Raw genomic sequence first — 125,001 nt, forward strand, 5'->3', positions numbered from 1 at the left:
AGACGCAAGGACGCATGTACGCTGGAACAAGATATCAAGATGTTCAAATGTACATGACTGTTATATGATTTTCACTGTCTCAGTCCGCAAATCCGGACTGCCCATATATGGTTATGAGCCCATCACCCCCTAGTGGTGAGAGGGCAGAGGGTATAAGATCTCATGTAATCTGTAATAAAGTGCGCAGTTTTTTCTCCCGTGTGAGGAGCTAGACCAGACTCCTGTGTGTGGTGTCTCTTCTTACGGCCGGCAACGGGGCAAGTGGGGTGGGCCCGATTGGTGTTGCACTTAGAATTTTAACCCTCATACTGTCACATTCCCACAGCCAGGTACTGTCACACACAATACAGTACTGTCACTAACACCAGTGATATCATCCCCCAGAGCCCAATCTTAATCTTGTTCACAGGTCTTCTCAGGCCAGGGACGTCACATTCTTCGGTCACACGGCCTGAGGGCAGCGTATTTGCACATGAACAATGTTTGAAGAGCCAGGTAATCAGGCGTTTGCGCATTTGTCACCACTTATTGTACTTTTTGCGCACAGGAACAGTTCACACACGCACGAGTGATACTCCTTTTCTGTGGAATGGATTAAAGCTTAATGAGGTCCAACTGACTTCTTTTCCTGCATTCTGCACAGCTGCACACCCTTCCTCTTGCATAATTTCACCCCAGCCATAGACTTCTATGGCAGTCTTGCCGTGCGCAAAACGCAGGCAATAGAGCAAATCCTATTTTTTCTTTGCATCTAAAATGTGCATCTGCAAAACACTCTTATGTGAACAAACCCATTGAAATGAATAGGTTCTATTTTCTGAGTTTTGTGCACATGAATTTTGCGTTCACAAAAATGGGCACAAACACGTCCGTTTGAAGGACTCCTGAGCTGTAATACCAAGCACAGCTGCTATACTGTATGACCTTTTATGGGCTGAAATGACAGTGGTGCATCCCTTTAACCAGCTGATCAGTGGGGATCCCAAATGCGGCAGGCCCCAGTAATGGGATTAATTTGCGTTTTCTTGTCCATTCACACAGGCATATCGCATGAAAAATATGTTGCAGCATGGAATTCCATTGGGCAGCAGAAATCCTCAGAATGACTTTACCCTTTGCATTCCAATTTTGTTTTTTGGGTTTCCTAGGGGGCTTTCTCTTTCTGCCTAACACCTCCTTCTTTCACTTTCACACGTTCTACCGCCGTCTCTCTCCCGCCGCCGTCTCTCTCACGCCGCCTTCTCCCGCCGCCGTCTCTCTCACGCCACCTTCTCCCGCCGCCCTCTCTCTCACGCCGCCTTCTCCCGCCGCCCTCTCTCTCCCGCCGGCCGGCTCACGCCACCCTCTCTCTCCCGCCAGCCGGCCGACGCCGCCTTCTCCGGCCGGCCGACGCCGCCCGACGCCGCCTTCTCCGGCCGGCCGACGCCGCCCGACGCCGCCTTCTCCAGCCGGCCGCCCGACGCCGCCTTCTCCGGCCGGCCGCCCGACACCGCCTTCTCCGGCCGGCCGGCTCGCGCCGCCTTCTACCGCCGGCCGGCTCGCGCCACCTTCTACCGCCGGCTGGCTGGCTCGCGCCGCCTTCCACTCACGCTGGTAGAAGGTGGGAGAGTGAAAGAAGGAGGTTTGAGAGAGACATTGATAGAAGGTGTGGTGGAGAATGGTAGAATGTGTGAGAGGGGTAGAAGATGTGGGAGAGACAGTGGTAGAAGGTGTGAATAGTGAGTAGTAGGTTTGAGAGAGACAGTGGTAGAAGGCGTGAGAGTGACAGTGGTAGAAGGTGTAGCAGAAAAGGTGGCAGCATATAGTGATGCACAAAAAAACTCCTTGTCTAAAGGAACATGCTTTATTGTTTCATAGTTAAAAAATTAGGCGACGTTTCGACCTGTAGAGGTCTTTTTCAAGCCTATAAAGACAATAACAAGTGTATAAACACTAAACAAATATCTCAACGTACATACATATCATAAAATATTTACATAGATAAAAACCAAAGAGAACATACTAAAAAACAAGATGATACGCACCAAAAAACAGATGAAACAAGGTATGGAGTCCATGTTCCGCATGTCCACAGGGTGCAGCAGCAAGCTCTTAACCCCTTAATGACACGGCCTATTTTGGCGTTGAGGATCAAGCGATTTTTTTGGTATTTTTCCATCTCCATTTTTCAAAAGCCATAACTTTTTTATTTTTCCGTGGACGCGGCCGTATAAGGGCTTGTTTTTTGCGTGGCGATCTGTAGTTTTTATCGGTGCCACTTTTGGGTATATAGACAATATCGTAAAATGTATTTATTTTTTCTTTTAATGATAACAGGGAGAGAAAACGCATCAATTCTGCCATAGATTTTTTTTTTTTTTTTTACAGCGTTAATCATGCAGCATAAATGACACACTAAATTTTTTCTGCGGGTCGGTACGGTTACAACGATACCAAAATTGTTATATTTTTTTTAGGTTTTTACACTTTTTTGCAATAAAACCCCCTTTTTTTTGGAAATCTTTTTTTTTTTCTCTATAGCTGCATTCAAAGTCATGTAACTTTTTTATTTTTCTATTGTGAGGGTTATGAACATATTAATTTATATATGTATGTATCTTTGATACACGTTTCCGGAGGCTTTAGGCCTAAATTGTACACTCTATTCTGTGTCCTATGAAAAGCTCTGATAAATGCTTGTACATTTAGGTTAGTACTTAATTACATTAAGTAGAGGTGTAATCTTAAATGTCCATCATGTCTCCAAGATCTTGTTAATCTCGTTACAATGATCAAAGGATAATGGAATGCTTCGATCATTAACTCCTGTCTAGGGCATTGTGATTAAAATGTAGATTGTGATAAAGAATCAAGGTACTAGACAGTCAGTCTACATTCCAACAAAAGAAGCCATGTTTATTGAGAAAACGCAATTATTCACCACCTTAGTACTTTGACCTCAGTATAACAGATTGAACTTTGTAACACTAGCCTTTGCACTGATACGCCTACTGATACTCCTTCTATTTTTTGTATAAGAAATGACAATGTACAGAATAAACGCAGATTGCTTCTAGACACAGGCCTGATCTCTGTGTTTCATTGCTTTCTCACGGCGGCCGCCATAACCACCTCTGATTTGGAGCCTCACAGCATATTGACGGAACATTGAATTCCACAACAGTAATTGGTGCCCAGAACGTGGGGCTTGAAGGAACAAGAGGACCACCTGCACCTCAAACCCCCCCGGACCCAGATGGGATAAGGAGCCACTCGGAACCATGGATTTACAAAAACTGCGCAGTAAGGTAAGGCTTTATCTTGCCACAATCTATCCGTGCTTCTTGGCTGCTCCTTTCCTGTCCGAGGGGTAAGAAGTGCATGCCTCTTATAAATCTTCAAGCTTTTTTTTTTTAAGAATTCATATGGTGGGCTGAATATGCTGTGCAGGTGTTCTTTAACTGTTATTGTCTTTATTTGTTACTTTGCATGGTCAGTGTACAGAATATGAAACCCTCTTGCCGATCTCTGGAAGGCATGGTATAAATTGTACCAGGGAAGCCTAAAATTTTCAGGGGATAAAATCCCTGATGGGAGCCTCTTATAGGTATAAGAGAAGTAGTTGAGACGGGGGAAAAATAAGCAGGGTTGGGAGGTACCGACACTTACAGACAAGTGAGGAAGTACTGACACTTAAAAAAAGTAGTAACTGACATTCAAATGTTTTTGTCTTTATGTGTGCCTGTTTATGCACGAGTGAGTGATTGATGAGTTGACCTGACCGACGGAACCTGACCTCCGGGGTACAAATATAAATCTCTGTGTCCCGTGTTAACAGGAACCTGATCAGTGACGCTGAAAGGAGTCCCTAACAAGGCCACGATTCTGGACAGGGCCCCCTGCAGTTCCGTTTGTATATTTCAACGGTCAGGGGATTGTTTTATGTGTGTGAAAGGATAAAATAATAAGCCTCTTGGTGTACATAAACCGCCAGCAATGGGCAATACTGCTGGTAAAGAGGATAAGGTATGGAAGACAGCTAAAGAAATTGTACAAGAAAGAGAAGGCAGAGCTGCAGTTGGTAGAGGATGTGATAAATTGTTTAAGCACATAGGATATAAAGGGACAGGAGTATTAGATCTCCAGCAGTGGGAAAGGTTTTCAGACAGTCATGCTGGGTGGGCAAAAGATAATGGATTACAGGAAATGTTGAATAGTTGGAAAAAGGCAAGTAGAGATATAGAAGATGCAGGATATCAGAGAAAAGAATTCAAAGGACAGATATATTATGCTCCCCCATTGCCAGGTCAGTTCCCTCTTCCACCTCCACTCCCTCCTTCATCTCATTTCCAACAGTCTCCCCCACCCTATGCCAAGCCATCCACTCCAAGGTCAAACACTGGACAGGAGGGATGGACCTGCTGGCATTGTGGACAACAAAACCCGGATTGGAGAGAGAGCTGCCCTGCTTGCGGAGCTCCTCGGCACAAACCGGTTATGCCTATGCTCACTAGATCCAAGGCTAGTGAGTGGAAGCATGGAGAAGAGGACAAGGAGGAGATGCAGGGAGCGGAGAGTGGTATAGGAGCTGATGTAACACAGGGGGAAGGCAGAAGGAGCCAATATGATATGACCTCACAAAAAGTTAAATATAGATCATGGACACCTCAAGAGCATATGTCACTTATACAGCAATTACCAGACCCCATGACCAGACCTATGCCTTTCTTTAGACAGATAGCACAAATACAAGACACATACTCTGCAACATCAGCTGATCTGGGTCCTTTGATTATGTTAAAAACAGGGGAGGCAGTGGGAACTATAATTTTAAATTATGTGAAAGACTATTGTGGCACAGATTGGGATAAAATTAAACATAGAGAATTAAAAAGTGGTAAGATATTTTTAATTGGTCTAGAACGTTGGGCAAAAGAAAAATTAAAAGAATCCTCCCTGTCTCTTTCTAATGTCACACAAGAGAAGGATGAAAGTGTAGAGCAATTTTATGCCCGCCTTCAACAACGTTGGTCAGATCTGGGGTATAGGGGCATACAAGAATTGGGTGACTATGTACTTAGCATGGCCTTTGTAGAGGGGTTGCGAGAACCCTTGAGGTCTAAACTCATGGATAACAAGCCTGAGTGGAGACAATATGAAGCAGCAGGCCTGGTGCAAGCAGCCAAGGGCATTGAACTAAATTTAAAAATCAAAAAAGGACATAGCTCTGTTATGATAGCACAATACAGCACAGGAGAGAACAAAATAAAACGGGGCACCCATCCCAAACATAACCTTAAGTGCCATTTCTGTGGTAAGCCTGGGCACTTTAAACGGGAGTGTAGAAAATTCCTCCAGCAGAGGGGTAGTGAACAACCCACAAAAGCAAGAGTCGCCAAGGGAGAAATAGAAAACCAAGATTGAATAGTTGGCGACCCTCTGCCCTTCTTCCCCATGAGCAATGTAAAAGAGGGTGTGGCCATTTTTCTTAAAGGGGAAGTACTCAATAAGGAAATTCCTTTCCTTGTTGATACAGGGGCAGCAACCTCAGTCATCCAAAGCCACCTAATTCCTCCAGCATACCGGCAAAATACAGCTCAAACTGTTGTAGGTCTTGAAGGAGTTCCTAAGAAACTTCAGGAAACAGACCCTCTCCCCATAAAATTCAGAGACCAGACAGTGTTAACAAAACTATTGGTGAGTGATGATATTCCACTGTCAGTTATGGGCACAGACATACTCTCTGCCCTGTCAGCTTCCATTCAGTTTACTGAAGAAGGAACAGTGCAGATTGATTTTGCAAAAACAAACGCAGAACAATTTTGCCAGATGGTGGCTTCTCTAGATGATCCACAGCCAATTTTCCTCTTAACTACAGAAGAGGAAATAATATTACAGGAAGTTCCACAGGAACTCTGGGCCAAGTCCAAAACAGATATTGGTCATATGAATGTGACACCCATGGTAGTCACACTAAAACCAGGATGCGTAGCCCCCCAAGTAAAACAATATCCATTGGGTAGGACCCAAGAGGATTCTATAGGCCCACAAATTACAGACTTAATTCAAATGGGGGCACTACGGGAAATAACATCACCAGCCAATACTCCCCTCTTCCCAGTTAAAAAGAAAACACAAAAGGGACAACCAGATGTTTATCGCATGGTACATGATCTTCGGGAAATTAATAAAGTAACTGTACTCGACACCCCAGTAGTGCCAAATCCACATACGCTTTTAGCACAAGTCCCGCCCACTGCGACATTTTTTACAGTGATAGATCTTGCAAATGCGTTTTTCAGTGTACCGATCCATCCGGATTGCCAGTACCTTTTTGCTTTTACCTTCAAGGGTAAACAATACGCTTGGACCGTTCTGCCACAAGGTGCGCAGAATTCTCCAAACATGTACACCCAGGCACTCCAGTCTGTTTTGCAGGCCTGGACTCCGCCTGATGGAACTGTGCTGTTGCAATATGTTGATGACCTTCTGCTTTGTGCTGAGGATCTGAAAACATGTCAATCTGCATCCATTTCTCTTCTAAAATTTTTAGCAGAAAATGGCTGCAAGGCTTCAAAGGAAAAATTACAGCTTTGTAAACAAAAGGTTGTGTTTCTAGGCCATTGCCTAGCTCAAGGAACCAAACATCTCACAGAAGAACGAAAAGCTGCAGTTCAAGCCATTTCTGTACCTTCTTCTGCTGCCAAACTCCGCACCTTTTTGGGGCTTGTCTCATACTGCCGTCCTTGGATCCGTTCTGCCTCATCCCTGATGCAACCACTCTATGATTGTCTTCCAAGTGTTCCTTTTTCTCTCACTCCTGAAGCAACTGACAATTTCCATACACTAAAACTCTCTATTCTCAGTTCTCCAGCACTGGGAATTCCTAATTACACTCTACCTTTCACTCTCTTCTGCACTGAACTTTCTGGTCATGCGACGGCAGTGTTGACACAAAAACATGGAGGACGTCCACGGCCACTTGGGTATTACTCCATGAGATTGGATCCGGTGGCCCGAGGAGCCCCCTCCTGTGTCCGTGCGGTAGCTGCAGTACAAGCAATGGTTGACAAATCTTCTGAGTTGGTCCTGGACTACCCCCTAGTGGTTCTCACCCCCCATGACATCCAGAGTATACTCACTCAAGTACAACCTAAACACCTGTCTCTAGCTCGTCAAATAAGGTTACAATGTGCCTTGCTCATGCCTCCTAACATCTCCTTCCAACGGTGCACTACCTTGAACCCGGCTACTCTTCTTCCAATCGAGTATCCCGATTCAAATGGGGGGGTGGGGGATTTGGGTACTGCAGATCAGTTATTTTTAAATTCTGTACAGCATGATTCTGATTTATTTGATTCAAAACACCAGCATGATTGTCTAGAATTGATGCAGCAAGAAACTGCAGGTTTTGAATCAGTTACTGAAACGCCTATTGACAATGCACATTTTGAGCTTTTTGTAGATGGTTCACGGTACCAAGGTGAGGATGGCCGATTCCATACTGGGTATGCAGTAGTCACACAACATGATGTCCTAAAAGCAGAAGCTCTGCCTCCGCATGTCTCAGCACAAGAAGCGGAATTGAAGGCCCTCACTGAGGCGTGTAGAGTGGCAGAAGGTAAAACAGCAAACGTTTACACTGATTCCAGGTATGCATTTGGCATAGCTCATGATTACGGCCCAATATGGAAGGCCAGACAATTTTTAACTTCTGTAGGACAACCCATTAAGAATGGTGCAGCAGTACAGAACCTTATGAAAGCCCTACTCCTACCGGATAAAGTAGCAATCCTAAAGGTGAAAGCTCATACTAAAGCCGACACTGCAGAAGCAAAAGGCAATGCCCTCGCAGACTTCACAGCAAAGGCAGCGGCCCTCAAACCATGGAAGAAAGAAGAAAAGAAGATACTGACTGCACAAGTCAGAGACTATGATTTGGACTTTGATAAAAATATGGACATTGATGTACTAAAGACATTACAGTCACAAGCCAGCAAAGAAGAAAAAGATAAATGGACTAATATGGGAGCAGTAGAACAGGGTGGCGTATGGCAAACAGTCAGTAGAACTTGCCTACCACGATCCCTGTACCCCATGATGGCTCAGCTGATCCATGGAAAGACTCACCTATCGAAGGCAGCTATGCTACTGACGCTTGAGAGAGAATGGGTGGCCCCTGGGTTCTCTGTAACTGCTGCATCATTTGTCCAATCTTGTATGATCTGTGCCGTGAGCAACCCAGGACAGAAAGTAAAGGTCCCGCAAAAACACTTGCCTAGGCCACTCTACCCATTTCAGAGATTGCAAATTGACTATATTCAGCTCCCACGTGTGGGGAAATATGAATATGTGCTTGTTGTTGTTGATATCTTCTCAGGTTGGGTTGAGGCCTACACCATCACCAAGGCAACTGCTCAGGCAACAGCAAAGAAGCTCATGAATGAGGTAGTCTGCAGGTATGGGGTACCAGAGGTAATCGAGTCAGACAGGGGTACACATTTCACAGGTGAAATAATGCAACACATCATGTCTGCCCTGGGTATTTCCCAAGCATTTCACACCCCTTATCATCCACAAAGTAGTGGGAAGGTAGAAAGGATGAATGGTACCCTAAAACTAAAAATACAGAAAGCAATGAAAGAAACAGGCAAACCATGGACTGAGTGCCTCCCATTGGCCCTTTTCTCAGTCAGATATGTGCCTAACAGAAAAACAGGATTATCACCATATGAAATCTTGTTTGGGTGCACACCCAGGTTGGGTCTGTACTTTCCACAGTGTTTTCTTCAATTCCAGATCCAAATTCTCTTGAAGGAACGCATGATCTGCAGCCCGGAGATTGGGTAGTGACAAAGAGACACGTGAGGAGGACATTGGAACCAAGGTTTGACGGCCCGTATCAAGTGCTGCTCACAACCAGTACTGCCGTCAAACTAGAGGGTAAAACCAATTGGGTACATGCCTCACATTGCAAAAAGGTTAAGAAACCACAATATGAGAGAAATGAGACTATTCCTGGTGCTTGGAATTCTCCTGCTTATCGCCAGGGCCTGGACCCTGACGCCAGCGGGAAAGTTGAAATTGGCACAAACTAAGGAAGGAGGTGTTAGAAGCTACTGGGGTTGGGCAAATAAAACTAAAGCCAGACAGCAAGACGAGTTCATATGTGAAGGCAATCATAGGTGCATAATAGCCAATTTTACACTAGGAGAGACCAGTGACTTATATGTCCCCTCCAATAAATTTAAAGGTCGTTCATATGTCATACAGGAAGGAGAGCATCCTTGGATAAACATTATCAGTAGAGTAAATATCTCATGCTATAAACTAACCCAAGGATGTGTGGCTCATATAGATAAGCAGTTCACATATGAGCATCTTTCAAAAACGTTAATGTGTAAGGGTGACCAAGTTGGAAGAGGAGGCACAAACCAGACAATATCTTTAAAAGATACATATACTCTCCTGTGCATTAATGGTACTCCTATAGCCAACTCTCTAATGTGGTTAAACCTTTTGACCGTCCTGGAAACAACCCCTGTGGTACACACTGACAATTTAGTTAGGCTCCCCCATACATGTAAAAATGTCTCAACCAAACAACAGAGGACCGTAGTGCAGTTTAATATATCTTTCCCTGTAATGAAATCATGCTGTAGAATGAAGAGAGAATGGTACGATACTCTTCTTGGAGGAATAGGAGCAGGCACAGGGGTTTTAAATTCAATAGATTTAGAAGTAATGAAAAATAAGATGGCAGGGGAAGGAAGAGATGTGTCTAATCTGGTCAATATTCAGGCACAATGGATGCCCTCCACATTCCTCCCCCAACATCTTGCATTAGGATATAATAAGGATGTATTAACGCTTTTTAATCTGAGTTTTGGGGTTCAAAATGATTTGTTTGTAAATATGAGTAAATTCATAAACTATACACAATGTAGCCTGCAATATGTATATATGATTCACGAGAAGGATAAAGCACAGTCAGATTTGATGACAAAGAATGAAAAATTGTGGAGAAATATTTTCAAGAATGTAATTCCAGTAGCATCCTGGATACGGCCCCGGACTGATAGTGTAGAATGCTCTGATGAATATTGCACTGGAGAAATGACTTTTTATGATGTAAAAGACACAAGCCTGATGTGTACGTTTGTAGTACTACCTGTGGTGTTCGGACCGCCTCTATATGCTTTCCAATATTGGTTGCCCAAGTTCACAGGTACTATGATTGATAGTGAAAATAAAACCCATGGCATAGAGAACTGTGAAGAAACACTGAATGGCCTAGTATGCGGACGGAGTACAGCCGCATATGAGCCATGTTTTCTGCAGCCTTCAGTCAGCATATGTGATTGGACGGTGCTACCTGCGTCTTTCCATATGCTGATAGAAGTTGGCCCCCAATATATATGCTTTGTTACCAACCAAACTAAAACCACCAGTATGTATAATCTCACCACTCCATTTTCTGGATGTTTACAGAACATATCGGTGATACATTGGTTTACAGAAACTTACACCTTTTTGCCAGATGCTGAAGCTGCAATAAAGTATTACTGGCACCCAGATGCTATCCCTATGTCAAATCTGACTATATCCTTGGGTAGAATTGTAAGACTAATGAAAGACACTGAACACCTTCAAAAGCATTTGGATGTTACTAACCTCTCCCTTATGGAATTAGAAAAACAAACTATATGGGTAGGAGATAAGTTGGTCAGCATAGGTAATAAAATCCAGATAGACACCGAATATAACTGGTATGATATTTTTACTGGATGGTCACCTACAGCAGGAAAGATGATGGATTTTATGTTTCACCCATTACTAATACTGTTTCTTTTGTTCATTCTTTTGAGTGTTTGCAACTTATGGACATTCTGTGGGATACGGAGACAAGCAAATTATCTGGAATCGCTCCCTCTACGATATAGTTAAAACAGTCAAAAGAGTAAAAGAGCACCAACAGTGGGGATCCGGCGAAGAGGATAGAAAGACCGGCAGGGGTGGCTTAGCACCCTTGATAGTACCACAACAAAGGCTCTTTTCAAGATGGACTGTTTCAAATGGGTGATTGTGAGGGTTATGAACATATTAATTTATATATGTATGTATCTTTGATACACGTTTCCGGAGGCTTTAGGCCTAAATTGTACACTCTATTCTGTGTCCTATGAAAAGCTCTGATAAATGCTTGTACATTTAGGTTAGTACTTAATTACATTAAGTAGAGGTGTAATCTTAAATGTCCATCATGTCTCCAAGATCTTGTTAATCTCGTTACAATGATCAAAGGATAATGGAATGCTTCGATCATTAACTGCTGTCTAGGGCATTGTGATTAAAATGTAGATTGTGATAAAGAATCAAGGTACTAGACAGTCAGTCTACATTCCAACAAAAGAAGCCATGTTTATTGAGAAAACGCAATTATTCACCACCTTAGTACTTTGACCTCAGTATAACAGATTGAACTTTGTAACACTAGCCTTTGCACTGATACGCCTACTGATACTCCTTCTATTTTTTGTATAAGAAATGACAATGTACAGAATAAACGCAGATTGCTTCTAGACACAGGCCTGATCTCTGTGTTTCATTGCTTTCTCACGGCGGCCGCCATAACCACCTCTGATTTGGAGCCTCACAGCATATTGACGGAACATTGAATTCCACAACACTATGTACGGAGCTCTTTAAGGGCTTATTTTTTGCAAGATGAGCTGTAGTTTTTATTGGTACTAGAGATGAGCGAACGTGTTCTTAACGAACACTTACGCACCCGGACACCGGCTTTTCCGAGGACTTCCGTGTTCGCGCGTAAGTATTCGGGGGGCGCCGGGGGGCGGGGAGAGGCGCGGCGGCGCGGGCGACAGCAGCGGGGAACAGGGGGGAGCCCTCTCTCTCTCCCTCTCCCCCCCACTCCCCGCCGCAACCCCCCGCGCTGCCACGGCGACCCCTGAACTTTTTTCGCCCGAACACGGAATTCCTCGCGAAGTTCGGTGTCCGGGCGAAAAGGGGCGGAGCCGAACACGTTCGCTCATCTCTAATTGGTACCATTTTGGGAAATGTACGGCTTTTTTGATCACTTTTATTGCATTTTTTGTGAGGCAAAATGCTAAAAATTAGCATTTTGCCTCTGTTTTTTTAGCGTTTTTTTTACGCTTTTTGTCGTACAAAATAAAAAGCGTGTTCAACTTTTTGTACACGTCTTACGGACGCGTCAATATCCAATATGTGGGGTTTTAGTTTTTTTTCCCTTTTTTTATGCTAATATTAGAAAAAGCATAAAAAAGGGGTTTTTTTACATTTTTTTTTTACATTTTTCTTTTTTTTTACACTTTTCTTTTCTTTTTTTATACTATTTGAGTCCCTCTGAGGGACTTACATCACTGTGCCTATGATCGCTTGTACAGCGATTATAGGCACAGGCAATACAGGACGCCAGTGTCTGGCGTCCTCTTGCCATGGTGACAGGCCGGGCTCTCGCGATGACATCGCGAGAGCCGGCCGGAGGCACACAGGGATCGCGATCCCTCTGTGAACTCTTTCCCTGCCGCGATCTACTTAGATCGCGGCAGGGAAGGGGTTAACAGCGGCGGGCGCATCTCCGATGTCCCCCCGCTGTTGAAGCGGGACGCCGGCTGTGACTGACAGCCGGCTCCCGCTGCGGGATAGCGCGGGATCTTATGTGATCCCGTGCTATCTCCAGGACGTACCGGTACGTCCTTTTGCGGGAAGTACCAGGCTCCCGGGACGTAACGGTACGTCCTGGAGCGGGAAGGGGTTAAATAGCATAGTGATAAGGAAGTAGTGAACAGAGCTCCACCCTTGTGATGTCACATCCAGCTTGCAGTAAATAGGGAGTTGCCTAGTAACCAATCAACCAAGAAAAAAAACCTATCCCTAGTGCAGTCAGTGTGTATATAGAGACATGTCCTAATGATGCAGTATTGCATAATAAAGTGACCGCAAATGATTATATGGTGCCATATATAAATATATATACACATATATAAGAAGCTACTGGGTAAGATGAAGTGTCACATGTATATATCATCACGTACCAGCCGGGATAAACGGCGCACAATAGCATAGATATGTATATGGAAGCCTCATGGTGACGTATATGGGGGCGATAACGCATAGGAGGTAACCCTGGTACGGGATGCCGCATGGGGGCGTGTCAACCAGTGACAGCTCATAGTAAATGCGGTCAGCGTGACAGCGGACATCAGAAAAATGACGTCACCGCGTATGCCGCATGGGGGCGTGCCACCACATGACAGCCGACGTAGGTGCGTTCCACAAGACAGCGAGCGTCAGGAAATGACATCACCGCGTCCGGCGCAAGGTCCATGTAGACACAACATAAGAGGCTGTTCCGTTTAACAGTGGCCGTACCATACTATGCATAGCAAAAGGACTTCAATAGTAACATGTCACAATAGTGAGGCGCTGCATATAGCAAATGCCAAACTGCAGAAGGGCAATTAGGTACTCAGAGTTTCAATACACAACACACCATGTTAAAGGTAAAGTCAAGGAAATGTGAATAACAATTAAAGTTTATTGTATGGTCATAGTACAATAGAAAAAAAAAATTTTTAAAATAAAAATTTTTTTTGACAGTGCTAGGTGGTAAAAAAGAAGGTCCTAGGTGCTGTGTGACGGGTGTATGGGTGGGCATAACCGGAACATGGAAGGTGCGCATCATCTAAAAAAACAAGTTAGTTGACTTGAAGAGAAACAAATGCTTGTATATTGTCAATATCACCTTCAACACATCAGATGAGCAGGAGAGAGGATATTAAATAAATGGCATAAAATGGTAATCCGCATTGAGGCCTTTGGGGGTCAGTGTGTCGAGGTCATGGATCCATTTCAATTCCCTTTTTTTTAATAATAATTGACGATCACCTCCTCTTACCAGAGGTGGGATATGGTCAATAACCTGAAAACGCAATTGGCTCACGCTATGTTTTTTATCAACGAAGTGTTTAGAGACTGGTAGATCCATATACTTATTGCGAATAGTACTTTTGTGGCTAATGATTCTACTTCTCACTTCTTGTATCGTCTCGCCAACATAACCCAAGCCGCATGGGCAGGTTATAAGATAGACGGCATAGCGGGTGGTGCACGTGAAGCGTTGTTGGATTCTAAACTTCTGTCCTGTGTAAGGGTGACGGAAGCTTGAGCCCTTAACCAAATTGCCGCAGCAAGAGCAGTTAAGACAAGGGAAATTGCCATTTTTTAGGGGTGCGAGTAGTGTTTGTGATGTCAACGGAGTTGGTTTAAATAGGGGTTTCACCAATTTGTCCCTAATGTTAGGGGGGCGTCTGTACACCATAAGTGGACGTTCCTTGAATTCCACCACTTTCTCACAGCCATTCAAAAGTAAAGGCCAATGTTTGTTGATGATTCCAGACAGTTTTCTACTAGTGACCCCATACGTAGACACAAAGGGAATTCTATTCATGTTCTTTTTGGTTTTAGAAGTCAGTAGGCTACTACGCTCGACCTCCTGTACTTTGCGTTTGGTTTTGTCAATTAATGAGGGGGGGTAACCTCTTGTGATGAATTTGCGGCACATCTCACTAAGTCTCAAGTCAAAATGGGAGTCATCAGTAACACGGCGTACCTGTAGCATCTGGCTAAATGGTAGCGACTCGATCATCCGTGTAGGATGAAAGCTGTCAAAATGTAGTACACTGTTTCTGTCAGTTTTTTCCGTAAACAAATCAGTGGATAGTCGCGACGAGTCTTTGTACACTAATACATCCAAAAATTGTATTTTTTCATTTGACAGCACAACAGTAAACTGGAGCTTTGGGTAGATTGAATTTAGGAAGCTCTGAAATTCCAAAAGCCGTGAGATACTGTCATCCCAAACCAGAAAAATATCGTCTATATACCTTAGCCATTTCCGCACGAGGCCAGAAATGGGAGGTATAGACGTATGACTCTTCGAACCGCCGCATATATATGTTGGCATAAGACGGGGCTACATTAGAGCCCATGGCGGTGCCCTGCCGCTGCCCATAGCACACACCCGCGAAGAAGAAATAATTCTTCGCGAGTATGAACTCGAGCAGCGACAGGGCAAAGCCAACACAGCCACTAGATAAATTCGAATTCCTAATATAGAATTCAACTGATGCAAGGCCCAAGTGGTGTTCGATAGAAGTATAAAGAGAAGCTACGTCAAATGACGCTAGAACCGTATCAGAACCCACCTCAATGTCCTGAATCATTGATAGAAAATGACTAGTGTCACGAACGAAAGAAGCAGCTTCGCATGCAAATCGTCGTAGAATCTTGTCCAGGAAAATGGCCGCATTGCTAAAGATAGAATCACAACCCGAAACTATTGGCCTCCCTGGTGGATTAACGAGATCTTTATGTATCTTAGGCAGAATATACAGGGTTGGAATTTTTGGGTGTAAAACATCGATAAAGCGTAATAAATCGGAATCAATGATTCCGTCCATAACTGCATCATTCAAAATAATCCTAAGTTGGACTTGCAGTCTCGAGGTAGGATCATATTTTAAAACCTCGTATACTTCCCTATCATTTAACTGCCTCATGATTTCATTTTGATACTGAATGGCATCCATGACAACAACAGCCCCACCCTTGTCTGCTGGTTTTATAATGATGGTTTGGTCTTTTGCAAGAGAGTTCAAAGCTTTAAACTCCAGTTTATTCATATTAGGGCTACCAAGTTTTTTACCACCATCTTGACGCCTCAATTTAGCCACATCCTTCTGAACTAGAGAAATGTATGCCTCAAGGCATGGATCAGAACACGGAGGCTGATAGTGGCTCTTGTTGCGCAGTCCAACGCCCACCAACGAAAAAGCGTTACGGGCGTTGGACTGCGCAACAGCACCACCTAATCTACCCGAAAAAGAATTTTTGAGCTGTAGATTGCGAAAGAATCGCTTTAGATCTAGATCAAGTTGAAACCAATCTGTATGTCCTGTTTTGGGGAAAAAGGATAGGCCCTTAGCCAGTACCTTTGTTTCGATTTCAGAAAGCGGCCTAGATGATATGTTAACGACTAAATTCAATTCATTGTTGTCCGTCCCATCGGTGGTTTCAGTAGTATGGGTCTTGTCGCAATCAGCGAGTTTGCCCTTCTGAGACCTCTTGTGCTTGACGCCTCCTCTTCGCTTCCTGTGTCGAAATCGTCTTTCTTCTTGCGTTTGTTTGATGTACTGCGTCCTAAAAAAGACGGATTAGCGGGCGTATTGCCCCGGATTGAATCGTCTGTTGAATAGGAAAGATTAGGTGAGTGATTGAATTTTCTTTGGTTCCTCCGTCGTCTTGATCTTGGTCTTCCACGACTTGTATTGGCCGCCCGTTCCTGGCCAATATGGGTCTTACGTGACTGCCAACTAAACACAGTCCCTTCCTCGTAATCCTGCTGGTCACGAAACCACTTAGATCTCTTTGTATCCTCCAAATTCTCTTTAAACTTCCTAAAAAAGACATCTGATTCAGTCCGACGGGCTTCCCAGTCTTGCTGTGTAATTTTAGACGTGATCTCAAGTTCCAGTATGGGGAGTTGTTCTTGACACATTTTGACTTCTTGCTGTAAGTATTCAATATTTAATAGAATAATGTCAAAAGAAAACCTGTTCACAATATTTTCAAATTTCTTACAAAAATGTGCATTATTCCCCATGAGTGTGGGTTGCGTATGTGGTCTCAGTCCCCTCGGGATCCTCTTCACTCTATAGTATTGTTTTAGTGTCACCATATGAAGGTTTAGTGTAATGATCCTTCTATTCATGTGTTCCCATTTACTAATCAACATCTCTGTAGTAGGCAGATCCAATGCAAAATCTTCATCAGGTGTACCAGCCAGTATTCTCTCAATTTCATCCTCAGTGTAAGAAGTAAAACTAGAAACAACCCCCAGTGCATCAACAGCTGGGGTATTAATTCGCAAAGCGCCTCCTGGTGGTGCACGTTGGACGTCCATCATAGTTCACAGTAGTAAGAAAAAGACCACGGCACTCACTCTACCCCACCAGAGTAAAATACTAGGGGGCAGGCAATTTAGAGAAAAATAGTATTTATAAGTAGAGGAGAATCTTCGTTCTCTGTAGCTAAAAATTTTTTTTTTAGATAGATGCAGAGCCACCAAGAGGGCTTATGTCCATAGCCCTGTTGGTGGCTCTGCATCTATCTAAAAAAAAATGTTTTCGCTACAGAGAACTAAGATTCTCCTCTACTTATAAATACTATTTTTCTCTAAATTGCCTCCCCCCTAGTATTTTACTCTGGTGGGGTAGAGTCAGTGCCGTGGTCTATTTCTTACTAGTGGTAGAAGGTGTGAGAGAGTTATAGAAGGAGTGAGAAAAAGTAGTAGAAGGCGCGAGAGAGACAGCGGAGGAAGGCGCGAGAGAGACAGCGGAGGAAGGCGCGAGAGAGACAGCGGAGGAAGGCGCGAGAGAGACAGCGGAGGAAGGCGCGAGAGAGACAGCGGAGGAAGGCGCGAGAGAGACAGCGGAGGAAGGCGCGAGAGAGACAGCGGAGGAAGGCGCGAGAGAGACAGCGGAGGAAGGCGCGAGAGAGACAGCGGAGGAAGGCGCGAGAGAGACAGCGGAGGAAGGCGCGAGAGAGACAGCGGAGGAAGGCGCGAGAGAGACAGCGGAGGAAGGCGCGAGAGAGACAGCGGAGGAAGGCGCGAGAGAGACAGCGGAGGAAGGCGCGAGAGAGACAGCGGAGGAAGGCGCGAGAGAGACAGCGGAGGAAGGCGCGAGAGAGACAGCGGAGGAAGGCGCGAGAGAGACAGCGGAGGAAGGCGCGAGAGAGACAGCGGAGGAAGGCGCGAGAGAGACAGCGGAGGAAGGCGCGAGAGAGACAGCGGTGGAAGGCGCGAGAGAGACAGCGGTGGAAGGCGCGAGAGAGACAGCGGTGGAAGGCGCGAGAGAGACAGCGGTGGAAGGCGCGAGAGAGACAGCGGTGGAAGGCGCGAGAGAGACAGCGGTGGAAGGCGCGAGAGAGACAGCGGTGGAAGGCGCGAGAGAGACAGCGGTGGAAGGCGCGAGAGAGACAGCGGTGGAAGGCGCGAGAGAGACAGCGGTGGAAGGCGCGAGAGAGACAGCGGTGGAAGGCGCGAGAGAGACAGCGGTGGAAGGCGCGAGAGAGACAGCGGTGGAAGGCGCGAGAGAGACAGCGGTGGAAGGCGCGAGAGAGACAGCGGTGGAAGGCGCGAGAGAGACAGCGGTGGAAGGCGCGAGAGAGACAGCGGTGGAAGGCGCGAGAGTGACAGCGGTGGAAGGCGCGAGAGTGACAGCGGTGGAAGGCGCGAGAGTGACAGCGGTGGAAGGCGCGAGAGAGACAGCGGTGGAAGGCGCGAGAGAGACAGCGGTGGAAGGCGCGAGAGAGACAGCGGTGGAAGGCGCGAGAGAGACAGCGGTGGAAGGCGCGAGAGAGACAGCGGTGGAAGGCGCGAGAGAGACAGCGGTGGAAGGCGCGAGAGAGACAGCGGTGGAAGGCGCGAGAGAGACAGCGGTGGAAGGCGCGAGAGAGACAGCGGTGGAAGGCGCGAGAGAGACAGCGGTGGAAGGCGCGAGAGAGACAGCGGTGGAAGGCGCGAGAGAGACAGCGGTGGAAGGCGCGAGAGAGACAGCGGTGGAAGGCGCGAGAGAGACAGCGGTGGAAGGCGCGAGAGAGACAGCGGTGGAAGGCGCGAGAGAGACAGCGGTGGAAGGCGCGAGAGAGACAGCGGTGGAAGGCGCGAGAGAGACAGCGGTGGAAGGCGCGAGAGAGACAGCGGTGGAAGGCGCGAGAGTGACAGCGGTGGAAGGCGCGAGAGAGACAGCGGTGGAAGGCGCGAGAGAGACAGCGGTGGAAGGCGCGAGAGTGACAGCGGTGGAAGGCGCGAGAGTGACAGCGGTGGAAGGCGCGAGAGTGACAGCGGTGGAAGGCGCGAGAGTGACAGCGGTAGAAGGCGCGAGAGTGACAGCGGTAGAAGGCGCGAGAGTGACAGCGGTAGAAGGCGCGAGAGTGACAGTTGTAGAAGGCGTGAAAGTGAAAGAAGGAGGTGTGAGAGAGACATTGATAGAAGGTGTGGTGGAGAATGGTAGAATGTGTGAGAGGAGTATAAGATGTGAATAGTGAGTAGTAGGTGTGAGAGAGACAGTGGTAGAAGGTGTGAGAGAGACAGTGGTAGAAGGTGGGAGAGAGACAGTGGTAGAAGGTGGGAGAGAGACAGTGGTAGAAGGTGGGAGAGAGACAGTGGTAGAAGGTGGGAGAGAGACAGTGGTAGAAGGTGGGAGAGAGACAGTGGTTGAAGGTGGGAGAGAGACAGTGGTAGAAGGTGGGAGAGAGACAGTGGTAGAAGGTGGGAGAGAGACAGTGGTAGAAGGTGGGAGGGAGACAGTGGTAGAAGGTGGGAGGGAGACAGTGGTAGAAGGTGGGAGGGAGACAGTGGTAGAAGGTGGGAGGGAGACAGTGGTAGAAGGTGGGAGGGAGACAGTGGTAGAAGGTGGGAGGGAGACAGTGGTAGAAGGTGTGAGGGAGACAGTGGTAGAAGGTGTGAGGGAGACAGTGGTAGAAGGTGTGAGGGAGACAGTGGTAGAAGGTGGGAGAGAGACAGTGGTAGAAGGTGGGAGAGAGACAGTGGTAGAAGGTGGGAGAGAGACAGTGGTAGAAGGTGGGAGAGAGACAGTGGTAGAAGGTGGGAGAGAGACAGTGGTAGAAGGTGGGAGAGAGACAGTGGTAGAAGGTGGGAGAGAGACAGTGGTAGAAGCTGGGAGAGAGACAGTGGTAGAAGGTGGGAGAGAGACAGTGGTAGAAGGTGGGAGAGAGACAGTGGTAGAAGGTGGGAGAGAGACAGTGGTAGAAGGTGGGAGAGAGACAGTGGTAGAAGGTGGGAGAGAGACAGTGGTAGAAGGTGGGAGAGAGACAGTGGTAGAAGGTGGGAGAGTGACAGTGGTAGAAGGTGGGAGAGTGACAGTGGTAGAAGGTGGGAGAGTGACAGTGGTAGAAGGTGGGAGAGTGACAGTGGTAGAAGGTGGGAGAGTGACAGTGGTAGAAGGTGGGAGAGTGACAGTGGTAGAAGGTGGGAGAGTGACAGTGGTAGAAGGTGGGAGAGTGACAGTGGTAGAAGGTGGAAGAGTGACAGTGGTAGAAGGTGGGAGAGTGAAAGAAGGAGGTTTGAGAGAGACATTGATAGGTGTGGTGGAGAATGGTAGAATGTGTGAGAGGGGTAGAAGATGTGGGAGAGACAGTGGTAGAAGGTTTGAATAGTGATTAGTAGGTTTGAGAGAGACAGTGGTAGAAGGCGTAAAAGTGAGTGGTAGAAGGGGTGGGAGGGGCAGTGGTAGAAGGGGTGGGAGGGGCAGTGGTAGAAGGGGTGGGAGGGGCAGTGGTAGAAGGGGTGGGAGGGGCAGTGGTAGAAGGGGTGGGAGGGGCAGTGGTAGAAGGGGTGGGAGGGGCAGTGGTAGAAGGCGTGGGAGGGGCAGTGGTAGAAGGCGTGGGAGGGGCAGTGGTAGAAGGCGTGGGAGGGGCAGTGGTAGACGGCGTGGGAGGGGCAGTGGTAGACGGCGTGAGCGACAGCGGTAAAAGGTGCGCGAGAGCGACAGTGGTAAAAGGTGCGCGAGAGACTTATAGAAGGAGTGAAAAAGAGTAGTAGAAGGTGTAACAGAAAGTGGTAGAATGTGTGAGAAAAAGTAGCAGAAGGTGTGAAAGTGGTAAAAGGAGGTGTGGGGGAGACAGTGGTAAAAGGAGGTGTGGGAGAGACAGTGGTAAAAGGAGGTGGGGGAGAGACAGTGGTAAAAGGAGGTGGGGGAGAGACAGTGGTAAAAGGAGGTGGGGGAGAGACAGTGGTAAAAGGAGGTGGGGGAGAGACAGTGGTAAAAGGAGGTGGGGGAGAGACAGTGGTAAAAGGAGGTGGGGGAGAGACAGTGGTAAAAGGAGGTGGGGGAGAGACAGTGGTAAAAGGAGGTGGGGGAGAGACAGTGGTAAAAGGAGGTGGGGGAGAGACAGTGGTAAAAGGAGGGAGAGAGACAGTGGTAAAAGGAGGGAGAGAGACAGTGGTAAAAGGTGGGAGAGAGACAGTGGTAAAAGGTGGGAGAGAGACAGTGGTAAAAGGTGGGAGAGAGACAGTGGTAAAAGGTGGGAGAGAGACAGTGGTAAAAGGTGGGAGAGAGACAGTGGTAAAAGGTGGGAGAGAGACAGTGGTAAAAGGTGGGAGAGAGACAGTGGTAAAAGGTGGGAGAGAGACAGTGGTAAAAGGTGGGAGAGAGACAGTGGTAAAAGGTGGGAGAGAGACAGTGGTAGAAGGTGGGAGAGAGACAGTGGTAGTGAGAAGGTACAGGTCCATAAAATGGAAGAATCTGTCTCAAAATGGCCGCTAGATACAAAATGGAGCATTATAAGATGTAAATAAGCTTGTGTGTAGTGAAACAATAATTAAATCAGAGATAACTTGCAGAGCATTGCTTTCGGTGCAATGTCTAAATGATTTGTTTTTTTCTATTCATCCGAGAACATTTGCCTGGTACAGTCGCTATCAAAAGAGACTCCCCCACTCCTGAGCTATGGGAAAAGAGCAAATCGTGCTGATAACACGCTGCGATCATCCAAGCACCACAAGGGAGGATGGGATAACGTTCGGGAGGAATCATTTGAAGGACATTTCACATATTTATTCTCACTGCGCTGATTGTTGAAAAAAGCACAATTCTTGATGTTTTTTCTAACCCCATGACTAATGATGACGTATTGCTTTCCTGTATTTAGAACGATACTCAGTCAATAAACGCTCAGAGTACGTACGCCTTAAGCAGAGCGAGCTATATACTTGCCGTGGCTCTCTCTCCGTATCTGAGGAGAACTAGAAACCGACTCTTGTGTGGTTCTTGGCCTCCGTGCTGCAGCGGATACGAATTGATTTGGAACCCAAGACTTGAAAGGTTAATGTGACCGGTCATGTGTAACGGTCCTTAACAGCAGGGGGTGTGAAAATGGTAGAAGGAGATGTGACAGAGTGGTAAAGGCGAGAAAGAATAGTACAAGGTGTGAGAGAAAGCCATAGAAAGTGTAAAAGTGGTCGAAAGAGGTTTGTGAGAGACAGTGCTAGAATGTGTGAAGGACACAGTGGTGGAATGTGTCAAAGAGACATTGGTAGGAGCTATGTGTGAGAGAGACAGTGGTAGAAGGTGTGAGAGAGACAGTGGTAGTATGAGGGTTAAAATTCTAAGTGCAACACCAATCGGCCCACCCCACTTTCCCCGTTGCCGGCCGTAAGAAGAGACACCACACACAGGAGTCTGGTCTAGCTCCTCACACGGGAGAAAAAACTGCGCACTTTATTACAGATTACATGAGATCTTATACCCTCTGCCCTCTCACCACTAAGGGGTGATGGGCTTATAACCATATATGGGCAGTCCGGATTTGCGGACTGAGACAGTGAAAATCATATAACAGTAATGTACATTTGAACATCTTGATATCTTGTTCCAGCGCTTCTGGGAAATTGGCCAAGTACATGCGGCCTTGTGTCTGGTTACGTATCTTCTCTGAATTTCTTAGAACATCTCTCTCAGCCTTGGCATATCTGATGTAAGGCGACATTTAAGTTTTTTCTCATTTGGAATTGAATAAAACTTGCATATAGGTATAAAAGCATAAAAAACATATGGCAATATATATATATACCCTCACAAACCCCCCTAAAAAACTTAATATGGAGATCAAGCATCAGACCTTGCACTTTTCCTCGGTCGTCTCTCCCTTGCGTCAGGGTTTCTCCACTGCCCGTAAGTCCCTACTCCTAAAAGGGAGGGATCCCTACCTCACCTCAGAAGGAGGCCATGGATTCCCTGGGCTTATTTCCGGGCCTCCATACCCTCTATCTGTACAAGTTAACACCCCACAGGGTGTGCCCTCGCCGGAACCTAAGGTCTTCTGCACTTTCCCTAGGCAAATGGGAAGTCACTGACAGTCCATCTTATGAGACTGAGGCAGACACAGTACTAGTCCATCTCTCCATTCTTCTGGTAACATACGTGGTTGCCATTATCGGAACTGGCTCTTCATCTTTTTCAAACAAGGGAAATTTTGGTCACCATTAAAGGGATAATACACAAACAGGAAGTTACATACCCCACCTCTTTCTGCTAAAATCATATCCACGGCCACTCTATTTTGGAACGCCATGGATGCAGTAGGCCCTAACTGGTCAGCTACCCCATGCGAAGCATCTCTGGTGCAGTTTACAAACCTCTGCTGATTGTAATAGATATAATTCATCCAATCTACATTATTATTAACAGTGACAATAACAAATAAGGACTCAAAACCTGCTTAGACATGATCTCTAGAATTAAATTAATCTGGCACCCCCCTTGGCACTCCTATTACATCTATGTGTACATGTGGATCAAAGTTACCACCTGGAGTGTCAATGTCTCTCTTAGCACGATGCGGTGTTGGATTCTCACCCTCAGTGTAGTCTTCATATTGCACATTTAATTGTATTAATTTGTTCTGAAACAGGGGGCTAGTGTACAGTAGTCAAAGGTGTGTGTTAGAGGAATTGTACCACATTATAGCATGTAAAGGATATGCAGGATCATTAGTTTTTTCAGTGCGAAGTGTGGATCCAAGTGGGCTTTCCTTCGAGCTTGACTGCAGTTGGGTGGTGAACAACATCTGGTAAGGACCTTTAAACAGGGTTTGTCTCTCAAACTTTTCCACATAGACCCTGTCACCTGGTTTAAGATTGTGACACTCATCTGTAGGACCTGGGATAAAAGCAGAGACTACAGAATACATTATTGACAATTCCTTGGAGAGACCTATGACAAAATTAACAAGAAAATCATTCCCCAAACTCTGCTACTGTTACATGTATCCTCCTAAGGAAAAAAAAACTAATGGAAAACACTCAATTCAAAATTTTACCATTTTCTTCATTGCCTTTTGTATCTACTTTCCCACTACTCCGTGGACGGTAGGGTGTGTGAAAAGCCTGGAATATACCCAAAACAGACATGATGTGTTGCATTATTATACCTGTGAAGTGTGTACCTTTGTTTGACTCAATCACTTCCAGTACCCCATATCTGCGGATTACCTCATTCATGAGCTTCTGTGCGGTTACCTGCTTATTTACTTTGGTAACAGAGTAGGTCTCCAACCTGAAAAGAAATCAACAACAAGCACATATTCATGCTTCCCAACAAGTGGTAGCTGAGTGTAGCCAATTTGCAATCCCTGAAATGGGTAGAGTGGCCTAGGCAAGTGTGGTGTGGCAAATTTACTTCTGCCCTGTTGCTTTATGGCAAAGATCATGCAAAATTGGACAAATGATGCAGCAGCTACAGAAAACCAAGGAGCCACCCGTCCTTGTTCAAGCGTTGACATCATTGTTGCTTTGAGAGGTGCGTCTTTTCGTGCGTCAGCTGGGCCATCATTGGGCACAGGGACTATGGTAAGCAAGTTCTGTTGACTGTTCACCATACGCCGTCCCTTTTTAGTCCATTTGTAGTTTTAGTCAAAGTTCAAAGCTATAATCAAAGTCCAAGTTCATATCAAAGTCCATGATTTTTATCAAAGTCCAAGATTTTTATCAAAGTCCAAGTTTAGTCAAATTCTTCTTTTCTTCTGTCTTCCACGGCTTGAGGGCCGCTGCTTTTGCTGTGTGGTCTGTGATGGCGTTGCCTCTTGCTTCTCCGGTGTAGGAATTGGTGTGAGCTTTCCACTTTGTCAGGTAGAAGTAGGGTCTCCATGAGACTGCACCGCTGCATCATTCTTAATTGGCTGTCCTGCTGTGGTAAAAAAAAACTGTCTGGCCTTCCATGTTGGGCCGTAATCATGAGCTATGCCAAATGCATACCAGGAGTCAGTGTAAATGTTTGCCGTCTTACCTTTGGCCACTCCACACGCCTCCGTGAGTGCTTTTAATTCCGCTTCTTGTACTGCGACATGCGGAGACATTCTGCTTTTTAGGACATCTTGTTGTGTAACCACTGCATATCCAGTGTGGAGTCGTCAATCACCCTGGTATCATCTATAAAAAACAACTCAAAATATGCATTATTAACAAGGGCTTTGAGTAACTTTTTTAAACTTAAATTTTCTTGTTGCATCACTGCTAGACAATCAGGCTGGTATTTTATTTCAAAAAGATCAGAACCTTGTTGCAAAAAATTTAAAAATTTAAAAATGGCTTGCAAAAAATTTAAAAATGGCTGATTTGCAATACCTAAAATGGCTGACTTGCAATACCTAGATCACCTATGCCTTCTCCTCCCCCCTTTAAACCAGGGTACTCAATTGGAACAAGAGCACCCGGTTTCAAGGTAGTATAACATTGTAAAAAGATTTGATGGATGCAGATAAGGCCTGTAAGATGTTAGCACCAATAACAGAAACATGAGTTACACCGGGACAGAAAAATCTACAAAACATCTATTAATATTGGAAATGTGATATCCCTTTAAGTGAATTCATTATTAGTCTGTTCCTGCCTGCAATATCTTTATCAAATTTCAGACAGGAGAAGAAAAAAAAACAAAACAAAAAAAAACTAGCTGCTCAAAATTCTCCCCCCTCCCTTGTGGACAAGAGGGATGAAACATTATTACGTACTATTACATCATATAGCTCCACCCCTTCGATATTGGCACATTGCGTCCGTCTTCTCAACTCCATTTCAGCTTAACCGTCTAAGCATCCACATCACAACCAAGCAAAGTTTCATGCATGGGGAGGACTTTTACCCCCAGTCAATTATCCACATCACACATTCCACACTCACCGCAGCTTGAACACGGGTCTCAAGTCTGCTCCGTCACCCCCCTTGAAGGTGTACCAGTACATGCAGATGCACGGACAAAAAAAGTTTGACAAACATACATACATCAGCTGAAAAACACCGAGGTGAGTGCTATAATTTTTATAAAGTACATAATTCTATTGAGATGAGATTGTGAATGAGCGCTATCTTTGACAAATTATGTGAAAAAGTTTGCTGAGTGACTGAAATATTCTATATTTCTTATCTACTGAAGCTATTATATGCTGTATTAAGCGCTGAAGTATTTAGTTTCTGTGACCCTGAATTTGGAGTGAGTTCTGAAAGCCCCCACCCTTTTTTAAAACAAACCGTTATCTCTCCGCGACTATGAAACACAGACGGAATTGTTGTTTTAGCTTAAACTATTGAAAAAACATTTGAAATCATAATTAACACATATGCTGGGACCTTGCAACATTCATTTTCAACCCCTGTATAAGTAAGAATATATATTAGAAATTGCCATATTTCCCTGCCTACTAAGACAGTATAACTAATTAAATTCATTTCAATTCATTGCAAGCAAGCCAAGATATTAACCAAGGATGTTATTGCATTTCCTCTCTCGCTGTTATCTTCCAGACCTTGGAAGGCTACACAGACTTTGCAGCTATATGTCAACAGACTCTTCTCCCCTACAAGCAAGCTGTTAACTATTTGCACATACAGTATATATATATATATATATATATATATATATACACACACATATATCCACCTAGTATGGATTATACATATTATCTATTATCTATCTTGTATTATACACATTTTCTTTCTCTTTGCCAATAAATCACATGCATTATAACTTCCTTATCGACTTTCTTGCTCCTTCAGCACTTTTCTCCCCTACCTAACTGCCAATATAACCTTCAATAGACACTCTCCTGACGCCCTCTTGATTACTTACTGTACTTTTCAACATTTCACTTACGGACACTTTCTTAAACAAATAATGTGTACATACGTAACTTTCTCTGACTGTCTCTCTCTCTCCTAGCAAACCTTGATCTTCCAAGGCACCTCTCGGTCCTAAAGACCTCCTCCCAGACACCATTTTGTAATCTACCGTAGGGTCGGTGTCACACATTTTCATTAGAGTTTTCTTACATTTTACAGATTCATCCACACGGCGGCAGCCCTTGAGGGGCTCTATCTTCTTTAATAAGGTCTTACGCATATTACAACAAAAACAACAAAAAATAACACGCTCCATAGAATGCATCCCTCTTAATTTTCAAATTGTCAGCCCCTTATATACCGGCAGACAACCGAGGGTCCCTTCTCCTTATGGAACCAGCCCCCATAAAATGCATCTCTCTGAAATCAAATCGCTAGCCCCATATATAAGGCAAACCGACCGAGAGTCCCTTCTTTCTATGAGACATCTCACAAAATGCATCCCTCTCTGCTAAACCATTAACAACTAACTAAACTAACCTGAGGGTCCCTTCTCTTGTGAGATCAAATGAAAAGTAAGAGAAAAAAAATTCTGCAGATACAACAAACAATCTTCACTATCGCTAAAACGCTACGGACTTCAACAACAAATAAACTACAGACTAGTTTCTGGGTGAGCCATTGGTGCGCATATCACGGTCAGTGGTCCATGACGGCAAACCCGGAGCCCACACGAGTTACCGTGTAGAACTCTTAACCCAACCCGTCCGGTCACAAACCACAGATAGTCAGTCCTGCTGCAAGACTCCCAGCGTAAAACACAACATAAATATATGTTTGTCTTACCTGGAGTTCTTGTGAGTTGATCAGGCTCGGTTTGCAGCAGGACGGTTTCTCAGTAGCGTGGATCCGGGTGAATTGCGCTGTAAGCTCCGATTTTACCGCCGCACGTTCGGGCGCCATTTATGAGGGTTAAAATTCTAAGTGCAACACCAATCGGCCCACCCCACTTTCCCCGTTGCCGGCCGTAAGAAGAGACACCACACACAGGAGTCTGGTCTAGCTCCTCACACGGGAGAAAAAACTGCGCACTTTATTACAGATTACATGAGATCTTATACCCTCTGCCCTCTCACCACTAAGGGGTGATGGGCTCATAACCATATATGGGCAGTCCGGATTTGCGGACTGAGACAGTGAAAATCATATAACAGTCATGTACATTTGAACATCTTGATATCTTGTTCCAGCGCTTCTGGGAAATTGGCCAAGTACATGCGGCCTTGTGTCTGGTTACGTATCTTCTCTGAATTTCTTAGAACATCTCTCTCAGCCTTGGCATATCTGATGTAAGGCGACATTTAAGTTTTTTCTCATTTGGAATTGAATAAAACTTGCATATAGGTATAAAAGCATAAAAAAACATATGGCAATATATATATATACCCTCACAGTAGAAGGTGTGAGAGAGACAGTGGTAGAAGGTGGGAGAGAGACAGTGGTAGAAGGTGGGAGAGAGACAGTGGTAGAAGGTGGGAGAGAGACAGTGGTAGAAGGTGGGAGAGAGACAGTGGTAGAAGGTGGGAGAGAGACAGTGGTAGAAGGTGGGAGAGTGACAGTGGTAGAAGGTGGGAGAGTGACAGTGGTAGAAGGTGGGAGAGTGACAGTGGTAGAAGGTGGGAGAGTGACAGTGGTAGAAAGTGTAAGAAAGAATGGTAGAAGGTGTGAGAAAGCAGTGGAAGGTGTGAGAGAAATGGATAGTAGGTGTGAAAGTGAGTGGTAGAGGGTGTGGGAAAGAGGGGTAGAAGGTGTGAGAGAGTGGTACTAGGTGTGAGTGGAAACAGATGTGAAAGAAAATGGTAGAAGGTTTGAGAGATTGTGGTAAAGGGTGTGAAAGCAAGTCTTAGAAGGTGCGAGAGATAGGTAGAAGGTGTGAGAGAGAAAGTGGTTGTAGGTGTGAGAGAGACCGTGGCAGGAGCTGTCCATCATTGCACAATCAAAAAAAGGAAAAAAAACACACCAGCAAAGCAATATTCACTCCCACTCACTTGTTCACTTCAGGGAGGGCCTGTAGGGGTGCACGCTCCAATCAATCTGTGACTCCTTGGATCCAAAATATCAGCAAAACATAGGTGGTAGAAGCAGCACACCAGAGATACTTTTCTTTAAAATTTGTGTAGCACAAGAAAGTGCTTCTTTTATTTAAGTCTCAAGATAAAAAAATGCACCGTTTCAGCCCCCTGTGAGCCTTTCTCAAGCATAGAAGGTATAAAAAGGCAGTGGTAGAAGGTATAAAAAGACAATGGTAGAAGGGGTGAAATCGGTAGAAGGAGGTATGACAGAGGCAGTGGTAGAAGGTGCAAGACAGTGGTAGAAGGTGCGAGAGAGACCGTGGTAGAAGGAGGTGCGAGAGAGACCGTGGTAGAAGGAGGTGCGACAGAGGCAGTGGTAGAAGGTGCGAGACCGTGGTAGAAGGAGGTGCGACAGAGACCGTGGTAGAAGGAGGTGCGACAGAGACCGTGGTAGAAGGAGGTGCGACAGAGACCGTGGTAGAAGGAGGTGCGACAGAGACCGTGGTAGAAGGAGGTGCGACAGAGACCGTGGTAGAAGGAGGTGCGACAGAGACCGTGGTAGAAGGAGGTGCGACAGAGACCGTGGTAGAAGGAGGTGCGACAGAGACCGTGGTAGAAGGAGGTGCGACAGAGACCGTGGTAGAAGGAGGTGCGACAGAGACCGTGGTAGAAGGAGGTGCGACAGAGACCGTGGTAGAAGGAGGTGCGACAGAGACCGTGGTAGAAGGAGGTGCGACAGAGACCGTGGTAGAAGGAGGTGCGACAGAGACCGTGGTAGAAGGAGGTGCGACAGAGACCGTGGTAGAAGGAGGTGCGACAGAGACCGTGGTAGAAGGAGGTGCGACAGAGACCGTGGTAGAAGGAGGTGCGACAGAGACCGTGGTAGAAGGAGGTGCGACAGAGACCGTGGTAGAAGGAGGTGCGACAGAGACCGTGGTAGAAGGTGTAAGACAGTGGTAGAAGGAGGTGTGACAGAGACCGTGGTAGAAGGTGTAAGACAGTGGTAGAAGGTGCGAGAGAGACCGTGGTAGAAGGTGCGAGAGAGACCGTGGTAGAAGGTGCGAGAGAGACCGTGGTAGAAGGTGCGAGAGAGACCGTGATAGAAGGTGCGAGAGAGACCGTGGTAGAAGGTGCGAGAGAGACCGTGGTAGAAGGTGCGAGAGAGACCGTGGTAGAAAGTGCGAGAGAGACCGTGGTAGAAAGTGCGAGAGAGACCGTGGTAGAAAGTGCGAGAGAGACCGTGGTAGAAAGTGCGAGAGAGACCGTGGTAGAAGGTGCGAGAGAGACCGTGGTAGAAGGTGCGACAGAGACCGTGGTAGAAGGAGGTGTGACAGAGACCGTGGTAGAAGGTGTAAGACAGTGGTAGAAGGTGCGAGAGAGACCGTGGTAGAAGGTGCGAGAGAGACCGTGGTAGAAGGTGCGAGAGAGACCGTGATAGAAGGTGCGAGAGAGACCGTGATAGAAGGTGCGAGAGAGACCGTGATAGAAGGTGCGAGAGAGACCGTGGTAGAAGGTGCGAGAGAGACCGTGGTAGAAAGTGCGAGAGAGACCGTGGTAGAAAGTGCGAGAGAGACCGTGGTAGAAAGTGCGAGAGAGACCGTGGTAGAAAGTGCGAGAGAGACCGTGGTAGAAAGTGCGAGAGAGACCGTGGTAGAAAGTGCGAGAGAGACCGTGGTAGAAGGAGGTGTGACAGAGACCGTGGTAGAAGGTGTAAGACAGTGGTAGAAGGTGCGAGAGAGACCACGGTAGAAGGTGCGAGAGAGACCACGGTAGAAGGTGCGAGAGAGACCACGGTAGAAGGTGCGAGAGAGACCACGGTAGAAGGTGCGAGAGAGACCACGGTAGAAGGTGCGAGAGAGACCACGGTAGAAGGTGCGAGAGAGACCACGGTAGAAGGTGCGAGAGAGACCACGGTAGAAGGTGCGAGAGAGACCACGGTAGAAGGTGCGAGAGAGACCACGGTAGAAGGTGCGAGAGAGACCACGGTAGAAGGTGCGAGAGAGACCACGGTAGAAGGTGCGAGAGAGACCACGGTAGAAGGTGCGAGAGAGACCACGGTAGAAGGTGCGAGAGAGACCACGGTAGAAGGTGCGAGAGAGACCACGGTAGAAGGTGCGAGAGAGACCACGGTAGAAGGTGCGAGAGAGACCACGGTAGAAGGTGCGAGAGAGACCACGGTAGAAGGTGCGAGAGAGACCACGGTAGAAGGTGCGAGAGAGACCACGGTAGAAGGTGCGAGAGAGACCATGGTAGAAGGTGCGAAATCGGTAGAAGGAGGTGTGACAGAGACCGTGGTAGAAGGGGCGAGAGAGACCGTGGTAGAAGGGGCGAGAGAGACCGTGGTAGAAGGGGCGAGAGAGACCGTGGTAGAAGGGGCGAGAGAGACCGTGGTAGAAGGGGCGAGAGAGACCGTGGTAGAAGGGGCGAGAGAGACCGTGGTAGAAGGGGCGAGAGAGACCGTGGTAGAAGGGGCGAGAGAGACCGTGGTAGAAGGGGCGAGAGAGACCGTGGTAGAAGGGGCGAGAGAGACCGTGGTAGAAGGGGCGAGAGAGACCGTGGTAGAAGGGGCGAGAGAGACCGTGGTAGAAGGGGCGAGAGAGACCGTGGTAGAAGGGGCGAGAGAGACCGTGGTAGAAGGGGCGAGAGAGACCGTGGTAGAAGGGGCGAGAGAGACCCTGGTAGAAGGGGCGAGAGAGACCCTGGTAGAAGGGGCGAGAGAGACCCTGGTAGAAGGGGCGAGAGAGACCCTGGTAGAAGGGGCGAGAGAGACCATGGTAGAAGGGGCGAGAGAGACCATGGTAGAAGGGGCGAGAGAGACCATGGTAGAAGGGGCGAGAGAGACCATGGTAGAAGGTGTGAAATCGGTAGAAGGAGGTGTGACAGAGACAGTGGTAGAAGGTGTGACAGAGACAGTGGTAGAAGGTGTGACAGAGACAGTGGTAGAAGGTGTGAGAGAGTGGTAGAAGGTGTGAGAGAGACAGTGGTAGAAGGTGTCCATCATTGCACAATCAAAAAAAGGAAAAAAAACACACCAGCAAAGCAATATTCACTCCCACTCACTTGTTCACTTCAGGGAGGGCCTGTAGGGGTGCACGCTCCAATCAATCTGTGACTCCTTGGATCCAAAATATCAGCAAAACATAGGTGGTAGAAGCAGCACACCAGAGATACTTTTCTTTAAAATTTGTGTAGCACAAGAAAGTGCTTCTTTTATTTAAGTCTCAAGATAAAAAAAATGCACCGTTTCAGCCCCCTGAGAGCTTTTCTCAAGCATAGAAGGTGTGAGAGAGACAATGGTAGAAGGTGTGAAATTGGTAGAAGGAGGTGTGACAGAGACAGTGGTAGAAGGTGTGACAGAAACAGTGGTAGAAGGTGTGACAGAGGCAGTGGTTGAAGGTGTAAGACAGTGGTAGAAGGTGTGAGAGAGGCAGTGGTAGAAGGTGTGAGAGAGGCAGTGGTAGAAGGTGTGAGAGAGGCAGTGGTAGAAGGTGTGAGAGAATAGTACAAGGTGTAAAAGTGGCAGAAGGAGGTGTGAGAGACAGTGCTAGAATATGTGAGTGTGACTGGTAGAATGTGTGAAAGAGACAGTGTTGTGTTCTGTTGGGAGTTGGCTGTCTCCCTCCCTCTCTCCGCCCCTAGGCGGAGGCTTTTGTTTAAAGGTCGGGCAGAGACTTGCAATCACTGCCAGTTATTGGTTTCCCTCAGTGTGCTAGCTATTTTGCCTCTGTTGGTCTCCTGCTTCTTTCATCTTGTCTGCTATACTTTGGTATTATCCGCCCGGTTTTTCCATCTGCCTCAGTTCTGCTTAGTATTGTTCGTGTTGGTTATTGACATCTGCCTTTTCTGTCGGTATTTTACCCTTTTCATCCAGGTACACCAGCGTCCCTTTTTTGGTCTCTAGTGAGAGTAGGGATTGTTGCCCAGTTGCCCGCTTGGGGTTAGCCAGGAGTCGAGGCAAGTAGGGAGGGACAGGGGTTGTGGGTGAGAACTAGGGCACCCGGGCTGGCGTATCAAGGGTAGTATACCGTAATACCCTCTCATGATTTCCTTAACAGATATATTACCAGCAGCTGCTGTTCTCCACTGATGTCCCTATCCGCCAGTTCAGAATCCCATTTTTAGCCATCCAAGATGGCCAATATAATTTCCTAGCGACGTAATGCACACTGTGCACAGCTCTCCAATTGGCCAGCACTGATCACGTGAGTAGTGCTTGCCAATCAGGAAGAAGGTATAGTGCAGTGTTAGTCTAACACTACGAATGTACTGCGGGAATTCTGCAGTGTGAAGAGTGTATCGGTCATCTTGGATAGCTGAAAATAGAATCATTCAGTCTAAACAGCGAGCCAACAACTGAACGACGATCGAAAAACTCTCATCTCGTTTAAAGGGGTTGTCCCGCGCCGAAACGGGTTTTTTTTTTATTCAATAGGCCCCGCGTTCGTCGCGAGACAAACCCAAGGGATGGGTTAAAAAAAAAAAGGTTTAGTACTTACCCGAATCCCCGCGCTGCGGCGACTTCTTACTTACCTTACCAAGATGGCCGCCGGGATCTTCACCCACGATGCACCGTGGGCTCTGTGCGGTCCATTGCCGATTCCAGCCTCCTGATTAGCTGGAATCGGCACACGTGACGGGGCGGAGCTACAAGGACCAGCTCTCCGGCACGAGCGGCCCCATTCACCACGGAGAAGACCGGACTGCGGAAGCGCGTCTAATCGGGCGATTAGACGCTGAAATTAGACGGCACCATGGCGACGGGGACGCTAGCAACGGAGCAGGTAAGTGAATAACTTCTGTATGGCTCATAATTAATATACGATGTATATTACAAAGTGCATTAATATGGCCATACAGAAGTATATAACCCCACTTGCTTTCTCGGGACAACCCCTTTAACGTTCAGTTTCTTGAGGCATACAAATCATCCTCAGCTCATTTACTTATCGTTCTGTTTAAAGAGCAATCCTTCAGTCCTTGTATTCGCTTATAAAGGGACTGAACAATTCTTGTTTGAGAAATCCAACGATGCATTTGCTCGTCTAAACAGGCTGCATGCGTGAAAACGAGCTACCGGTGACGTCACTTGCTCGTTCGCACAAGAATCGGCTTGTCTAAAAGGGCTATAAATTGGCTTGTGTGCAGGCCAGTTAAATGAGTGACAGCCTTATTGATTGGTGCTCATTATGCATCTCAGAACAAACAGTCTAAAGGGCCTATAGTGACAGGTTTCCTTGAATACTGTAAGAGCAGCAGTAACCTTACAGGAATGAAAGACAGGACCCCATCCTGAGAGATAAGGAAAGCCTTTATGTCTCAGGACCTTAGAAAAAGTTGCCGCAGAACCTTTTAAGCAAATTCAAGCAACTCAATATGTGAAACATGACAATTACATCATACAAGTAAACTAATTTACTATATATTGCATCTAGACAACCAGAGCCATTTATAATATAATATTTTATTTACTAGATTTGCTCACATATAAAAATTACACTTACAAAAGGAACATTATGATTTAGAGCTCTGTTACAAAATAGATTTTGCATAGTAAAAATAAGGCACAACATTTTTTACATTTAGGCATCTAATTTAGCTTCTTTTCCAGTTTTTCATACACTTGGGTAGTACAAAGAGTGCAGCTAACAAGATATAGCTACAGCTTGGATATCTGGCATAACAGAAAAAAACTCATTACTATGAGGATGAAAAGTTGTCCTTTTGGAGTGTACATGCCAACCATTGTTCATTGCCAAGTACAATTAATTGGCTCACAAATGAATTGTTCAAGCATAGAGTAATCATAAAAGTCTCATAACATGCAGATTCATTATTAGACCTCATCAGAATGATGTTGCCAAACCATGGCTATAATATCCAATTACAGGATGATATTCTTGGTGTACGGTCACACAACGGTTGCTGGTCGGCCAAGTTGCATCTTGGTTGTGGCAGTGATGCAGCCATGAGCTCTTGCAGTGTGGCATAGCCACACAGCTTGCTAATAAATTAAGTATTCTCTGGCTGTAGATTGTTAATTTCCGCACTGTTTTAGGCCATTAACAATAAACAGCCAGTGAACACCTAAGGCCATGGAAAATGGTCCCCCCAAAAAATGGAAAGCACACGGATGCCTGTGCTTTTTGATGGTCACGGACCTTACACATTGCATGTGTAATTCTTGTTTTTTCCACACAGACCACTAGTCCATGTGAAAAGCCTCATAGGGTATACTGGGGCTGAGTGCTGCCTGTAGAATACAAGCACAGCACGCCACCCAAATATACGGCCATGAGAATGGACCCCAATTCATTAGCAAGCCACAAGACTTGCTTCACAGCTGGAGCTCTTGGCCATATCGTTGAGGCAACCAAGATGCAATCAAGCTGTGCAGTGACTACTACTTGGGACCGTACCCTGACAATAAGGTGTATTTTTCATTTGATGGAACCCACAAATGAACAATGTAATGATGATTTTAGATTGCAGAAAAGTGCAAAAAGCTTCTATTATTTTAATACTTAGAACCAGTTACGTCCCTCAGCACCATAAACCTAATTATGGTGCTGCTGGGGAACATGTCAGGGAGCCAGGTGATGTATTTTTTATACTTGCCCGTTACTTTGATCCAGCGGTGTTCCCTCTGAAGATTACATGGAGACTGCAAATCTGACTCTTTTCACAGTGACGTACGTGCTCTCCCATAATCTTGTATAGGCACAATCTTCAGAAAGGGACACCGCCAGATCGCGGGAGAGTATAAAAAATACCTCATCTGGCTCCTTGCCATGTCCCCTAATAGCACCATAACTTAGCTTATGCTGCTGTAGGGACGTGACCGCTTCCTTTTAAAAAGTAATTTGCTTTTCTGAGATGAACTAGTAATTATCCATGTATTTAAAACAGACTGACCTATAACTAACTATCTTTACATGTAACTTAAGGAGATGCAAAAAACGTTTAATTGGTTGGGTTGTGACCCTCACCCATCTCAAGATTAAGTAAAGTAACACTGATTTATTTCAATCGTAACTGACAGATAAAGCACAAACCCTCCTTTACTCAAACTTGGCCTCAGGACATTCCCTTTAAAGTGTATCAGCCATCTAATTCTTTTGTATCTAAAATTTAAAAACAAGATATTTTGTAAACACTTTATTTTTTATTATTTTACGGCCTGACCTACCCCATCAGTTAACACAGCGTTTTGGTCTTCACAGTACAATTCATCTTTTTGAACCAAATGTTACTTGTTGGTTCTTTGTGACAAGAGTTTTCTTCCACAAGTCCATATGAACACACACTCAGTGCACACGGGGTCTTTTAACCCCACTTTTTAAATGGTGTTTGAGGAAGGTCGACAGAAAGGGGTGCAGTGGTGAAAGCAAACAGCTCCTATGTAGTAAGAGTTCATATTGTAATTGCAAAGTGAATTATGCAGCACGACTGCACATCAGGCATTTATTTTACTTTTTACAGGTCATCAGTAGTTAATCGGGGAGCTACTGCTTGGGATACCTGGTAATCGGCTGATCACCCGGCCTGCTGTCAGTGCATCAGGCCCAGACATTGCCATCAGGGACGGGTGCAGGAGTGGCATAGCAGACTTCACTTTAAATTAATGGAAGTGAAGTCTGCTATGGCACTTCCATACAGGCCTGAGGACGACATTCGTCCCTGCTGCACTAACAGTGGGTCGAGCGTCCAGTTATTCACCAGGAACCCCGAGTGGTGATCCGCAGTGATCAGCTATCCCTGAGGATAGGTCATCAATAGTTTTTACCCGAAAACTCCTTTAATGGGGTTTTCATGCAGCATTTTAAAAAAGGCCACTGCAATTTTTCATGTTTTTTGAGCCAAACCCAAAAGTTGATCTAGCAAGATGTCTATTCTTTATATTTGCTATTCCGTTTAAATTTACTCCTTGTATTGGCTGAACAAACCACATCAAAAATTGTAGTGGTGTTACGCCAAAAATGCTGTGTATGGGAAAATATAGCTCGGTGTGTTTTTTTTTTTTAAAGCCAACATTATATTGAAGGGACTCTGGACCTGGGAGAGAATTGTGTCCCAAAATCAAAAGGTTGAAAGGGTATATTACACGTAGATGATCTTTTTAGTGGTCTCTCCATTCCGCCAGTTCCAGATGCTCTTTTTTAGGCGGCTAACATGTCCACCACCATTTTTAGACTACCTAATCAAACATAGTGCATTAGTAGTGTTACTACCAATGCACTTTACCTGTTCGGTTATTGATCAGCACTGTTCATATGATCAGTACTAGACAATCAGAGAACAGTGCATAGTGTAGTTAGAAAATTGCAGAAGTTCTCTTGGCTGCAGAAAAATGTCGGAACAGAGAAACTGCTGAAGAAACAAATCATCTCATCTACTGATAATAGCTTTTCTCCACTCTCTGGTCCTGGGGCAGAATTTTGTCCTAAAACAGAAGGGTCATTTTAAGCTTTTACTCTGTTTAGGGTCCACTAAAAACTATGTTGCTTTAACAAGATGTGAATAAAAACTAAACATTAACATACTCCGTGCATACAGTGTATCATTTGGCGGCAACATGCTAGGATATTCGAATACGAGAAAAAAAGCTCAAAAAGATGCAAGGGGAATATGCACTTTAAAAGGGACCTTTGTATAAAGATGACGAATATTCTAATAAAGGAGGAAAGGAGGCTCGCACAGCAGCCGTAATAATTCTATTTAAAGAACAATAAGAAACATTTCAGGAAATAAATGGAATGTACTTGTGTAATGCCACTCAATAGCACTACCTGGTGCCAGCCACACATGCTTTACACAGCAATGTCCGGTTTCATCAAGACTCCCTTTATGTAGCAGTGGCCAATTTCAGCAACATATCCTTCACTGATTTATTTAATAAAATAGCAGGTGGAAAAGAAAACTGCTTTCAGTGTCAACTTTTTACATTGTTCTACTGAGGAAAAAAACAAGACGGCAGAATTTTTAACATCAGCAGAACAATATATACGGACACTGATGACTACCTGGCAATAGCTATATTCTAGCAAATGAAACCATCATTGCATCATCGTTTTGCACAGTGGAGGCAGTCATTTTAATCCATGTCCACCAGCTATTACTAATATTAGGTTGCATTTTATGTATATTGGGTCAGCCAAATAAATGGCTGCTCAAAGGGGTTGTCCAGTTGTAAACTATTGATAACCTATACTCAGGATTGGTCATCAAGAGAAGATTGGTTGGGACCTAATGCCAGGGACCCCCACTGACCAGCTGTTCTCTTGGCTAATGCACCTATGCACAGAGGTTATTTCTGCAGGAAGCAGACAGCTCCAACCCACTGCAATGGCCCAGTGTAGTATTGCAGGCTAAGTTCCCATTGAAATTAATTAGAACTTTGTCTGCAGTACCAAAAGCCTGACAACAGCAGTAGGAACAGAGCTGTCTGCTTCCTGTGGAAATCATCTCAGTGCAAAAGCGCACTGGCCCACAGAACAGCTGATCGGTAGTGGGGCGGGGAAAGGGGGTGAGGAAATGGCAACAGACTCCCGACAACCTACTATTGATGACCTATCCTGAGGATAGGCCATTAATACTTTCCAACTGGAGAACCCCTTTAAGAGGTAATACATTTAAAGCATACATTTATCTTTACTTTATTGAGACATTTCAGAAGATCAGCTGGGATCCATACTGATCACTTGAGTGAAGAAGGTGCAATGCTATACTTCAACAAGTACTTTCTCCTTAACTCAGAGCTAACCATATACCCTAAAATATGTAGACAGCTTTCCCAGTGAAATCAGTGGGATCTTAAAGGGGTTGTCCAGGGTTATAAAAACATGACTGCTTTCTTCCAAACACCGTGCCAATCTTGTCTGTGGGTTGTGTCTGGTATTGCAGCTCAGCTTCCATTCACTTCAAAAGAGCTGAGCTGCAATAACAGACACAACCCACAGACAATGGTGGCGCTGTATTTAGAGGAATGCAGCCATGTTTTTCTAACCCTGGACAACCCCCTAAAATGATTTAAGATTAGCTGCTATCCCATACCTAGGATAGTGAGATTTTATGGGGTTTAATATTCTGTGCTGATTAATTTATTAATATATCTTTATAGTGATTGGAGCTCAGTTTTTTCTTATTAGACTTTGAACCTGTAGATTTTGGTGGGATTGGATCTCTTGCATGTGTATTAGGGCCTCCTGACTTTATCCCCAACAAAAGATGTTGAGATAAAGAAGGATCAGGCACATTGAATTTCAATGGCTGACTTTTACCCCCTGGGGATGTGCCACTACCAGAGCTGTCTGGCTATGACTTTCTCACATGCCACATGGAAAACACGAATGCTTGGCTGAACCAAGTCTTCATGTGTTTGGGGGAGATGAGATAAACATCTGTCTGCTAAACCAAAGTTCATCCAACAGCTATTAATATCTGATGGAAGCCTCCGACGTACTGCATACGTTTAATTAATGCATCCATCACTCATAGGCTACCATTTAAAGTTAAAAAAACAACCATGCTACAGTAAAAATCTTTCTACAAGATGCCCCTGTATGGATTAGCACAGTCTGCTACATTATTTCATGCAGTTAAAAAATAGCAATCCTGATAGATACCATCTAGACGCAGGCCAAATTGGGTTCACCTTGCTGAATGGGGATCTATAAATTCATTTAACGTATGTGCAGGGAGCTTTCTCAATGCATACGATAAATGTACACTGCAGACATTATGTGAAAAGTGACTTATGATTAAGATGAATGTGTACAGTAAGAGTATGCAATAGTTTCAAAAGTTCACTCTGGTGGTGACTGCTGACAGCTAGTGTGTTGTATTGTGAATCTGTGTCTACTAGAGATGAGCGAGCATACTCACTAAGGGCAATTATTCGAGTGAGCACTGTCCTTAGCGAGTACCTGCCCGCTCGGAAGAAAAGATTCGGGTGCCGTTGGGGAGCGGTGGGGGAACGGAGGGGAGATCTCGTCCCCCCCCCCCCCCCGCTCACTCCCGCAACTCACCGATCACCCGCGCCGGCACCCGAATCTTTTCTTCCGAGCAGACAGGTACTCGCTAAGGACAATGCTCACTTGTGTAATTGCCCTTAGCGAGTATGCTCGCTCATCTCTAGTGTCTACACATATGATTTGAAGTTCTGCAACAGATCTCCAAGCACTTTAAAGATATATTAATGAATCATTGCAGAATTTAGTACCAATTTAGATTGGAAAAAAAAATGTTCATAGCAGAAAATCAATTTTATGGTGCACAGCACATTCCTTCATTCTAGTGATTAGTGGGGATGGACTTAGTTCATGGACACCTAGGAATGTTATCTTCTGAATGTCTCAAAAGATAAAGGTGCATATATATATATATATATATATATATATATATACACTCTCCAACCTGAAAGGCTATAATACACGAAAGCCTAGACAAAATATATTTCAAGTACATTTCCATTTCCTAAAAGGAAAAGTCATCAGAAGGCGGAGCATAAGAAAAGCCAACAAAAGCATCATCCGCTTCTTCAACACTGGCGTTAACAAAAGAGTAGTCTGAAGATACACACACAGAATCTGGAACCGTAGCATCTGTAAATTCTGAGTCAAAATTTGAAATATCATCTGGGCCATCCTAGAAGAAAAAAACTTGATCAGAAAGGAGATCCAAGCTTATTTATAGTAAGTTACTAATTGTGGAGCAGATGCACATACCACATGAGGATCATATGGCGGAGGGATCTTCTTTTCAACCAGATCCGTCCAGTTTATGGATGAGAAAAAAGGATGCTTCTTAATTTCTTGCTATAAAGTAAAGACATAAAAGAGGTTATTCTATGCCAGCTATAAAAGGGGAAATGTGTTTTATTTGCAGGATTGATCAGTGATTAATTTCCAGAACAAAGGACAAGGAAGTTACGATTATTCATACAATGACAGCATGGAACAATGTTGTACCAGGAAATATATACTCAATATTGTAACATTGTTGAAGATTTTGTGTGTCATACACCTTGTCATATATAGAAAACTAGCAAAATGCTGTTATTTTATCATACAAGAATATCTATTTGAAGTAATCAATAGCCATATTCCCATCACAGAAAATTATCCCTATTCACAGTGGAACCCCCAGAAAATTTAGTCCAAGCATGTCCTGAAGGGTGGCCAGCAAAGGCCACACATGCAGTATTCCCTGCAGTGGCACTACTGGAGATAGTTGAGCCATCTCCGGCACTCCTGCTGAAGTGAATGGAGTGGAGCTGCGCATGTGTGGCCTTCACTGCCCTCACTTCAGGATGTGCCAGGGCTGAAATCTTGAGTGTGCTAGTCTCAGCCGTCGGACCTCCTGTGGATAGGGGGATAACTTGCTATGATGGGAATAACTTTTTAAAGGATTGGAACACAATGTACAATGAAACCTCAACTCTCTGAGAGGACCACCTCCTAATCCATAGCATATTTACAGTTCTACCATATATTATGCCTACTAGCAATAATGTTTGCAAAGATCTTTTCTAGAGATGAGCGAGCATGCTCGGTAAGGGCAGTTACTCGAGAGAGCAATACTATTTTCGAGTAACTGCATGCTCGTCGGAGAAAATTCAGGGGGGTCTGCAGGGGAAGGCTAGAGACATCTTCAAACCCCCCCCCCTCGCTTCCCTCCGCTCACCCCCGCGCCCCCCCCCCCCCGAATTTTCTCAGACGAGCATGCAGTTACCGAGCATGCTCGCTCATCCCTAATCTCTTCCTCTAGAAGACCACTTTTCAATGCAAATTCAGGTCATTGTTTCGAAAGAGGTTTCACTGTTTTTGCAATGTGTAACTGATTTTTCCATAAATACTCTATGTAATAATAAACTTTGTATTATATCTTGCTAAGGAATAATGCCACTTTCTTCATTTCTCAAGATGCTTCTTTTCCCCCCTCTATACCTGGCTATCATATTTTTGGGAAAGTTTCAGAATCTCTGTACAGACTGGAACAAAAACAAAAAAGCACCACTTACAAAATCATCCCTGAATCCTAATCTCTGTTTTGGATCCTTTTCAAGTAGGTCTTCCAATATAGTTGATGCCGTTATACCTATGTCAGGCCGCGTAACCAAGGGCTTGTGCAGAATGTTTTCATACATGGTTGCAGTGTCACGATTGTAAAATGGAGGCTGTAAAAGAAAATTAAAATTGTAATCTTACATTAAAGTTACAGATACACATTGATAAGAAACCGTAGAGAACAAAACTGATGTAGAACAGTAGATTTGTCATTTCAGGTAAGGAATAATTGAAGTCGAAATGTGAATGAGATTTTCGTGTGACTCGCACATGAGGTTTAGTTTCCCTGTTGCCACAGCCAGAGTAAGACCTCCCTCACACAGGCATTTTTCAACGCTGGGTTTACTGCGGTTTCAGCAGTGTTGTCATCCCTTTTTGACAATGTTTTGGCTGCATTTTCAGCACAGCTGATCGCGCAGCCAAGGATGCTGGGGAAAAAAAAAAAAAACAATACTCACCTAGCTGGGGCTGTCTGGGTCCCCGATGCTGAATTACGAAGCTCCCAGCACTTGTCATCGCCAACAGAGGATCTTTAGCTAGTGACAGAGTTTGAAGACCCTGCCTCCAGCAAGTGATTGATCTGATTGGCTGAGCCCGCTGAGTGTCAGCAGGCTCAGCCAATCACAGCCAATGCTGGATTCACGAATCACAGACATTGATTGAATGGCTGTGATTGGTGCATCGAGAGCTGGCTTTGATTGGCAGAGCTGGCGATCCTGAACCAATCAGAGCGATCTCTCACTGGGAGGCGGGGATTTCAATCCCCATCACTAGCAATAGATGTTTTGTCGCTTGACAAGTGCCCAGCAGCCTTCAGCAGAGTTCTGGAAAACAGCAATAGGGACCCCGACGGCGCCAGCTAGGTGCGTATTCCTCTTCTTTTTTTTTTTTTAAGGTAGTATAGCTAGTGCTTGCGTTTAGCACTGCCAAAAATGTAGTACCAAGTTGTGCCTTGTCTTCAGCAGCGCTGAAACTGCTGCCCATTCATTTCAATGGGCAACGCATGGCTGGAAACTGCCAAAGATAGAACATGCATCACTGTCAAAGTGCAACGTTTTGACGCTTGTGCGAACAGCCCCATTGAAATGCATGGGAGCATTGTACAGCGTTTAGCGCAGCACTGAAAAGGCAGCGCTAAACACTGTACAAAAAGGTCTGTGTGAGGGAGGCCCAAAGGTGCCTAGATTATGGAACATTTCATTGTTTAACCGCCCCTAACTCTCTGAAAATACCTGCTTTCTTCCAAAAACCATACCATACATGACAAGAATTTGTGTCTGGTATTGCAGTATAGCCCCATTCATTACAGTGGAGCTGAACTTCAATACTAGCTATAACCCATGTCAGCGTTTTTGGAAAAAATTAGTCTAATGATAAACAACCCCCTTAATAGTGACTAATTAACAGATTTGTGGAATAAGGGCCATACAGCAAAGTGTGACAGCAGTCAGTTGATCATTGGTTTAGCTCTATTAATTATGAAAAGAACAGCAAGAAGTATTTTTTAGTTTTTTATTATATTGAGAATACAATAACTAGACAATGGAGTTCTAGAGCAGTATGTGAGATCTAGAGCTATTCTACATGTGATACTGTTCTCGTCATCTTTACTTATTACATATGTAATGGAACTGTGGATCCACAATCTGGATTTTTACAAGAAAATAAGAGTTTTATAAAAACGTCATCCATATATAGGTGATAAGTTTATGGAACTCTATGGGTAAGCTGCAGAAATGCTGCTGGTGACAGTTCTGTCCTCGTGTTCTAGAGTCTGTTATTTGACTGTAAGGGTATGTGCAGTAGAAGTATGGGCCAAATCAAGATTCCTTTAAGGCTAGAGAGTTTTCTTTCTTTAAATTTTCCCCTCTGCCTTCCACGAGCTGCAACTTTTTTTACATTTTTCCAACAATATAGCCTAATTTTTCAGTTGATGGGGATGTATGAGGTGTTTTTTTGTAGGGCAAGCTGTAGTTTCTATTGGTACCATTTTAGGATATAACATTTTGACAGCTTTTCAGTCAATCTCTTGAGAGGTATGGTAAGCAAACTGTAACAATTCTGGAATGTGAATTTGATTTTCTAATGGCATGTAATGTGTGGGACAAATCATGTGATATTTTAATAGTCTGGACTTTTACAGATGCAACAATGCCAATTATATATAATAAAATACTGGCCCCTTTGTGAACATTGTGTATGGTCTTGATCCCAAACATGGTGACCATTTAGAAGGTTTGTATAACTGTGCTGGGTAAGACGTGTGTCTATTTGATGAATGGTAGGGCATGACAACCTTGCGGGATGTATCTGCTGATGATGTGAGGGGGCCCTGGTATCTGGCTCAGGGTTTCCCTGGTGATCTGGGATGGTGATGGTAGCACGGATGTTCCAAGGATAGCTCACATAGGGTCCGGAAGAGAACGTGTATTCTTTTAGTAACAAACTTTAACGAAATGTAAAAACAAAAAACAGATAGACAGTTTAATTTCCATTCCAGGATAACTCACAACAGTGTACCAGTCAGCTATTATAGAGGATCTATGTTCTCTTCTCCCTGTGTAACTGGTTTCTTAAATTCCTTACTCTGTCTCCAGAGATCTGCCACTAATATAGTGTCTGGCAGAACTGTATCATATCAACTTTGTCAGGCAGCAGGGAGGGGAAGAACGAGGCAGAAATCTAATGCTTGTATTCAGCTTAGGCTTTATCCAAAGGGAACATCTTTCCCATTGAGAAGGTCACGCTTGTGGGGCTAATCCGGAGTACTGCAGTTTCTCCCACACCAAGGAGTATTCCCTACTCCTCACTCCACACATAGCTGCACAGACTCAGGGGAGTATCCACAGCCCCTCACACTGCAGCATAGCTGCATAGGTACAGAGGAGCATCCTCAGCTTCTCAGAATGCAGCAGAGGAGCATCCCAACTTCTCACACTGCAGCCTAGCTGCACAGACCAACTACTTTTTGTCTGTTCTCCCTGCTCATACAGCTAGTCTTAATTCACTACCCTCTTTAAAGTCACAGTATAAGACCGAGTGTAAACTACCGTCACATAGTAAATATACTCCCTGGACTCACGAAAGGCCTACTATGTTCTAAAACAGACTATCTTAAATCAGGCATGGGCCAGGCCAAAAAGCTGTTATTGTGTTGCCAAGTTCTTAAGATTTTTTTTTGTTGCAAATTCAATAGATAAAACTGCAACTTTGCTGTTCAAATAAAGACTGTTATTTTTACTGCAATACCAGTTTCTTTGTCTCTTGGTCTATCACCCTGTGGGGGTCCCACAAACATGCCTTAAGAAACTGGAAGAGTAAAGTGGTCTGACAAGTGGTAGATGGGGGAGGCAAGGTGTTTAAGACTTTGCTTCATGCATTGAGCTCTATGCATAGAAAACAGATGAAGTGAGGCCTGCAGCTCCTTCAGAACCAAAGGCGATTCGGCCCTGGCTGCAATCTTAAACCCTTAAATGTCAACACAAAGATAATCTGTTTTTATTTTATAAATATTGAAGTTGTAATTAAAAACAAAACATGGTTTAAAAGGGGTTCTACCAAAATCGCAAGTTATTCCCTAGCCACTTTGATTGGTGGGGGTCCCACCGCCAATCTCCAGAATGGAGGGCCCTTGTGTCCTCCTCTACCTGGTACTGCGGGTGTCGTTTTCCCCCCTGCAGTGGCGTCAGTATGAATGAAGTGCTAGCCGAGCATACGAAGCTACTGCTTCATTCATAGTCCCGCTGAAAGAGAATACAGCACCAGTGCTCCATTCAGTCTCCTCCTCACTGCAGGGAGTGCAATAAGCCCACAATCAGGAGGAGCGAGGACATGGGACTGCAGTTCTCAGGATCAGTGTAGATAGGGAATAATTTGCAATTCTGATACTACCTATTTAACATTTTTGCAGTTCTCAAAGTAAATATAAGATGTCACAACATTACCTTTACATTAGTCACATTAATAACAGAACAGACGCTTACCAGACCATGCAGCATCTCATAAAGCACGGATCCAAGACACCACCAATCCACTGTGTTGTCATATGGATGTTTCTTTATCACTTCTGGTGCTAGATACTGAAAAAAAACCACGTGTGTGTTTAATATAATCTGGCATAAAGCGAACAAAACTTTTTTGGGGCTTTCCATTTTCTTTTTCTTATACAGACTAATCAAGTAATGTAATGAGCCAGCACTGACTTAGAGAGCACCTGGTCGTTTTCAGCTCCTAGAGATGGCCCTATATAGGGACAAGCTATAAGAACAGTCTTTAGCTGCTGGAAGGACCCGAAACCGATTGACGAAGCGGGAGCGCTCCAAAGTGAAAGTGCAGGTGCTCTTTAATCATGTAATTACATCATGTGAACACAATAACGTGATATCAGAAAAGCAATATATCGCAACTGGGGCTGTATTTATTTCAGGGTGATCAAGGTCTGACGCTGGCCGAAACGCGGTCCTGGTTTTATTGAATGCTGAGACACTATTAATAAAGGCGAAAGTTTTCCATACCTCTGAAGGCGAACCTCTTTTTTGCTGAACTTTTCATACTATATAATACTTATAAGGAAAGGGGCTATCCAGCTTTTGACTATTGATAGTCTAAGGTCAGGACAAGTCATCAATAGTAGATTGGTGGGCGTTCGGCGCCTAGGACCTCTGCTGATCAGCTACTCGCTGATACAGTTGTTGCACTTGTGCACAAAACTGATGTGTGCTGGAAGCACAGAGTTCCGTTCTATTTGAGGTGGTCCAGAATGGTATTGCAGGGAAAGATCCCATTCACTTCAATGAGAATTTTCCCAGCAATACCATGCTAGACCACTGCAGAGAGAACGAAGCGGTGTGCTTCTTGCACACATCAACAACCCTCACACTGGCCCAGCACACAACTGATCAGCAGGGGGCCCAGGCTGCAAACCCCTAATGATCTACTATCGATGGCCTATCCAGAAGTTAGACCATAAATAGTTAAGACATGGCACTATGTATTATTTGACAGTATACCAAGCAGAAGATACTGCACAGGGCACAATCCAAAGTAAGGCCAGTCTTGACAATGTACAGGCTCATACATGCAAGTGGCTGTAAAGACAAGCTTGTCCTTATAGAAATAAATTACATTACTTCATCTGCTCACAAAACAGACTAACCGTATAGCCATGAAAGCCCAGCTACTGGGTTCATGCTACACTTAGTAACGTTTCTCATGAAAAGGGTTTTCAGGACAGGATAACCTCTCTATAGTACATATACCTTATTAGCCTTATTCGAGAACAAGAACCTCAGTAGGGTCAGAAGGGGTCCTTTAGAAAAATAAATGCAATCTTCATCATCCATAATCTTACCTCTGGGGTCCCACAGAAGGTTAGTGTTTTGTCTGAATTTGCAATCCCTTCTTTGCAAAGTCCAAAGTCAGTTAAAACAATATGACCCTAGGCCAAAAGAAAACAGAGTGTTAAATATTATCTGCTCACAAAATATATAATCTCACATTTACTTGGTTTTAACCCTAGCAGAATTTAAATTATTTAAATTATAAAAAAAGCTATTTTTATTAATGATTACTACTGTCATCAGGTCTCACCTGCCGCTCTTGGAGCCATTTGCTTTCAGCTATATAGCCTGCACTATATGCTACGGATTTCTTGGAGCAATTAATTTATTCCGGTTGTCTGTTGTAAAACCATCGTAACATGCGACATTATGAGGCCACAAGAATATGTTGGGAAAAGTCCGTCATGACCTCAAAGTAGCACTCGATAGGACCCAGTTAGGTTAGATTTTTTCTACTACTTTTTTATAGTTTGCAAAGTATTAGAAAGCAACTCCAGGTCTGGCCTAACAGTTTTTAGCTCACACCATATTCATCAATGGGCTGCCAGAGAGAATGATGAGCAAGAGCAATAGCTGGAATGCTGACATGCAGAGAAGATGCTGATGCTTCAAAAGCAGCCGGCGCCACCACACTAGGGACCGCATACCCAGTGGAGCAAAGAGCGAGAAGACTGAGATTTGTGGCCACTGCCATATAACAAATAGCAGCACATGCACACAATTTCTTCACTGAAGTGAATAGCACCTAAATAAGCATGCACAGTGCATGCCGTTCCAATAAGTTAGGAAGACCCGTTTGCAAGCTTAAGCAGGAGTGCTGTAGAAAGACTATAGGAAATGTTGGCTACATGTAGAACTGCCGAGTCATGTAGGGAAGTGATGAGGACTATGCAGTTTGCTTCTTAAACTGGAAAAACTTTGTGGAACTCTTCTGGGGTAAGAAAGTGGAAAAAAAGCAAACCAAAAAAGGAAAAAAAAAAAAAGGTCAGCAGCCATGGTAGGGTTGGTTTCTAACTTGGGATATTAATTTGGGGGAGGGGCTTGTTTTTAAACTAGAATTGAAGCTACATTTCTGTCTGAAATAACTATTTAATTAGATTTTCCAATGTGAAGTCGCCTAATAAAATTATATGACATGAAGAGGTGTATATTAGGAATAATGAATTACCTGGGAGTCCAAGAGGATATTTTCTGGCTTTAGGTCTCTGAATAAAAGGAATATTCTATTAGAATCTTCCACCATTGTAAATACATCCTCTAGAGAGAGTTATTACAGAATACAACAAATAGCATACCTATATATGATCTGCATTGAGTGCAAGTATCCCAAAGCACAAGCAATTTCTGCAGCATAGAAAAGTGCCCGTGGCTCCGCAAAATATCGTTCTCTTTGCAGATGGAAAAAAAGCTAGAAGAGAAATGTAAGTGTAATTATGACCAGTCATACAATATACAACGATACATTTATCTGCATTTCACTTTTTTGTTTATCCAACTAACATTCTAATACTATTTCCTATTGGGCCAGTGGTTATTAAATGGTCACAGGCAACAGGATACGAGAATTATTTTTCACTTGAGGAGTTTTGAAGTATTTTATTTTTCACACTACGGCCGCCTGCAGACGAGCTGGTCGGATCCGGCAGCGAGAATTCTCGCCGCGGGACCCGACCCGAGAGCCTGCAGAGACGAGCGCGTACTCACCCGCGCCTGGCAGTCTGGCATGCGCAGACCGGAGCCGGGGCCGGGTGAGTGCGAGCCCCGCACAAAAATAGGACATGCCGCGGTTTGTTTGCCACGCGAGATTTCGCGCGGCCAAACCGCGGTCGTCTGCATAGGAGTGCGTATTGTAATGCACTCCTATGCAAACTTTCAGTGGCGGAAATCCCGCGGGAAATACCGCCGCGGGATTTCCGCCCGTGTGCAGGCGGCCTATTATGTGTGTATTTTTTCATACAGTTGCTGATTAGATGTAACAACAACAGGTTTTAATCTCTAATGCAGAATGAAACCTAAAAGACTTGACAAAAAGAACAAATTCCAAGTGATATAAAATCTATAAATTTAGCTCGATAAACAATTTTTAGGTAATTTTGCACATTGAGATTGCTTTTATTTTTACCAATTCAGTGATTTGTAAGCAGTCACGGTGTATGTAAAAGCAAAATGACAAAATATGCAATTTTTTCTTTCCAACTATAGACAAAAACTGTTTATCTTTAAACCGCAGTTCAAAAAGTTATTCTTGCCTTGAAAGTTTAACTTGCCTGAAGGAGTGGATCATTGTGGAGCTCCCTTTCCCTCTTGTACTACGCCGCCATTGAAACCTGAGTTAGCTATGACGATGGAGCTATAGGGGAGTCCCCATCTGAAATCTAGTATTACCACTGCATCAATGAAAAAATGATAACTGTGCTATTGCGTAACGATCCAACCAGGATTTTATAAAGGGCGCGCCCTAACTGCCACCAATACTGATCGTTCATATTGTGTCTATTATACGTACAGATGAGGGGATCAGGACATGAATGCGTTAATTATGAGGAGGTCTTCCTTTCCTGCACTACAGGAAAGATTTAATCTACCACCCTCAGAAATCTTTAGATTCCTGTAAGCAAAACATTTTATATCTCCCCTCCTCAAGAATACAAGCTCTCCGTTAACACTAACACCATTCGAGAGACCCTGTTACAAAAATCCACACGCAAGAGGCCTCATCTCGCAGATCTACTCAGATTTAGTACACTCCTCTTTTCGAACACAACTTCCATACGTATCTCACTGGGAAAGAGACCTCGGCAAAACCCTCCCTGAAGAAGACTGGACCCAAATATGGAAGTCTACTAACAGTAGTGCCAGAAATATACTAATGCTGGAAACATCCTTCAAAGTTCTACTCCGCTGGTATCTAACCCCAGACCGTGTAGCCCACGCAATCCCTGGACGATCCCCCAATTGTTTTCGCGGATGTTTTAGCCTCAGGAGACATGCTTCACATCTGGTGGACCTGTCCTTGGGTCAAGAGGCTCTGGATCAGGGTCTACTCTCTAATACACTCAGTTACAGACCATAACAGCCATAAAGACCCTTGGGAAGCGCTTCTAAACAAATGCATAAACAATACCCTCCCTCCCCTATCTACCCTCCCCACCCTTCCACTTTGCCCCCTAAAAACCAAGTTAGGTCCTGGCCAGGCCGATTATACACTGTTCCTTTTACTTAATAGTCCAAAACCAAGATTGGGCCGGGATACAGCAACAAAGGATAACCTCAAAAGTTTTTAAAGAAGTATCCCCTCAATCTAATCTACTTTTTGTAAACTATGCTTGTTGTATACCAATATGACTGTAACACTTTTCAGTAAACTGTTCACCATCTTACTGTAAACTTCAAATAAAAATACAGTAATAAAAAAAAATATGAGGAGGTCTACTATTACAGCAGGGGGTAAGGTAAATTGCTGGTTACTAACTTTTTTTTAAACAATTTGCGCGTATGAGATACGCCAAATGTGATGACTAGTAAAAGTGCAATTCACTTCATTTACCTAAAATTATGTTTTTGAACTATAAAAATCACCCCAAAGTAAGGGCCACTAGGGGTCTCCCTGCATCCTAAATTGCTGTCCACTGCCTGCTGTCAATTGAGGTAATCTAGGTTTGGGTCCTTTAACATGATGAGATAAATTGGAACACGCATGCAACGAGCGGTGATGTAATGATCATATACTATTCGCTAGGCATGCATTTACACTGAACAAGTGGGTAGTTTTGATAGTTCATTCGAACATAACCATGTCACTAGTTAACCCTTCTGCCACTGATTTCTACTCAACAAATCGTTATAATGTCTGTTTACACAAAGGAATTTGCAGCAGATGAACAATGATTTTTAGTTTCACATGAAAGATCCAATCAGCGATGGTTAACGATTTATCGCCGATCATTTGTTCACTGCACACATTTACATCTAACAATAATCATGCAAATCACTCGATCTGACATATTTGCATTATATTCATGGTGCAAAAAAGGATCCTTATTAGAGACAGCATAACAGGAAGTGTAGGAAGGGGAGGAGTTAGCCTGCTTATTAAAGTCTATGGGGGTGGCGGGGACCACAGAGACTTGGGGTGCTTTTACACGGGATGATCTGTCAGGCACAGATGCCCGACAGGTCATCCCAGCAATAATCGTTCATGTGCTTTTACACAGGAACCAGCATCGCTGACTGAGTGGAGGCGGAGCAGGCTGGGGATCCTTCTGGTCTGTCCACCTCCATTCCCAGTAAGCAGGCAATCGTTCATAAGTGAACAATGGTCTGTTTACACAGAACGATCTGTCATTCCGTTTTCTGCATGCAAAAAATAAACAACGAACGAGATACGAACAACTTTTAAGTTTGTCATTTAGTCGCTGCAGGCGTTTACACTGAACGATAATCTTCAAATTCTCACTGAATTGCAGGAATCCATCATAATTCTGTGTAAAACCATCTTTTCAAAGACATGGCTACAGTGAATAGTAAGTGATTAGTTACTGTGTTTAAGCTACTGAAAATCACATCTCCACTGTGTTTTAGCTACTGAAATAACATCTCCACTGCTCAGTACTTCTCTAGTGTCCTCAATAATGAAGTCATGTTTCGGTCTGTGTGCTACAGAGTTAGGAAACAGAATCTGCAGTTCTCCGCGCACAACATATTGAATACAAAAAAACACGCCTCTCCCACCCATTGTGAGAGAACCAAGAATCAGGTATGCAGTCATTAGAGGGGAAACTGGTGATAAATGTAGGATACAAGTCATATAATGTACAAACAGCAGCTTATTCTGAAAAGTCAGGCTGATTTGTAAATACAAACACTCCCTGAAGAAGAGCTGATCATGAAGGAGGATACTATTGGGAACTCCTCACATTTAGCTGCTATTGCAGGAGAAACCTCTGGTATCATCACACATGAGTAGTATGGGTAGTAAATACATGGGTAGTATTCCAAGCTGGAGACTCCCCATCAGATTACATAAGAGAGGGCTGTCTAAAGTAAACAAAAATATATAAATTTTCTGTAACCTACAAATTAAAATGTGACTTTGATTTGGTGGAATAAATTAACTTTTTGTACATCTAATATTGTAAGCCTCATCCATACTAGGTGGCTTCTAATGCCGACCTCAGAACTGTGGGTGAATATGCCTTTAGAGGTACAGCAAGGGGTGCACATCAAGAGCAGTGCCATGCACTAGACACAAGCACAGAGCTCTTACACAACTCTGATATCTTCATAACCTCTTTCAGTTCTAGGAATTACAGTATGCAACAAACAGAGAAGTCATCTGAGGAAGTAAAATTATATATCCAATTACTTCCTCTTCTAAAGACGAGGCATGCAGCACGTGAAAAAAGGATTATATTGGAGCAACTCCATAACTCAGTTGAGCAATTCAACAAAGTTCCCCTATAGATTAAGTCACCTGCAGTTCAATATCAAATAATAATTAGGCATACAGGATTGATTAGGCTAAGATACCCCTTGAGTATCACTTAAATTAAGTAATTATTTTAACAGCGTCTTTTCTATAGGGCAGAGGTTTATGGGCGCCTTCACACGAGTGTGTGGTGAAAGCGTATTACTCAAATTGTAGGAGGTTGCTGTACCAATCTGCTATAGGCTCTAATGTGGTGCGAAATTGCGTGCAATAAAGATTCCAGCATGTTCTATATTGGCTCGGATTATGTGTGCATGTATGCCAAGATAGTGCATGCTCTGCTGCCAAAATCATGCGAAGCAGTGATGCCTAATGGTGTGAAGCCACATAGTTGGAAACAACATGTTGTTCTCAAGCCATTGGTTGGAAACTATTGCTTCAGGTAGAAATGCTCTACGATTTGGGCTGTAAACCAACAAATGTCTTCTAAAGAAATAATATCAAGATCTTACCTCTCCACCATTGATGAAATCCAGAACAAAAAACAGTTTATCTGAAGTTTGGAATGAGTAATGAAGATGCACCAAAAATGGATGCTTTACATTTTTCAGCAGTACATTTCGCTCAGCCATAATGTGCTTTTGCTAGAAAAAGTTAGAAAAAGTAAAAAAAAAAAAAAAAAAAAGATAAATATGCTAAAAACGTGAAAAATTCAGTTTATTGCGTATCAACTAAACGTGTAAAATATTTCTTAGATGTCCTAAAAGTTAATGAGTTTTTTGTTCCAATTCTATTAATGACCAATTGTCAGGAAAGGTCATCAATAACTCATCAGCCGGAGTCCGCTGCCTATTATGTCTTGATCATCAACTTCAATGGGAGAAAGCTGCACTAAAATACCGGGCCGCTGCCAACCAGGAAAGATCATCAATGGATTTGGATTGGAAACTACTAGGGATGAGCGAGTATACTCGCTAAGGCACTACTCGCTCGAGTAATGTGCCTTAGCCGAGTATCTCCCTGCTCGTCCCTGAAGATTCGGGGGCCGGCGCGGGGCGGGGAGCGGCGGGGGAGAGTGGGCAGGAACGGAGGGGAGATCTCTCTCTCCCTCTCTCCCGCCCGCTCTCCCCTGCTCCCCGCCGCAACTCACCTGTCAGCTGCGGCGGCCCCCGAATCTTCAGGGACGAGCAGGGAGATACTCGGCTAAGGCACATTACTCGAGCGAGTAGTGCCTTAGCGACTATACTCGCTCATCCCTAGAAACTACCTTTAAATTTGGTATTTATGGTATACAGCTACAGCTATGAAAGGCTGTTTTACCAATAATTTTTACAACATCTAAAAGGGGAAAAATTTATATAACTGTCTGAAAGAAAAACTTTTATCTAGTTAGTGATATTTTGAACTTCAAATTCAAAGTGCAGATAATACCTCTTGAGCCCATTTATACATATGAACTTGGACCCCTCCAGGATTTGTGGGTGCGAGATAGCCTGTTTCTTACAAATTATAGTAGAAGAGCTACTACTACTGATTACTGCTGTAATTTCAATAGTTTTACAAATTGTAGGAGAGTTAAAATCTAATTGCATAATTTACTATCTAGTTTTAAGGTTTGACACTAGAGCTGAGAAAGCATACTCTGTAAGGCGATTGACTCGAGAGAGCATCGCCTTTTTCAAGTAACTGTTGGCTCATCCCTGAAGATTCGGGGGGGGGGGGGGGGCTGCAGGGGGTTGTGGAGGGGAGAGGGGGAGAGAGAGAGAGGGGGAGAGAGAGAGAGGGGGAGAGAGAGAGAGGGGGAGAGAGAGAGAGGGGGAGAGAGAGAGAGGGGGGGAGAGAGAGAGGGGGGGAGAGAGAGAGAGGGGGGGAGAGAGAGAGGGGGGGAGAGAGAGAGGGGGAGAGAGAGAGGGGGAGAGAGAGAGGGGGAGAGAGAGAGGGGGAGAGAGCCCCCCTTGAATCTTCAAGGACAAGCCAGCAGGTACTCGAAAAAGGCGATGCTCTCTCGAGTAAATCGCCTTACCGAGTATGCTCGTTCATCTCTGATTTGACACATAAGTTGACTCTCTACTTTAACCATACATTTAATACAAAGTACCTCTTTCTTGTTGAGAATAATTCTCTTTTGTAAAATCTTCACTGCATAATACCTCCCATCACGTTTCCCTCTTGTAAGGACAACCTAGAATTAGAAAGTAAATGTAAGGGTATGTTTAGGCGTAGCAGAAATGCTGCGGAATTTCCGCAGCGGAAACCTTTGCAGCAAATTCCACATCCAAAAAAAAAAAAAAAGAGTCCAAATCTGCACCACAGCCCAGCAGCCTCTAGTAAATGCAGAACCACTGGCCACTTCCACATCACCTGACCAGCAGTGCTGTATTCACTGAAGGCGCACGGTGAAAAAAGCGCCAATAGCGTGAAGACTTCAGAGGTGAGAAGGAGCACAGTATCTTCTGAAATCAGCGGCGAAAGCAAAATCCACACCATCGGACTCTTGCGGAAATGCTGCAGATTCTGCCACAAAATTCTCCGCTGCAGAAAATCTACAGCATTTTCGCTACGTCTAAAGATACCCTGAAGATTGGGATTTTGTTACATAATTGCTCACGTAATGTAGAGGTATGGTAAGCTAGCAGTAAGGCCTCATTCATATGTAGCAGTAGTGAGGAGTCATCATGGCACTGCAAAAAATAAAATAGGGCCAGACCAAGGTTGGTGGATATCCCTGGGCAATACATTTGATGGAGGTTCCCTTCCCTCTAACAATATCATATTATGCATGGCTTGTACATGATTAGAGAAATATAGGTGCCGAGTTCCAAAACCATCATCACAGTTGTTCAGTTTTGTATGATATTGCAGCTTATCCCCATTGACTTCAATTGATCTCAACTGCAATAGCCGACAACCCTTAAGCATTGTTCATGGAAGGAAGCAGCCATGCTTTTCTAGTCTTAGACCATCCCTTTAAACTAGATATATAAACTATATATGTTAGCAGATCCAATCAAGGTCTTCATAACCTGACGACAGTCTACTTCCCTGTGTCAGCTCTTGGGGAAAATGTTTAGCATGTTGAATTTTAACATGCATAATTATTTATTCAAATTGGAGCTGTCCAAAATTGCTCAGTACCCTCTATGATAATAACCATGTATGATCAATCAGCACTTTACTTAGTAGTAGTGATGTACATAGAAGATAGCAAAGATCAAAATGGGCCCCTTATTTAAGTGCTGGAATTTGGCACCAGGACAGAAGGCTCTGGTGGGGTTTTTTTTAACATTCTCTTCTTTTTCATGACCTTTACAACAATTCCAAACCCCTTTGTTTTTGAGCAATACAGTCCCTCTGAAGAAAAGGCGGCAGTCACGCAGTAGAAAAGGAGGCAAGACAAAACATCGCTAGGTCCCTTCTCTCCATGGGCCTCAAAGCAGCAGCACGGTCTACCTCTATGGTACATAGGCCCTTGCTTAGCAGCATAGGCAAATGAGGCATTGGAGCGCCATACAAGAAAAATGGAACTCTGACCCTTATGCATAATCATCTCTTCTAACACATATGAAGACTTTTACATATAGTTAGAGGTACACGACAATCTTTTTTATACTCTCCCTATAACCCAAACATGGTCACAGCTTTTAAACCACAACATATAAGGCATTATGTAGTAGGAAGAAACTGCAGAAAGCCCTGCTGACTGTGGTTTTAAGATGCAAAACGTGAATGAGAATTTTTGTTTTATCACACAACATCTGGAGGTTGTGGTTTTCCGTTTCTTTCTCTGTATAGAAGATTTGCTTATCGGAGTAAAAACATTCTCACCTTGCCAAAACTTCCTTTTCCAATCAGTCTGAGGTATTCAAAGTCTGAAGATTTGGCACTGTTTGAGTAAAACAAAAGAAAAAAGTCAACCCCCCATCTTTCCCCTATGTGTTTTAATAATTATAATATACACATACACAAATATATTACCGCATTCATAATAATGAAGTAAAAAAAGTTAGTACACTATTTAACCCACATGCTGCAAGCTGTAAAAACCGAAAATACACAGAGCATGTCGAAAAAATCCAATTTTGCCTATCTGACCTTACAAAAAAATGGAATAGACAACTTGTCCTGAAAAAATAAAAAAAACCCACACAACACAGTTTATGGAAAATAAAAATGTTAGGTGCCTTTGAATGAGGTGATAAGAAAAAAGACAAACACTCTAAATTTGGTATCAACATAATCATACTGACCAGCAGAATGAATTTAATTTATTTATATTGCGTAGGAAACGCCGTTAAAAAATAAATATAAAGCTATGCCAAAATTGCAGATTTTGTTGATTTTACATCCAGAAAAATGGAATGAAAAGTGGTCAAAATGTTTTATATGCTTGGGATAAACGAAGACAAAAAACAGGCCTTCACAGAGCTCTGTCAATAGAAAAACAAAAATGAATAAAACTTCTACGATATACTATATGCACCCCAAAATGATCTAATTGAAAAATGCAACTTCTCCTGCAAAAAACAAGCCCTCATACGGCCACGTTAACAGAAGAATTAGAAGCTTATGACTCTAGAAATAAGGCTATGAAAAAAAAATTGGGGTCATTAAACAGCAAACAAGCTTCGGTACTAAGGGGTTAAACTCCTACTTTCTTTTTGAATGCCTACAATCTAAAAAAAAAGCTCAATGGGTCTTATTTACTATTACTGTCTAAAAGTCAGACAGTGCAAATTTACACAAAAAAAGGTCTCAGGCTGATTACAGTCGTTTCGCTGAATTATGAATCCGGCAAATTTTAAGACTCTCAAGTCCACCTTTAGACCACCTATCAGTTGGCTAAAATTGTAGTGCAATTAGTGGTAATTTGGCACAATATAGGCCACACCACTTTTTCGGAAAACTCAGAAAAACTATATCTGAAAACACGTAGTATTTGTGGTACAATGCATGAAAGATGGTTTTCTGGCGTAATTTACACCAGAAAACAGTTGCATTTTTAATTCTAAGTAAGCCCCAATATGCACATCACACAAAACTTCCTGACAGACATAAGTATTTATTACAACTCCCCAGTCCAGATGTATGTGATGCAATAAAGTCATGCTGGTACATGCAGATGTGGATTATATCATGGAGTCACGAATGGTCAGCTACAAGTTCAGGCCATTCATACATCAGGCTCAGATTGCAGCTATACAGTATGTGTCCACCCGTCCCACAGTGCTGCTAAACTCCATGTCCCACCTGCATTAAACAACATGTAAAAGCTCTTTGTCATTTGTCTATTTTAAAAAATGACTGGGGAAACATCATTTACAATTCTTATTATATTGGCAAGCATAGTGCTACTCGATACAGCTTGGAAAGTACCAAACTAGAACTGAACAACTCCTTAAAAATGATTAAATGAACGTCAGTTCCCTACTATACTTTTATTCTTTTAATCTCTTGCTTTAGTAGCAAGAATGTTCCTAGGAAGGTTTCATTAGCCCGATCATTGGTCACCTGCCAAAAGATTAAACGCTTGTTCATTAAGTGGTCTCATCTTTTAGGTGGCATCAAAAATAATGGTAGTTGGTAGTACATCTCCTAGGGTAAATGTGGGATCTGATGCCAACCATGACAAAACCCAATAGGAAATGAATGATTGTATGAATGATCGTTCATTCCCCAGACTCTGGATTAACTGGTTTAAAAGTCCAAGTAGAATAAGCACCAGTCTCCTTAATTAGCTCTCATTGATCAGTGTGGTCGGGACATGTAAAAGGAGTCTAAGGCCTCTTTCACACGATTGTGAGAGCACTATAAGTGCGTGAAAAGATTGCGACTATTAGAAACAATGGTTTCCTATAGAACCGTTCAGATGAAGGAATTTTAGACGTGCAAAATACTCACATCTGGACAAAAATAGAACGTGCGACTGAAAAGCTCGCATCTAAGATCCGTGCTGTGAAAAAAGATAGGGCCTGACCTGCTGCAGAAGAGTTTCCATAAACTCCTATGGGATCTGGATAACACGCAACATGCACCTCCCGACCGTGTGAACGGGCAATTTCACAGCTAATTAAGCTCGAGACTTAAAAGGTGGAAATCACCTGTTCACAAGATCTTTAGTGCAGTATAGCCACGATCTTCTCACGCGCCTATACTGCGCTAAAACCACACTCGTCTGAACGAGCCCTAAGGGCCCTTTACATGGAACAATTGTCATTCAAATAATCATTGGATTATGCAAAAACTGATTGATAAATATCCTTCAGTGTAAATGCAGTCAACCAATGAGCAAATGATAATTCGTTTGTCATTCATTTTATGCAGGCATACAAACGGGACAATAATCGTCCCATGTAAACAGGCAGTCATTCATCTACGAAGGACTACCTGTTTACTCTGAATGGAGGTGGGCAGCTTAAAGATCTCCGGCACACGCCACTTCCATTCAGAAAGCACAGGAGCAATAATCCTTGAGATGACTGTTGGGCGCTTAGGCACTCAGCAATCATCCTGCGTAAAAGGACCCTGAGGCACTTGTCTACCTGGCCTTTAACACAGGCTGTTTCCGACTTTATGGGGGAGGAATGATCTTTCATATGATCATTTATCCCCTTTCATCACTGTGATCCCCCTGTTTACACTGTGAGCTGCCAACAGCATTGAGTTTTGGTGCTAGATGAAGAATGTGAACACCAGACAAAGAAGCATTTGTTCAATTGTCAGGGGATCAGCACTACCTTCACAGGGCTGATGACTGGGCAAATAAATGTTCCTAGAAACCTTCTTGCCCCTAAAATCATTCAAATAAATTTTACACAATAACATGATATTTAGATTTTTAGCAATTAAATGTATTTTTGTTGCAATAGTCACACAGGATAAGGGAAGTTCATCTTGAAACTTACTGTAGCATTCTGTATGTGGCATGAAATAAACCACTTCCTTCACTGTCCTTGAATACACTAAGCAGAGTCCCACAATCTATACAAGTATAATGTCAGTTTAACATCTGCGGTTTCATAATGAGTTGTGCAGATTCATGTACTCCTTGTCACACACCAGCTTTTTGTTGCTTAATAATGAGGATTATGCATACATTTTAAAAAAGGCATCATTAAATTAACTATATGTTTGTTTTCCCCATTAATCGTCCCTTGTGAATAAATTCAGAATCAGCTGACTAACGAGCAAGTGCCTATTCATTGGCTAATTGGATCTTTTATGTGGGCATAAGGAATTAGCTGCTGTTGAAGGATATCTGTACACGAATGAACAATTGTATTACAGACTTTTCATCCCCATATTACAATCCTCTGCCACATGTAAACAGCAGTAAAAAGTGCCCATTGACATTCTATATGGTTGATTGTTGCTTGATAATTGGGCAGAGGATCAGCCTGTGTAAAAAAAACTGGTTTACTAATTTTATTTTTGACTAATCAACATATACAGTGGTAGTTATAACCAGAGAGTAGCTGGGGGGAAGTGGACTGGAAGAGCATGTGCCGGCGGCGCCAGTCACAGCTTGCCTAAGATACATTATCCTACCAAAAGGTAATTCGGCACCTGACTAAGTATCAAAAGTAGTATGTATCTACATATGTTAGTACTTAATGGGGCCTCCTTTGGCCCTAATGACATCAAAAACTCTCCTCGGCATACTTTCTAGTAACATCTGACACACCTCAGCTGGTATTTCCCTCCATTCATCCTACAAATGTTAGGATGATTTATCTTCTATGAGAGAACTCTCCAATCTCCAATGGTACATGGAGTATTGTCATTGAACAGTTGAGGTAGGACATTCTATGGAGTGACGAATCACAATACTCCATCTTCAAATCAGCTGGAGGTACCTGGGTGTGGAGGATGCTTGGAGAACTTTTTTTTTTTGCCAAGTGTTTTGTGCCAACAGTTACACTAAGTATGGTAGAGGATATTTTACGTGGCATGGTCTCAGGTCTGTTGGTATTAGCGGCAAGAACCATGAACACGGAGGTGTACCTTGACATTCTAGACAATAATGTGCTTCGCATTGTTTGCTCAATCAAACTATATATCATTTGATGTAAACAACCCCGTACACAAAGTACAAAGCAATCATTTGAATTATTAGTTGCGATTACAGATTTGTACATACTGAGGGTTTACAGACGGCCCCAGGTTGACATCTTGCACGGGTGAATCATTCTATAAGATAAAATATTGAAGTTAAGCTCTTCTTAACATATATAAATTAACATTTAGCAAAATGAAGTGTTTAATAAGGAACCACATTTATCTAATATAGAATTACTGGAAAGTCCTTTTAACCCAGAGAAATTCCTATCATACTTATGGGGATATTTGGTAACATTAAAGAAGATCATTTACAACTATCTAAAAGGCAGCATATTAAAGGGATAGGTTAGTTTTTCCTACTAGCCCTAATGGCACAACACTTTGTGGCTAATAGGATTGATTGAAGAATACAGAGGACTCATAGGTATGAGTCCACTGTATTTATGAGGGAAGTGCTCCCTCTTCCCCTCAAACATAGCAGCCAACCATCGTTCACTGATGTGAAGGACTGGGGTGCATAAGGGTGCAATTAAATAAGCAAACTTTGGGAAATACAGTACTACTGCTAAAAATATGATACATTTATGATGTCTTCTTGAACATTATTCTATTTGTGGGTCTTGTCTCTGTCACCTCCAAGTTCTGCACATACAATATTTTCTGCTATGCTTCTCCGCAGACCTAATAGATGATTGGATAAATGGGAAGAAGAACAGCAGAGTGCTTGTAATTATGAAAGGAGTTTTCTACAGCTTAAAATAATGATCAGGTCTTCTTAGGGTAGACAATTAAATAATTGACTGGTAGATCTCCAATCCATGGGACCCTCAATGAGCAGCAGAATGAAGGGCCACATTCCATCCCCTCCCTAGTTTACAGAGGCATATTCTACTGGTTGGTTGGATCCTAGGGCTCAACATCCACTGATCAAATTTGTTGAACCATTTTAAGGCTAGGCTGTAGAGATGAGCAAGCACGCTCATTTAAGGCAGATACTCGAGCGAGCATCACTCTTCTCGAGTAACTGCTTACTCGTCTGAGCAAATGCGGGGGGGAGGGGGGGCGGCGGGTTGACAGAGAGAGAGAGATCTCTCTCACTTTTCCCCCCACCCCCCCGGATTTGCTCGGGCGAGTAATCAGTTACTCGAGAAGAGTAATGCTCGCTCTAGTATCTGCCTTAAATGAGCGTGCTCACTCATCTCTACTAGGCTGCCAATATATGTCTGAGAAAACCCTTTAACCCAAACTCTTTGCATCATTGAACAACTAGTCTGTCTTTTTACAATAATCTTGCTATGAGCACAGTTTCATTGCCATGTTTACTGTACATACGGGAATAGCAACAGTGGGGAACAAACTGTGGCTGTCTCCTCAAGGCAATACTGCTAAGTAACACTCCTCCCCTTCTAGTACTCCACATTTAACCATGTTCTTGTATTGCAGTAACTACCTAATGTTACAGGGCTTATGTTTAATATGATAAAATTAAACATTCCAGATCTCGATCATATCTAAAATGAAGTATAAAACAAGAACTCAAAAACTGAATCTATATTTCTCATCATTTTAAATTATTATCTAAAAACTAGAAGTTGAAGCAATGACATGTTGTCCATAGGGACATGCAAGGGTCATGGTGACTAACACCACAGCCACCTGCGGCCAACCACGCTATAGCTGCAAGTTGTCAATGGTGACCTCTCTAAAGGCTTGTATTACACACACTCTTGTTTTTTAAGATCCAACGTTGACATTTTGATGCTTTTTGTACTGCAGAAAAATGTCACATCCAGAAGTTAGATGCACAGGAGGAAAAAAAAAGCGGCGTGGAGCAATATTATGGCTATGGTGGGGCCTAAAGTATATAGTAAGGCCGTGGATGAGAAAAACAAGCATGTTTCAGATAGTGTGGAAGTGCGCTGAATGCTCACCGAATTTGGAGTGATGACGTGTGGGCAAAGGCAAAAAAACTCATCAATACTCCTACAACATAAATCATCACCTCCTTCTTCACTTTTTGAATACCATTTCAAGGCAGTAGCTTTATGGTTAACTCCCCACCTTCTTTCATATATATATATATATATATATATATATATATATATATATATATATATATATATATATATATATATATACACACACACACACACATATATATATATATATATATATATATATATTATTTTTGGATTCTCTTTATTCCACAATATTCTTACAGTTTTATCATCTACCATCTTTGTCTCATTTCATCAGCTATATGCTTGCTAAAGGGATTTACTGTAGGCTCTGAAACGCGTTTCACCCCATCTTCTTATGCATTTATAACAGTGTGACTTGTGTTTGAAACCAATAAATTTGATTTTACCCAAATACTCTCCGTACCGTACTTCTCTACCATCTGTTCACAACACTCTGTCACCTCGGACCAGGCAGACCTCCCCCCCCCCTCCCAAAAAGTAAATGTCACCATAGAACACAACATTGGTGAGGTTACACCCTGAGTGCGGGAGATTTTTTTATCTACTTCCTCTCTGTTCTCACCCAAGATATTGAATATCTTGGGATTCTCCATGCCTGCTCTCCCCTGGATGTCCCCAAAACAGGGCGTTACCTTCACCAATGGCTATTTCCTCCTTTTAGCGAACTCGGACTGGAGGCGTAACGGCTAATCTTTTCAGGTTGAGCTGTTTATGCCAGGTGAGTCCCTCTCTATTTCTGTACACCTACATCTGCTACCAGCATTCCACACCATTGGCAGAGGCACTGTTCATATAACTTGTCCAAGGCAGCAAGAAGTATTGATAACTTTTCTTTATTTAGGATAACCAGCAAGAAAATGTGTTTCAGGCCATAAACTTCATATATTTTCTCCCTATGGCCGCGTCGAGTCCCAACCGTTCATGTGGTACCCTCCCATTTTAACCTATGCCAGTCTAGTCAGTCCCCATGTTGGAATACCATTGTTCCTATCCCAGCTTGACTGAACAAGGAGCTTATGCTCTGAAAACGCATTTGTTTGCTGGTTCTGATAAAGAGAAGTTGTCAATACTCCTTTTGGGAAAGCTGCCCAGTCTTGCCTGCACATTCAGATATTGGCTGCATAGCAATATGGAATTATGAAATGTATTAAACAGTGTGGGTGTCTTGTAGTGTTTTTCCTTAGTTTTGGAGTTTTAGGTCTATGAGGTTTTTTGCAAATTGCAGCAGGCTGTACATATGATTATTTTTCTGGCATTTTCCCACATGCTTCTCTATAGGCAAAAAAAGATTTAAAAAAAAAAGTGAATTTTTGGCTATCTTTTCATACGGTACTAGAAAAAAAACACAACTGTGTAATGAAGTCTAAAACAATAGCCGAAAACATACTTTAAGACATGCAGATGGTAAAAATGATTTATGGGCATTTTACATGTTTTAACATACAATTCAGGAACAGGACTGTTGAATTTACCTTTTCATCTGCCCTTTCATCTTCATCTTCTGATGGATCTGATTGGTGTCTGGCACAATCCAGTTTCAAAAAGGTTTGGACATCAGGGCTATAAAAAAAAAGACCACATTGGAAGATACAAATGAAGCCTTATTGCGCACACAAAACCTATGTGCCCTGCACGTGAATCACGTACAAACTCCTGTCTACCAACTGACCTAGCTTTGGGAAGGTAGTCCTTTTATTAAAACCATTCTGATTGTAGTCGTGAGCTACATAACATACCATTACACCACTGCAGAATATGTATCAAGGTCCCTCTGACTAGTCTCCTTATATGGGGTAAAAGGACCTTTTGGGTTATATAGGGTTCAGGACGTAGGCGAGATCCCGACCTCTGCATCCACTGTAGCTATGTCCACGGTGAGCCACCACTTTTCTTTTAATGTGATCTAATATTGTAAGTTGCAGTGAGTTTCTATGTATCCTATTATTGTGGTCTTCCATCACTATACTGTAGATTGGTTCCTCTGTGCAATGACAGCATTGTGCATGTACAGAATTGGAATCTGCTAGGACAGATACAGCTCATTAATTGTACACACCCGTCGCCCAGACAATAGAAGTGAAATAATAAAGTAATTTAAGTGCCCATAAAAAAGTACCTGCCTTTGCAGTTCCTATACAGTAGATGTAGCAAAGTTAAATTGTTTGAGATAACTTTCTGCAACAAGTTATCTTATCTTCAGCTATTAAAAAGCTATTATTCTCATATCTTAAAGGGGTTGTCCCGCGGCAGCAAGTGGGTCTATACACTTCTGTATGGCCATATTAATGCACTTTGTAATGTACATTGTGCATTAATTATGAGCCATACAGAAGTTATCAAAAGTTTTATACTTACCTGCTCCGTTGCTGGCGTCCTCGTCTCCATGGTGCCGACTAATTTTCGGCCTCTAATGGCCAAATTAGCCGCGCTTGCGCAGTCCGGGTCTTCTGCTGTCTTCAATGGGGCCGCTCGTGCAGAATGCCGGCTCCGTGTAGCTCCGCCCCGTCACGTGCCGATTCCAGCCAATCAGGAGGCTGGAATCGGCAATGGACCGCACAGAAGCCCTGCGGTCCACAGAGAGAGAGGATCCCGGTGGCCATCTTCAGCAGGTGAGTATGAAGACGCCGGACCGCCGGGATTCGGGTAAGTACTACCCGGTTTGTTTTTTTAACCCCTGCATCGGGGTTGTCTCGCGCCGAACGGGGGGGGGGGGGGGTTAAAAAAAAAAAAAACCCGTTTCGCCGCGGGACAACCCCTTTAAGCCCCATTTAGACAGGACGAATGTTGGGCAAACAATGCCCGACAATTGTCCCTGCAAATACACGCTCCCATGCTCCTGCACGGGAGCTTGTATCGCTGGCTCACAGCGGGGCGGCAGGAGTAGATTTCCGCTTGATAAAGGCAATTTTATAGCCGAAACGTTGCTGTCCGTTCACTATCTGGGATATTCAATAAGGGTATGCTTTTTTTACTCTTCTACTCCGTGGTGGATCTCCTTCCCTCATCAAGTATTTTTTTTGCAAGTGCTGCTGGTCCATTTGTTTCTTTTATGCTTATATTCTGCTGAGCTCATTGAAAAGTCTGGGCTCGGGCTCAGCGTGCACGGCACTATTGCTTTTGCATCTCCACCCCTGACAACAGGCTTTTGAGGGGTGCTGCTGCAATTTCTGACTTTTGTGACAAGAGTAGATTTCAGTTCTTGCTTCCCCCGCCCCTGTCCACTCAGTTAACATATCGTTTATGCAACATAAATGATAAGCGATGAGTTTAACTATGACAGTGCAGTGTAAATAGCAGCTATTCAGTATTGAACGGCCACTATGTGAACTGAATGGTGCGAGAGGAAGGGGGGGAGTGAGAACTGATATCTGCTCCTGCCACCCCATTGGGAGCCAGCGATACAAGCTCCCGTGCAGGAGCATGGGAGAGTGTATGTGCAGGTACAAGTGTCGGGCATAGTTTGCTCGACATTCGTCCTGTCTAAATGGGGCTTTAAAGACCCCCCCAAACCCTTCTTCCCCGGGACTGGATAAACAAACATGGCCGCACTAGCTTCTCTGACTACCCGATGCACACTGTGGATTAGTATTCATCATTTGGCTAATGGGCCATTTACACAGGATGACTGCCGGTGACATCACCACTAGTTGTTCGCGCTTGTGCAGAACGTTTAGACAGGCAGATCATAACAGAAAATCGCTCACTTCTCACTCAGTGCTTTATATTGTACGTGAAACCCTGAGCAGGGAGCGTTTAGACGCAGTGAGAAGTGCGCAAACGAGCAATTGTTATGCTAGTTGAAAGTGAGTGACAAACAAAAAGTTAACTAAAAGTGCATGATAGCTTTGCATTTAGTCATGGCGATTATGGCACATTTTCGTTTGAACGAATTATCCTTGATAATTGTCTCGTGTAAATGGGGCACAAAGGCCCTTTTACACTGAACATTCATTGGTCAGACTAGATGACGGGAATATGAAAGATAATAGCTCAGTGGAAATGCCTACAGGATGTGAACAATGAGCGATATGATCACTGTTATATAGTCAGTAGTTGTTCTGTCACAACGGTTTATGATGAGTGGAATGTGACTCACTGTAGAAGATTTGTGTAACCAGTTGCCTTAGTTGCTAATCCTTACAACAGTGTATAAGGGCATGTGTACGCACGATGTTGTGTTCTCACATTTGATTTCCAATTGTCATCAAATAAATAATGCAGTATGTGCCGATTCTTTAAAGGGAATCCCCAGAATGTCCACAAATGAGATGTCATTATGTGCATTTAGCGCGGTTCATGGAATACAAAAACTTTTCAGAACTTTATTAGTCCTGGAAAACGCTCAATGCTGTCTAAATGAATGATAAATAATGAGTTATACAGCCTGTTCTTGTATGTCCTACTAAATTTGTGTACCGCACTGTGAAATGCCATGTGCTACAAAAACAATTGTAAAAATGAAAAAAAAAAAAAAGAAAAAAAATAGGCTTTCAAGATTATACATAAGAAGTCTCCCCACAGAATGCGAGTTAGAGGCAAGCTGACTCCTTTGCATCATGTTTAGGTGAGCACAGTTACTAGCGAGAGTCACAATGCAAGAATAAACTAATAAAACTTGCCTTCATTATACAAGTTTTACTATGTCCTCTAATGAGCGATGGAGTAAAAAAAAAAGATACATAATAGCCACACAGATTTAAAAAAAAAAACGAATGATCCTATATCTTTAAAAATACTAGTAAATATACATTGTAAAACTAGTGGAGGCACAAGTCAGCCCATGCCCTGCTGGAGCTCAAGACTATCTACCAGTCCGTTGTGCAGCGGATTATAAAGCATAGCAACTCTAGAGGAGAATACCAAAAAGCACACAAGGTACGGAGTAAAGTATACTCACTATAAACCCTTTTCACTGCCCATTTCAGATGACACAGATATCAGATTTATAATTTCAGGGTCGCCACATAAGGGATTCCCTCAGGAGATACCTGGAGTGTCCTTTACAGGTAACAGTGGGACAATCATAATGACAATAGCTTCTTCTACTGCCATGTGTTTATGGTCTCACATCCCCGTCCTTCAAGCAGGGGACAAGGCTGATCAGAATGAAAGCCTTGTTTACACAATTGACGAGTAGCAGGACTTCCTAAACAGGTTTTTCTGAAAAACTAAGGGCGCTTTCAGACAGAACGATTCGTCGCTTGCATGAGCGAATGATGTCAGTGTTCGCTCGTACAGACTGTTTATACAGGCAGATAAATCGGTGACTTGCTAAATGGTAGAAGTGATTGAGAGTGACTGAACAAACAGTATTTAAACCGAAATATTAGTGAAAGAGCCAACCGCGATTTTCATGCTTGCATGAAATGAATGATAAGCGAACAAATATCATTCATCGTTCAAACATCCGCAGTGTTTACCCTGAAAGACTTCAAATTCGAACAATCCAACGATTTCTTTGAACGATAATTGTTCGTGTAAATGCACCTTGATGCAGGAAGCCCTATTCTCATTTAAAGTGTCCATTTATTTGATGAACCTATATATTTGAGACCGGCATATGCAATAAATCCTTAAGGTATGCCTAGTATCAAAAACACGCCCTAGAGATTGATTGGCCAATAAAAAAAGAACAGCGGAGGTAAATGAACATCAGTAAGTGTCAAAGACGGGAAAGTGGCTTTTTTTTTAAAATTAGAAGCTGTATTTTATTGAATATCCACGCAGATTACCAATACAGTATGATTTCCACCAAGGTTTTATAAAACACTAATCAGTGGGAGCCTAGCTGGTCAAGACACTTGGTTCTGCCACCAGGGCAATGGACCATGCCAGTAGACCATGCATGAAATGAACGGGTTTACAGAAACTATCAAGTTCTCAAGATCAGTACAAAGTCCTTGTAACCAGACTCCATCGGTGTTTTAGAACATGCCATATTAAAAACCCATTTTTGGCATTGTTGATTATTGTAACCATACCATTTTATATGCACTAAAAAACTTTGCCACAAATGGGGAGGTCCAAAAGTTAATGTGACAGTCTCCAAAAAAAAATCTATGTACAACTCCATAATAAAACTGAGGCATATGTAGAAACAAAAGGGCTCCCTACTAGAGTTGAGCAAACGTACTCTGTCGAGCTTGATGCTCGTTCGAGTATTAGCATACTCGATGGTGCTCGCTACACGAGCAAGCATCACGCCGTGTTCAACCCCTCCCCACCGCTGACGTGTCAGATTTGACCACTCCCCGCTGCACATGTCAATGCTAGTTTGTGGGAGGGAGAGGAAGGGGGCGAGAGAGAGGGAGAGGAAGGGCGCGCGAGAGAGGGAGAGGAAGGGGGAGGAGGGAGAGGAAGGGGGGAAAAAAATAGAAAAAAAAAAAAAAGCTCGGCAACCGGCGGGTCCCATACAAAAATGCTTGAGTCTCCCATTAAAGTCAATGGGGTTCGTTACTAGAATAGAGCTCTCGAATTTTACAAAAAGCTCGACTCCAAAAACGAGGACCTGAGCATTTTGGTGCTCGCTCATCTCTACTTCCTACACTTACAACTAGCCATAATATATCTATGAGCATGAATTCCTAAACTGTATGTTGAAATCTTAGCTAAAGTAGTGCTAAGGGTGTTGGCCTCAAGCATGAATGTCAAATGAAACATTTTATGGTAGGCAGTTTTAATGGTAGTGACAAATGTACATCTACTTCTGGATAATAAACTGAAAGTCCTACAATTAATGTATCAAAATAATAAAAAATATTTTTAAAAAAAGTTTGCACAGTTCCAGTAATTAGCAGAACTTTGCTTTATTTTTTATTACTTTATCAATGCTATTTTGACAATGAAAATCCAATACACCAATTTCTGACGAACAGTTATGTAGTAATGTGTTTTCCTATAATTACACATGGAAAAAGCAGTGGTCAGACAGGATGACATGTGGACTCTAAAAACACCATCAAATGACAAGGCAATTTGTCCAGATCACATGAACCTATTCATGGTAAACACCTTTTAACCTAGATATTTTCTGAAGCCCCTAGTGCTGTGTGCAAGAATAGAGAACTTACGAAATCACTTTGTGTAAGCATGTGGATAGGAGATGAATCATGCAATTATTGTATTTGTCTAGAGGTGTTTATCCTTCAAGCAGATGACTATTACTGGAATTGCAAAAAGACATATAACTGTGAAAAATATATCGCTTTAGGAAATATGTGTCTCTAAAACCTTTGTTCAAATAAAATCTAATCAAACCTAGTCTAGCTGTGACAAAGGGTTCCAACACTTGGTATCGTAGTATAAGTGATTGACTTAATGACCCATCCTCAAGTCTGCTGCTCATCTCATCCACCTCTCTTACGTTAAGACCATTTAGACGGGATGAGTGTCAGGCAAACGATGCCCGACACTCATCCCCGCACATACTAGCTCCTGTGCACCTGCACAGCAGCTAGTATCGCTGGCTCACAGCAGGGCAGCAGGAGAAGATTTCTCTCCTTGCTCTCCCCGGCCCCTCTCCATTGCCTTAACATAGCGGCTGTTCAGTACTGAACAGCTGCTATTTACACTGAACGATGAGCGATCTGCTCGTCGTCCATCATTTATGCAGCATTTAAGTCAATGGAGAGGGGCGGGTAAACGCAGGGAGAGAAATCTCCTGCAGCTTCCCTGCTGTGAGCCAGCGATACTAGCTTCTGTGCAGGTGCACGGGAGCTAGTATGTGCGCGGACATCAATGACATACAAGGCTGTCCACAACTTGTCCCCTCCATGCGTCTATTATCTAATCTCCCAATACTTCCCAAACATAACCTCTGGTCCTCGCAAGACCTCATCCTCTGCTCCTCACAATTGTCTCCAAGATTTCTTTCTTGCATCACCTATACATTGCATCTCCCTACCTCAGTGCATTAGGCTCTCCACCACCTCGCAAAGCTTCAAAAGGAACCCAAAAACCCACCTCTTCAGACAGGCCTACAGTAACCCTGCTGTCACCACAAGGAGGGCACCTTCTACCCTCACCTACTGTCTTCTTTGCCTTTTTACGTAGGCTGTAAGCCCCCCCTTCCCAGGCATGGTTCTCTCTCCCTCTTCATCAATTTGATAGGAGCCATTTACACAGGCCGATTATTGCTTAAAGTTCGGTTGAACGAAATTGAGAGATAATGGTCCCATATAAATGCAAAAAAATTGGTTACCATTCGTTCACTTTTCGATATTGCTGACTTTAGTAAGCATAAAAACAAATAACTGGATTATAGGATTCTCGCTGAGTGTTAATTAGAGATGAGCGAGCATACTCGCTAAGGACAATTGCTTGATCGAGCATTGTCCTTAGCAAGTACCTGCCCGCTCAGGAGCAAAGATTCGGGTGCCGGCGCGGGTGACAGGTGAGTTGCGGCCATAAGCAGGGGGAACGGGGGAAAGAGGGAGAGAGAGATCTCCCCTCCGTTCCTCCCCGCTCTTCCCCGCCGCTCCCCGCCTGCCGACGGCAGCCGAATCTTTGCTCCCGAGCGGGCAGGTACTCGCTAAGGGCAATCCTCAATCGAGCAATTGCCTTTAACGAGTATGCTCGCTTATCTCTATTGTTAATGCTCCGTGCGTGGAACGAGAAGCCGACGATCCAGTGGTGAAGGCTGCCTGTCTAAACGCTCTGCATGAGAGCCAAAGACCTTAGTGGTAACGTCAGTGCTCGTGCAGTCGTTTAGATGACTGCCATCCTGTCTAAATGGGACTTTAGTCATTCAGTAGATGACTTTTATACTGACATAGTAAATATATATATTTATTACACACACACTCCAGCACTCTAGGCGCTCTGGCTAGCACTTTGCCTCTTTAATAAGATCGATGTGACAGCGAGACAAGAGAATAAAAATTGGGACCTTTGTTATCAGGTACAACAGGAAAAGTAGGTTAAACCAAGTACACATATTTGGTTTAGTTATACACTGGATGTATGAACAGGTTTTGTTACATTTATTGCGTTAACATATAAATGAGTAAAAAGGAAAAAATGAATTTCATACAATAATTGCCCATTTTTTTAACATATAAAACTTAAAATAAAAAAGTATATGAATTCTATATTGTTACCACATGAAAGCAAACTACGTAAAATAAAAAAACTAAATCACACTTAAGGCCCCTTTACACAGCATGATTCTTGTGTGAACAATCACTAGATTGAGTGTTTTGCACAATAATTGTTAGGTGCATTAACCGAACTATGAGCAATAAATCGTTAGATTAGATCTTTCATGCGGATTTAATTTATAGTTCGCTTGCTGCAAATTATTTTTGTATAAACAGGTTTTGTAACGATCTGCTGAATAGAAAGCAGTGGCAGAAGGGTTAACTATAGGTGCGGTTATGATCCAAGGAACGATTAAAGCAATCCAATTACTGTTCAATGTAAACGCATGCCAAGCGAACTATATACGATTTCTATGCCACAGCTTGTCGCATGCTCGTTCCAATGTATCTTGTAAATGGGCCTTTATAGACTAGCGTGTAAAAAAAAAGAAGGAATTTTTGTTTTGGACTGTCGTGCAACAAAGGACTTGATCAGGAAACTGTTAAAGAGCAATTTCTAGCTGCAAGTACAACCGCAAATGTAATAATACAAGTGGTCTTCGCTACGATTACTGACAGCCACTAAGCAACTTAGCGTTAGCTAAACTGTTGGAGGGTCAGAGATAGTGGGAAATCTACCTCTTGGTTCAGCTTCTGTCCTTTTCCAGCTTTAAGGCCCTATACAGAGCCTAGACGTCCAAAGCCACCGATAATGGTGGAGCCAAATGACTATCTAATGTATATGTGGGTCGCTCAAGCCTTCCCTGACAGATGATGTTGAAGAACAGAAGCATTGGAGACACTAAATTGGCTGGCTGCGGCTTAACTCTCTAAACAATCAAATGTTTATCTAAACCAATTGTTCATATGTATATGGGGAAGTCAGTGAAAACAGCTGTGGATAAGTGATCATTTGTTGAAGATGTATGGGCAGAGTTATACTACTTCTGCGATTATAAAACTACACTATCCTGTTAAAAGTAATCGGCACCTGAACAAGAATCAAAAGTTATATTTACATGTTAACACTTAGGGGGACCTCCTTTGGCTCTAATGACAATGGATACGGTCTGTGGCATACTTTCTATTAAGGTCTGATACGCTTCAGCTGATATTTCCATCCTGTAAACATCTAGCGAGTTCTCTCAAAGAAGATGCATAAGCTTGTCCACAAAAATGCTAATAGTGTTGTCATTGGACAGTTGAGCAATGGAACAACGTTCTATAAAGTGACGAATCAATCCACTCCATCTTGAAGTGTAGAGTCCGAGGAGCAGGCTCTCAGCGTAGCAGACAGTGGGGTAGGGAAATAACCTTGTCACAGGGCTCTGACGTCTCCTCACTATGGGTGGCTAGCAACCCAACCTAGTTACCACAGGGGGAGACCAATAATTAGTAACTGAGGATATCTTAAGTCCTGTTTGTCACTGTGATGCCAACATTCCATCTTTAGCGCTGGATCACTCCGATAAAATAAAGTATTCCACACACAGAGTATTTTCTGAACGAGAATCGGGAACAATCGATCCTGTCTGTTTATTTAAACTCTTCGGGCAGTAACAATAAACAGTTCTTGCACACAACAATTTGCTTAGTGTTAAAGCAGTGAGGGTTCCCAGGGCATTATGCATCCACAGTCCTAGTTGTCTGTAGGATCTTTCCTCCCAGTTAATCTATCTCTCTCTCTCTACTGCCAAACACTCACTTTTTCTTGAACTCTTGCGGTTTCTTTCTGTCTCCGGTTACATGCAGTTATTGCCCCATACTCCCACTCGTTTCCACCATGTATGGACATTTATACCCCCCAAGAGCAGCTTCTAGAAGGAGAGTTCTTTGTATAGCTGGGCTCTGCCATGAGAGGCAGATCATCTCTCCGCTTCCTCCATCTCTCCTCTCCCACTTACGTCTCTCTTACTCACAAACTCACCAAATAACTTCAGATACCTCTCACTCAACTCATCACATCACGTGGACACAGACCAATCATCAGCTAAACAGATAGATACATTTTCCAGACAACAACAGACATGACCAGACATTAATCCTTTCGTGCCTTCAAACTCCAATACACATAACTCTGATGCATTCCACGTTTAAGACAGTAATACAAGACAAACATAAGACATGTATTCTGAGGTGCTGCAGGGGACCCCAAACTCTGGACCACTACACAAGTCACTTGGATATACTGTACCTAGATATGGAGAGTAGCTGGGGAACTGCTTTTGACTGAATGTGTTGTGCCAATATTTATGTATGGTGGAGATTCCGCTATGGTTTTAGGATGTTTTACGTGGCACAGGCTCGGCCTGTTGGTTGTAGTGGCAAAAATCATTAGCACAGATGTGTACCTTGACATTCTAGACAATAATGTGGCAATAAATAGTCTGGAAATGGTCAGCAATACTTCCAACAAGACAACACGCCTTGTCCTAAATCCAGCGCTGTTTTACCGGGGTTTGAGGATATGGATGTTCCATGATTGGACTGGCCTGCATAGAGTCCGGACCTGAATCTTATAGAACATCTATGGGATGAACTACAACGTTGAGTCAGGAAATATGAACAGCATCCATCTTCTTTGCAAGAACTCGCCAGGTATTTGCAGAATGAATGGAGGGAAACACTAGCTGAAGTGTATCAGATATTGGTAGACAGTATGCCACAGAGAGTATGCAATGTCATTAGGGCCAAAGGAGCCCAACTAAGTATCAACATATGTAAATAAATGCTACTTAGGATTCTTCCTCGAGTGTCCAATTACTTTTGGTTGGATACTGTATTATGAGTAAGGGCCCTTTTACATGGACAGATAAATCGTTCAAATTCCCACAATCCAGCGAGAATCTGAACAATTGTCATTCACTTGTCATATAAATGCATGCAGTGACTCTACGATGAACAATAATTCATTCTCTTATCGTTCGTCATTCAGTTTATGCATGCATAAAACCTGGATGATTAGCCCATGTAAACAGGCAGTCATTCATCTATAAACGACTGCCTGTTCACTGTGAATACCTTAATTCAGTCAGCGGTGACCGTCCCTATGCAAATGCACAGGAATGATCATTGCTGGGACAGCCTGTTAGGCATTTACGCCCAACAGGTCGCCCCTTACATGTAATTCTACATCTTTCCATCATGCAACCCCTATACATGGGACAACACTTTCAATCCACTTATACACATTGACAATCTTTATGCTTTTTCATAGACTTCCAAATAAAAAAAAAAAAGAAAACATTTCAATAACATTGTTGTGTAAATTCCTCTGAAAGTCATTAATGTATAATTATAATATCGGTGCTTACTGGCTGCGTAGTTCTGCATGCCGGAGCAAATTCTGGATAAATTCATTCAGCCCTGCTCTTCTCTGCTGAATAAACTCTGAATGAAGAAAAATATTAGGGTATGATTGGTATCACATACACAGTACTGTGTTTGATTACATTTCTTATAGTTTTCCATTGACAGGTTTGTAAGTAATATTTGTATCAACAATTCATTTTGTCATCTGAACTTGGTAGTTCTACAGAGAAAAGTTGCAACATAGTTGCACTGCTTCTGTATTTCTGCAGAAGAGGTCTGTTGCAGATTGCTTTTGGAGGAAGTTCCTTCTTCTGCGCCAACCACTGATAAAGTATTATCGCCCTGTAAGTGCTTCTTTTAACAGGAGGGTGTTCAGCAGCTTCAGTTTGTATTATAACGTACCGGCTGCTGTACACAAACTTTCTTTGAGACCACTTACATATGTATATTTTATAGGAGTGGGTACACTATTCCATGGGCTTTAGGGTGGTTTTAAATTTGCGTTGGAACCTCCTCCTGGAGGTTCCGTCACAGAACCGGCTGAAGATAACGGAAGAAAAAAACTCCGCATGCAGCAGTTTTTCTTTCATCCAAAAGCAGGCAGACCTCATCATAGTCAATCAGCCGCTGTTCGGTTCCGTTACAAGGCAGACCCTTTCGGTCAAGGGATTTCCCTTTTCTGTTCCCCAAGTGCAGATCTGAAACCTACTTTACATGGTTTATAAAAACAACAAAACAGACAGAAACACATCATTCAAGAAGTGTTGTCTACTTTTGACAATTCCTATTTCTTACAACAGTCCATAATCATAGGGAATTCCACCACTGGGACCAACAGTGATCATCTGAAATCTGTGAAGGAATTGGGATCAAGGAGCTGCAGCAAAACCACAGGGAAAAATAGAACTTTATACAATTTTCCTGAAATCGATGGGCTATCCATCAATGCTCAGATGTGCTGAATACTTTCCAATAGAATATCTTATCTTCCCCACTGTGCAATGTATGTGCAACTATGTAGAACCTGAAGTCACTATGTCCACAGTCTCACAGTCCTTTAACACCTGCCAAAAAAAATTAAATTGGCTTGCTGTAACAAGCGCCAATCGACAATTTAACTTTATTTTCCCATAGGCTGAGAATAAACGTACATGGACAAATGATCACTAGTAGTACATCGTTTTCCCCCATAGGCCAGCTGTACATCTCCCTGTTCACACAATATATAAAGCAAATCGGCAAGCATTTTTATGCCAGACAAAACTGAACAATCAGCCAACAAACAAACTTTTGCTCGTTTGTTGGCTGATCATTGGTGTGTCATTGTCAAGCAAATGAGCATTCCAATGAATGTTAACACCCCATAATTGACCCATGTAAAAGGACTTTAAGAAGCGAGGATGTACACCAGGATTTATTGCATAAAATAAACAGAAAGCTCATGAAACTATTTTCCTTACCTGGGTCAAAATTATCTCCAAAGATCCTCTTGGCAGGTATCTTTAAGTTTATAGTTGGAAACTGTTTTTTAAGCTAAGGAGTAATAAAAGATATCAGCATTGTTACAGAGATCAGCTTAACACTATATTTAGTTATGTTCTTATTAAGTTGACCCATTTAATCATCTGTTTACACAAAACTGTTCTGCAAATCTCTGACAGAAGATCACAGGATTCATTACTAGGTATTTGCTTTCAAGGGAATCTGTCAGCTACTTAGAACTCTATAAGCTAAGCTTATGGGGTCAAAATAGTTGACACGCCGAGTCCGGGGATGCGACACTGAATACTTCCTGAAGGATGAAATAGGCACATGCATAGAATGAGAGGACTACTTAACACATGAAATGTAGTCCACAGAATCCATTCAGCGGCAGGCTTGAGAGAGGACAGCAGAGGAATGGCGGGGAAGGCAAGTATAAAACTTACATCCCCAGACTCTGCATCTCAGCTGCTTTCAGCCCATAAGCTTAGCTTGTAGGACTCAATGTAGCCAACAGTCTCTCTTTAAAGTGGCTCTGTACATTTAAAGTTGAAAGTTATATTACACAGCATTGTGTTACTGCAAGAGCAACTAGGGTGCTAAACGTCACTGAATAGTCTTCCATAGTTATGTATGTGGGCCCTGAGGCAACCACCTTTTAGGGCCCTTTTACACGGGCAGATATATCGTTCAGATTCCAACAATCCAGCAAGAATCCAAACAAATATCGTTCAGTGTAAATACATGTGCCGACTGAACGACAAACTATAATTTGCTTATTCTTCAGTTTATGCATAAAACGGATTGGCGATCGGTCTATGTAAACAGGCAATCCTTAATCTATGAATGACTGCCTGTATACTGTGAAAGGAGGGGTGTTGGAACGGTTCCCGGACCACTCAGCCTCCATTCACCGAGCAATGATTGTTCCTGTGTTAAAGTACAGGAATGATCATTGCTGGGACAACTGTGGGGCACTCTACGACTGACAACTCATCCAGCAGAAAAAGGGCCCTTAAGGCCCTTTTACACACAACGACTATCGCTCAAAATGCACTCAAAAACTATCTTTTGAGCGATAATCATTGCTTGTAAATATGTACCCATCATAGACTTACCATACACTTTGTCCATCGCTGAGTTCAGCTCAGCTTAAAATCTGTTGTCCCCAATAAAAGGGACCGCAAGCTGAGTTCTCTATGGGCAGCACTGATAACATTCTTTCAGCTGCTGTCCCACTGGAGAACAATAGTGATGTATTTACAGAGCAGACCACCTGCTGTTCTCTAAATACATGCAAATGAAGCTAGTTAGCTACTAATAGGCTGAAATGATCACTTGAAACTGTCAGTTTCTGACGAATTTTGAACGATCATCTGTTTGTGTAAATGGGACTTAAGAGATAGTCAAGTAAGATGCTCATACGACAGATTTATTGGAAGTGCATATCTCCGACATACCATAAAACAAGTTTCTTTTCAAGCGTATTCACAAACGAAAAGGAAATGCCACACGAGATACAGGGGAATAAAATTAACCCCTCACAAAATAGGTCATACCTAACGCAGGAGGAAGTGCGGAACAGGTTAAAGAAGATTAAAATCGATAAAATTGCCAGGCCCAGATGGAATACACCCAAGGATACTAAGGGAACTAAGTGATGAGATAGCTAGGCCACTATACCTAATATTTCTAGACACTATCAAGACCGGTATTGTACCATTGGATTGGCGCATTGCCAACGTGGTTCCAATTTATAAAAAGAGGACCAAAGGTGAGCCTGGTAACTACAGGCCGGTAAGTCTCACCTCAGTAACGGGAAAAATTTTCAAGGGGATTCTGAGAGACGCCATCGATGAGCACCTCAAGGAGAACAAGGGAATAACTCCTCACCAGCATGGATTCATGAAGGGTCGCTCATGTCAGACAAATCTGATCAGTTCCTATGATTAGTAAGCTCTAAGCTGGACCTGGGAGAGTCTATTGATCTCGTATATCTGGACTTCTCTAAAGCGTTTGACACCGTGCCACATAATAGGCTAATATACAAAATAAGACAGCTCGGATTGGGTGAAAACGTGTGTAATTGGGTTAAAAATTGGCTCAATGATAGAAAGCAGAGGGTGGTAATAAATGGTTCATACTCTGATTGGGCCACAGTCACTAGTGGGGTGCCACAGGGTTCAGTACTAGGGCCCACTCTGTTCAATATATTTATCAACGACCTGATAGAGGGACTGCATAGTAAAATATCAATATTTGCAGAGGACACAAAATTATACAATATAATTAATGCAACGGAGGACAATGTGCGGCTACAAACTGACCTAGATAAACTGGGGGCTTGGGCAGGAAAATGGCAAATGAAGTTCAATATTGATAAACGTAAGGTTATGCACATGGGCAGCAAGAATGGATGTTACCAATATTCACTTAATAGAGTACCGCTAGGGAAAAGTGATATGGAAAAAGACCTGGGGGTACTAGTGGATTATAGACTAAACTGGAGTAAACAATGCCAGTCAGCTGCTGCAAAGGCAAATAAAGTTTTGGGATGCATTAAAAGTGGTATAGGGGCGAAGGACGAGAACATTATCCTTCCATTATATAAGGCACTTGTCAGGCCTCACATGGAATACTGCGTACAGTTCTGGACACCGGTGCTCAGGAAAGATGTTACGGTATTGGAGGGGGTTCAAAGAAGGGCAACTAAACTAATACATGGAATGACGGGACTGGAATACCCAGAGAGGCTATCAAAATTGGGACTATTTACTCTAGAAAAAAGAAGGTTAAGAGGCGACCAAATAACTATGTATAAATACATGAGGGGACAATAGAAGGATCTCTCCCAGGATCTGTTTATACCCAGGACTGCAACGGTAATAAGAGGGCATCCGCTACGTTTAGAGGAAAGCAGGTTTCACCACCAACATAGAAAGGGGTTCTTTACTGTTAGAGCAGTTAGACTGTGGAACTCTCTGCCTGAGGACGTAGTGATGGCAAAATCCTTAGAGGAGTTTAAAAGGGGACTTGATGTCTTTCTGGAGAGGAAGGATATTATAGGCTATAAATCTAAGGTTATTTGTTAATCCAGGTATACAGGCAGGTAGGAACTATTAGGGGTTGATCCAGGGAACAGTCTGACTGCCATTAGGGAGTCGGGAAGGAATTTTTTCCCAAAAGGGCTAATTGGCTTCTGCTCTTGGGTTTTTTTGCCTTCCTCTGGATCAACAAAACAGGAGGCTAGACAGGCTGGACTAAATGGACATTGTCTTCATTCAGCCTTACGAGCTATGTTACTATGTTACTATGTAACATTGTGTAGGGAAATATGGTCATCACTAAAGTGAAATATACAGATTTATGTAATTCCATACAAGTGGAAGCCTTATACAGCCAAGACGTCTAAAAACAAACAGATCAGCTAATTGTAGCAGGTCTGCCTTTCCACAGCGATCAGCTGTCATTGCTTTCGTGAAGCTGGTCGCTGCAGTGGAAATGTAGCATTACACAACAGCAATTAAAAGTGTTATAATGTGATGGCATATTGCTAGGGTATGCCATGACTATATGAATGGTGATGGTCAAACCTCTGGGACTCTCACGGATCCTGAAGGAGAGGCGGCACTGCTGTAGTTCTGTCTCCATTTCTACGTTTTCTAAGGGAACTGTAGCAAGGCCCCATTCAAGGTAGTGTATAGCACTCATATAGCAATGTAGTGCTATACACTAGCGCTGAGCCCCCTTCATTCCCAGGATTGGGCTGGACCCCACTAATCAAAAATGGATATCCATGTATAAATGGAAGTTAGGAACAAAGTGGCAAATAGGTCCATATGTTCCAATAAAGATATGGACAGAAGTTGTCCTTGCAGGACAACCCTTTAAAATAGTATACTTGTAATATAAGAAAGGTAGTAAATACATCACACTTACCGTGTTGTACAGTTTGTCAAACTCTGCATACCGTCTAAACACAAACCACTCATTTCTTCCGACAGACACTAAAACTTTATAAACCTGCAAAGGAAAACATCTATTTAGTTCTGCGGAAGAAGAAATCAACTGTTTATTGATCCACAGTCATTGGTTGATCATGTGAGGGCTGTAATAAAATAAGAGAACAAAGCCAGTGATAAAGATAAAAAGAATTCAGAGATAAAGGAATCACCCAACCGTTTCCAGGTAACCCCTCCTTACCTGGACAGGTTGGATCATTTTACAATTGCAAATTCTCAAAACAAAGACACTTACCCTCTTTGCATACAAAAAAAGGATTAAACATAAATCCCAGCAGCAAGCAACAGCATAATGGAAATGTCAATGTGTCACTGAATCACATGACACTTCAACTGTAGTATGAAGGGAATAGAAGAACAGGCACAGAAGCTGTCCATTTACATTAGATGTATATTCAGCCAATGATGCCAAAATCTGCAGATTGGCCCATCTAAAGGCTCACTTACACGCAACAGTTATCGCTCAAAATTCGTACAAACGATGGCATATGAGCGATAATCATTGTGTGTAAATGCTGCGATCGTTCATTCTTCTGGTAAATGATGATTTTAAGGTGAGCTTAAAATCCATCATTCAGCCAGAGAGAAATAACAGGGACCACACGCTGTGTTCCGCACTGGAGTTGGAGATTACATTGTATTCTGCTGATAGCCCATGCAAGAACAATAGAGCTGTGTGCAGAGTTCAGTGCACATGCTGTGCTCTACAAACAGCTCCCGCAGGCCCTTTTACACACAAATGAAGCTGGACATTCGTTTCCATTAAAACGTTATGCAAAATGAGCGCTAAAAGTGTCAGTCTTTAATTCGTTTGAAAGATTGTCTTTGCATGTAAATGGGCCTTAAGACGTATAAAGTCCTTGCAACTCTTCTCTGATGACAGATGTCAAAGAAATAGAGCTGTTGGACTCGAACATGCTTGATCCTTTTATTCTCAGGGAGATAAGCTTCTGTTATAGCTGTCTGCCTTCGGCTTTCTCTCCACTCCATATTGAGAGCCTAGTGTGTATGTTTATTGGGGGATAGGGGGGCGAAAATCAGAAAAGATAGCCATTGGCCAAATTTCTGTTCCGCTAACAGGTATCTTCTATATATGGTTGACCTTTACACACACAGAATATCAACTTTAGCTAGTCTTTATAAAGAGAATGCAACAGGAATGCTGTTGGCACTAGAGATGAGCGAACTTACTCGTTTCGAGTAATTGCTCGATCGAGCACCGCGATTTTCGAGTACTTCAGTACTCAGGTGAAAAGATTCGAGGGGCGCCGGGGGGCGGGGGAGGCGTGGCGGTGCGGGGGGTAGCAGCGGGGAAAAGGGGGAGCCCTCTCTCTCTCTCCCCCCCCCCCCCCCGCAACCCCCCACTCACCCATGGCGCCCCCCGAATCTTTTCGCCCGAATACGGAAGTACTCGAAAACCGCGGTACTCGGGTGAAAAAGGGGCGTGGCCAAGTACGCTCGCTCATCTCTAGTTGGCACGCCTGATTACAGTGGATGTAGCTGATCTCATGGGGTATGTCATCTTTGTGATATGTAATCTAGTAGCGCAGAAATACTGTACACCCCATTGTTCAGAGGTTTCCACTTTACTCATTTCCACTTGACTTTTGATTTATATAGCAAAGACTAAACAGAGAAAGTGGTAAGGCATCTGATTAATGCAGCAAGGGCTTGCATCCCAAAGCTATGGCAACAAGCATCACCTCCTTCAATCTCAATGTGGTTCCACACAATCTGCGAGACAATGGAGATGGAGGCCCTCGCGGAAACCATTAAAGACTCACAGGAAAAGTTCACCAAAACTTGGTACCATTGGATTGAGTTCCTAAACTCACAGAAAACCAAAAATCTATATGGTCAATGACCTATCTGATACATTATTAGGGACCCATGTACATGTTTGAATAGATCTTTAGCTCACATGCCCCTCTCCCCCGAAACAAAAAGGGAGTGGTGGGGTGTCTTCGTTTCCAGATCCCCCCTCCCTTTTTTATCTATTTATTTTCTCTTTCGTCTCTCTTGTTTCTCTCTTTCTTCTTTTCCCTTATAACCCTGTGTTTTCCACACCCTCCTCCACCTCTTCTGTTCACCAACCCTCCTCTGGTTCAAGTGGACCAACAGTCAATTTCCAGAATGTAGGAATCCCAGGCTCAATATTACTGTTGGAGCATGGGTTCCAAATCTGCTTAACCTTAACAACAACTTTACCCCATATCCTGTTCCTACCGGTTATGGTTGATGGGGACAAGTTTTTGAAAATACGTTAATCTGTATATCACCACTATATTTGACAATGTTACATTTTAATTATATTCTTGAAAGACAAATGAATAAAGAATTTAAAACAAAAAAGAGAAACTAAATTTGGCCACATCAATTAAATTTTTAACCTACCTTAGGGTAAGTTCACATGTGGCTCATTTATTGCAAACATTTCTGAGAATGCAAATTCAGTCCATACATCTGAATATTTTATTTTGTCAACAGGAAATTTCTGTAACAAATGTGACGCATGTGGATACAGGGTGAGGCAAAAGTCTGGACACACCTGTTTAAGTGGTGTAATAATGAGAAAATTGACTTCCAATAAGTGAAAGTATTATTTGGAAGGGAAGCTGCATTTTTGGTAGAGGAGACATTTTCAGTGGCTATTTTGAACTCTGCAATATTGAATTCTGCTCAGGTTTTTTTTAAATAGGAAGTGCTTCACATATGGTCACCATTCTGCCGGATGCACATGGTTAACTGTTTAATCCAGTCTGTGTGAACACATTGATTAATTTTAGGTAATATTTCTTCACAGCACTGTAGAATTTGCTATTTCATGTGAAACATATTGTGCATTTTTTCTGCATACACAAATAATTTTTAAATGGCTCTACAGATAAAAGTCCAAAGGCATTAAAGGGGTTGTCTCGCGAAAGCAAGTGGGGTTAAGCACTAGAGATGAGCGAACGTGTCCGTTACGGACACATCCGCACCCGGACACCGGCTTTAGCGAACACTGCAGTGTTCGCGCGTAAGTGTCCGGGTGCCGCCGGGGGGCGGGGAGATGCGCGGCGGCGCGGGCGGCAGTAGCGGGGAACAGGGGGGAGCCCTCTCTCTCTCCCTCTCCCCCCCACTCCCCGCCGCACCCCCCCGCGCTGCCACGGCGGCCCCCGAACTTTTTCGCCCGAACACCGAGGTGTTCGCAAAGTTCGGTGTTCGGGCGAAAAAGGGGCGGGGCCGAACGTGTTCGCTCATCTCTATTAAGCACTTGTGTATGGCCGTATTAATGCACTTTGTAATATACATCGTGCATTAAATATGAGCCATACAGAAGTTATTCACTTACCTTCCCTGCGCTGGCGTCCCCGTCTCCATGGCTCCGTCTAACTTCAGCGTCTAATTGCCCGATTAGACGCGCTTGCGCAGAAGGGTCTTCTGCCTTCGGCTCTGTCCGGCAGCATCGGCGTTCTGGCTCCGCCCCCTTCTACGCTTCATCGTGTAGCTCCGCCCCGTCACGTGTGCCGATTCCAGCCAATCAGGAGGCTGGAATCGGCACACGCGACGGGGCGGAGCTACGCGATGACGCGTAGAAGGGGCGGAGCTACGCGATGATGCGTAGAAGGGGCGGAGCCAGAACGTCGATGTTGCCGGACAGACCCGAAGGCAGAAGACCCTTCTGCGCAAGCGCAGCTAATCGGGCGATTAGACACTGAAGTTAGACGGCACCATGGAGACGGGGACGCCAGCGCAGGGAAGGTAAGTGAATAACTCCTGTATGGCTCATATTTAATGCACGATGTATATTACAAAGTGCATTAATATGGCCATACAGAAGTGCTTAACCCCACTTGCTTTCGCGAGACAACCCCTTTAAGGCCGGTGACCTTGGTTGCCATACCAGTGGACCTTTACATCCAATCCAGTGCCCAGGAAATTGCACATCCATCAATCTGTGTACTGTATAGCTACAGCAAGATGTAGAGTTGTGCCATCCTGTTGAAAGTAATGTGGGAACTCACTGTTCTCATAGAGCACAGATGGGAATATGGTATCCTGTAACATATCGTGGTACTTCTGCGTGTTAACGTATCCATCAACTAAAAAAGCCCCTGGAGGTCAGACAAAATTTACTAACTTCGCCCTCGCTTAACTCCTAAACAAGTAAAGATGGGGCAAAACTGACAATTCCAATGTGTGAGTAAATGCTATCCAAGATTGATATAACGCATGACCCCTTCCCAATTGAAAAACCTGGGCTGAATTCAATATGGCCGATAGAAAATGTCTCTTCCACCAAGAAATACAGTCACTCCAATATGTTTCACAATTGGAAGTCTATTTTCTCATTATTACACTGGTTAAATTGGTGTATCCAGACTTTTGCCTCACCATAGATATCCTTAGGACATTGAAAGATATAGTGAGATGAATGGTTGCTATGAGTGAGGTTATATGTAATGCTCTTTATAAAATCATATGACTTTCTGATTCTAGGAATTATTTATTATCACACTTTCCAGAACGGTTTCTCAATATTTTTTTCCCGTTTTTGTGAAATATATTTATTATGTTGCATGACAACAATTCTCAATAACCTAGGGAATATGGCAGCACTTTCATATTGCCACTGAATTCAATGCAAAAGAGTTAGAAGGTCCCATGTATGACATCTAAGACAGACTAGATCACTAGATTAGCCACGCTGTATGGTAGGCTGGAAGATTTGTAAAATATAGAAGGCCAAGAATACAAAATTCTACCATACCAGAGTATATTTTTGGCTTGAAGTAACAAGTTAGAAAGGGCTTGTGCCAAGATGGCATCTCCTGTTCTGGGGACCATGGAACGGCACCTAGAACAAACAGTTGATCGACCTAGGTCCCACGTTCTCAAAGGGGCTGAGAAAAGCTTGCTGTCCAATACTAGAACACAGGGATTTCATTTTAATTTATTTTAATCAGTTGAAAGACTTGCACTTACCGTAAATCTTTTTTTCTTTTCTCGATGTTCATCATGGCTGGGAATACGTACGCTAGGACAGCTTATCTTCTGATCCATTGTTTACAACAGCCTTGTATCTAAGCGTTACGATTTATTGGCTTATTAGACATAAGAAGTAATCGACTCCAGCATTTAAGGAGCCATTCTGTCCATCTTGAAAACTGTAGAAGACAAAAATAAACATTAAACTACCTATCTGCTAGACTTCAGTGACTACACTTCAACCCTTGATTGTCCTTGAACCACTTGACAAATACATGTAAGGCTAATTATCGCTTTGAAAGCACTGCTTTCATGATAAGTGTTAATGGTAGTAATACGGGTTTTTAAATTAGTTTGTTTTTGCAATCACATATAAGATTAAGATTAGTTATGAAAAGTTGGAATCTCCACTGATCCAAAGAGTATAGGCCCCTTTACATGGAACAACCATCAAGCACATAAGCACCCAACAGTCATGCCATCGATTATCATTCCTGTGCGCTCACACAGGAGCGATAGTCGTTCAGGGAACAGAGGTAGAGCGGCTGGAGATCTGCTCCGGCCTCCCACATCCATCCACTGCAAATAGGCAATTGTTCAAAGATGGACAGCTTGTTTACAATGGCCGATACTGGTAGTCACTTGTTTTAGGTCAGGTAGTAGCTGAAATTAACCGAACATGACTTTAGTAAAATAACATGTAAAACTATGAAATGTAAGTGTAACACGCTACCCGTTATTCTCTGCCTTCAGAACAGAATTAGTATTTCTATGAAGATTAGATTTCTGCAAGAATCTTTGGTTGTTCTACATCTTTACTCTTTTATTTTGAATAATAAGAGCAGCAGGCAGCATTCAGAAACCTATGACCCATCTACAGAAAGTCAACAAATCTATAGCTCCCAACAACTCATTAGTAATGTATAGATAAGGGTTAATGTATTACCATTGGACTTTGCCCAGACTAACAGCACCCAAATGTACATTTTTTGTGGTCTGGTGTAAATATAGTACTCTTAGGAAATGTTCGTAAATGAGCATAAAGGTGTACATATAGTTTCCCGAACGGCTGGTGCAACGGTCATTTGTCCTACAGCTGCTTCACCCAGCACCTTCATACACTTGAACAGTCAGCTTGGCCAAGCATTCATGTGTTTAGGAAGGTAAGCCAAAGCCAGACAGGAACAAAAGGATCAGTTTTTGGAAATTTAACATCCCTGAACCTCATCTCCTCCCGACATCATCTTTCACAGAAAAGTTGAATGGCAACCCCCATACACATTAGAGTTGTCCAGCCCAGCCAAAACTTTCAGGTTCTGTTTATGAAACAATAATGTATATTAATAATAATAAAGAATGGACTAGAAATTCAAAGTCTACTGCAGACAAAAAGCAAGCAGGAACCATAATTCACCTAAAGACAGCCTCAGAAATTAGGCACTGATAAAGTTGTCTCTCATTGTTTCAACCTCTTAGATGCCTCTATCAATAGTGACCCTGGCATTTAAGGTGTTTAACCCAAGAGATTGTCCCCTTGAAGACATAAATAGCTTGACAAAGACCTACCAAAAGGTCGAAACATCGCAGCCCTTTTACTGCTGAAGAAATAAAGATTGGTGACTTTTATTAAGTTCCTGTGTGCTGATCCATCTCATCTGTTTACTCTCTTCAAGACATGATCAGTGGGAAGGGTGAGAGGTGTTTGGAAGGAGGGGGGCCTAACAGAGACCTCAGATCTAAAATCAGCATTTTGCAATACTTTGATAGCCAGTGTAACACTGACAGGCAATAATACTCTGAACACTATGCATTTCAAAGCATATTATAGAATCAATGATCGCCTTGTCAAGTAAAAAAAATTAAAAAAAAGACGTTTTTTAGCATTCGTCCTGCCCCCCAAAAATAAAAGCTAACCATTAACTTATATATACCCCAAAATGGTATCATTGAAAAATACAACTCATGCTCATCATGCAAATCAGCTCTATCAATGGAGAAGTTAAAAAAATGTTATCGCTCTTGTAAGCTGAGAAAAAAAAATGCTTAAGCCTTAGAGGGGTTGTCCAAGTTGTAAGATCCCAGGACAACTTCTTTGCCATGCAGTAAAATAACAAATCGTTATATACTCACCTCTCCCCGATCCCGCTGTGTGCCAAGATGGTGCTCGGCCCCCGCTCCGGTCTCTGCTTACAGCTGCAGTCCAGCCTGGTTTACGGGACGTCACTGCAGCCAATAACAGAGCTCAGCAATCAATGTTAAACCTTTATTGTCCTGTCCTATATCCAGTGTCCTGTGTCCCATCACCTAACAGTAGTGGACCAAGGTATTCAGATCCTGATGTAAACATTACTGACCATCCATCTGGAAGGTACACAGAATACTGCTACTTCAATTCTTCCCCATTAGCGGTGAATGGTTTCTTTGTGGATGTGAAAGTAAAAAAGGGAATCAGTAAGCATAACATGGAATTTACCCAAGCAGAACTAAGTCAGCATTAGGTCATTGGCAGTTGGCTTGCTTGATAGCATTTATTTTAGTTTGTTTTCAGTCCAACTGGACTTCTGTTTGGTTTCAATACTGTGAAACTGAAGACACAGAGTAGCAACATCATCAATAAATTTATAGCAGCTTTGAGGATAGGTCATCAATAGTTTGTTCTAGAAAATCCCTTTACCATTGTAAACTAATATTTATGAAGTTCATATTCTGTATATATATACACGTGTGTTATATTTGGAGTACCAATTTATACTACATTACTGTGTCTGGTGTAGCAGTGACATATTCAAAATTGCATCACACTAGATAAAGAAGCTGAACCAGCGAGGGGTGCTGTAGAGTGCAATGTACTGCACCATCCTTGATTTAAGAACTTCACTTCTGGTTGCAAGGAGGAACCATTTTTGTACCATCAAATTGCCAGATCCATCTTTGCAACATCAAATTTCCAACCCGACAAAAGAGCGGGTGGTATTTCACTTTTGGCCTCAAAGGACTAGAGGCACCCCTGGCCCTATAGCCCTAGAGCAAACCAAAATCAAAATGCTATTTTGATTGTAGAGTATGATATACAAAGTCACCCCAAATCAGTGCAAGGTATGTAAATCAAACTGCAAAATTAGGCACCTTGTCCACGATATTCCGCCGCGGGGGAGGAGGAGGGAGCACTGACAGGTCTCTGAGAGGAGCCTATCTAATAAATAGGCTCAATGTTGAGAATCACGGCAATCGCAGCATGCCGCGATTTAAATCCTGCAAGCGAAGAATCGCTAGGATTCTGCTCGTGGACGCCAGCGCTGCACTTTCCATAGTAATCCTATGGAAAGTTTTCGAGAGCGTGATCCACGGTTGATTTAATCGCAAGTGGATCACTTTGTGCGGACACTCATTGTACAAGGCCTCCGCATATGGATTTTGAAATCTTCATTAAAGAGAAGGGGGAGGTTCGAGGGGGGGGGGGGGGGGTGGACTGACAAAAGGAGGAGCAAAATTATTACAGTTAATTACTAAATGGGAAACCTTTGGGCAAAACCAAGATTTTTAGTTAACTTTACAGTTAACTGGATCAACCAGTGTCAGGCAGCTGCTGCCAAAGCAAATAGGATCATGGGGTGCATCAAAAAAGGTCTAGGGGCACATGGTGAGAACATTGTTTTTCCTCTTTACAAGTCACTGGTCAGACCACATATGGAATATTGTGTGCAGTTTTGGGCACCGGTACTCAAGAAGGACATATCAGAGCTTGAGCAGGTATAAAGGCGGTTAACTAAAGTAATAAATGGAATGGCGGACCAAAATACCCAGAAAGGTTATCAAAATTGTGATTATTTAGTTTAGGGAAAAAAAAGATGGCTGAGGGGCAACCCGATAACTATGTATAAATATATTAAGGGACACTACAGAGATTTTTCGCATCTATTTATACGCAGGACTGTGAATGTAATAAGGGGGTACCCTCTACATCTAGAGGAAAGAAGGTTTCTACACTGACATAGAAGCTTCTTTACTGTAAGAGCAGTGAGACTATGGAACTCTCTGCCTGAGGATGTGGTGTTGGTGAACTCACTAAGAGTTCAATATGGGCCTGGACGCCTTTCTTGAGTGCTACAATTTTACATTCCTCAAGGGGGTATCGGAAGCAGATGCAAAACGTACATTGGGGCTCAGGATACAGGTCTTGACTATGATGTGGTAACAGCTTTGTATTTCTATTTTGTGTGATCTGACGGTCCAAATTTATTACCTTGCTTGTCTGGCCTGTACTATATTAGACTCAGCAGATCCACTATTGTATTCATTGCTATCCTATTTATACCATGAATATATTTTTATTCTATTGTTTAAGTCCTGTTCCTGCAATCCAGATACTCATTTTCTCCCATTAGGGCTCCTTCCCATGGAAGGATTTCCGCAGCGTAATACGTGGCGGAAATCCGCTGCGTTGCCCGCAGCTATTAGGTTCTATTGAACCTAATAGTTCAATGCTCACGGTGCAGAATTCCACCGCAAAATGACCCGACTTCACCCGCGGCATGTTCTATTTGCTGCAGGTGTACGTGCGGACGGCTTCCATTGCAGTCAATGGAAGCCGTCCGTCATACTATCTTCCGCTGTAGCTTCCCCGCCTAGTGCCGGCGAGTCATATGACGCGCCGGGCGCGTCATGTGAAGCTGTGGGCGTGTCATGTGACGTGGCCGGCGCGTCACGCCAAAGTGTCGTGCGGGACGTAGGATGCCGGAACCAGAGGTAAGTATTGGGGTCTCTGGGGGGGCGCCGTGTTGGGCTCCACCGCGGAATTCCGCGGCGGAGCCTGTTACGGCCGTGTGAAGCCGGCCTTATACAGATGTTTTTAACTACTATCTTGTTTTGTAATAAAGTTTATCTATTTTAATTATTCTAAGCTCTATGTGTGGATCCATTTTGTGTTTTCATAATATTACATGTTGGGACAAGCTCACACAAACATAATTTAATAGCGTTTTACACACACAATGTCCATACGCATAATATGCGGTGAATGGAGTAAATGAAAGTAGATTGATCTATTCACACTTGCATATATACATTGTGTATAATATGGACATAAAAAAGAACGCATATTCTATCTTACCCCTATTACGTGCTATGGAGCCCTATTGTTCTCTATGGTCGCATAATAAATGCTGTACATAAGCAATTACATTGCGTAGGTGCGGCATTTATACGCAACATCGCTAAGCGACAGTAGAGGATACAAAAAACTAAACTAAAAAGACTGCGCACGACAGCATGCGTGAGATAAGCGTGCTTTATCACATGCTCATGTAAGCCCAGCCTTATAGTCACTAATTACTGCAGAAGGGTTGTTGATCCAGGGATTATTGCGATTGTCAAACTTTTAGTCAGAAATAATTTTTTTTCTCTCTTAAATTAGGAAAATTGGGTTCTACTGCATTGGGGTTTTTTGCCTTCCCTTTGAGATGTTTCTACACCTTGATTGGAGTCCACCTGTGGTAAATTCAGTTGATTGGATATAACTTATATAGAAATGGGTGTGTCTTTTAAAGATCTCACAGCTCATAATGGATAACAGAGCCAAAACCGAACCATGAGGGGGAAATAATTGAATGTAGAGCTCAAAAATAGAATTGTGTGGAGGCACTGATCTGGAGAAGACTACAAAAACATTCCACGGCACTGAAAGCTCCAAAGAACACAGTGATCTACATAATTCTTAAATGGAAGAAGTTTGGAACAACCAGGACTCGTCCAAACTGAGCAATTTGGGAAGAGGTGAGCAAGAATCAAATGATCGCTCTGGCTGAGCTTCAAACATCCCGTTTCTCCGGCAGATAAGAGAAACTTCCAGGAAGGTCAACTATTACTGCAGCACTCCACCAATTAAGGCTTTATGGTAGAGTGGTCAGGAAGAAAGTCCTTCCGCAGAGAGCAGTGGATCTCAGACTGGGCAGAAGGTTCACCTTAAAGGGGTTGTCCCGCGAAAGAAAGTGGGGTTATACACTTCTGTATGGCCATATTAATGCACTTTGTAATGTCATCGTGCATTAAATATGAGCCATACAGAGGTTATACACTTACCTGCTCCATTGCTAGCGTCCTCGTCTCCATGGTGCCGTCTAATTTCAGCGTCTAATCGCCCGATTAAACGCGCTTGCGCAGTCCGGTCTTCTCCCTGGTGAATGGGGCCGCTCGTGCCGGAGAGCTGGTCCTCGTAGCTCTGCCCCGTCACGTGTGCTGATTCCAGCCAATCAGGAGGCTGGAATCGGCAATGGACCGCACAGAGCCCACGGTGCACCATGGGAGAAGACCCGCGGTGCATCGTAGGTGAAGATCCCGGCGGCCATCTTGCTAAGGTAAGGAAGAAGTCGCCGCAGCGCGGGGATTCGGGTAAGTACTAAACGTTTTGTTTTTTTTTAACACATGCATTGGGTTTGTCTCGCGCCGAACGGGGGGCCTATTGAAAAAAAAAAAAAACCCGTTTCAGCGCGGGACAACCCCTTTAAGTACAGTTCTGTGTATGTTCTTATGTAGCCCAGCTAGAGCCCTTTAGAGGGACCTAAAAATGGCTGTCCAAAGACGGTCCCCATCCAACCTGACAAAGCTTGAGAGGATCTGCAGAGAAGAATGACAGAAAATCCCCAAATCCAGGTGTACAAACCTTGGGACATCATACTGGAGGCTGTAATCACTGCCATGGGTGCTTCAACTAAGTACAGGTTCTAAATATGTATTTCAAGGCAAAACGTTTTTCTTTTTTTTTAAAAATGTACAAAGATTTCAACCATTCTGTTTTCACTTTGTCATTATGAGGTATCGCGTGCAGAAAGATAGGGGAAAATAAATCTTTTTATTTTTTTTTTTTTTTTAATTGCACAAGCCCACAACAGAACCTTTTTTTTTAAGTTAAAGGGTCTGAAGACTTTCTAAATGCATTGTACTGGTGTTCATTCTCCACATAAAGCAATTTAGTTAACCATGTCACAGCCTACTAAAGGTTGAAAAAATGTCAAATGTTTACAAAAAAAAAAGTTTCTCAATTTCCCATTGTCTAATAAAAATAGGTTTTAACAGATAAAAAAAGAAGCAAGATGTTAAAATAAAATAAAATTTCCATTGCCAAAAGTAAATCACATTGGCTGACTCTACTATAGCCACAAGCATGTCTCTGTTCTCAGATTAATGTTGAATAATTTGCAGATTCTTGGCAAAGATACTACACAATTTGTTTTAAAGAGGGTCTTTGTTTTCCGATAAATTAATGCCTGTCCTTGAACGATGTCCGATGCCATTTAGGCAACAAAGCATAACATAGCTGTCACACGGAGAACAAAAGAGGATTTTAATACCCTACAAAAATGAAGGAATATTATACATTCAGTGCTTTGAACACAACCCCATACTTGTCAGCCCATCGTTTACTATACCATTATGAAATATGAAAATTAAAGGTCCCTCGTGTACACTTTGTAACAGAGGAATCAGATGCCACAGATTAGCTAGAAAATAACCAAATTACGTGATTATGGAAGTCTCCTGACAGCAGTAATCAATGACGATATAAAAGACACCTTCATGTGGACCATAATTTGAAGACATTTTACATTCCACATGTGTTTATTATACCAGATTAAAGAATTTTTTTTAAAAAGGGAAAGGTTTAATTGGGTTTAGGCCTTTTTATACTATTGATGATCTGTCCTCAAGATAGGTTAGCTGGTATCCTCCGCTCAGGACCCAGGCCGATCAAGCACCCGCCATCAGCGCCACAACACACAGGGGTACCATGTGGAAGCAGGTAAAAATCAGTGCCTGTAATTACCAGCGCTGGCCACTACAAAGGGGTTAACTGCTTCCCCTCTGTACCACTGTGTCTTGTGGCACGGGCAGAGGGTGCCAGGAGAGTGGATCGGTCCAGGTCCTGAGCGGTAGACCCCAGCAAATCAACTACTGATGACCTATCTTGAGGAAAGGTCATTAATAGTATTAGAAGGAAAACCCCTTTAACCCTTGGAGACACGGCCCATTTTTGGTGTCTATCTTACCGGTGTAGGGAACTGCGTAATATCGAGTTTCTTTGCACATGTATGCCTGTGAATGAATAGCGTATTTTACGCATACTGTCATGCAATGGCTTCCTGGTTTCTACCTTTTTTTTAAAAACTTTTTTCTCATGTTTCCTAGCAACAGACGTAAAAAACGTTATACATATGCAATGCAAAGCATATGACAAGCATGCCTGACTATGGGGTAATTGGGAACAATAGCTGTTGCCTAAAAGACTGTTGCATGGACATCACACGAACGCTGAGCAGTTTATGAAAAAAAATACATATAAAAATTCCAGCCCAGACAACCCCTTGTAGACATGTTTTACAATCAAAATAGATTTATTAAAATACAAACATTAGACAGCTGCTATTGGCCTAGGGCAGAGTATAAAACTGAAGGTTACACTCTGTTCCAGGGATGTCCACTGTTCATAAATTTCGGGACAGTGTGTAGGCATAGGAGCCTTTTTTCTCAGTGCCTGCCTCGGTTTTATCCAGAACTGGGAGGGCAAGTTGGGTCAAAGCCTCTCAGATGAATCCTGGAATATATCTGTTTTTCTTTTTGCATAAACTGTGTCTTGTAGATTGCAAGAATGTAATTCTAAAATTGTGACTCAGTGGTAAAGGATGCTGCTCAAAATATTTAACCGTGTTTCTCATTGGGGTTAGCAATATTCTACCAAATCAGGCACAGTGATACATATATGGTGGGATTACCTCCCCCCATCCACCTTAGCCATTTTCTGGCAGGATATTAACTGCCCTGTTTAACTCTCTATGCAGGTTCTTCATTGTACCAACTGCTGAGATGGCCCTCTTGTCAATATTCCCTGGTCCTGTGTCCCAAACAAAAAAGGGTTTGGTCCATTATGTTACGCTTGCAGTGTGATAGGCGATTCCCAGGGGGTAAGGTTCAACTGCAGGACCCTCTGGAGTGCTTTGGGTAGAGGCCACCAACACATTAAAGAAAAAAGAGCAGCAATTCCATTGAGGGTTTTTTTGCTTTATGGAAGCCATGGATTGTGGTCATCTCCACCAAAAGCTTTATAGATTGGGCTTTCCTCCTTGACTACTGAAGTTGCTGCAGTTCTAGTACTAATGTCAGAATAGGTTTTCTGTATCCCTTCCCCTCCTTTTTGCCTTGTTTGTTAGGCTTTTTCTTTAGTTAAGATTTAGTTAGGACTGGTGGATTTAAAGAAAAATGTAAATTTGTGGCCTCCATGAATTTAGGCGTTTACAGCATAAAACTTCATAAAGTGTCATGCTTCTATTTGCTTTGATTTTTATTAATTCAACACGTATTACATTCTTTAAATGTAGGCTGACTAATAAAAACGTAAAAGAAAACGTGCTGTATGATTGATTATTTTTGAAGCTGGAGGAGCTTCTATAGACTGTTGTACAGTATACAGGCTACTGTAGGGTTAGAATTTAAAAATATATCTTAAAAATTCCTGCTCATAATTTTTTTTCTTTAGTCTTGGAAACTCCCCTTAGATAGTATAATATTGTGAATGTCTGTATCCGTAATTGGAAGTATACCCATTATGATTAGAAGCAATCTGATTATAGAGCAGGTCAGCAGCAGGGAAATTGGGGGCTTTTTGTGCAGACTTTCTGTAGACACAGATTGTAACACATCCCCCTTTAACTCGGGACGAGAATCTCACGATCTTCATTTACCCAAGCAAACAAGCTGGTGAGGTCATAACCAGCTCATCCGCGCTTGGGCAGCGTTTAGACTGCACAATTATCATTGAGAATCATGCAGTACTCACTAATTGTTCTGCGTTTCACGTTCCCATATGGAACACTGAACGATCAGTGTTTAAACTGCTCAATGAGCGAATGAATAAGCCGGCGCTGGTTTTTAAGGCGGCTGAAACAGAACAACGAACAAGAAGCGCACAATTCTCATTAGACATTCAATCATTGGCTGCTTTTAAATGGAATTATTATCGTTCAGTTTTGCTTTTTTGAACGACTTTCCGAACAATAAGCCTGGGTTAACACAGTGCGGATTTGCTGCGGTTTTGCCGCGGTGTTCCGTTGCATATCCGCACTGCGGCAAAACCACTGCGTTTGCAATGCAATGCAGTACAAATGTGTTTGGGCAAAAAGCTGTTCTCACAGGACAGATTTTTACCGCACTGCCACAGTGCGGAAATGCAGCTGCGGTGCAGTTTTTCAAGATGCAGCATGTCTATTCTTTTGACTTTTCCGCTTTTTTGTCCATAGACCTCTATGGACGCAGTAAAATCTGCACCAAAATCGGCTGCAAAAGTAAAAAAGCGCTGCGGAAAAAAACGCTTACGAATTTTCCGCGTGGAAAAAAACGCTTACGGATTTTCTGCGTGGAAAATCCGCAAGACAAAAATAACCTTTGAGAAGCGGTTTTGCCGCAGAAGCAGTTCTTCTGCGGCAAAACCGCAATGGAAAAAGCGCAGCAAACCCGCAACAAATCCGCCCTGTGTGAACCCAGCCTAAATGTTCAGTCTAAACGCAGCAACAGACACAAAGGGTCAGGCTGTATTCTGCTGAGACTCACAGCTCTACAATGATAACTTATTTCTGTTAATTTCTTTGCTCTACTCTATTAACAAAATCCCCCCAATAATAGGACTGATTTTAATAGAAACGACTATATTCTGTATGACCTATTCAATATTCCAATTCAAGTGTAGCCAAAGGGAACACTACACATACAGACTAGAGATGAGCGAGCACCAAAATGCTCGGGTGCTCGTTACTCGAGTCAAACTTCCCGCGATGCTCGAGGGTTCGTTTCGAGTAACGAACCCCATTGAAGTCAATGGGCGACCCAAGCATTTTTGTATATCGCCGATGCTTGCTAAGGTTTCCATTTGTGAAAATCTGGGAAATTCAAGAAAGTGATGGGAACGACACAGCAACGGATAGGGCAGGCGAGGGGCTACATGTTGGGCTGCATCTCAAGTTCCCAGGTCCCACAATTAAGCCACAATAGCGGCAAGAGTGCCCCCCCCAACAATTTTTACTTCTGAAAAACCCTCATTAGCAAGGCATACCTTAGCTAAGCACCACACTACCTCCAACAAAGCACAATCACTGCCTGCATGACACTCCGCTGCCACTTCTCATGGGTAACATGCTGCCCAACCGCCCATTTCAGTAATAGTAGCAGTCAAGACAGGGCCCAGTAACAATTCCAAAGCAGCAGTATAGGGGGAGCACAGTATTAGTTCCATTACAGTAATAGTAGCAGTCAAGACAGGCCCCAGTAACAATTCCAAAGCAGCAGTATAGAGGGAGCACAGTATTAGTTCCATTTGAGTAGTAGTAGCAGTCTGGACAGGCCCCAGTAACATATCACTAGCAGCAGTATAGGGGGAGCACAGTCTTAGTTCTATTTGAGTAGTAGTAGCAGTCAAGACAGGCCACAGTAACATTCCCGTTGCAGCAGTTTAAGGAGATAACAGTCTCTTTCACATTTCAGTAGCTGCAGTATAGACAAGGCCCCAGTTACATTTATGTAGCAAAAGTGTAGGCCAACCCCACACACCTTGCTGTACCATGAGTGCAGGCGAAGCCCATTAAAATTACTAGGATTACACTGTAGGCGAGGGCCCAAAAAAATTGGTGTACCAACAGTACCTCAGAAAAATTGCCCATGCCCAACCAAGAGGGCAGGTGAAACCCATTAATCGCTTTGGTTACTGTGGCTTAATTTGTAACTAGGCCTGGAGGCAGCCCAGTTAAAATAAAAATTGGTTCAGGTGCAAGTTTCAACGCTTTAATGAGCATTGAAACGTATAAAAATTGTTTACAAAAGTAATATGACTGAGCCTTGTGGGCCTAAGAAAAATTGCCCGTTCGGCGTGATTACGTGAGGTTTCAGGAGGAGGAGCAGGAGGAGGAGGATGAATATAATACACAGATTGATGAAGCTAAAAGGTCCCCATTTTTTATGGTGATAGAGAACGATGCTTCCATCCGCGGGTGCAGCCTACGTATTATTTAGGTATCGCTGCTGTCCGCTGGTGGAGAAGAGAAGTCAGAGGAAATCCAGGCTTTGTTCATCTTTATGAGTGTAAGCCTGTCGGCACTGTCGGTTGACAGGCGTGTACGCTTATCCGTGAGGATTCCCCCAGCCGCACTAAACACCCTCTCTGACAAGACGCTAGCCGCAGGGCAAGCAAGCACCTCCAGGCCACGTGTCCAGCTTCGACACCCAGTAGTTGTACGGAGCAGAGGCGTCACGGAGGGCGGTCGTGCGATTGGCTACGTACTCCCTCACCATCCTTTTACAGTGCTCCCGCCGACTCAGCCTTGACTGGGGAGCGGTGACACAGTCTTGCTGGGGAGCCATAAAGCGGTCAAAGGCCTTAGAGAGTGTTCCCCTGCCTGCGCTGTACATGCTGCCTGATCTCCGCGCCTCCCCTGCTACCTGGCCCTCGGAACTGCGCCTTCTGCCACTAGCGCTGTCGGATTGGAATTTTACCATCAGTTTGTCTGCCAAGGTCCTGTGGTATAGCATTACTCTCGAACCCCTTTCCTCTTCGGGTATGAGAGTGGAAAGGTTCTCCTTATACCGTGGGTCGAGCAGTGTGTACACCCAGTAATCCGTAGTGGCCAGAATGCGTGTAACGCGTGGGTCACGAGAAAGGCATCCTAACATGAAGTCAGCCATGTGTGCCAGGGTACCTGTACGCAACACATGGCTGTCCTCACTAGGAAGATCACTTTCAGGATCCTCCTCCTCCTCAGGCCATGCACGCTGAAAGGATGACAGGCAAGCAGCATGGGTACCCTCAGCAGTGGTCCCGGCTGTCTCTTCCCCCTCCTCCTCATCCTCCTCCAAAACGCGCTGAGATATAGACATTCAGCAGTGGTCCCGGCTGTCTCTTCCCCCTCCTCCTCATCCTCCTCCAAAACGCGCTGAGATATAGACATGAGGGTGCTCTGACTATCCAGCGACATACTGTCTTCCCCCACCTCCGTTTCCGAGCGCAAAGCGTCTGCCTTTATGCTTTGCAGGGAACTTCTCAAGAGGCATAGCAGAGGAATGGTGACGCTAATGATTGCAGCATCGCCGCTCACCATCTGGGTAGACTCCTCAAAGTTTCCAAAGACCTGGCAGATGTCTGCCAACCAGGCCCACTCTTCTGTAAAGAATTGAGGAGGCTGACTCCCACTGCGCCGCCCATGTTGGAGTTGGTATTCCACTATAGCTCTACGCTGCTCATAGAGCCTGGCCAACATGTGGAGCGTAGAGTTCCACCGTGTGGGCATGTCGCACAGCAGTCGGTGCACTGGCAGATTAAACCGATGTTGCAGTGTGCGCAGGGTGGCAGCGTCCGTCTTGGACTTGCGGAAATGTGCGCTGAGCCGGCGCACCTTTCCGAGCAGGTCTGACAAGCGTGGGTAGCTTTTCAGAAAGCGCTGAACCACCAAATTAAAGACGTGGGCCAGGCATGGCACGTGCGTGAGGCTGCCGAGCTGCCACCAGGTTACGGCCGTTGTCACACACGACCATGCCCGGTTGGAGGCTCAGCGGCGAAAGCCAGTGGTCGGTCTGCTCTGTCAGACCCTGCAGCAGTTCGTGGGCCGTGTGCCTCTTCTCTCCTAAGCTGAGTAGTTTCAGCACGGCCTGCTGACGCTTGGCCACCGCTGTGCTGCCACGCTGCACGACGCCGACTGCTGGCGACGTGCTGTTGCTGACACATCTTGATTGCGAGACAGAGGTTGCGTAGGAAGAGGAGGAGGGTGGTTTAGTGGAGGAAGCATACACTGCCGCAGATACCAGCACCGAGCTGGGGCCCGCAATTCTGGGGGTGGGTAGGACGTGAGCGGTCCCGGGCTCTGACTCTGTCCCAGCCTCCACTAAATTCACCCAATGTGCCGTCAGGGAGATATAGTGGCCCTGCCCGCCTGTGCTTGTCCACGTGTCCGTTGTTTAGTGGACCTTAGCAGTAACCGCGTTGGTGAGGGCGCGTACAATATTGCGGGAGACGTGGTCGTGCAGGGCTGGGACGGCACATCGGGAAAAGTAGTGGCGACTGGGAACTGAGTAGTGCGGGGCCGCCGCCGCCATCATGTTTTTGAAAGCCTCCGTTTCCACAAGCCTATATGGCAGCATCTCCAGGCTGATCAATTTGGCTATGTGCACATTTAACGCTTGAGCGTGCGGGTGCATGGTGGTATACTTGCGCTCAAACAGTTGCGCTAACGACGGCTGGATGCTGCGCTGAGAGACATTGCTGGATGGGGCTGAGGACAGCGGAGGTGAGCGTGTGGGTGCAGGCCGGGAGACGGTCGTGCCTGTGTCCTGAGAGGGGGGTTGGATCTCAGTGGCAGGTTGGGGCACAGGGGGAGAGGCAGTGGTGCAAACCGGAGGCGGTGAACGGCCTTCGTCAAACCTTGTGGGGTGCTTGGCCATCATATGCCTGCGCATGCTGGTGGTGGTGAGGCTGGTGGTGGTGGCTCCCCGGCTGATCTTGGCACGACAAACCTTGCACACCACAGTCCGTCGGTCGTCTGCACTCTCAGTGAAAAACTGCCACACCTTTGAGCACCTCGGCCTCTGCAGGGTGGCATGGCGCGAGGGGGCGCTTTGGGAAACAGTTGGTGGATTATTCGGTCTGGCCCTGCCTCTACCCCTGGCCACCGCACTGCCTCTTCCAACCTGCCCTGCTGCTGCACTTGCCTCCCCCTCTGAAGACCTGTCCTCAGTAGGCTTAGCAAACCAGGTGGGGTCAGTCACCTCATCATCCAGCTGCTCTTCCTCCGAATCCTCTGTGCGCTCCTCCCTTGGACTTACTGAAATTACTACTACCTCACTGATAGACAACTGTGTCTCATTGTCATCGTCCTCCTCACCCACTGAAAGCTCTTGAGACAGTTGCCGGAAGTCCCCAGCCTCATCCCCCGGACCCCGGGAACTTTCCAAAGGTTGGTCATCGGTCACGACAAACTCCTCCGGTGGGAGAGGAACCATTGCTGCCCAATCTCGGCAGGGGCCCGAGAATAGTTCCTGGGAGTCTGCCTGCTCCTCAGAATGTGTCATTGTAATGGAGTGAGGAGGCTGGGAGGAAGGAGGAGCAGCAGCCAGAGGATTCAGAGTTGCAGCTGTGGACGGCGTAGAAGACTGGGTGGTCGATAGATTGCTGGATGCACTTTCTGCCATCCACGACAGGACCTGCTCCCACTGCTCATTTTCTAATAAAGGTCTACCGTGTGGACCCATTAATTGTGAGATGAATCTGGGGACCCCAGAAACTTGCCTCTCTCCTAATCCTGCAGCAGTCGGCTGCGATACACCTGGACCAGGAACTCTGCTTGTGCCCACACCCTGACTTGGGCCTCCGCGTCCTTGCCCCCGTCCACGTCCTCTAGGCCTACCCCTACCCCTCAGCATGGTGTATTACGAGTAGAGCAGAAACAGAACGCTGTAATTAAATGTGCCGCTTATTGGCCTGTGGTTGGAGGCTGACTTCGCTTACGGAACGCACAACAGAGCCAGGAAACAATTATGCACAAGGCTGGGTATTAATCAGCGACTACTACCCCCAGCACACACGCCGTAAACTGAAGACGGTCACTGCCAGGCCAAATATAGTATATTTTTCCACTTTTTGGGAAAAAGCCCACTGCCTCCGATTTACCCTGTATTTGGATTTCCCTGTTGGAGGAGGACTGTGGTTACTGAAAGCCCAGTGCAGCCAGGAAACAATTGTGCGCAAGGCTGGGTATTAATCACCGACTACTACCCCTAGCACACACGCCGTAAACTGAAGACGGTCACTGCCAGGCCAAATATAGTATTTTTTTCCACTTTTTGGGAAAAAGCCCACTGCCTATATAGCCAGTATACCTCTTTTCCTGTACCACTGTCCCTGCCTCACCAGTACTGCCCCTATACTCAGTAAAATGACTGCAGACTGAGGATGCTATGGTCTGCATGCCCGATATACAAAAAAAAAATAAAATTGTGCAACACTGCTAAAAGCAGCCTCAACAGTACTGCACACGGTCAGATGTGGCCCTAAGAAGGACCGTTGGGGTTCTTGAAGACTAAAATAAACACCTAACACTCTCCCTATAGCAGCTACAGCAAGACAGCACTTTCCCTGATCTCTGTCAGAATGCATCTGTGGCGAGCCGCGGGCGGGCAGATTTAAATACTCGGGTGTCATCTGATCTCCCCAGCCACTCACTGCAGGGGGGTGGGATAGGGCTGGAACGTCACAGGAGGAAGTTGTAATGCCTTCCCTGTGTTTCTATTGGCAAGAAAAGCGTGCAAATTTCTCAGGGAAGGAAATGTAATGGAGTCGAGCACAGCGTGGTGCTCGTCTCGAGTAACGAGCATCTCTAACACCCCAATACTCGAACGAGCATCAAGCTCAGACGAGTACGCTCGCTCATCTCTAATACAGACCTATTTGTTGAGCTGTCTTTTTTTCCACACAGACCTGCCAACATGTTATCAGAGCTATAAAATTCATAAAAAGCCATAAAAGACACATTAAAAGTTCAGGTCTTCATACAAAACATGACATGAAGGAATCCGTTAAAATACATCTGAGACTACAGCATGGGTCCTTCACGTCTGCCAAAAACGCATTCCACGCTGAGCAATCTGTCACACGTGAGAAATATTTGGTTTCATTTCATGTTCAGAAATGGTACATTGCATTTTCAGCGAACTAGAAAAGTCATCTTTCTAAAACGAATGTCAAATTCCACGGAATCCAATTCAAATTTTACAGGAAATATAGTAGGGAGCTCAGGAAAGGACAGATTTCCCTGAAAGCGGATGCAATTCTGAGAAGAAAGAAAAAAAAAATCTACAGATGAGGGAAACAAAGTTTGATCATTCCTTCATCATGGTCATTTCTGTATTTGTAAGGTGTGACAGAATAGTGTGGTCTGTAAAAGGTCCATTTATGGCTTTAGTCACAAAAGGGCATAAACTACAAAAGGATATGTGGCCAAAGTAATTTCTTTGGAAATACATCAATCTTCAGATCCTACTTTAGCGGATTGTTGGAAGCTAGTTAATAGGGGTGCACATACAAGTGAGGGGGCCATGTAGAAAAGATTGCCGTTTCCAGGGGTCCTTAGCAGGGATATGGTCCTTTTCTATGCTATCTACAGTCTTGCTAGGTTCATGGCTGGCCTTTGTTATGTGCAACCCATGCAGTCGCACAGGGAGCCAGCCACCCATTTGTAGGGGGGCAGCAGGGCGATATAGGTGACTGCCCCCTAAGGTCACACTGGCTGGATGATTTTCCTCCATGCAGCAGTGTCTTGTGGAACTACATGAATCATCCTCCTCCTGGCTCTGGCTCTATCCTCTGATGTCCCATGGCACCACTATCTGTCCTTTACAACAAAATTGCTTAGTTCTACTACTGTATTTATTTACAGAGCTTTGGTTCTGGTCCTATATTTATGTTAGGAGTTTGATTCCGTACAGTAGTTATTCACTGAGCGTGGGTATACTGCCACAGACTGCCAGTGGTATAACATATATTTTTAATTTTTATTTATTTATTTTTTTCCTTATGATGGAGGGTGCCAAAATAAATTCTGCACAGGGTGCCATCTAATCAAAAGTCCGTACTGACTGGGTTTCACTTTTACTTGTCTTGATTGCATTCATAAGTATGCACATTAAAGGGGTTGTCCCGTGAAAGCAAGTGGGGGTATACACTTCTGTATGGCCATATTAATGCACTTTGTTATATACATCGTGCATTAAATATGAGCCATACAGAAGTTATACACTTACCCACTCCGTTGCTGGCATCCCCGTCTCCATGGCGCCGACTAAAGCTGCTTTAGTCGCACGAACAGTCGCGCTTGCGCACCGAAGGATTCCTCTTCTGTCTACCTCCGGGCTCACGAGCTGCGTCCTGGCTCCTCCCTCCTCCCCTCCATGGGAGAAAACTGCGGTGCACCTTGGGAAAGGACCGGCGGCCATCTTTAAAAGAAGAAAAGAAGAAGCTGCCCGAACGGGGATGCAGGTAAGCGATTTTTTTTAAATAACAAAAGGGATTGTTTTTAACGGGGCACAATGTGGGGGTATGTAGAAAAAAATTTTTTTTGATTTCGCCGTGGGACAACCCCTTTAAGTAAGAATAAATTTAATGTATTTACTTTCATTCTTCTCTTATCTACAGATTAAAGGTGAGTAAGAATCTGTTTCAGTTTCTTATTTACCTACTGAAAAAGGTAGAACATAAGGCAATAGGTTAAACGGGTTGTTTGGCTAAACAGCTTCTTTTCAAATGTCACCTTACTGCATTCAGAATTTAAAAGGGCCACTCCACTTTTTTTTATTATACATTCATTCATTCATTCTGTAGCTACACATCCACACAGTATATAAAAGTGGGCCACTGTTACCTTGGTTAGCTATTTCTTTCTGTCTGAATCTCCCAGCTTTTCCTCTGACGGTCATGTGATCTCAGTTTTGACCAGTTCAGATCTACTTGGGGGGGGGGGGGGTGTTATGGGTTCATTTTCTATTTAATTTCTCAGTGTTTGTGATGCTGTTGCATGGATCTACCACAACTGCCTAGGGGAAGACACAGACACTCCTGTCACAGTTACAGATGATGATCACACAGCTCCTGTCACACAGTTATAATAGAAGAGGTCACAGCTCATCCCTCTGACTGCATACTCGTGGTCCGTAGCTTATTAATGTGAATATAGAAGGTAATAATTAAACTGTTCTCAGCTAATACTGTGCTTGATGCATCATGGGATAGAAGTGAAAAAAAAAAATCTTACCCTCAAAATAGGGCTTATTAAGCATCAGACAGGGGGCTGCACTGCAGGGAAGTGGCTGGAATACACAGCGGAGACCTCCAGAGAGTGATAGGCAATTTGGTGAGAGGGCAGGGATGGAAAGATGCTTTTTTACCAAAGCGCCCCTTTAACAATAGGACCCTAAATCAGTCAGTGAATAGCTAAAAATGTCTCCGGGACCCGAGCATGCTTGGAACAGGATCAGAAGTTAATAATGCGGAATAAGGTTTACTGAATCAAGGCAATGAGTTTCTGCCCCGACACTAGACCTTCATCTGGCCTATTACCTATGAAGGCCCTGTACTGGACCACAAACCCTCGATTCAATGAACCTTATTGTGCACTATTGACTTCTGATCCTGTTCCAAGCATGCTTGGGTCCCTGAGACATTTTTGGCTGTTCTATGGCAGGGAGACTGCTGCGGTCTAAAGGTTTCTGTAGGTGTTGTAGGGGTTGTGTAACAGTACTGGTACCATTATTCCATGTGCACTCTATTTCTTTTTATGTTGCTCTTGCCTTAAAGAATTATAGAGCACTTTTTTCTTTATTTTCTAAATCAATGAGGGCAGACAGCGGCTTAAAGGGAATCTGTCACTACCTAGGAGCACCATAAACTAAGTTACTGTGCTCATAGGCCAGGTTACAGGTAGTCTGGGGATGTAGAATTTATAATTATCCGACTCCCCGTTTCAGAAGTAGTGAAAAAAAATTATCTACTATATATACACATACGCACACAGTTCTGTGTAAAAGTTTTAGGCAAGTGTGGAAAAATGCTGCAAAGTATGCTCCTAATATATTAAGCAGACCAACGACCCCAAACATACAGCCAATGTCATTAAGAACTAAAAAATAAAAAAAATAAAATCTTATTTGTATTTATCACCCCCCACCAAGCTGGGTACTCATTTTACTGACCACGGAAGGCTTAGCCAACCTTGAGCCGGCTACCTGGACCATGCAGGGATTGCACTTGCAACTTTCAGGTCAAAAGCAAGAGCTTAGGACGGCATTTCTGCTACCTTAAGGCCTCATGTCCACTTGAAAAACACAATCCGCGTAGAATCCGCGGCGGATTTGCTTTAAATGGTATTTTTTTGCATGCAGATATCCGCACACATTGCTATCAATGTGATAGCAATGTGGTCGATCCACGCGGAATCCGCGGCAGAATGGAGCATGCCGCGTTTTTTCTCCCGCGCGTGAAAAACGCAATTCTTTTAAAATGCCATCCGTGGGTGCAAAAATCAATTTAATGGACCGCGGATGGCCAATGATTCCCTATGGGCAGAATACAGAAATCCTCAATTCCATTTAGCTAGTGGACATGAGGCCTAAGGCTCATAGCAATGTGTGCAGATATCTGCATGCAAAAAAAATACCATTTAAAGCAAATCCGCGCGGAATGTGCTGCGGAAATCCGCGGCAGATTCTGCGCTGATTGTATTTTTCTAGTGGACATGCTAGTGTGCCACACGAGGCTCAACTATCATCAACGCAAGGTCAGTTTTACATGGCCGAGAAAAATTAGAGGGAAATCTGCCTGAAAATACTGCTTTTCCTGAAAGTGAAGTATCTGGTTCTGTGGTAAGGTTATCATCACCCGTAAGGCTGCTTTCACACCTGTGGTAGGTCTTCAGTTTTCCTGCTCTATCTGGAGAGCAAGAAAGGGAAATATCCTGGCCGAATGGATCTGTTCGGTTTACGCTCAGCTGCCCAACATTTTACTATTCTTCCGGTATTCTGCAACGGAACCTCCAAAAAGGAGGTTCCCGCACATATGTGAAGGCAGCCTTAGACATGCAATGACTGGGGGTGTAAACTAAAAAGAGAAAACTCCAAATATGCAAACTGTACAATACATGAAATCTTTGAAGCAGGGCACCATGCAAAAAGGAATCATCATCCTAAATATTATCTCCCGACAACACTGTATTCTTCATTCAGATCTGTGTATGTTCCGCTAATATAACCCGCATGAGTCTTGTTTTAGCAACTGCTCAGTAACCCAGCAAAATATTGAAACCCAGCTGTACAAACCGCCACATGAATGAAACACTGCATGCTGAATCATAGCCGAGCAGACAACATCCCCATGAACACAAGGTTTAGGACCACGTGCTCTATGTAGCAAAACAGGGGTGGTGCCTTTGCTGCTGCTTTAAAGGCACACCCTCATCAACAGTTTTTTACATGTTAACAAGCAATATGCAACTACTACATATAATAACAAATACGAATTGTTCCTTTTCATCATAAAATGTTAAAACTGTACTTATATAAACTAGTTTCTGTCCAGTGTCTGGAATTTCTATGTGTATACTGTTGACCAGGAAATTGTTTGAGGTGCTGACTCAGCACTACATCTCCCCCACAAGTTCTCCAACTTGTAGTATAGAATTTTTTCATCAGGCAGAGTTTTTTTGTGATACTTCTTTTACCACCATGGTAAGAAATAGTAATTAATAGTAAATGGTAACCAATTCCCATCCACACCTTTAGCGCATGCAGCTGATATGAAAGGGACATATGAAAATATGAAACGGTTAGAAAAATAAATAATATATGAAAAATATAACTGGAATATCTGTGGAGATTTGAAGGCCATTGCTTTATTGCTTGGAATACAACTTGGGTCACTAAATTCTGCGGTTTCTTATGTCGATGGGACAGCAGGAATAGGAAGTCGCATTCCTGGACATTGAATTTGAACTGTATTTCACATAATGTTGACTTACATAAGTACTAATTTTATAAAGCTTGAAATGTGCGTCACAAAAAAGACAAAAAATTGAATTCAGGAGGTGAAATACTACTAGAATCACCATTATGCTTGTGAAAGAAAAAAAAAGTTTTAATTTGTAGGTCAGCATAATGTAATGCACTGCACATTGGAGAACTCCTGGTACTCCTTCCATGGTGAAGTGCATTAGATTAGTAGAATTGTAAAGGACCTCATTAGAAGGCATGGGAGCACCTTTTCAACACTAGCAATAAAGTGACCACAGAAGAACTGGACAGACCACCGTGTGAAGCCAAGACCAGTGATTGGACATTGCGTTTGTTGCACCCTGCTCCAACCTGTAGTGAATGCATGCTCCAGTCCCTCGCAAGCAGCCAACACCTCTTCATCACTAGGGAGTTCTGGAGACAAAAGTTGCAGCACAACTCCTCTGACTGCTCAGTGCTTCAAGAAAATGGGAAAGCTGGGTTACAACTCAGTGATGATATGTTCTGAGACCACATAGAGGTTGGACCTACGTACAATCATGCAGAGAAGAACTGTCTGCTTCTTATAGAAACCCCTGAGCCGTCTCCTATGTCATTGCTGAGTAGTGGTTGCGGTAACCATAAAAACACATGATGCTGGAATTCTATGCACCATGTGTTACTATGGTGCTATAATATTAACACGTTCAGTCTTCTCCAAGTTGATGACATGGATTTAAGAGGGGTCAGCTGCTTGTGAGGAATGGGTAAGGCAGAAGGTGAGCATCTGAACTAGATTAAGGAGCAATGAAACTGATGGATTGGTCTAAAGAATCACATTCTTGTTTACATCACGTGGCGTGCTAGGTGCCTGAGGCAACCAGCAAATTGACCCCCCCCCCCCCCCCCAATAAAAAAATTAAATAAATTATCTACTATACATACAAACACAGTTCTGTGTAAATGTTTTAGGCAAGTGTGGAAAAATGCTACAAACTGAGAATTTCTTTTCAAGGATAGGATGCGTCTGATTGACTCCTAATATATTAAGCAGATCCACGAGCCCAAACATACAGCCAATGTCACTAAGAACTAAAAAATAAAAAATCTTGTTATTTGTATAGCGCCAACTTATTCCGCAGTGCTTTCAAGTAATTTTCATTTATTTACCCCCAACCAAGCTGGGTACTCATTTTACTGACCACGGAAGGCTGAGCCAACCTTGAGCCGGCTACCGGGACCATTCAGGGATTGCACTTGCAACCTTCAGGTCGTGAGCGAGAGCTTACGATGACATTTCTGCTACCTTAAGACTCTGCGCCACATGAGGCTCAACTTTCATCAGCGCAAGGTCAGTTTCACATGGCCGAGAAAAATCGTACAAGATTTGTGCATTGTGAGACACAAATATGCACCCCATTCTTTTGAACAGAGTCATATACATGAGCAATGTTTTTGCTGCATGTTCTATCTTTTGCTTTCCTTGGAACACATCATCCATTATTGCACGGCTTGTGATATGCACACGAATGGGATGCATGGTTTTCCATTGGAAACAATGGGAAACACTTGGCGATCCTTCGACGCGACCAAAAGCCAAGTCAGAGTACTGCTACTTTACTGAAGTAACGGGAGGTGTGTTTGGCATAAAGAGGCATTGCAGTGAAAAGGCATATTGACGAGCATGATAATGGGCCACGTTTCTTGGCCCAATATCACGCTTGCCCATAGGTTGGTAGCCTAAAAGCACAGGGGGTCCTGGAGGTGATGATATGACCCCCATAGAGCCCTTATCTAATCATCGAATAAGGGTTCTCTCACACAAATTCTTTTTTTTTTAGCGCACTACGGGCATATCTCCCACATGGGAGCACACAGCAAGTACGCAATGAATTGGATACTTGCTGCATGCCGACAATCCCCATACACTACCTTGATGTACATGTGTGCGTTTATGTGTGTGCCATGATAACGCATACCTCAATCATTTTTTGCACGTGTATTTTGCGTGCTGTGTGTGAGAGGCACAATGGAAAGTAATGTAAAGAAAGGTACCACGTATTAATATTCCACATTAATCTAGTAAGTAGTGCAAGTTTGCTTTCAATCAGATAAGATCTCACTTGTTATCGCTGGAGGTAACTGCACTGTAATCACCACTATGTAGAGCCGGTATATGAATTTTATATGGTGACTGCCTTATTCAGAGGTTGCTAGAGCTGAGCCGCTATATCTAAGCCGTCATGTTATAAATGTTCTCTTATAGATATGCTGGGTTCTGGTGCATTATGTCTCCACCGGAAGAATGGGTGGAGACATGGGTTGGGTGACTACAGTGACAGGGAACACTTAGCTTACGCCCCAGTAGCATGTTAGATGTCCCCGATGCGGTGTGACAGCTCTAAACTGCTCCGACGTTATGCCCTAGTAGCATAGTATATGTCCCCGATGCAGTCGAGGGCCATACTGAGAGCTGAAACCTGCTCCATATGTCCCCGCTCCGGCGCTGCGCGGCTATGGCGAAGAGTGCACTTACACTGGCTGCATGTTGCCGGCTATGGCAAGGAGCGGACTTACAGTGGGCGGCTCTGCCAGAGACAGGACTGCCAGCAGGAAGCCGCTGTGGGGCTGTGCTCGTTGTGGCAGACGGCTGATAAGGGGAGACGGCAGCGGAGACTGACAGCGTTAGAGGGCTGCAGAGGGCAGCGACGACAGTTACAGCAGGACCGCCTTATTGGGGGAATGGGAGGGGACATACCAGTCCGGCCACCAGATGTCGGAGCTTGTCATGGGGATGGGCGGTGAGATGTGTGCAGGCAATCCGCAGACTGACAGCGGGGCGGGGTGATCAAGGGGACAGGAGTGGACATACCAGTCCGGCCAGCAGATGTGTAAGCTTGTCAGGAGGATGGCCGGTGAGAGCTGTGCAGTCAATCTGTACATCTGAGGGCATGGCCTGTCACTAAGCCCAGCCAACCTATGTCTCCACCCATACATCCGGTGGAGACATAATGCACCAGTACCAATATGCTGTCTCATATCTATAAAACTTATTTGTGGATGTATTTTGGGGGGTTGATCACAGCTGGTAGCCTTGCAGAGTGTGTAGAGCGAGGGAGATTACTGGGGAGGCCAAGCTGAACTTTTGCACCAGGGTCCATGAGCTGCATCCTTGGCCATAAATGCCATGATATGTGTGTGTCCTTTCTCTGAGACCCACACTTACGTGGAGAACTGATGAGGCTGTCACCGACCCATCTGGTGAGACTGTCACCAGCTACCTCCTCAAGGCAAAGAATGAATAGAGTCGCGGCTGTGCCTGTGCACAGCTCTTTCCATTCACTTCCTATGAGTGTGCAGAAGCAGACAAGCACGATTACTTAACTATTTCCGTAACTGCCAGAGAAGTAATTCGAGAGAGTCATGCACGTGCACCCACCTCTCCATTCATTCTCTGCCTCAAGGTGCTGGCTGCCTCATCAGATGTTTAAAAGGTTAATATATAACAGCAAGTCTCAGCAGCACATAGTTAAAATAGAAAAAGGTATTAGTGTAACTGTTCAATTTAATTAAAAAGGACTTATACTCAGGGACTTGCATGATAGCATTGTCTTTGTATTAGTAATAGCCAAAAAACTTATGATTCTCATTTGCCCGAGCTGGTGACGTCATCAACAGCTCATCCGCTTGGCCAGCCCGTTTAGACTGTACAATTCTTGTTAGTCGTCGGCTCGCTTTTAAACTGAACGATTATCATTCCGTTTTGCTTGTTTGAATGAATCATTCCATGTAAACGCAGCATAAAGAACAACTATCTGGCTTTTATTTAGTTGGTATTATTTTTAAACTTTAACCGTTTGCTAAATCAGCTCCCAGACCCCTACTGGCCAACAATTCGGAGCCAATAGATTGGAAAACGATTACTTAGTTTGGCGCACATGATCTGCAGCAGTTCACTAGTTTGAATCTGCTGGACCCTTGTGTAAAATCCATACATAAAGATCACCTGCACTATCACTTTGGAGCGCTCCGGCTCTGTTGGGACATTTCCTGCTCCTTCTGGTAGCTGACGACGACCCCATATATCACTACATGGAGCAGTCTTTAGTTTCCGTACGGAGACGAAAATGGCTGATGCGGAGGAGTGCTCCGAAGTGAAAGAGCAGGTAATAATAATAATAATCTTTATTTGTATAGCGCCAACTTATTCCGCAGCGCTTAGTGATCTTCAAAGGGTCCCGTGATTTTTTTAATCATTCGTTATGTACCCTCCAGTACATATAAGTGAGCTAGTATTACCTTGGATTCCTTTCTATCTGAATCTCCCAGCCGGTCAACCAGATCAGATCTACTTGGGGTTATGGATTCATTTTCTAGTCAATTTCTCAGTGTGAGATGCTATGAAATGGTTCTACCACAGAAACTAGTTAGAATGGGAAACAGACACTCCTGTCACAGTTAGGGCTCATGCCCATGAGCGTGGCAGGATATGCCAACGGATTTATGCCGCGGGAGTACCGCGATTAAAAACAAAAAAGTACCTGCTAGCGATTGCCGAATTCCGCGATCTCCATTATTGCTATATTAATGGAGACCTCCCGCGGCATGAATCCGTGGCAAATAGAACACGCCGCAATTTATTTCCCGCTGTGGAAATCCACAGTAGAATTCAGCATGTGAGCATTGGCAGGCAGAAAGCTATATGGTTCAATAGAACCTAATAGCTGTGGAATTCACATGCGGATTTCTGATGCCAGAAAGGCGGTAGAAGTCCGTCCATAGGCATTCACCCTTACTGGTGATGATCACACAGCACCTGTCACACAGTTATAATAGAGGAGATGACAGCTCATCCTCCTGACTGTATACTTATGGGCTATAGCTTATTTAGGTGAATATAGAAGGTAAAGAATTAAACTGTCCTCCCAGCAGATACACATGGTATAGCCTTAGCTAATGTTGTGTTGATGCATGATGGGACAGATGTGAAACTGAAAGTAAAACTCTCACTGTCAAGATGGTTCCTAATAAGCATCAGACAGGGGGCTGCACTGCAGGGAAGTGGCTAGAAGATATGGAGGAGACCTCCAGAGTGTGACAGGCAATCAGTTGAGGGGGGCACGGATGGATAAGTGTGTTTTTTGCAGAAAATTTTGTCCCATGTAATCGGTCCTTTATGGATGCTAAAGTATGACATATACTATCAAAATGTCATAACTCGTTTGTGGTAAATGCGTCATGCCTGTTCTGCTTGTAGTCCGACATGTGGTTACAAGTCCTGCAAAAGCCCGTTCAATTACTTGATTCTTATTTTCTGTATTAGCAAGCCCATTTTAGAGGCTGCTGGCCTATTATGAAGTTTTACCATGCAGCATTAATTATACATTCTTAGTAACCATTCCCACCCTTGCTTGCAGCAATGAAAATTCCTATCAACTATTTGTAATGGTTTGTCTTGGTGCCAATGAAGAGAACATTCCACTCCTTCCAGTGACATCACAGCAGTGCTGGAATCCCCAGCTCACTGCAGTTATACATCAGCAGGATACACTGTACCCACGCGGCGGGTTTACGACTTCCACACAAGTATATCCTGCCATAATATGCTATATTCCCAGAGTATTCTGTATAAAATCCAGCTGCATGCCAAGATTTCTGGTGGAGTAGAAAAAAGTTCTGCGATAACTAAAACCACCCAAGGGCGAAGATAGCAGGAAAGCATTATGTAAGCAGCACGGTCCTGAACTATACGGCCAAGTATTTGGGGTCAATAACCTACACCAGATGTAGGAACAAAGTATAACATAAAAAGCAGGGGCAAAACCTGTAGTAGCAACTACATATGCAAGACCGTCTCCGATACAGAGTGCGCCATTCTGTAAATGCACTGATATTTTGAGGAATATGATATACAAAATGACAATGAAAGCAGCAACTTTGTTCCATTCGGTACAAGCAGAAATAAAGATACATGCCACCTGGATGTACAGATGTGGCAAAGTTCATGCCCACACAATGTCTCATTTACACCAGCGTTTAGCCTGCATTCAGGCTTTCCATCTCTCTGTTCCGTTTTTGGAGCAGAGAGATGGAATTAAAACGGAATGAAGATCTCAGTCACATGGGTGTATGCATTTTCGATTCGTGAAAGTCGTATCATTTTCACTGCATTTAGGAGTGCGTATTTAGTGCACTTTTTGGTGCCTATACATTATTTTTTCACCAACATGTTGCATCTGTATGCAGTGCGTTTTTCACATGCACGAAAAAAAAAAAACATACAAAAAAGGCTAAATTGATGTCACTTTCTTTTTCATACTGTCTTTAGCAACATGAGCCAAAAACACAGTAAGCACACATATTACATGCATATTCACGGAGGTTTTTAACACTCTTATAGAACTGAATGTGCGACTTTGGTCCGTAAATATACGTGTAAAAAAAGGCAAGCCTGAATACCCCAATTCAAAGCAGCGGTGTTATCTGCGGTCAATATTATGTCTGTAAAAAAATATGGACGTAATAGGAACAGAAAATACGCCCGTGTGAATGAGGACTGAATCCTGTTTTTACCGTCATTGATTTTACTGAGGTTTTTAAAAAAACAGACTGCACTATTTGTTCTGTTTAAGGGTGAGAGTCCAGGGGCAACTATGAAAAGCGCAGCGCCGGCGTCCACAACCGGAGAATCATAGCGATTTTCCGCTCGCGGGATTTAAATAGCGGCATGCTGTGATTGCTGCAATTCTCCGCCGTGAGCCTATCTATAGGCTCATCGTAGAGACCTGTCAGCGCTCCCCCCTCCTCCCCCGCAGCAGAATATCGCTAGTGATATTCCGCCTCAGACCTGGACAGGGGGCCTAAGGGTATGTTCACATGTTGCTGATTTGTTGTGGATTCTGGTGTAGAGCATCAGCAACGTGTGAACAGATGCAAAACTGAAAATTTTGTTTGCATTTCATTTTTTGAAAATGGAATTGCTTAATTGTTAATTCTCTTTAATTCCATAAAAAAAAACTTTGCAGCATCTCCTATTTTGGTCTGTATTTACAAACCAAAATCACCCATTGAAGTCTATGGGAGGGTTAAAAAAACAAAACTCAGTTAATACACAAGTAGCATGCGTATCTGCTGTGTTTTTTGTTCATGTAGCTAGCAGACATCAATTTATTATTTTCGCTGTATGCTAAAAACATTGAGTAAAAATAAAAAACAAACGCACTACACACATGTACATGCAGTGAAAACGGTGTGATTTTCATGCACCAAAACTGCATACGCCTGGGTGAATGAGCCCTTAATTCCATCTCTCTGCTCCAAAAATGGAACAGAGAGCTGGAAAGCCTAAACACTCGTGTGAATGAGCCCTTAGCAAATGAACTGACAATACAACAAAAGCCATGAAAAAAAAGTTAATGTTTGCTGGACCTGTGCATTGAAGGGGTCATATCAAGATTGCACGTTATCCCCTATCCAAAGAATAGGGGATACCTTACTGATCAGTGGGGGTCCTCTGCCTGTCACTGTGGGGTCGCTTCTCCCCTTGCAGTGATATCAGAATGAATGGAGTGTTGGCTGAGCATGTGCAATCGGTGCTCCATTCATAGTCCCATTGAAAGTGAATGAAGCAGCTGTGTGCTTGCACAACCAGTGCCCCATTCAATCAGCTCTTCACTATGGGGAGTTTAATAAGCCTGCAGTGAGGAGGAGATGGGAACACGGGAACCCCATTCTTGGGATCAGTGGGTGTCTCATGCCAAGACCCCCCGCCATTTTCCAGAATGGGACTCCTGTGTGCTGTTCTGTCTGTCACTGTGGGGGTCACTTTTACCCTTGCAGTGACATCAGCACGAAGGAAACACTGGCTGAGCATGCTCCGTCAGCACCCCATTCATTTCAATAGGGCTGACAGAAATACATGAACGATTGCCGCTCATCGCAGCCCTACGAAAACTGAACAGAGCACACTTGTGCGACCAGAGATGCATTCAGTCTACGCCTCACTATGGATGGGTGCAGCCACTCTACAGCGAAGTGAATGGGACCCCCTCGATCAGCAATTAATACAAAGGGGATAACTTGCAATCTTGGTAAAACCTAAGATAAACTTTGTAACATCATATACTCTTCACTCTATAGCTTCCTCATTAGCATTATAACAGTGCAGTGCGACTATGGCTACTAGCAGCAGTACCCATCCCACCCGGTAAGTACTTTTTTACAGTGCTGACTTTTCCACTAAACTTTGCCCTAACTTTTCACATGGGTTTCCCAGTCTAGGAGCTACAAGTTTCTTCTACATCTTCCATAACTTTCCCTAACTAGCAATAACTCGCCCCATACATAGAAGGCTCAGCAGCTCCTACAAACAGCCTGCTCCTATGAAAGTGGAAAAGTTTTGTAAATCCAAGTTACATGTTCCTCCTATTCCTGACTTCCATGGAGCAGAAAGGGTAAATGGGGAGAGTACATACCAAGCAGGCGCCCTGTGTGTGAGGCTTGGGCTCTCTTCCTTTTCCTGGGGTTTGCCTACTACAAGCTATGTGTTTACAAGTGTCTCGGTCTTTTCTGACGTGTCAGCAGAGCTCCTCCTGTGAGCAGGCTGAGCCATCAGAGAGCTCACATACTATTAGTGCAGCCTGCAGTTCATGTTTCCTGTTAGATTTACTCCACATCCAGGAAGCCGCAGCGCAGAATATAAAACCGGTCAGCTTAACTCTTTCCTACAAAGATATTCCAGGCATGTATATGCAGATATTCCGGGAAGAGGAGGAATTTAAAGTAGGATGTGAGAAAACAAGAAAATGAGCTGAATAAGGAAGTTCGGCTGCTTTCACACCTGCGTTAGCGCTCGCTTCAGGGTTTCCAGCTCTGATCCATTTCTGCTTTCATTCCGTCAGATTTCAGTTTTTTTTCACAGAGAAATAACACTGCAGGCTGAACTACTTTCCTGTAAAAAAGAGACGGAGACCCAGCAGAAAGGAGGCAAACAAAAGAACTTGTTCGCTTTCCGTTTTTTTTCAAAGTTTTTTTCTGTTTTATTTTAGTTTCTCTCCTCCAAAAACAGAGCAAAAGGACGGAGACCGTGAACTGAGCCCTAATTGCATTGCGGAATCCGGAATGAGCGTCCGCCTTCTAAATTCCGCAGCAAATACCTGCCATAAGCATACAATGTAAGGGCTTATTTATCGGTTTTCACACCGAGCCGATATACAGTGTCCTTGTCTGCGGGGGGGGGGGGGGGGGAGGATGGAAGAGCCAGGAGCAGGAACTGAGCTCCCGCCCCTTGCCACTATTTGCAATGGAAGGGGCGGGATGGGGCGGAGCTAAGTGCCGGTACTTAGCTCTGCCCCCATCTCGCCCCCTCCTATTGCAAATAGTGGAGAGGGGGCGGGAGCTCAGTTCCTGCTCCTGGCTCTTCCATCCTCCTCCCCCTGCAGACAAGGACACCGTATATCGGCTCGGCGTGAAAACCGAGCCGATATACGGTCGTCTGAAATAGCCCTAAAGGTGAGTTTTCATGCCCACGAGTGGAAATCAGTTGTGATTTTTCGCTCACGGGGGGAAAGTCGCAGTGCGCTCTATTTTGAGCAATGGAAGCCGTCCAATCCGTAGCCCTTCCGCAATCATCATTGCGGGAAGGTCGCAGGATCCGTGTCAGAAAATGCTGCGCAAAACTGCTGCATTTTCGAATGCAATCTATAGCGTTTGACAGCGGTTTTTAACTATTATCACTGTAATGGGTGATGAGGTGCGTTAAAAAGCGCCAAAATGCGCAAAAATAGAGCAGACAGCGCTTGAATAACTCGGTGTTAGAAATATCGCATTTGAAAGCTGGTCTGCGAGGCCCAATTGAAATCAATGGCGGTGTTGTTCCGTGGCTAACGCAGCGTTCGGCAGCCAAGCTAATCAAGGTAAAAAGCGGGGAGTGTGAGAGCGGCCTTAGTCCCCCTTCACACGCGTGTTTTTGCACACATCAATTGGGATGTGAAAATGCACACGCAATATGCTAGAAAAAGCATGAAACACTGCATAATTGTGCAGGAAAAAGAACACATCTAGAACTCATTTGACTAATTAGCCTTTCAATCGGTATGTATTTATTTGCCGCGCGCAAATGAACATGCCTTGCAGGTGCAAAACGTACAGTAAAATACGACGATGCGTGTGCAAAAAAAGCAACTCCCGCAGTGAAGTGGTTTTATAGAGGGAGGGGGCTCATTAACCCTCTACAACATGATTACAGGAGTTGTCAAGGCAGTTAGGGGCCTAAAAACCTCAGGTCCTGCCATACATATGAGCCAACTATAAGCTGTCTTTCAAGATTAGGCCTCATTCACACCTCAGTATTTGAGATGTAATTTTTATTCATTTTTTGAAGCTGAAGGAGTAGATTGAAGAAAAATAAGTATAAATGTCTACATCAGATTGTTTTGTGTCTACTCCCATTTTTTAAAAATCAGATTAAAAATACTGATCAAAAACTGTGGCGGAAATGAGGCCTATGGGGTTATTTACACGAGCGTATATCGGACGGCATTTTCATGGCTGGCTGATATACACTTACATCTAAGCATTTCCCCCCTTCCCTCCCACTCACTGGCTCTCTGCCCCTCTCCTCCACTCTGAGTGTTTTGCAACGGGAGTGGGTGGGACAGGGGTGAAGCTAAGCTCCAGTCCCTCCCTGCCCCTTGTCCATAGCCAGCAATGGGAAGGGGCAGGACAGAGCAGAGCTTAGCTCCACTGCTGTCCAGACCCTCCCATGGCAAATGCCGGACTGGAGGAGAGAGGCAGAGAGCCAGTGAGGTGGAGGGAAGGGGAGGAACTGCATAGATGGGAGCGTATATCAGCCGGGCATGAAAACCTGACCAATATACGCTCGTGTAAATCAGGCCTTACACTGAGGGTATAATACACTGCAATACAGAAGTATTGCAATATAGAAGTAATCAGAGGATCATATGTTCAATTTCCAAATGGGACAAAGAAAAAAAAAGATCCATAAATTTTATAGACAAATAAAAACTCTCTAAGGGCTTATTTACACGAACATATATCTATATACAGCTAAGCTCCGCCCCCTCCCATTGCAAACAGCCGAAGGGGAGGAGAGAGAAGGTGAGCCGACGAGGAGGAGGGAAGGGGAAGACGGCTCAGTTGGTAGCATATATTGGCCGGCCGTGAAAACGGCGGTCGATATACGCTCATGTGAATAAGCTCTAAGGCTGCCTTCAAACTGGCAAGGGCGATATCACGCTCCCCACCATGTGAAAGCCCCATGGATGCGGGGTGTTTTCATGTGAAAGCACCTCGCATCACTGCCGGGCTGAAGGAATCCCCAGCTGCAGCTGTCACAGCCACAGCAGAGGATTGAGGAGTCCTCCCATTGCTTTCAATGGGGCCGCCCTGATGACAACAACGGGCTGCGCTACGAGATCTCGCAGCTAGATAGAACATGCTGCGGTTTCATTCCCGTATTGCGGTGCCATGCAGGAGAACATCGCTCATGTGTATGACCCCATTCAAAAAAATAGGGTTCATGTTTGTGTGAGTTTTGTGCTTCTCGCAGTGCACAAATCCTGCATGATTTTCACGCCAGTGTGAAGACAGCATAAGGCTAAATACACACAGCTGAATGTGATATCGGTCCGTGAAACTCGGCCTGATATCGCGATCGCCAACGTGTGTTTTCACAACAATGCGAGACTTGAAAAAAAAAAAAACCTCCTCTTATCACTTCTGTTTTAATATTCCATTGAAACAAGGGGCAATGCGTTCCAAGGATAGGACCTGCCATGTTTTGTTTACCGCACCACATCGCTCATGTTTATAACTCCATTCAAAAGAATGGGGTTCATATTCGCATGAGATTCTCGGCTGAATGAAACCGGCCTAATAAGGTACAAAAAAGCTTTTTTTCATAAGGGTGGTTTCACACAATTTTCGCACGATGCGAGAGGGAGTAAAACAGCAGATTTATGAAACCAATGATTTTCAATGGTTTCCTTCACATTAGTGATGGTTTCACTGATGCGATGTTGCAAAAACAAAAACTTGCAGCATGCACTATCTTTCTGTGATGTGTGATTTTTATTGCCATTATGATATATCTGGTGCATTTTAGACAGTATTAGTAAACAAGCCACATTGTTTTTTTGTGGTGTCTTTCCTCACTTTTAATGCAATTTTTTGTTTGTTTTCCCGTTTCATGGAATTTTCTATTTAAAATGCAGCATGCAGATATGGCTCTTTTGGGCACTTTCCTATAGACCTCTCTGCAAGAAAAAAGGGATAAGAAGGCTGAAAAAACATATTAGGTAAAAAACAGCACCTGAGAAATGCTTGTAAAAAATGCATGCAATTCATGGCGTTTTTTCACAAGCATCAAAAAAGAAAATTCTCCAACAAAATGCAAGAGCTCCGTACACACTGCAGTGGCTCGCGATGGTACTGCAGGGGAACAATATTCAAGTAAATGGGAACTGCACCTGCTCTGTCATCTCGAGCTACTGCAATGTGTGCAAAGCTATGTGTTTTGGTTAACACATTCAAATAGGGCAGATTGAATAATACTTCCACATTGCCACCTATTGGAAGGCAGCATTCATTCAAGCCAAAGTTAGACTCTTTATACAAGCCTTGTAACAATGATTGGGAATTAAAAGCAAAGCCAGACTCCATGCACAGACAGCTGTTTCAGGGTGTTTGCTCTTCATCAGTGTACAGTAGGAGTCTGGCTTTGCTAGTTAGAAGCCTGGGACGGGGGTCAGAAACGCTATCTTTTCTCCTTAGGGAGAGCACCTAGACAGTGAGTGAGGAGACTCAAAAGGCCATTCATGCTCCACTGGGTATTATGCAAATAAGGGAGATGGAATAATATCTCCATAGTGCCACCAATGGCTCTATAAGCCCCAGTGATCAGATGATCAGTGGGGGACCTGGAGTAGGACCCCCCCATCGATCAACTATTGGTGGCCTATCCTTAGGATATGTAATTAACAGTTCAGCCCTAGAAAACCCCTTTAAGGGTCTTTTTAAATGGGACAACCTGACAGGCCGTCCCAGCAATGATTGTTCTTGTGCTTTTACATAGGAATGAGCATCGCTGAATGAACAGAGGTGGAGCGGACAAGAGATCATTCCGGCCCGAGTGTTTCCATACACAGTAAACAGGCACTCATTCATAAATGATCGACATCCTGTTTACACGGGCCGATCTGTCATTCAGTTTCATGCATGAATAAACTGAACAACAAACAAGAAGCAAACAAATTCTCATTCGTTGAAAGCCCGCAACGATCTTGCCACGTGTGAAGCTGCACTAATCGGTTGTGGTTTCATGGCTTCGGGTAAATAAAGTTTATTCTTTATATAATAACAAGTTTTGTAACTTCTAATATAGTTTGGAGCTTATTTTTCAGTGTGATTGTGACAGTGTTCTGGTGCAACTGCGTTGTAAATAAGAGCATTCAGGAACAGCATTTTTTTTTTACACTTGCAAAGGCCATATTGGAGGACTGAAATCTATTGCAGCCTGGTTGTTGTGTGCCCCGTGTTGAGCAACAGGGTACACGCTGTACTCAAATTCCAAAGTGGCATACCGTATTCATAAAGGACATGTTATATCGAATACCTATGGCTTTAATGCTTCCATTACTCATACTTTTCATGTTATCTGCTTGCTGAATGCAAACATGTCCTTATCATGTGCTGACACAGCTCCAGGGAGCGCTGACATAGTGATCGGATAGCCTCAGTCACTTGGTCTGAGACAAAACAGGTAGCCTGCTCACCCAAGATGTGTCCAGGAATAAAAGAAGTCAAGGAAATTCCGGATCAGGCTTTGTATTAAAATCTTTTAAGTCTTTATTGCTTCATCCGTACAATCACGAACACTGATGACACAGCAGTGGTGTAAAACCAGACATACTGGCAGAATTCAAGGAGAGTTCTGGGCAACGCGTTTCAGGCCACATCCTTATTCATGATCAGTAAGGTACTGAAAGCCCACACCTTTCAGACTTTTACTAACTTCATAGTAGTGATTAAAATAAAAAAGAGAAATACAGTAATAGTTATTATTTGAAATGACTGCAGAAGGCCAATCCTCACTGAAGCATTGTAAATCCACATGAGAGATCCACAGCACACTCAACTTTGATTTAAAGTCAGTGAAAAATCTCTATTATACCCAAATTTCCCAGGCTCAGATATTAAGATAGAATTAGTATATAGTAAGGTTGGTTAGGTAAATACCGGGCATTTCTTTCACATTTGACCTTTTTCAAAGGAATATCTGTACCGCCATAGATAATGTGAGAAGTCAGCCAGGGCCCACTGAAGCATTGCACCCTGGTCATATTTTATGTGCATACAAATTATATTAATGCACTCATAATCTTCTTTTCTCCCAAAGATTTATGTTGTAGCATGGAAATAGTTTCTGATGCTGCAACAGTGCCCCCAAGTGGATATAATAATAATTGTTTTCTTGTTTTATTTTTTTGAAGAGTGACAAAATGTATTACTTGTTTTGTGTTTTTATTTCTATAAATTTGGGTTTCTAGTAATCAATGGATAATGTTATTAGGAGCTTCTATAGAGTTTTTATTTTTTCAAATGCAATCTTGAGGGACATGCTTGTGTATACGATGCCTGTGGAAAAAGCAGCATACATTAAGATGTTAAATGGGTTGTCCTGGATTGTCCCCGGGATAGGTCAAAAATAGTTGATCACTTATCGTATTCTTCATCAATAGTTGATTGTGGGAGGTCTGCCATTCAGGATCCCCACCGATCAGCTGATCGCTGTCAGTAGAGACAATGCTGGTAGCAGATAGCACTGTCTGCATTGCAGCAGTCCTATGAGAGCTGTGCTTACATTACCAAACAGGGCCGCTGCATTCTGGACAGTACTATCTCCTATCAACACTGTCTGCACTGATAAAGGACCTGGCGATCAGCTGATCGATGTGGATCCCGAACAACAGACCCCGCCTATCCTGAGGATAGGTCATCAATAGTAAATGTCCAGGAGAACCCCTTTATGGATATGTTCACATGGGAACTGTTTGCTACAGAAAATCCACAGCATATCTGCCAGAAATCTGCAGTGAAAAAAAGCCAAATGGTGCATGATTTGTGCTGTGGTTCATAGAAAGTATGGAAAAGGGTTGTCTTCATCAGAAGACATTACCAGCTACAAAGTAAGATTGCTTTCACATCTGTAGCAGAGGTCATGTTATAGGAGCAGGAAAGGGGAATCCTTTTGGCCAAATGGATCCATCTTATGATAAAACTGAACAGCGCCGAACAGACCCCATTGATTATAATGTAGACCGTTTGGTTTCTACTCAACTAGCTGGTATAAGACTGGCTGAAAAAGTGCTGTATGTAGCGCTTTTTCGTCTGGTATTTTGTGCCGGATCTGCGATGGAACATCTTAGGCCTCATGTCCACGGGCAAAAGAAGAATTAAAATCCGCAGCGGATTTTAACTCTTCTCCTGCCCGCGGATCCGCACCCCATAGGGATGCATTGGCCACCCGCGGGCGGATAAATACCCGCGGATGGTCAATAAAAGTGATTTTTTTAAAAATGGAGCATGAAAAAATCTGGACCATGCTCCATTTTCGTGCGGGTCTCCTGTGGGGAGACACAAATCGGAATTTACTCACCCGCTCCGGATCTTCCCTTCGCCGCGGCTTCATCTTCTCTCCGTCACGGCCGTATCTTTTTTCTTCGGGCCGGCGCATGCACGAGGCACGCAACCGACGTGCCCTGCGCATCCGCCGGGCCGAAGAAAGAAGATCCGGCCGTGACGGAGAGAAGATGAAGCCGCAGCGAAGGCAAGATCCAGAGCGGGCGAGAGGTAAGTTAAATCTTATTTTTATGCCTCATGTCCGCGGGGCAGGAGGGACCCGCTACGGATTCTCCATGTAGAATCTGTAGCGGTCCTGATTCTCCCCGTGGACATGAGGCCTTAAGGGTGCATTCAGATGACCGTATATTGGCCGGGTATTCACGCGGGCCGATATACGGCGTCTCTCTCTGCAGGGGGAGGAGGCTGGATAAGCCAGGAGCAGTGCTCTGAGCTCCCGCCCCCTCTCTGCCTCCTCTCCGCCCCTCTTCACTAGTTTCAATGAGGAGAGGTGGGACGGGGCAGAGTTAATTCCAGGAACTTAGCCCCACCCCTGCCCCACCTCCTCTCATTGCAAATAGTGCAGAGGAGTGGAGAGGAGGCAGAGAGGAGGCGGGAGCTCAGAGCACTGCTCCCGGCTATTCCAGCCTCCTCCCCCTGCAGAGAGATACACCGTATATCGGCCGGCGGGAATGCACCCTAACTGTGTACAAGGCTAATGAGACTGTTTCTCTCCATAGAGATAGAAGTTAAAAGTAAAACTGCTTAATCTAGGCCATGTGAGCAGGGAGAGGCTGGCGGCACTCCTTCCTTATGATTCCCAGCCTTTTTCTATGGTAATTTTCAAAGTATGTTTATCCAGAAACACAGCAGTATTTCAGAATAACACATACACCATATCTCCCAACTTTTCGGGACACATCATTTACTGTGTGACAGATCCATTTTCTATTCAGATCTATACATTTGAATGCTTTCAATTTAAATATTAGCACAAAATCATTGGAATATAGAAATGTTTATCATCCAAATTGCACCATATGATGGAATAATATACAAACTGGGGTCTCAGATACGGTATGGACCAATATGGTAAGTTCATTAATGCAAATCACTTGAAAGGTATCCATACACCCCTGCAATAGCCGCGCTTGTCGAAGTTCATGCTGTCCATAGTTTGTACAGCAGAAACTTGGTGACAGCTTCCCTTTAAATTGCAGACTCTTGAACGTAGGCTATTGCAGTTATCTCTGTTACTGAAATGGGAGAAGCTATTTTAAAAGTACTCATAAGTGCAAACCTTATGTAGGAAAGGAAAAAAATCTGAGAACAGAAACTAGAGTAATCATTAGCCCTAGGCAATAACAAAAATAGATGAATGCGGACGAGATGCTCACTCATTCATCGTACTTTATGCACCAGTAATTTTCCATTTACTGATATTTTTTGCAATTAATTTCTATGGTAACATTTAACTGTTAACTGAATGATATTGGGGGTTATTGTATCCATGGCAATAACAACCGAATTCTTCTGTTCGCCTCTGTGGTGAACAGGAAGGATCTTTGTTTTAAGTCACTTTCACACAAGCGTATTTGTAAACATCTGTAATATGAATATGAACCCGGAGGCTGGGTTCTCACAGGGCGGAATCCCGCCGAAAATCTTGCGGATTTGCACAGCGAAAAAACGCAAGATTTCCGCTGGGAAAGCACTGCTTCAAAACTCGTGGCACTTAGCCGTGGGTTTTGGAGCGGCTTTGACAAATCTCGTCCATATGGCTGGCTAAGTATGGGATTAGCGGCCGCAGGTGGATTTGCCGCAGCAAAATTCCGCACAGAACTTCTGCGGCAAATCCACCTTGTGTGAACCCAGCCTAAGCTGTTCTTTAACTATATGAATAGATAAAAGATTAAAGCCTCATGTCTATTGGCGGATAAGATTCGGCATGCAGATTTCCGCAGCGGGAGACATGCGGAAACCATTTGCGAGAGATCACAGATGTAATGGTTTTTCAGTGCAGATGCGCGAAGATGCACTGCGGACCATCAGCGCTGAAAAAAATCTGCAACCCCGCTTCCCAGCCTTTTCCCCACCTCCCTAAGTGATTTTAACCTTTAAATCTTCAGTGCATCCGCAATTGCATTTGCAGATTGTCCGCACTCATTGACTTTCTTCTTTTGTGGATAAAATGTTTGAAGGGTTTCTAAGAGATACTATCTCGGAGTACCTCAAGGAAAATAGCTGGATAACTCTGTATTAGCATGGGTTTATAAGGTGT

At 43.8% G+C, this 125,001-nt stretch overlaps 1 protein-coding gene across 1 annotated transcript; it reads right to left on the minus strand.

The window, feature by feature from the left end:
- Nucleotides 1-40,201: 40,201 nt before the first annotated feature.
- On the minus strand, nt 40,202-115,711 carry SGK3 (serum/glucocorticoid regulated kinase family member 3). Its single transcript, XM_066578995.1, has 17 exons — nt 115,556-115,711; nt 85,524-85,705; nt 80,473-80,556; nt 76,512-76,584; nt 75,054-75,129; nt 64,135-64,222; nt 60,760-60,809; nt 56,448-56,505; nt 54,721-54,804; nt 53,135-53,266; nt 48,490-48,602; nt 48,363-48,399; nt 47,206-47,292; nt 45,839-45,934; nt 41,810-41,965; nt 40,515-40,604; nt 40,202-40,434 (listed from the first exon to the last, which is right to left on the minus strand). Exons 2-17 carry the CDS (start codon nt 85,599-85,601, stop codon nt 40,264-40,266), a joined length of 1,473 nt encoding a protein of 490 aa, XP_066435092.1. The 5' UTR covers nt 85,602-85,705; nt 115,556-115,711; the 3' UTR covers nt 40,202-40,263.
- Between the last annotated feature and the right edge of the window lie 9,290 nt (nt 115,712-125,001).

This window comes from Eleutherodactylus coqui, chromosome 9, assembly GCF_035609145.1.
Source record: "Eleutherodactylus coqui strain aEleCoq1 chromosome 9, aEleCoq1.hap1, whole genome shotgun sequence".
Classification (NCBI taxonomy): Eukaryota; Metazoa; Chordata; class Amphibia; order Anura; family Eleutherodactylidae; genus Eleutherodactylus; species Eleutherodactylus coqui.

Excerpts from the sequence above, each read along its gene's own strand:
- SGK3 (XM_066578995.1), bottom strand. The coding sequence starts at position 85,601 with ATGGATCAGAAGATAAGCTGTCCTAGCGTACGTATTCCCAGCCATGAT. Across the intron at positions 64,223-75,053 it reads CATGCAGAACTACGCAGCCA|CCCTGATGTCCAAACCTTTT; the intron begins GTAAGCACCGAT and ends TTTTTTTTATAG. Across the intron at positions 45,935-47,205 it reads CCTTCTGTGGGACCCCAGAG|TATCTAGCACCAGAAGTGAT; the intron begins GTAAGATTATGG and ends GTTTTTTTTCAG.